Source organism: Myiozetetes cayanensis, unplaced genomic scaffold, assembly GCF_022539395.1.
Source record: "Myiozetetes cayanensis isolate MyiCay16 unplaced genomic scaffold, myiCay2020 scf20-37, whole genome shotgun sequence".
Classification (NCBI taxonomy): Eukaryota; Metazoa; Chordata; class Aves; order Passeriformes; family Tyrannidae; genus Myiozetetes; species Myiozetetes cayanensis.
Window position 1 is genome coordinate 15,183,929 of NW_026087412.1, and position 137,879 is coordinate 15,321,807.

The 137,879-nt window shown below is 54.4% G+C and overlaps 7 protein-coding genes and 1 non-coding gene across 8 annotated transcripts; 4 read left to right on the plus strand and 4 right to left on the minus strand.

The window, feature by feature from the left end:
- The first annotated feature begins 802 nt into the window (after positions 1-802).
- RAB40C (RAB40C, member RAS oncogene family) lies at positions 803-37,660 on the plus strand. Its single transcript, XM_050317742.1, has 6 exons — positions 803-1,077; positions 20,511-20,571; positions 23,278-23,338; positions 31,893-31,970; positions 32,628-32,850; positions 34,683-37,660. Exons 1-6 carry the CDS (start codon positions 936-938, stop codon positions 34,961-34,963), a joined length of 846 nt encoding a protein of 281 aa, XP_050173699.1. The 5' UTR covers positions 803-935; the 3' UTR covers positions 34,964-37,660.
- Positions 34,968-44,189, plus strand: WFIKKN1 (WAP, follistatin/kazal, immunoglobulin, kunitz and netrin domain containing 1). Its single transcript, XM_050317828.1, is given in 5 exon segments — positions 34,968-35,011; positions 37,969-38,100; positions 41,732-41,885; positions 42,698-43,399; positions 43,401-44,189. Coding segments are annotated over 5 exon segments (1,821 nt in total).
- Positions 44,190-44,587: 398 nt separating this feature from the next.
- On the minus strand, positions 44,588-47,552 carry METTL26 (methyltransferase like 26). The gene is made up of 6 exons (XM_050317755.1): positions 47,347-47,552; positions 46,129-46,291; positions 45,953-46,012; positions 45,417-45,484; positions 45,069-45,147; positions 44,588-44,999 (listed from the first exon to the last, which is right to left on the minus strand). Exons 1-6 carry the CDS (start codon positions 47,550-47,552, stop codon positions 44,952-44,954), a joined length of 624 nt encoding a protein of 207 aa, XP_050173712.1. The 3' UTR covers positions 44,588-44,951.
- Positions 47,553-47,708: 156 nt separating this feature from the next.
- Positions 47,709-47,779, minus strand: TRNAG-CCC (transfer RNA glycine (anticodon CCC)). Its single transcript has one exon. It is a non-coding gene; the product is annotated as a tRNA-Gly (tRNA).
- A 1,902-nt stretch (positions 47,780-49,681) lies between these two features.
- MCRIP2 (MAPK regulated corepressor interacting protein 2) lies at positions 49,682-53,292 on the plus strand. The gene is made up of 5 exons (XM_050317767.1): positions 49,682-49,817; positions 49,894-49,972; positions 51,595-51,722; positions 51,926-52,027; positions 52,843-53,292. The coding sequence occupies exons 1-5, from the start codon at positions 49,766-49,768 to the stop codon at positions 52,911-52,913; spliced, it is 432 nt and encodes a 143-aa protein (XP_050173724.1). The 5' UTR covers positions 49,682-49,765; the 3' UTR covers positions 52,914-53,292.
- Positions 53,293-53,898: 606 nt separating this feature from the next.
- ABCA3 (ATP binding cassette subfamily A member 3) lies at positions 53,899-85,826 on the minus strand. Its single transcript, XM_050317603.1, is given in 32 exon segments — positions 53,899-56,560; positions 57,839-57,912; positions 58,005-58,192; positions 58,600-58,770; positions 58,924-59,111; positions 60,054-60,248; positions 60,376-60,510; positions 60,797-60,969; positions 61,428-61,586; positions 61,821-62,040; positions 62,494-62,698; positions 63,644-63,869; positions 63,872-63,916; positions 64,379-64,682; positions 65,476-65,668; positions 65,831-65,929; positions 66,607-66,757; positions 67,038-67,248; positions 67,514-67,669; positions 68,450-68,604; positions 69,321-69,450; positions 69,756-69,902; positions 71,051-71,232; positions 71,900-72,073; positions 72,871-72,991; positions 73,517-73,633; positions 74,324-74,583; positions 76,848-77,013; positions 77,130-77,257; positions 78,097-78,361; positions 81,043-81,145; positions 85,768-85,826. Coding segments are annotated over 31 exon segments (5,124 nt in total). The 5' UTR covers positions 81,097-81,145; positions 85,768-85,826; the 3' UTR covers positions 53,899-56,428.
- A 9,790-nt stretch (positions 85,827-95,616) lies between these two features.
- On the plus strand, positions 95,617-104,262 carry VRK3 (VRK serine/threonine kinase 3). The gene is made up of 12 exons (XM_050317699.1): positions 95,617-95,735; positions 95,811-96,121; positions 97,508-97,560; positions 99,257-99,323; positions 100,087-100,171; positions 100,625-100,727; positions 101,078-101,170; positions 101,358-101,490; positions 102,191-102,311; positions 102,571-102,629; positions 103,244-103,392; positions 103,950-104,262. Exons 1-11 carry the CDS (start codon positions 95,617-95,619, stop codon positions 103,390-103,392), a joined length of 1,293 nt encoding a protein of 430 aa, XP_050173656.1. The 3' UTR covers positions 103,950-104,262.
- Positions 104,263-104,503: 241 nt separating this feature from the next.
- On the minus strand, positions 104,504-116,674 carry CCNF (cyclin F). The gene is made up of 17 exons (XM_050317646.1): positions 116,553-116,674; positions 114,957-115,111; positions 114,431-114,537; positions 113,628-113,695; positions 112,911-113,104; positions 112,532-112,585; positions 111,907-112,011; positions 111,489-111,566; positions 110,948-111,099; positions 110,029-110,193; positions 109,064-109,187; positions 108,546-108,726; positions 107,527-107,614; positions 107,054-107,153; positions 106,622-106,752; positions 106,266-106,435; positions 104,504-105,703 (listed from the first exon to the last, which is right to left on the minus strand). Exons 1-17 carry the CDS (start codon positions 116,563-116,565, stop codon positions 105,306-105,308), a joined length of 2,283 nt encoding a protein of 760 aa, XP_050173603.1. The 5' UTR covers positions 116,566-116,674; the 3' UTR covers positions 104,504-105,305.
- Positions 116,675-137,879: the final 21,205 nt, after the last annotated feature.

Sequence of the window (137,879 nt, forward strand, 5' to 3'; positions counted from 1 at the left end):
GCACCATCCCTGCGGACACGCTGGATGTCGCCTGCCCAGCCCAGCCCTCAGTGAGTATCCCGTACCCTCCCTACAGTGGAGTGCACACACCTCCAACGCCCCGAGAACCCACACACGGGCCCTTCTCATACCTGGGTGTCCCCAACACCTGGATGCCCCCCTAGATACCCACCCACACCTGCATGCCCCCCATAAATTGATGCCCACCCACTCGGATGCCTCCTCACAGCTGGGTGCTCACACACACACCCTGATTGCCACCCCTTCCTGGAGGATACTTGGATGCCCCCCAATCTCTGGATCCCCCAATCCCTGGATGCCCCCAATCCCCGCATCCCTCCAATCCTTGGATCTCCCCCGCCCGTCCCATCACGCCCCGCTCTCCGCAGTGCATGCCGGGAGTTGTAGTCCTTCCCCGCCCACCCCGCCCCCCGAGCGCTCCGGGTAAGGGCGGGGCGGGGCCGACCGTGACTGACGCGTAGCTGAACCTATGGGAGCGCAAATATCTGAGCGGGGGCGGGGCAGTTCCTGACTGACTGTGTGTGGCCCAATAGGCGCGGCGGGCGGGGGCGGGGCGGGGGCGCGCGGCGAGGCGGCCCGGCCCGGCCCGGCTCAGGTGGGCGGCGGGGCCGGCGGGGCTGACCCGGCGCGGGGCTGGGCCCGGCGGGGCGGGGCGGGCTCGGGCCGCGGGGCCCGGCGGGGCGGCGGCGCTTTGTGCGGGCGGGAGGGCGGAGCGGGGCCGTGTCAGCCGCGGGGGCGCTGCGGGGCCGGGCCGGGCCCTTCCTCCGCCTCCTCCTCCTCCTCCTCCGCCGCAGGTCCCAGCGCGGCCCCGGCGGAAGATGCGCGGCCGGCGGTGAGCGGCGCGGGGCAGAGGCCGCAGCCCAGGCCGGCGGGCGGAGGATGCGGGCCGGGCCGCGCCGGCCCTGAGAGGCAGGATGGGCACCCAGGGCAGCCCCGTGAAGAGCTACGATTACCTGCTCAAGTTCCTGCTCGTGGGCGACAGCGACGTGGGCAAGGGCGAGATCCTGGAGAGCCTGCAGGACGGCGCCTCCGAGTCCCCCTACGCCTACAGCAACGGTAAGGGGGCTGGGGGGGCCGCGGGACCCCCGCCGCTGTCACCATCCTCGTTGTCACCCCCGCCGGTGTCACCCGCACCGCTGTCACCCCCACCCCGCGGGCTGTGCCCCGTCCCCGGGGCCGTGCCCCCCGCCGGGCTGGCAGACAGGCAGGCAGGCAGGGAGGGGTTGTTTTGCTTTTTCCCTTTGTTTTTATTTTTCCTCGCGCGCGTGGCGGGCAGCGGGGAGGCCTCGGCAGCTCCTTCGAACGCCCCGGGGGTGGAGGGGGACGCGGGCAGAGGGGCCGGGCGTGATGCAATCCCTGGATGCGCAGCCGGACCCTTCCCCCGGGCAGCGCTGCCCTCCCGGTGCCCGCACGGACCGAGCCGTCCCCAGGGGAAGCGGGAGCTGTAACAAAAGAACGGGAGCCGATTCCCTGCCCGGGGCCGCTCCGGCTTCGGCGGCCGCGCTGGCAGGGCTGGGTTGGCCGATCCGCCTCCTGCCAGCGTCGAGGCTCCGGTGGAGCCCTTGACAGACCATTAACTACGGTGTCACAAGACCGTCGTTAGGAGCCAAGGAGTGGCGCGGTTTCCTGCAGTCCCGGCGGAGCTCGGCCTGGCGGGGTGCGGGTCCTGCCGGGGGGTTCAATCTGTCATCCTCTCCCCCCCATCGTGCACGGTGACCTCCCCGAGGGCTCAGACCCTGCGTCAGGAGCAGGTGGTGCTGAGTTTTGCCTGGCAGCAGGAATCCGAGGGAATCGGGAGCTCCCGAGGCTCCGCTTTGGCCGAATTCGGAGCCGCTCCTCGGAGCCACCACCGGTCCCCAGGAGCTGATGCAAACACGCACCTGCTCCACGGAGATTCACAGGCAGCTGGTGACTCAGGAGTCGGTCTGCCTGTGAAATGGGAGCAGCAGCTCTGGAGGGAGAGGGCTGTGGGATTGTTCATCTCCTCAGGTGTCTGCCTGGGCTGGTGTGGTTTACCTTCGAGGAGGTGCTGGGAGCTTTAAGAGCTTCCCTGAAGAGAGTTTGTACCTCAGCTGGGAGCTGTGGAGCTGGTCGGTGGAGTTGGGGTTTGCCAAGCAGAGTGTAACAGGGTGGTTGTTTTATGGGAAGTGTCACAGTTGGAATTGTCTCCTGATGGAACTGGGTTTGGAGCACGAGTAAGGAGTGAGTGGAGTGTGTGGTGGGGTGTCTGGTATTTACATACCCCCCAAAGAACAGGGAGTGTGGCTTTGCCTATCAAAGCTTTGTCTCGGAACCTGCTATTTTATAACAACAAAACACCAGCACCTTTTTGCTGTAAAAAGAAATCTCAGTGATCTAATGGTTTCACCCTCCGTGGGCAACTGAGACCATTCCTAATTAGAGAATTAGGTCACACACTGTTGGTTCACAGCAATATGTGCTCTGATAGTCTCTGTTGCTCCTGGGAAGCGATGCACCTTTAGCATAATCAGCTGGAGTGGCTTTGATATCCCGGTGAATTTGATGTGCTGATGCTGCTGACAAGCCCTGGCAGTGGAACTCCCTGTGTGTCTGGATGTGCTGACAGGGCACGCTGCTCCTCTGCCCTGACAGAGACCATCCCTGAGCCAAGGCTCTGGGATTTTGGGAACAGCTCATGCCTGGCCTCCTCTTTGACACGTGCCTAATGCTGCCGTAAACTGCAGCAGTTTAATGTTACATAGAGGTTCTGTTTGTAAATCTGCTTGTAAACATGTGCTCTTCCTCATCCCCTCCCAGAGCCCACATCTCAAATTAAAACGAGTGTTGTATCATCTACAACTTGTTTGGTCGGTCCAGAAAGCACAATTTGCTGGTGCTGGTGTGAAATGGAGGGTGCTTTGGGCTGCTCTCGTTGTGGGGACACCTCGTGTGGAGCTCAGGTCCCTGACCCTGGTGGGGAGGAAGCTGTTGGCCCTCTCTGTCTTGTTGAGCTGCTTTTCCTCTACTGTGTGGAAACAGTTGTAACCAGCCAGTTTTTGGGGGGATGCAGTGTGAAATGCATTGTCCTTCCAGCTCTGGGAAGGCACACCCTTAGGAGAGCAGCTCTCTAAATGAAACTCTGTAGTTCTGCTGCTCTTACCTGGCCTCTGGAAAAGGGACTGGGGGATTCCTCTCTTCTCCATGGGCATCTGGCTGTTGGACCAGCACACAACTGAGAGGTGAAAAGCCCTTTTTCTGTGGGCTTTTGCAAGCTGTGAGCAGCCTCTGCCTGCTTGTGTCTGGTATCTGAGAGCCTTGGATGCAGTAGGAGCTGTGTCTGTCTTAAAGCATCATAAAAAGCTTCTGTCCATCTTTTTCCAGGATCCCTGAGCAGAGGGGTCACTTCTCAGCGCAGCCTTGGAGCTTGGCACCTTGTTCTAAATTGGGCACATCTTAAATTAGCCCCTGCAGTTCCTCTGGTGCTTAGCAAGGCCTCAGCAATGTCCTTCCTTTAAATTGCTGGGGAAATAAACCTGCTCCGTGGGAGCAGAGGGGGTTGTTACTCCCTGCTGCAGGAGGAGGAGGGAGCAATGCCTCGATGCTGCACAAAGCTGAGAGGGCACTGGGTGTGGAATTTGCAGTGACACAAAAATGGCATTTGGAGGAGAAATGTGAGGTCCAGGTGTCACCTGTGTGTTCCTTCCTATGTTTGTGCTGTAGCTATGGAGTGTGTCAGTCTCCAGGAGCATCAGCCAAGCATTCCTTGTGAAAAGCAGGGAGTGTTGTTTGTGTCCCGTGGCTGGATATTGTAACTGGGTTGGGCTTACCTTTTGCTACTTCCTGGCCATCCACAAAAGACTTCCTACCAGTGTTTTGGCAGGGAGAATGCTCTTCTGGGCTTCCAGTGTTGTCCTCCTTCCCAGCTTTCCCCCTCCCCAAATCTCTAGTTGTGGAAGGAGGATGCCTTTCTTGGAGCCTCACAGCAGCTCTGGACAGCTGGAGGACCTCACCTGGGAACAAAAAATCCTACTTTTTCCCTGAATGCCCTCTGCTCTCAGCACTGGCTCCTTCTCCCAGGTTCAGGGAGGGGCTGCTCTGGCCCCTGTGCTGTGAGCTCTGGTGTTACACCAGAGTCAGAGCTGAACTCTGCTTCACTCATGGCTACGAGTCCACTACAGAGATCACTTTTCACTTGGGTGCTTACATGGCTCACCTGGGGTCTGTCCCCATCCTTCCCCAAGTGCTGAAGCAGGACAGGGGTGTCTGTGGTCACAGGGTGGTTTTGGACACGAGGTGTGGTGGAGCTGCAGGTGAAAGCCAAGGCAGCCTGCACAGGACAGCAGTCCTGCTCACCTGGGGCAGCCGTGGCTTTGCCACCACCATTGTCACACATCACTCTGGAATACCTGGCTGTCCCTGTGCTGAAATGACCTTGCCCAGCTGGTTTGTTGGCTTGCTGGAGCAGCCCGGGCTGAGTCAGGGCAGGACTCGGAGCAGCCACGAGTGCCATCGCTGCTGGTGAGACGGGCCCGGAACGGGCTGGGCTGGGCTGGGCTCAGCACGCAGATGTGAGGGGATGTGCTCCCTCCTCACGTGAGGGAGGGCTTGTTCTGTGGCTGCCTTCCCCCTCACCTGCTGCTGTTCCCACAGGAAAGGAGAAACGTGTATTAGGCAGAGCGTAGAGCGTGTTTGGGAGCAGATGGCTTGGACTGGAAGGGGGGGTGGATTTTTATTTTTATTTTTCCCTGTCCTCAGCTTGTATTGAGAAAGTGATGAGGATGCAGCCAATGTCCTCACTCTGATCTCCTTGCAAAGAGCACATGAAAGCTGAAATGGGAGCCCTGCCCTGCACAGGGTTGGTGCTGAGACCAGCCCTAATGCATTGAGCCCCAGTGCCACCTTTCAGCCTGTCCCTTGGTTGGGGCTTAATGCCTTTATTTGAGCACTATCCTTAGGTGCTCTGATACCCCACTGCTATCCAAGACTGAAAGAAATGTTAAGGAAAAGGGAACTGAAGTGCTCAATGCAGTAGCTACTGACAGGTTTTATGGTTCAGATTAAAACTGGATTTTCCCCCCATTGCAGAAGTGCAGACATTCAGCTCCTGGGCAGGGGCTGTGGGCCCACCATGGCTGGGGTTCCATGCCAGCAGCAAGGGCTGGGGCAGTGCAGGAGGGATGGGACAGGCAGCTGGAGGCACTGCCCAGCCCTCAGAGGTAGTTGATCCCCTCCAGCCTGCACAGTTTGCCTGGGGGCTGCTGTTAATCACCAGGTTGTTTTTTGGAGTGACCCACATCTCTGGATGTCTTTTCCCTCTGGTTGTTTTTGTGCAGATGTCTAAATCTGGAAGTCCCTAAGCTGTCCCTTTCGAGTCCTTACAGTGATTCCCCCTCAGCGTATCCTGTGACCACTCAAGCACCAGTGTGCATCCAAAAACTCCCCTGTAAACTCTGCTTTGCCACAGTCTCCAAGTTAGCTCTGTGCCAACCAGGAGATCACCTGTCCCACATCAGTGTATGCAGGGGTGGAGGGAAGGGGACCTTGTCTCATTCTCCTCACTGCCATGGAGGGAGGGCGTGCAAGGGGATGTTTCCCAATGCATCTGCCCCTTGCCTGTCAAGTTTCCAAGGCTGAGCAATGAGATGGTCTCTTGCTTCTCATCTACAACCTCTGTTTGCTGCCGTGTGTGGTTGCAGGTCCTGCCACTCTGGTTGGCTTTCCCCAGACTTTAACAAAGCATGTGGCTGAGCAGCTCTGCCCTAAATTTGAACTTGTGCGAGGCCAGGACCTCTCTCCATACCTGACTGCACCTTCCTGAGCACACAAGAATTTTTGGGTGTCCCCATGGGCAGTGGAGCCTCAAGCGGGGCCAGCACCGATGTGGTGGCACCTTCTGGGCATGAGACTACAGGTGTTGAGCCCAGACTTCAGATGGCAGCTGAGTGCTCCTCCTGGTGCTGCTGCACTCTGCCAGGGCTTGGCATCAGCAGGGAAGGAAGCATTGATCCTGCTGCTGCTTTGCACCTCACCCTCCTCCTCCTCCTCACCTGGCTTTGTCCCACCAGGTGTGTCGTGCTGTCCACCCTCATCCCTGTTGGTGGTGGACAGAAGCTGGCTGGGCTGCCCCCTGCTTCAGCAGCTGCACACCAGTGGAAACTGCTGTTTGTGTTCTGGCCTGACTGTATTCTCTGGAATAATGTTTGGAATAACGCTGGAGTGTGAGGTTGAAGCACTCTGACGCGAGGAGGAGCGAGGCGGAGTGTTCCAAGTGCAGCCCTGCCGTCACGTTCCCGCGGTGGCAGTGGGAATGCTTCAGCTGGGCCGTGCTGGTCGTGCTGCTGGAAACCTCTTTGGATGACTTGCAGAGTGGAGAGTGGTTGTTGCAGCAATTCCTGGTCTCTGCCAGCACTTGCATCAGTGTCCTTCAGGGAAGTTCGCTTCCCTGTCATTGGGGATGCAAAGCTGATCTCATCAGGGCAGGCAAACTGAGAAACAGCTCCAGCATCTCTTATTTCTCCATTGTTTACTCCAGAACCTCTGTGTGAAAAATAATTCCAAACGCACTGTGCTGAGCCTCCAGCTCTGCTTGATGTGGCACAGCCAGCTGCGGCTTAAACTTAAACAAACCCCAAACCAAAGCCAACAAACTCCCCATCAAACCCACACCCAACCCCCAAACCGGGTGCCTGGCAGGTTTTGTGTCTCTCCCAAGTCAGGATTAGGGAGGCATGGCAGCACAGGCTGTTGTGTGTGCAGAACTTTTGAGGAGAGTTGTGTTTTTGTTGGGGTTTTACAAAGCTGGGGACTTAACTCTGCAAAGTTCTGGATTGCACTGGGCAGTTCTCACCACCTCTAATCCCTCTACAAAAGCTGTGCTTTTGTGGCTGTTGCCGTGTTCCTGAGCCCTGAGTGCACAAAGGTGATGTGAGCCCAGCAGTACAAAGCTGAAATGGGTGGAACGTTCTTTTAATAACTGGGATTAAAAGTTCCTCTGTGGTTTTTGTTTGTAAAAAGCAAGCAGGTTTCGCTCTCTGCAGGTCCCACCATGGCACTGTCCCCCTGTCCTGCTGTGGGGGTTTGGTTGGTTGGTTTGGTATATAAGCCGCATAGGAAAGCCCATGGAAAATGTCTCCTCCTCCTTCAGCTTTTGTTTCCAGCTGTTCCCTGGCATGTTTTCCTCCCTCTCCCGGAGCAGCAGAGCATCTTTCCATTGCACTTGAGAACAGCTCTGCTCTGAGCTGAGCTTTTGTAACGTCGCAGTTTAAAATCTCATTTTTCTTTCCCTTTGCCCCTCGCTGTCCCTGGCAGCCCCAGCTCAGCTCAGAGCACTCCAGGAGCATTCTGTCATCCAGGTTCCTGTGGGATTGCAGGCACAGGAGGAGGAAGGAAGCTCCAGTGTGAAAACCCTCGGCTCTGTTTTGCCAAAGGCTTTGCTGTGAGATGGGACTCACCTGCAAGAGAATCCCCTGGGGCACAGGGGGTGATGGCTCAGGGCTCCCCAGCAAAGAGGTCTGTTTGCTTCTGCAAAAGCTGTAGTAATAGCAAGGTTGCAACATCAGCTCAGAGATTGTTCCTCAGAGATTGTTTGTTCCTATAGAGGTTCTCTTTGCTGAGAGCATTTCTATGTAGCCACAGCTTTTTAGGTTTTCTTCCTCTTTTCTGCCTCATCTTTGTCTCATTTCCACCACCCCATTCTATACCATATTAGACAGTTTTAAAACTTTGACACCCATTCTTCTATAAATACAACCCCTGAAGTGCTTGATGTCCTGTGTGTGCTGTGCAGTATCAACCATTGAATTTGGACAAAAATCCTCGTGCAAGTCAACCGAAATATTTGCTGTTTAAACCATCCGTGGTTAAGGAGGAGACAGGCAAAAAGGGGACACTGAAAGGCTGTGCTTAACTGGCAGTTTAATAGAAGGTTCTGTGCATCGCTGGGATAATCCCATTTTAAAGAAAATGCAGGTTTTTAAAAAAATTTCTTTTTTAGTCAACTTGTTTACAGCCCAGCTTCTGAGTTCCCTGGTCCATTTGGGGGATTTCTTGTGGCACTTCCCTCTCTGTGCAGCTGATTGCTCCTGCTCACCCCCAGTCCTGTTCACAGGAATTACCCTGTCCTGTTTCCTTCAGTACCACCTGTAACAGTACCAGGCTGGAGCCTCTTTTGCCCATGGTTCTGGAGGCTGACTGGACTGGAGACCAAATTAGATGAAAAAAACCCAAACAAACAATAAACAAACAAAGAAAACCCAACAAAAAAACAATGTTTTGCCCATTGTTCACTTAAATCCTCTCTTGTCCCAAGAGTTGTTATTTTTCTGACATTATTACCTGAGTTACTCGATGGTAAAATCCACCCAGGAAACTGTGCAGGACGTGAAACACAAGCACATGAAACTGTGCAGGGGTTGATCTTAGCTGAGAGCCCGCCCTGTGCTGCTCACCATGCCAGCAAACATGTTTGCAGTGGAGTGGCTCAGTAGGTTGAGACATGCTTGTGCTCTTGCAGGTGTGATCTGTATTACAGAGCTGAAATTCAATACTCTTCTCTGTTTTCAAAATGCCAAGTGCTGGCTTTTTCCTTTGCTGAGCTCCAGAGAGGCTGCCAGGGTAGCTGGAGTGAGATCTCTGTCCTGTGGGTCAGGAGGGGACCTGGGAGCCTCCAGTTTGGGCTTTGAAAACACAATTTCAGGCAGATGAGAACTCTGTGAGGCAGCACAGTTTGTCCAGGTGTGTGAGGGGTGCTGTGCCAGCAGGGCCAGTCCATCCTTTAGGGACAAGGAGGGAGCACTGAGCACACCAGCCATGCTCAGTAAGTCTGGAGATTTGTTGTCACTGGAAATGTGAAAGCAGTGTTTGCAGCCATCCCATCCCGGTGCTTCCAGCTTGGAGCAGTCCCTTCCCAGTGCGGGGCTGGTGGTCAGTGCAGCAAGACCAGACTCAGGAGCCAGGGAAACCCATGGTGATGGTGTCTCACCATGGAGAGAGAGCTTTTTATGGAAGTGCCTGTGCTCAGCAGGGTTGATGCTGTAGAGCAACATTTCCCTGCACAGTGTCCAGAAACATCCTGGAGGGCCAGGGTACTGAAGGTATTTTGTACCAATCCTTGGGTATTTCTGAGTGTTGGTTAGTGGGGGTTTTTTTGTCTCCAAGCATATCTTGGTGTTTGTATGGTCATCCAGCAACAATGCAGACTGTTTTGGTGCCCTCTGATTTCCCTCACAGGCTGCCTTTGTTTCTGCATGCAGCTGTATAGTTTTTATGGAGATCTGAACTGCAAAGCATGAAGAAACTCTTTTGTTTGATGCCGCTTCTCTGCATAAAATCATTCTTGATTTTCTTCTAAAGCACAAATCCACTTCACATCCCCAGTTCTGGACTGACTTGGAACTGTTTCTGGAGCTTCCCGCGTGTCCAGTGAAATTGTTGGAGCTTTAGGAACAGATTTGCTCCTGGCTTTGAGTGCTGTTTTCAGATGCACTTGTCACCCTTAGCTGAGCCCAGAACAGAGCTCCTCTGTGTGAGGGCCACGTCGCTGCTGGGCTGGGGAGCAGGCAGTGGACAAGCGAGCTCTTCTGCAGATCTGGGCGTCAGAGAAGTCTCCAAATAAGTGTTTTGCTTTTGGCTGGTTACAAAACCAAACAAGCAATTATTTGCCTGAGATTCCCCCCCCCCTCGGAGCCCTCAGCTGGAGATGAAGATGCCTGGGAACAAACTAATGTGAGCAGAACTTCCAGGCTAAATGGAAATCCCTCTCAGTGGAAATGAGGCGGGCATGAATGGAAGATGGAGTATGTTTTTCCGGAGAAAACCTCCCAATTTGGGTAACTGGAGCTAATTGTGAGGCGTCTGTTCTCCCTGTTTCTGCGTGTGTCTGGGTGCGAGGTGCCTGGCAGCGTGGTGGATGTGTCACCCAGCGCTGCCAAGAGCCCTGGCAGCTCCCTGGAGCTGGCAGAGCTCTGTGCTGGGACGTGGGGCTGGGCTGCTCTGCTCTCAACCAGCCACTCTCACCTGCTGCACACCAGAATAAGGGGAACTCCTCGTGGCCTCCCCCTGGGCTGAGCAGCGAGGGTGGGTTGTGCGTGTGCCACTGGGGGCAGGGGCTCCCATCTCCGGCAGTGCTGGTGTCCCACGCGCCCCAGAGCAACTGAGACCCCTCAGTCCTTTTGCCAGGGCTCAGCTCTGAGGCAGAAAAGGAGCACAGAGGTGGGATGAGGTGCTTACTGACCTTCAGCCCTGCAGGGAGGAGCAGGGGTTATTCTGCAGTGGTGCTGCTCAGGAACTTTTACGTGGACTTTTCACCCTGCTCGAAACCAAGGAGTGATAGTGGGGAGTAAAGGCACAGACCTGGGACAAATCCACCTCTGTTTGGCTGACCCCTGTTGCTGGTGAGGATAATTTGTTGTTTCTCTATCTACCGAGTAGGTAATTGAATGCATGACTCAAACTGATGAGCTCATGTGTTGTTGGGAAGGGATTTTTCCCGTGGCTCCCAGCTCTGAGCTGACTGGTTGAATTGCTGCTGTTAATGCTGTTAATGCTGCTGTACACACTTTTTAAGGTCGTGTGACTTCATCAGTTGTTATTTGAACAGCTTGGATTCACTTTTTTCATCTGTTGGTGTTGATGCCCTCATACCACGTTTCTTCTGAACGATTTAGTATCACTTACAGATGACAGAGAAAGGAACTACTCCTCTAAGTGCACAGTAGGAACAGGTGGTGTCTTCTACATACAGATGCTGCTGCCTGTTTTTAAATTACTCATGGAATCAGAGGATCTCAACCCTGTATCTCTGAGTGCACACCTTACCTGTGCCCCTGCCTTCTGCCTGGGAGTGGGTTTGGTGTTGGATTAGCACATTTGGTTAAACCTGTTTGCTCTGGATGTGCTCTCAACAGCTCCTGGCTACCTGTGATTTCCATGCCCATCTGCCTTGTTTGACTGGAAATGAAGCAATAAGCCTTTCTCTCTCAGCTTTTACCTACAATCAAACAGGTCTGTTAGGTGAATTCTGCCCTTTTACTCAAAGGCCGGTGAAGGCTTGAAAAAAAACCCAAAAGAAGACATTCTGAACTACACCATAACACATCTTGGCTTCATACTCTGCTCCTGCAGCAGCTTGGCCACTGGGCCCAGTCGCTGTAGGTTGGCATTTCATGACCATCCCCACCACAAGCAGTTGTTAAATGAAAAGGTGCAGGATGTGGGGTGCAGTGAGAGGGAGCATGTGAACATGGTGATGGGAGTGTAGGCACTGTTGTTGTCTTGTGGAACACAATTCTGCCAGAGAACGAGTCCCAGGAGGGCAGTGCCCACCTCGGTTTGGGGCAGAGCCTGTGGAGAAGCCAGGAGTGTGGATGTCACAGGGATGTGCTGTGGAGCTGCTCTGTCCCTCTGGGCCTCACCTTGTGTCGTGTTCCCTGTACATCCCCAAAGCTGGGCTCTGCAGAGGCTGCTGCTGGGAGTGCTGCCCGTGGGCAACACGCTGTGAGTGGGGGGATTTCACCCTGAAATAACCTCCCAGGGAGGGTCTCGGTTCAGGGCTGCTGTGAGCTGCTCTGCCAGTGGCCCTGGTGTCCACAGCTGTGAGCCCCACGAGTGAGTGTGGTTTGGTTGTGGGGGTGGCCTGTGGGGGTTTGCCTTGGTTTTGGGATGAGGTTTTTGCATGCTGAGGCCTGGAGGTAGGAATGATGCTCTTATTCTGGAGCTGGTCTTCTGTCATGGCCCAAGGCAGACCTGGAGCTTTTTGCTTTTGGCCTCAGTTTTGTGATCTCCCAGCACTTCTCTTCCCTCTGTTCTCTTGGCTGCTTGGTGGGGATGGGTTTTGCACAGATTACTTTAACTCTTTGAATCCAGCTGGCAGGTTGGCACAGGCCCTTTGGTGGGAGAGAGAGGGACCTTTCAGCAGCTCATGTCTTGTGGACACACCAGTAAGGTGACAGCTGGCTTGTGTGACAAAAACCATGTCCCCAGAGGTGTGCCAGGGGACTGGGAGGGGGGGAGCTTGACTGACAGCCAGCCAGGCTCTGCCAGCCCTGTGAGAGGGTGTCAGAGGAAGGGACACCCTGGAGAACCTGGCCAGTAAGGGACTACCAGGGAGGGGAAAGGGCTCTCTGCACAGTTTATGTTCTCACAAAAATTTGTAGCTGTTGTGGTGTTCTTGGCATCCACAACGTTGTCTGACCCGGTGATAAAGGTTTTAAACCAAATTTACCCATCTCTGTTTAGCCCCAGCTCCAGGAGTCCTTGCTGCTGAGAAGCTTCACCAGAGATTCATTCTTAATGTCTTCAGTTTGTGAAAGCAAAATAAAAAAGGATTTACAGTCTGTTGACCCACTCTAAAGTGTTTCTTGGTGCTTATCTACCTCTGTGGCAGTGAAAACACTCATTCAAGACCAGCTGCACACTGGGTGATTGTGGCTTCCCTGTGTAGTAAGGAAGGATTGTCACAACACAGGTTCCAAATTCAAGGCCGAGTTGGCTGGATGCTCTTGACAGTGTTTGCCTGTTTTATAATCATGGCGTGTCTTTAATTTTTCAGTTCTTTGCTCTCACAGCCCTCCATCCCTTTCTCCTCTCCAATGCCAAGCAGGACGACCAGCCCCTCACAGCTGGTTACTCCAGTTCACTGGGAAATCTCAGCAAGTTAAATATTTGATTTGTGTTCTCTGTGTTTTCATTCCAGCCCTGTGCTCTCCCCTCTTCCCAGCAGCCAGTGGTCAGTGTGGCACTAAACCCACAAAGCTTTAGGAAGACCTTTTTAAGAAGCCTGAGGCCTTCTGCCCTGATGGCCTGTAGGCAAACAGAGGAAGGTGGGGGTGTTTCTAGGAAAATCCAACGTTTTCAGTTAGACATTGGTACTAATGTCAGTCACAAATCAAAGTCCATCTCCAGGCTTGCTGGGTGAGGCTCTGTGGTGGCACCGTGAGTGTTCCTGGTGGCTTGTGAGCAAGAGAGTCCCTGCCCCCAGCCATGAGGTGAGGTGGTGCAGAACAACCTCAGTGTCCTGGCCGTGCCCCTCCTGGCTACTGCAAAAATTGACACTCTCCTGGGCAGAACCAGGGCGTTCTCCACCCCTTATGAGTTCATTTAGTCCATGGCTGTGGGTTCTCTCCGTCCTGGGTGTCTCCCAGGGCAGGAGGGCTGGTGTGCTGTCAGCTGGTTCCTCAGGAGCTCAGGACTGGTGTATCTGGAGCAGTCCATCCTCGCTGTCCATGGCAGTTCTGGCACACAGTGGCAGTGTCGTTCAGCAGCCAATATCATGCAATGCAGCACAGACTGTTCTCACCCCAAAAATCCCATCTCCACGAGGTGATTCCCTATCGCTCTGCATCGCCCACCGAGTGCACCCAGTCCTTGAGCGACACCAATCCCACGGGTGGGTTTGCCTTTGCTCCAGGCAGGGCTGATCCAAACTCTCTCCCCTCACACATTCCTCACATTCATCACAGGGACTTTATCCCCTTCTGCAGTGTGGGGAGGTTTGGATTGGACACACAGTGAACCAGTGCTGGGATCTCCCAGTCGAGCAGAGCATTTCTGTAGGGGTGTGACAGAGTCCACTCAGTTTATCGCATTTGTGACGCATTGAATGAAGGATTGACCTTGGCTCATCATCACTGCACACCTCCAGTCTTGCCTGTTGGCCTTATATATCACTTTGCAAGAGGGTTGGTTATCTTCTTTTGAACTGTAAATAAATGAAACCCAATTTAATGTAAAAAATAGAGGAAAAAAGCTGAGGTGGCATTGTACAGCACACATCTGGGGGAACTGATTATATTTTTAATGAAGTTCAAGTAACGTGCACTGGTTTTTGTTGTGGGTGGACTAACAGAGTGAGGTGGTGGATTCCAAGCTTCCACAAGCAGAAGACAGTCATGTAAAAAATGAGGTGGCAAAAGCATCTTTGGCCAGTCTGACTCATGCAAACTGGAAATGACTTGAAGTGTCAAAGTGGAAATGACTTTGAGTGTCTCTGAGAAGAGGAGCAAGTGTCTTCAAACTGTATCAATGTCTCACTTGAGCACATTGATTTATTTTTATTGTTTTTAATTTTTTTCCCTTGGAAGGAGATTTTTGAGCATCACCCAGAGTGTCTTTTGCCCTAGGTTTGTGAATAAATTATGTTCTTCTTAGAGACACTGTGGGTGCAGACTGGGGGTGTTGCTGCCCAGCCTTCGAGGGAGGTCTCAGGAAAACCTGCAGATGTCTGGTTTAAAGGGGGATGGGTCCCTTCATCTCTCTGTTATGGGGTGAGTCCTGGTTGCACCTTTGTGAGGTTTGTGTAGGTGTGATGGAGCTGCAGGGGGTTGGATCGTTAGAGAGGACACTTCATTTGGACCAATAACCTAAAATGCAGTGTTGGCTCTGGCATCACCCCCAGAGCCGAGGTGATTCCCTATTGCTCTGCATCACCCACTGAGTGCACCCAGTCCTTGAGCGACACCAATCCCACGGGTGGGTTTGCCTTTGCTCCAGGCAGGGCTGATCCAAACTCTCTCCCCTCACACATTCCTCACATTCATCACAGGGACTTTATCCCCTTCTGCAGTGTGGGGAGGTTTGGATTGGACACACAGTGAACCAGTGCTGGGATCTCCCAGTCGAGCAGAGCATTTCTGTAGGGGTGTGACAGAGTCCACTCAGTTTATCGCATTTGTGACGCATTGAATGAAGGATTGGCCTTGGCTCATCATCACTGCACACCTCCAGTCTTGCCTGTTGACCTTATATATCACTTTGCAAGAGGGTTAGTTATCTTCTTTTGAACTGTAAATAAATGAAACCCAATTTAATGTAAAAAATAGAGGAAAAAAGCTGAGGTGGCATTGTACAGCACACATCTGGGGGAACTGATTATATTTTTAATGAAGTTCAAGTAACGTGCACTGGTTTTTGTTGTGGGTGGACTAACAGAGTGAGGTGGTGGATTCCAAGCTCTCACAGGCAGAAGACAGTCATGTAAAAAATGAGGTGGCAAAAGCATCTTTGGCCAGTCTGACTCATGCAAACTGGAAATGACTTGAAGTGTCAAAGTGGAAATGACTTTGAGTGTCTCTGAGAAGAAGAGCAAGTGTCTTCAAACTGTATCAATGTCTCACTTGAGCACATTGATTTATTTTTATTGTTTTTAATTTTTTTCCCTTGGAAGGAGATTTTTGAGCATCACCCGGAGTGTCTTTTGCCCTAGGTTTGTGAATAAATTATGTTCTTCTTAGAGACACTGTGGGTGCAGACTGGGGGTGTTGCTGCCCAGCCTTCGAGGGAGGTCTCAGGAAAACCTGCAGATGTCTGGTTTAAAGTGGGATGGGTCCCTTCATCTCTCTGTTATGGGGTGAGTCCTGGTTGCACCTTTGTGAGGTTTGTGTAGGTGTGATGGAGCTGCAGGGGGTTGGATCGTTAGAGAGGACACTTCATTTGGACCAATAACCTAAAATGCAGTGTTGGCTCTGGCATCACCCCCAGAGCTGGGACTGTTCTCACCCCAGCACTGAGCGAGGATCCCTTGGAAAGCTAAAGCAGCAGAAAGGCATGTGCTGCTCTCAGGTTTTGCTCCAATCTGCCTTTTTAAGGGGAGGTGGCCCTTCTGGTCCCTCACCCAAGCGTTAGGGCACCCTGGGAGTCTGTAACAGCAAAGCTGTCTCCTTTTCTCTGAAACAAAGACCCACACAGAGCCCAGAGGCTACTGTGTTTCAGCAGTAAATGTTTACAGAGCCTTGTTCACTTGAGCTATTTAAAGCAGTTTTCCTGAGACATCAATCTGTTTGAAGGGAGAGCATGAAATGCACATCTCCCTTGTCTTTCTGCCTTTTCCAGTGGGACTTCCAGGTCCAGGTACCTGCTTTCCTGCTGCATCCTGCCTTGTGTTTCCCAGGCTCATGCAGGTGCAGATCAGGGGCTTGGCAGAGTGGAGGTATCCCTGTCTCCAAGCCATGAATTCCCGAGGGGAAAAGGAACTGACAGAAAATTGTCATCTCTCTTGGAGGAGTTTTACTTCTGCTAACATCAGGCGTCATCTTTTGGGTGAAAGCTTGAACTAAGCTCAGGTTGGGTGTGGGGCTTCCAGGTGATATCAATGCAAAGTGTGCTGTGCACTGCATGAGTAGTTTGGAAGAGGTCAGAGTTTCCTATAACACATCCTGTGTATTCCCACGGGAAAATGACTTCGCTTCCTTAGGTTTTCCTTAGACCAGTTGGCAGTAGAAGGAAAGGTTTGGAATTCCCTGGAGCCTTGCCCAGGAGCGTGAAACCCGGCTCTGCAGAGGAGAAACGGGTGTCTGACATCAGACCTGGTGACAGCAGCTCCCTTTGCACAGTGCCCTGTGCCAGGTCTGCTCCAGGAATGGGGCTGGGATGGCGTCAGCAGGAATCTAAAGCAGGGCTGGAAAAATAGCAGAGGAGTCGGCCCAAGTGCTAAATCTGAGAGAACAGCCCAGACTTGTTCCCCAAGCCTCATTCGCTGTGTTGCATCATGCTCGATATTGGTCCAGGAGGAGATCAGTTGATACAAAATAAGCTTTAAACAAGAGTGGTTTCTCTGCCCCAGCACCGCTCCCCGAGGGCCGGGCAGGGCTGGTTCATCAGCGCGTGGGGTTGGAGCAGCACAGCCCTTCTCAGGGATCAGGGCTGCAGTGTCTGTGCCTGGCTGCCAGCTGGGGGGATGCTCAGCTGGGGGAAACCTGGCAACACACAGTGTGAGAAAGATGTGAGATATCAGCTCTTAGAGAGCATCCAAAGGAGGGCACAGACATGGGGAAGGGCCTTGATTTGAAGTCGTGTGAGGACACTGAGGGCACTTGGTGTGTTCAGCTGGAGCAGAGGACACTGAGGGGAGACCTCCCTGCAGTTCCAACTGCCTGGGCAGGGGCAGAGGAGGGGCAGGACTGAGCTCTGCTCTGGGGGGACCAGGGACAACCCCCAGGGAATGGCTGGAGCTGTGTCAGGGCAGGCTCAGGGTGGATCTCAGGGAAAGGTTCTTCCCCCAGAGGGTGGTTGGCACTGAACAGGCTCCCCAGGGCAGTGGGCACAGCCCCAAGGCTGCCAGAGCTCCAGAAGGGTTTGGATGATCCTCTGGGGCACAGGGGATGGGCCTGGACAGGGCTGAGGGTTGGACTCAATGATCCTTGTGGGTCCCTTCCAACTCAGCACATTCTGTGATTCCGTGAACTACAGAAAGGAAACTTTAAAAGCTTCCCCTGGTGTGTGTGAGCTGCCTGGAATGCAAAGGCAGAGGAGCAGCCCTGGTGTGGCCATGGCCATGCACTGTCCCACTGCCCTCAGCCTCTGTGCAGAGCTGGCATCTAGTGGCTGCTGTGGCCCTCTGTCCCCATGTCTGGGGGACAAGGGAGGAGCCAAGGCTGAGCTTGAGCTGTAGGCTGGGCCTAGGAGAGCGAGCTGGGCTGCTCAGCTTCCTTGTCAGCTGTAAATGGGGGAGTGTGTTCTGGGCCACAACCCAGGACATGGCTGTGTGTTAAGGGATTAAAATATAAGGTGCCAGTGCTGGTGTTCACCACTGCAGCGAGTCCCATGACTTTGAGGGCATGTGATTGATGCAGATTTTGTGGCCCCAGTGAGCTAGGGTCATCCCACAGCTGTGGGAGAGCTGTGCTTGTGAGCTGTGTCCTGCCCGGGATGCTAACCAGCTGGGAGAAACAACACACCAAAAGGGAGACCCTTTGAGCTGTCCTGATGCTCTGGGTGTTTCTGGAAAAGGGAGGCTGAAATTTTCTCCAAAACATCACTTGTACAGGTTTTTGTCCTTATCTATGAGCTTGTAGGCAGAGTTTGCTCCAAAACCTTTTGTAAATGCAGTGCCTTAGTGCCAGTTTGGGTGTGTGCAGGTTAAAAAGTGCAGCCCTTTCCTGTGCCCCATTTAGCAGATGCTGCTTTGCCTTAACTGGGGTGTGTGTGACCATGTCAGACCAGTGTCCCAGCAGTACCACGGGGTGATCCTCAGAAAGGCCTCCCCCCTCCACCTCCAGTTCTCCCATGCCAAGGAGAGAAGTTCTGCCCAAACACACAGAGCCAGGCAACAAAAACACTTGACTGGAATTCCAGCTGCCTGGAATTGTGAAGGGATGGATTTGGTGCTTTTCTTTCTCTGTGCTTTTGCACGTGGCATGGAGTGTGGGGGGCAGCAGGTGCCTGGACACTCTGCCAGAACCACTCCATCCTGGGGAGCTCTGGGAATTCCCACAGGAGCTCTGGGCTGCCAGTCCTGCCTGTCCCCTGGGAAGGGAGATCTGCAGGGACAAGGACAACCTCGTGCTTCCTCCCCCTATCTCACACACCTTCTCTGTGTGTGACATCACTGTGAAAGACGTGAAGGGCTTTTGCTTTACCTGTTTATTTTTCCCTGAGCATCTTGAGCAAAGAAACTTCTCCCAGGAAGTTTTCCAGTGCATTTTCTGCTGGTTTTCTGCTTTGGTCATATTATTGATATTATACAAATATATATATATATAAAAATAAAACAACCAAAGACTGGTGTCCCTCTGGTTTAAAGTATGGGGTAGTTTCAGATGAACACTGAGTATTTAAAGCATTTCTCTGGTGACTGAGTCATGAATATTTGGGACAGGGAACCCATGTTGGGGATGTAGGATGGGCATTCTGTGGGTGTGGAGCGTAATGAAGACATTTGTGTGTTTGACATTTACATTAATAAGCTTTCTTCTCTCCCCAGTCACGCTGAGCCTCTCTTAAGAGCTGATAATTGAGTGATTTGTTTCACTCAGCAGTGGCATTTTTGGAAACGCAGTTTCTTTGCCCCCAAAGCTGTCTCTGTTCCCCCTCCTTGGTGCTTTCCTGCAGCTGCTCCACCCGTGTGCCTGCACTGCTGAGTGAGGGCTCCCTGCCTGCAAGGAGCTCCTGTGCCTGAGGGGGAGGTTCTGCGTGGGGCACAGTCACTGAAACAGAGCACTGGGCTTAATTAGCCCCTTCCCAACAGCCCATCAGATCCTGGTTCAGGAACTGGCAGGTGAAGGTGTCTGGATACTCCCTCCTTGCTCCCACTGCTCCTCACCACCATCCCTGGGGATGAGGGAGATTTATACCCGCCTGAAAATAAATACAGATCACTCACTTGTCTCTGGAGGAAGATAAAATGGAAACTGTCTATTTTCTGTGATAAAGCTCTGGAAATAGTTGGGATTTAAGATAATTATCTTTATTGCTTTTTATAGCACCCTGTGAAGGCTGAAATCTAATTTGTTTTTCACTAACAGGGATCTCCTGCGGATGACTCAGAGAAATCCATTTGCTTTATTGACAAACTTGTCTGTTTGGTTGTCGAGGCAGTGTTCTCCTTGCAGGGAAAGGGAAATGCAGGTCAGAACAACGGTGGGGTTTTAATGCAGATTCAAAGTCTGATATCTGTTGGCAAGAGGAAAAAATAAAGTTGATCTAATCAGAGTGAAGCGACTCTGCTTTATTAAAGAGGGCTGTAATTTAGTTGATGCTTCAGTGGGTGTGCAGTGGCGGTGCTTGGTGCTTTGTTTAAGCAACTTCTCTTGAAGCTTATTAACTAGAGCCTGCAGAGAAACTGCTTTTCCTGGGCACCTGGATTTTGGGAAGGAGGTGGGAGGTGCAGTTGTGGCTCTTCCCCTGTGCCTGGGACTGTGGGGAGGGATGAGTTTTGCATCATTTGAACCTGTTGCTTGCAAGTGGAGTTGCCCATTTTCAGCTTCTCAGTCTGGCTGTGAGGCAGGCTCCCAGCTGTAACAAACCCCTGAAGATGCTGGACACCCCTGGTGTGAATGAGTTGTGTGCCAGCACAGCTGGGTGCTGTGGTTTGGAGGGGTTTCTGGTGCTGTGTGTGGAAAGCAGATGATGTCTGTGCTGCCTTCTCAGCCCCTCACAGGGGGAGTGTGTCCTGCCTTAGCTGACCCTCTGGCATCCACTCCCCAGGGATGCTCAGAAGAAGAGACAGCATTCCCTGGACAGGTTTTCTGTATCAGCCACCTCTCAGAATGACTGCAGGCAGGGATGTTTGAGAGATGCTGGGACTGCAGGCTCTCACATAGTGGAGATGCTTCTAAATTGTTCTGTGTCTCACCCCCCAAATGTCTAATTTCTCACTGTCACATGGGATGATTCTGCAAACCACTGAATCTCACACAGTCACAGAATGGGTTGGGGTGGAAGGGACCTCAAAGCCCAGCTCATTCCACCCCCTGCCATGGGCAGGGACACCTTCCACTAGCCCAGGTTGCTCCAAGCCCCATCCAACCTCTCCTGACAGGTTTTATCCAACAATGGACAAATCAGAAGCAATGGGGTTAACTGCATTTTTGGGGAGGAGGAACAGAGCTCCTCCAGAGCAGTCTTTGCCTTGAAGCAGAAGTCTATTCCTGTCAAGTCTCTGTTGCCCTCCACAAACAGGCAGCAGAGCAGGGGGGAGAGAACATCCCTTCCAGTAAACATGAGATGACAGATCTGGGTGGGCAGAGCAGGGTTTCTGTGTGTGTCTCTGAAGACCTTCCCAGTGTTTGCTCAGCTCTTCCTTGCTTTTCTTTCAGGAATTGACTACAAGACCACTACTATCCTGTTGGATGGCAGAAGGGTCAAGCTGGAACTCTGGTGAGTGTTTGTGAGTGGGACACAGGCTGGGGGAACAGGGGCAGGGGGCTCTGGGAGTGCTGGGGGACAGCTGGCTCGGAGAGCACGGAGCATCCCTGGGCATGGTGAGGCTCCTGCCTGTTCTCCCCAGTGAGTTCCTCTGGCAAAGCCAGATACCTTTCTGTCACTGGAGCAGCACAAACACCGTGTGCTCTGTGCTGGAATAGTCTGACTTCTGTCTTTCTCCATCACACCTGACCATTTCTGCTGCTACTCTGCACTTTGAGCCCCCATCTGCAGTTCTGTGTCCGGGTCTGGGGTTCTCAGCACAAGAAACACCTGGATGTGAACAGGTCCAGAGGAGGCCATGGAGATGCTCCAGGGCTGGAGCCCCTCTGCCCTGGACAGGACAAGGGGGGATGGCTTCCCACTGCCAGAGGGCAGGGTAAGATGGGATATTGGGAAGGAATTGTTGGCTGTTAGGGTGGGCAGGCCCTGGCACAGGTTGCCCAGAGAAACTGTGGCTGCCCCTGGATCCCTGGAAGTGTCCAAGGCCAGGTTGGATGGGCTTGGAGCAACCTGGGCTGGTGGAATGTGTCCCTGCCCATGGCAGGGGGTGGAATGAGGTGAGGTTTAAGGTCCCTCCAACTCAAACCATTCCATGATTCTGTGCTCCTGTACAGCCCTTGATCACTGAGGGAACTACTATTTTGGAAGCAATACTGGATTTTCTTGAAATCCAAGGATGAGAAATACAGACGAGAGAATAGGAAAGGAGAAGACAAAAATGGGTGAAGCCCTTAGTCCCTCAGGAGCTGGATATTCTCAATGACTAGAGTAGAAAATGAAATTAAAACAAGAGCAGTTAATAGAGCTTACAGTGTCAGAGTCTGGTGAACCCCTGGAGAACAGGACTGACTGGAGTGACTGGACACTGGGATGGAGATGGGAGAACATTCCATGGGAGGGGTAACTCCTGCCTTATCTGTCAGCACTGCAGGGACAGCTGGAGTCCTTCTGGCTGAGCTGTGGCTGAGGTTTAACCTGCTGAGGAGCTGACACAGCAATCCTGGAGATGAGAGAAGAGGGATGGGATGGGATGGGATGGGATAGGATATAGGATAGGATAGGATAGCATTAGGGTGATATAGGATGGGATAGGATAGCTTTAGGATAGGATATAGGATAGCTTTAGGACAGGACAGGACAGGTAGTCTGCCCATATTCTGGGTTTCACATGGGGAAATGACATAGGCCCTAAAACATGGAGTTAAGTAGCTCCTTACCAGCTGTTGAGTCAAGTAACAGGAATATTAGTAACCTGTGTGAATTGTTAACCAGGAATGAACTCCATGTTCCCAGCCTCAGTGAGTGACTCTGGCAGTGTGGAGTTTGGTGGTTTAATTACACGCTGCTCTCTGAAGCTGAATGTCCTCATTTTTCTTACCAAGAAGAACAGAAGCAGCTCATTTATCTCCTCTAGCCTGTGTGTTTATATGTGCCACTTGCATTCTTGGCTCTCTCTCTCCTAAGATGCCTTTTTGAACATTTCAGCCCCAAGTGTGTAATAACTTACTGCTTCCCTCTTGAAACCATCTTCTTTTTATGCTGCCATCCTTGAGCTGGAGAGCAGCACAGGAGCTGAAAAGCTGATAACAATGGTTTATGATGCCTTAGTGTAATCTTTCACCATTACTTACCCACTGTTTGATTGTCAGGGGAGGGGGAGATGTAAGCACAGGCTGTTAGATTGATGTCCAGGGCCTGTAATATGCTCCCTGAAAGCTTTAAGCTTCAGATCTGAAGGAATGACTGTCCTGAACTTGAGGTCAGTGCCTTTCTCGTGGAGCTGATGCAAATCTGGGGCTGAGAGGGCAAATCATCAGTCTTTTCAGTGGTCATTAATGTCTTTTATTCTGGCCCAGGGAACAGATTTGGCAAACATGATACTGTGTCTCTCATCACCCTGGTGCATCTCAGTCTGTGCTGGTTAAATTGGTGTGCTGGGCTCTGGCTTTTTGTCCCAGATGTTCCCACAGGCACTGGAGTGCTGGTAATGTTGTCAAACTTAGTTACACCCTGTAAAGACAGTCAGTAAAAATGACAGTGACTGAAGAGCCCCTTATTGTCCCAGTGGGATAAAACCACTGTTCCCTAGTCCTATTCCTTAGCTCTCCATAGGGTGGGATCAACCAGGTCTGTCAGGAATCTGGGTATAAGAGAATTCCCTTTATTTTTGATTTTTAAAACCTTGTTTGAAAAAATAATTCAAGCCAGACAGTGCAAGACAATTTCTCCTCCCTGGAGTGGTTACATTCATGTTATGATAGGTCAGATGTTCTCCATGCCAGGGAGAGCTCTGCAGACTCACTCTGAACTCCTGTGGGCTGCAGGGAACAAGACAGAAAATCCTTTGCGCAGGGGAATAAAATGACTTGCACCCTTGTACATCATCAGACAGTGCTGAAGCCAAGTGGTTTGGGTTTGTACCTTCTCCACAATTACAGTGGCAACCTCGAGTGTCTGACTGTGTCCAAAGGTGGTGTTGTACCCACTGATTCTTCCCCAAAAAACCCACCATGCAGAGCACTTTGGGTACCACGTGTGTTCCAAAGATCTGACAAAGATCGGCACTGATTTTATTCTGGTTTTTTAGGTCCAGCAGGAGATGTGCAGTATGGGAGTCAATTCTCCACATTTCATAGCTGTGACTTTTCTGTGTTTCAGGGACACTTCAGGGCAAGGGAGATTTTGCACCATTTTCAGATCCTACTCCAGAGGAGCCCAGGTAAGTGCTGCACTCAGGGCTTTGCTTTTCCTTTGGGCTGTAAGAATCTTTTCTGCTGTAGTGAAGAGCTCTGCAGAGGAAGGCATTGATCACCAAAAGGATCTGTGGAGATGCCAAGAGGCATCTTGTTGCCTGGGATTCTGTTCTTATGAAATGGTGGGAAAGAGGGGAGGGAATGACAGACTTTGCTAAACTCCTACAGAAAAGGTCTGTACAGACTCTATTCAGTATTCATTTCTAGGGATGGGGTTAGAGAGGACGAGGCAATTCTTGCTCTAGATCTGCCTTAAGCTTTGATGTGGGAGCTCCTGCTTTCTGAGGTTTCCCAAATTTGTTTAAATCTGACTCTGGCTTTCCCAGTGGAGCTCTTCCAGGCTGTGTTGCCTTCGAGTTAGTTCCAAAAATAGGGGTGGCTCCTACTTGGGTGTCTGAGGCAAACTTGAAACTAGAGCAGCTCAGTTGGATTGTGAAGTGTGTGTGTTCCTTAAAACTTGAGGCAGAGCCTCACAGTTTGAGTTTCTCCTTTGGGCCCTGCTCCAGAACAGCGTCAAGATCCTCAACAGCACAAAAATCCCTGTGATCCTCTGGAAAGTTGCTTTTAGTGCTTTCTCACAGTTCTCTTGTTGTCCTTGTAGCAACATGACAGTCTCTCCAGGATAAATCTCCCTGAGTTTAATGAACTACTGTATTTACCTTATTGTTTCCAAACTGGAAAACTTTGGAGAAAATTCCTCCTCTCTTCAACACTAAGAGTCAGAAGCCATCTATCAGCCTGTGGGCTGTGCTGGTGTCCTGGCAGATTCCCAGCCTTTGGGAAACTTTGCCACTTTTATTCAAGCTCTTGCCACTCTTGGCTTTTTGCTCCTTGAAGGACCTTTGTTTTTCAAACTGGGAAAATCCACCTTGCTCTCTTTCCCCAAGACTTCCTGCAGATTCCCTTATGCCGTGGATGTGGGAACGCCTCACCTGGGGTGTGAGGCTGAGCTCTCCTCTAGTGTCCTGTTCATTCATGTTGGTGCACATCTCTGGTGGTCTGGATGCTTTGAGGCAGCTCCTTTGAAGCAGAGGCCAATTTCCTGGTGCTTGCAGAAGTGCAGGGCAAGGAGTGTTGGAATTCTGCAGTGGGAGAGCCTGGGATCTCCCATTCACATGCTCAGTCCCGTGTCTGAGTTTGTCTTTAAGCTTCTCTCTGCCCTTACACATTTCAGAAAAGTCTGGAGCTCCAATCACAGAATCACAGATCAGTTTGGGTTTGAAGGGACCTCAAAGCCCATCTCATTCCACCCCCTGCCATGGGCAAGGACACCTTCCACTGTCCCAGGGTGCTCCAAGCCCCGTCCAGCCTGGCCTTGGACACTTCCAGGGATGGGGAGTCCACAACCTCCTAATGGAACCTGTGGGCTTGAGGCCACATCACTTCCCTGACCAGTTATAAATGACCAGAACTGGTCAGGGTGGTTTTCTGGTGACCACAAAGCTCAGCTTTGGTCAGACTTAGTTTCTGAGATCTTGCTGTGTCAGATTCCCAGAACAAACTGGGAATAGAAAACCAGCAACTAATATGCCCAGAAATACCATTTGAGAGCTTCTGCCCCGTCTGCAGCCACTGTGCACAAGAGTTTCCCCCCTCACTGCAGCCTGTGAGCTCCTCAGAGCAAGTGCTGTGTCTCCACAGGGCTGTCCCCACACACCAGAACCTGGCACTGCTGCTGCCACCGAGGGAACTGGGGCAGAGGGGGAAGGGGAAATAAGTAGTGATGAGAATGCTTGAACTGGGTGGAGAGACAAGTCCAGGATCTGCCTGGAGCTGTGAGGTACTGGCACAGCACATCCATGGGGTTCCTGCAGCCTGATCTCCCTTCCACCAGCCCACGTTGCTCCAAGCCTCATCCAGCCTGGCCTTGGACACTTCCAGGGATCCAGGGGCAGCCACAGCTTCTCTGGGCAACCTGTGCCAGGGCCTGCCCACCCTCACAGCCAACAATTCCTTCCCAATATCCCATCTATAACCCTGCCCTGTGTCAGTGGGAAGCCATTCCCCCTTGTCCTGTTGCTCCAGGTCATTGTCCCCAGTCCCTCTCCAGCTCTCCTGGAGCCCCTTTAGGCCCTGGCAGGGGCTCTCAGGTCTCCCTGGAGCCTTCTCTTCTCCAGGTGAACCCCCCCAGCTCTCCCAGCCTGGCTCCAGAGCAGAGGAGCTCCAGCCTTGGAGCATCTCCATGACGTCCTCTGGACCTGTTCTAACATGTCCACATCCTTCTGATGTTGGCCCCAGAGCTGGATTCAGTAGTCCAGGTGGGGTCTCCAGGATGTGTTCAGGCCTGTGTGCTGTATTGGCTTCAGCTGTTTGCTTCCCTCTCTGCTGTCTTGGAATCATCAGGCTCCAAGAGTCCTGCCGTGGGAAGGCTGACGCAAATCCCATCGGAGGCAAGAGAAACAGCTTTTTTAACCTAAAAGCCAAAAGCTCAGGAAGAACAAATCCAGCAGAGAACAGAGATGCCAGGGTGGGAAAAGCTGTGTTTGCAGTGTGATATTTGTACCAGAACAGCTTGGTGTAAACTGGCCACGAGCAGGTGAGAATTAGCAGAAGGTTCTTGCTGGGCAGAGGACTGAGGAACACGAGGGGAGCTTGAAGATTCCAAAGAGGACTTTGACAGGTTAGCTGTGAGAACTGGCAGCCCCTACCAGGGTCTGAATAGCCAGTGCTTAAGAGAATACCTGGTATGAAAAGTGCTTCCAAGCCAGGGAAGGACTCTGCACTTTCCCACACACTCCTTGTTTCTTGAGTGGTGAGAATTGAATCTTCTGAAGTAAACCCTGGAGAGGTTGCAGTGTGGAAAAACAGTCTCCAGATAGGGAGTGGACCTTCTTGGGAGTTCTCCTTTCCCCCACAGCACAACCCTCAGGCTGAACTTCAGGCTGGTCCCTCCCCAGGGGGAGGACTTGGGTACCTCGATGCCTTCTCCGATTACGACTCCACTTGCCTGAGTCCATGCATGTGGCTTTCATGTTCAGCAGGAACTTCTTCCTCTGGAAAACATCTGCAGTAAAACAGCCTCACTGCCCTGATGAGCTGGTTCTGAACAGAGACCAGCCCCTTCCTCCAGCTGAGGCACACCAGCCGTGTTTGCCCCAGGGTTTGCTGTGAGGATCACAGATCTCCTCCTTCCTCCCTGCCCTGCCCACCAGGTGTGGTCTCATTAGGGGCACAACGAGCTCTTGGGTTCAAGGTGGAGGCTTGTGGGGGCTGCTGTGCCTGGGACCCCCCTCCTTTTCTCTGGCCTCTCTGGGGATTGAGTTTCCACTTCATCCCTTCCCTCTTGGAGTCTGCAGGGCCATCACTTCAGGATCTCATTTAGGAGCAAAAGAGGAGCATTTGTGTCTGGGGTAGCAGAGCACTGGCCTCCAGGCACAGGGAGAGTGTGCAGGCCATGTCATGGAGGCAGCAGAGCCAGGGAGGTAGAGATGGAAACCCAGCAGTGTTGCATGTGCAGAATCAGCTCGGGGAGTCTGGAGCTTGCTGTGCTGCAGAAGGATTTTAATGTTAATTGTCACAGCTTAGGGTATGGTGAAAGGTATTTAGTGGTGCTTAAAGGTGCTGCAGAAATCTTTTTTTTTTGCTCTTGGACTTGCACTCCTTTTGAGCTTGGCTTCAAGGTCTCAATATTCCAGCAGCAAAGCTGGCACGCTGCTCTCGGCTGTTGGGAGCAGCTGTGGCTCTTCTGGCTGCTGTGAGCAGATGCAAACTATTCCAAGAGTCATCAGAGAGGGGAAAAAGACTTGTGGTGGTGCTTCCTGATCTAGCCAGGAAGAAGCAGTGCTAGGATCATTCCTGGTGTCCTCATATGCCAGTGATTTAAACAGTTCCTGAAAGTGTGGCTTGCCAAACGCTACCCAGACAGTGTGAAAGATGCTCCCATCTTACAGCAAAGCTGCAGCCCTAAAGCAGTGATGAATACTGTTGAGTTGTGCTTAGGCAGGTGTTTTGAGGAGCTGCTGTTTATCCTGTTAAGGCCTTCTTAGTATGCAGGAAGGCGGTGGATTTTTGGCAGCTCAGCAGACTCAGGTGTAGGCTCTGCTTTCTTGGTTGCTGCAAATACCTTACCTGCCTTGGGTCATTCAGATGGGGTTGTCCAGCTGCTGGAGAAGTCTGCCCTGCCTGCCAAAATATTTATCAAAAGCTCAGGGATAAATAGCCCCCCAGTGTGCTGTGGTGCTGGGAAATGGCCTGGCAGCAGGATGTAACTGCCCATGAGCCAAGGCTGGTGCCAGCTGGAAAGCCGTGACCAAATGGAGCTCCAAAAGAGCCGGAGGGACAAAGTGTCCTGGTTCCTGTCAGCACTGGATCTTCTGTTCATGCTTTGCTTCATCCTGTGGGCCAGAGAAATCCAGTCATGGGGTCTTCAGCAACAACTTTTTTCCATCAGTGGAGAATATCAGTGAGTGACACTGCCCCGGCCACCCTGTCACCTGCCTGCCTTTGGCAGTCATGGGAGTGCTTCCAGCAGTTCCTTGTGAGATCCAGCTCCTAAAGCATCTGGGAAGTGTTTCTGGACAAGCCTGCCTTGCACTGACAGTGATGATGCTGATTGCCACTCACCTTTGAAAGTTTATTGCTTCTAAACCTGGTCCAACCCTTCTGCAAGCAGGCAGAGATGGTGCTTCCCCCCCACCACTGCAGTTATGTGGACAGATCTTTGTGTGAGCTCCCGCTGGAAACAACTTTGGCTTTTGGCAGAGTCGGTGTCCACATGTGCTGTGGATACAATGGCTGGTGATCTCTCTGTGCTCCTTGTTCACTCGAGTGGAAATTTCTGTCACTGCTGTGCTGAGGGTTGTGCCAGTCCCAGTAGTGTGGAACAAAACCAGAATGGGAATGAACTCTGAAAATCAACTGTGAAAAGACCCTGAGATGGATCTGGGGATGAGTCCAGTCCTCTTCCACCTCACACAGGAGCTGTAGGCAGGTTGAGGAGGGAAGGAAGGAAGGAAGGCTGTTGTGAGGGGTGCAGGGTACCCTTGATCTGAGAAGGTGAGTGTGGAGCTTTTCACTGCGTGCTCTGGGAACCTGGGGGACGTAATGCTCACAAAAGGGCTTTGTGAAGCTAAAAATGGAGAGCCATGGAGATAATACAGTGTTGACAGCCATCTAGGCACTTAGAGAGCAAATTAAGCTGCAAATGGGAAACTGTTCATTTGTCGAGTGGAGGAAATTAAAATTCCATGCACGTTATTCCAGAGCAGACTTTAAAAAAACCTGACAGATCTTACTTGGAACTGTCTGCGGAGATGGAGCCAGCTCTCTCTGTGTGCATGGCTGAGTGCTGTTCTCTCTGGGGGAGAGATGGTAATGACAGAGTGGGTTTGGGATGTGTGCTCTGGAAACGCGGTGTCTGGAGCGTGCCAGCACCACTTGGAAGCAGTGCAAGGTTATCTGGCAGCACCAGGAGCTGGCCAGAGGTTTAGAAGTCCGTGTCCTCCCTCTGCTGAGCTGCAGCACAGCTGGGTTGGGCAGGATGGGGACAGAGCAGGGCACAGGCAGCTTGGCCTCGGTGTCTTCTGAGCTCTCCTGGACAGCCTTCCCTATCAACGTGTGTGCTGGAGCTGTGGTGTGGCCTGGAGGCCCAGCTGGCAAACAGGGCGTCACCTCTTGCTTTTAGAAATCGTGGGCTTGACCTTCCACCCTGGCTGAGAACGTGGGGCTGCATTTTTGCTGATGGTTTATCCTTATTCCTATTTAAAGAAGATGCAGGCAGGAGCTGCCAGCAAGCTTAAAAGCTCTCTCCTCCTAAAGCATATTCCTGGCAGGAGCAGTCGGCACAAACGAGGGCTTGGGTCTGTTTCTCTTGGCTAAAGGAACTTGTCAATCCAGAGATGAAGGAAGTAGACTTTATTTATCCTGCTGGCCATTTGTCTTGGAAGGGGGTCATCAAACTCTTTGCTTCGTTGTTTCCTGCCTCTCATTCATTCTCAACACGCGGCCTTGGAAGGTGGAAACCAAAACAAAGAGAGGAAAAATTAGAAAGAAAGCTCTTTTTTTTTTCAACATGCACTTAAAATGTGATGTAGCCTGCTAGTAAGTACTTCTAGATGGGGTTCTTGAAAAGCAGTGTCTTTGGGGTTGTGGGATTTTTTTAATTATGGAAAATCATTACTTCCTTCTTATTTTTGCTCTCTAATTGTAGAAGAAACCGACCCTCTTCTCCTCCAAAACAAAAAGCAACCTCCAGTTCTTTCTGAGTATGAAGTTTCTGGGCTACTCTAGAAATGGCACTGCAGAAAAATTATGGACTCTAGGCATGAGCTCCAGGCTTTCTTTGGAGGACACTGGGGATGCTTCTCCCATCCCACAGATACTTCTGCCACTATGAAAGTGGCAGGTCCCTCAGAACAACCTCAAACCCAGACTTGGAAGGGCTCACTCTTCGTGCTGGGCTATCAAACATGAAAGCCAACCCACCACACCTGACTTGCTTTTTGTGCTCTTCTGTTTTTGTACATTTGAGCCTCTGTGCAGGAGGTGCAGATGTGGAGATGTGGGTGGGGCAGTGAGGGCAGAAACAGCAAGTTTTGCCCAGAGAGCAACCAGCCTGGGGTGGAAGCACCATGCAGTGAGGTTGGGGGTAAAGCTGAAGAATCAGAATTTTCCAGAATAAGGAATCTGAATTGTTCTAAAATGATGAAATTTTGGTCAGGCTTTGAGAGCTGTTTATTCTGAAGGAGCTGAGAGAAAGGCAGACAAGGTCGAGGCACACGCGGTGCACTGGGGGAAGGCTGCTGCTCCTGTGGGGGAACAGTGCCAGCTGCAGAGGTGACTTCACTGGGAGGACTCAGGTGCCTTTGTGGTTCAGATGCCAGTTCATCATTCCTGTGTGCTCCACATCTCATGTGGCTGATTATTTTTTCCTAAATTTGAGGTGTATCAGGTACATGACTTTTGTGCAGGCTGCCCCTCACGGGCTTTGGCAGCAGCAGGGATTGTAAAGCTGGATTTTGGGAGGAGTGGGTAGCTGGTGTTTCCCATCTGTGTAGCACATCTTCCATTTCAGGGAATGAAGGAGCAACTCCACAGGTGGGTGAGGGTGCTCTGGTGGTCCCTGACTCATACCAGGACAGATGGTGGGCAGTTTGTCAGCTCCCTCCTTCCCTGTGCTGAATCCAGGCACCTCCTAGGGAGGACCAGGCTGCCAGCTGAGCCCTTCCTTTGCCAATTGGAGCTTGTGCTGTGGCCCCTCCAGAGGGGCAGCTGTTCCTGAGGATGCCCCTGATTCAGGGAGGACTGGTTTGCTGAGCTTGCTGCTCAGTGATCTGGTTTGGTTTGCCCTTAGCTTGGTCTTGCTGCTGCTGGGTTCCCTTTCATCCAGTGCTGCCTTCCCAGCTGGATTGTCTCCTCTCTCAGCACAGGATCATCTGCTCCTCCCTAGTTCCCTTCTCAGGGCATCTTCAACTGCAGTTCTGCCAAGTCAGCTTGGAGTGCCTGTTGTCACTTACAATGTCCTTGATTGCAAAGAAGAGAGTGACAAGAAGTCAGAAAAATAACAGGGGGGCTGGAGAAATGAGGACAATTCCCTAAATGCTGTGTGTGCCCAGCCGGTGCCGAGCGCTGCCTCGTGTGCCTGCAGGGCCAGCACAGCTACTGCCCTCGTGCCTGTCCTCAGCAATGCTGAGTCGAGCAGAGCTCCTTGGGAGAGATGCTGTGGACCTCAGTGGTGGCCACCAGTCTGGCCATGCTCCTGGGTCCTGCTAACCAGGCTCAGGATGAGGTGGAGACTCCAAGGAGCTGCTCCTGCCTTGGGTCGTGCCAGTCCTGGGCCAGCCCCACTGTGCTGCACCTCCAGAGGTGCCTGGGGAGTGAGTCCTGGATCTGGGTGGTGTTCAGGGACAGTGGAGGCGGGCCTGAGGATGCTGTAGGTGCCTCTTGCCAGCAGAAAGGGTTGTTCTGTGTCAGTGACAGTGGGAAACACCTTCAGCAAAGCCCAGGGGATCCCAGTCCTGAGAGCTCAGTCCTGCAGAGATGCTGTGGGGCTTACTGGCATCATTCAGCTTCTTCCTTGTCAGCACAGGGCTGACAGTGAGACTGTTCTGTAGAGGGAAAACACACTGAAGAGGGGTGTACTTGATTAACTCTGTCCTGCCCTGCTGCCTCTCTACCACTGACTGCAGCTCCTCTGTGTAAGGGGAAAGAAAAAGCCTGTTGCTGCCTCAGTGAGCTTGTATCAAATTTGTGACAGAAGAGGGGTGTGTTTTGCTCCCCCAGATACACAGTCACCAAGGCAGTTCCTGCTCCTGTGTAGAGACTGCAGCTTTGGAAATGATTTGGAAGATGCCAAAGCCAAAACAGGAGTAAAACCTCCCCTTAATGACCTGGGAGTGCAGTAGCACAGTTCTGTTGTCTCGATTTTTGCCCTATCAGCACACAAATGGTGCAGCTGGAGCAACATTCTGTCCCTTGGCCTCTTGGTTTCTGCACTTGGAGATGGTGTTTTCAGGTATGTCCCCCCCTTTTCATGTTGCCTACTATGAAACCTCCTGATTGCTTCTGATTTTCTTCCACCAGGGAATTCTCTTGGTGTATGACATCACTAATCGCTGGTCCTTCGATGGGATAGACCGATGGATAAAGGAAATAGATGAGGTAAGGGAATGGAAGAACATGTGCAGGGATCTACAGCAGAAATGTGGGGAGTATCACCCCCAAAGGGTGTCAGAGGTGTCTCCTCTGCTATGGGGACAGGAATGGCTCTGCTATGGAGGGGACACGATGGCAGTGCAGTACTGAGCAAAGTGATAAGTGCCTGCCCTCCACCTCTGTGTAAATCTGGAGTAGTAAGAAAGGGCTTGGGAATGGTCAAGAAAGGTAGGAAAGTTCCCTCTAAAATCACAGAACCACAGAATGTGCTGAGCTGGAAGGGACCCACAAGGATCATTGAGTCCAACCCCTGGCCCTGCACAGGATCATCCAAACCCTCCTGGAGCTCTGGCAGCCTTGGGGCTGTGCCCACTGCCCTGGGGAGCCTGTTCAGTGCCAGCCACCCTCTGGGGGAAGAACCTTTCGCTGAGATCCACCCTGAGCCTGCCCTGACACAGCTCCAGCCATTCCCTGGGGGCTGTCCCTGGTCCCCCCAGAGCAGAGCTCAGTCCTGCCCCTCCTCTGCCCCTGCCCAGGCAGTTGAACTGCAGGGAGGTCTCCCCTCAGTGTCCTCTGCTCCAGCTGAACACACCAAGTGCCCTCAGTGTCCTCTCCAGGCCCTTCACGAGAGCCATGATTTCTGCACTCCTTTCCTTGTTCCAGCACGCCCCAGGTGTCCCTCGGATCCTGGTGGGGAACAGGCTCCACCTGGCCTTCAAGCGGCAGGTGCCGACGGAGCAGGCGCGGGCCTACGCCGAGAAGAACTGCATGACCTTCTTCGAGGTGAGCCCCCTGTGCAACTTCAACGTCATCGAGTCCTTCACGGAGCTGTCCCGCATCGTCCTCATGCGGCACGGCATGGAGAAGATCTGGAGACCCAACCGAGGTGAGGGAGGAGCCTGCTCCCTGTGGGGACGGCTGGGCTCACCAGCAGGGATGGGGCTGCCTGGGTGAGGGGTGTTCCTGGGGAACTGTGGGAGCTGAATCCACCTGACAGTGAGAAGAGCCTCGGGCCAGACAAGCTAGAGCTGAACCACGAGCTGCCTGGACTGGCGCAGGGCTGGGCAGCTCCACGGGGCAGTTCAGCGTGTCTGGGATCTGCAGTGCTCTGGGGCATCCTCCACCTTCCCCCTTACTCTGCGTGAGGCTCAGGGCAATTATCTCCCAGCTTGAAAGTACTTCAGTCAAACGGCTGTGTGGGATGAAGCCAAGCGTAAAGCACCTCGGTCCTTGCCCTTGCCTGAGCCTGTCCCCCCTGTTCTGGAGGGAAGCAGAGCAAGCCCAAGGAGCTGAAAGGGGCTAAAGCTCCTCCCTGCTGTCAGCAGGCAGCAGTGGGCTGGGGGATTCCATGTATCCAGGCACACGTGCTGCAGTGAGGCAAACCACAAGCAGATTCCATGTTATGTCTCAGCCTGTTGGCTTTGAAGAAAAATAATCTCAGTTCCCACGTTATTCCTGGCTGGAGGTGTCCCCCTGCAGTCTGAGCAGCAGGAGATCTGTGCTCCTGGGGTGACCTGCCCTCTCATGGATCTTCAGCTCCTGCTCAGCAGGGAGGGAAGATCCTGTTTGCCCACCCCAGTCCCCAGATGGGCTCCTGTCCCTGACTGTGGCACGCTTGGCTGCCGTGCCACAGTCTCCAGGTCAACAAGGGATGGTGGGCAGGGAATGCGCTGCATTCACAGACCTTTCCTGAACTTCTTCCAGAGAATTTGTAACTCTGGGCTGCCTGCTTGGGAATGGGTAGGGCAAAAGGAAACGGCCTCAAGTGGTACCAGAGGAAGTTTAGATTGGATATTGGGAAAATTTCCTCCCTGACAGGGTGGTCAGGCACTGGCACAGCTGCCCAGGGCAGGGGTGGAATCACCATCCCTGGAGGTGTTCAAAAGAGGTGTACATGTGGCACTTGGGGACATGGGTTAGTGGTGACCTTGGCAGTGCTGGGGAACGGTTGGAGTGGATTGTCTTAGAGGGCTTTTCCAACTTTAATGATTCTGTATTTCTATGAATGCGGGGCTGCCTGCTCAGGACCGGGACTGCGTGCTCAGGAGCAGCAGCGTGGCTCTGGCTCTGGCTCTGGCTCTGGCTCTGGCTCTGGCTCTGGCTCTGGCTCTGGCGGGAGGAGGATAACGCGTGCCCTCTTGTGGCCGCTGAACGGGAGGTCCCCTCCGAGGAGAGGGACTTCCCAAGGCAGGCTCACATGGTGCGGGCTGAGCTAAGAGGCTGCTGGGAAACGGGAAGGGGCAGAGTGGTGTTCTGGCTTGGTGGGATCTCTGTGCCTGGGGGTCCTGCAGAGAGCTGCTGCTCCTCGAGGAGGTCCCAAGGGACACTGTCCTGTTTCAGGACTTGCTGACCCTGTTGGCCTCTTCCCTGGGCACGCCCTGGTTGCCAGAGGATGTGCTGAGAAGCCAAGAGCCTGTCAGGAATGTGAGCCAGGCCCTGCCACCCCGGGCACTGAGCAGGGGAGGGCTGGCAGTGCCTAACCCTGTGCTGACACCAAAGCTGGTGTCTGGCAAAGCACAACAAACCACAAACCTCCAACAGCAAAGCTTGCCCAAACTTTTGTCCTAACCAACCTGCTCCCTACTCAAAGCTCCTGTGCAGTCATTCTTGGCATCTCTCCCTGAGGAGCCGGGGCTGTGCAGCGTAAGGAATAGCTGTGGGATGAGGGCAGCTCAGGAAATCTCTTGGCCCTTGACTGTGTGGTCCTTTCTCCCGCAGTGTTCAGCTTGCAGGACCTGTGCTGCCGAGCCATCGTGTCCTGCACCCCAGTCCACCTCATCGACAAGCTGCCCTTGCCTGTCACCATCAAGAGCCACCTGAAGTCCTTCTCCATGGCCAACGGGATGAACGCGGTGATGATGCACGGCCGCTCGTATTCCCTGGCCAGCAGCGGGGGCGGCAGCAGCAGCAAAGGGAACAGCTTGAAGAGATCCAAATCCATCCGGCCGCCCCAGAGCCCCCCCCAGAACTGCTCACGCAACAACTGCAAGATCTCTTAGCAGGATGGGCACCGGGAGCTTCTGTCGGATCCGCACCCGCCCACCGATGTACAGCTGTTTGCACACCCAGCCCTTTCCCACTGGATCCTTTCGGATGGGTTGCTTTTCCAATGGCACGCACAAGCGTTAGGAATGTGCTCACGTTTTGGCTTGGCATAGGAAGAAGCGTGGTGCCGGCTGGATCCCGCAGCGCTGCCGGAGAGAGGATCTGCCAAGTGACCCTCCAAGAATGCTTTGGGCTTTGCCTCTCGGCCTGGGGTGGAAAATTCAGCAGCTGCCAGGTTGGGGAGGGGGGAAGGGGAAAAAAAGCTCATCCAGTCTCAATGGAGCAATGGATTTAATGGAAGATTGAGAGGCTTAAGGGAGTAGGCAAGGAGAGTCTGTGCTGCAACTTTAACTCTTGGCCTCCTGAACAGATTGCTGGTGCAATAGTGATCCTTGGATGTAGACAAAAAGAAACAGGGACAGGGGAATAATGACAGTTTTCACCGGGATGTTCACCTGCTGTTGCCAAAAAAAACCAGAAAACAAGGCAAGAGTTGGCCAATTGGAAAGGGGAAGGCAGCACTCGCTGCCTTCGCTTATTTATGTAAATATTATACATATATATATATATCACTTGTTTTTTAAGGGTTTTTTTAAGAAGCAGTCAGGGAAAATTTTATGCAGCCATGTAAATACAAGCACTGGAGTGACTTTCCCAGTGTCAGCAAAGGGGAGAAGGGGAGGATTTTCTGACAAAAACACATAAATGCTTTAAGTGACTTTCCCTCACCCCTGGGCTCATGGTGGCGTTTTTAAATACTACGTGTGCAGAAGGAAAGGACAATTTGTGTGGAACATGCCCCGAGCTGCTCTGTTCCAGTCACTCCCTAAAACTTGCGAGTGCTGATGCAGGGTGGGATGGCAGTGCACGGAGGGGTAGAGTGGAGAGGCCAGGATCCTGAGGGCTGGAGTTTTTTGGCAGGCAGGAGGAAGAGGCAGCTCTGGGGTCAGACTGATGCCTTGCTCGCTTTGAGCCTTCTGGTCAGGGATTTGGGAGCAGGGGGTGGAAGCATCGTACCTAAAGCAGAGGAAAAATGCTGAATTTTGTCCCTTATTGCTGCAAAACCTTGGCTGTTGCTTCCAGTGCCCTCCATCCAGGACACCACCCCGTGTGACAGCCCCTGGATTCTGGCTGCTTCCAGCTTTGCTTTCCCAAAGATGCTGCCTAAGGTCGCGCTGCTGTGGCTCCTCCTGGATGAAAGTGGGAAAGGGCAGAAGCGGCTTTTCCCCCTGGAGCGTGAAGGAGCAGGGACTGGGAAGGTGGAAGTTTGGGGTGGGGAAACAACAGTTCCCAGGTCCCTTAGTGGCAAAGGCACCTGGTTCTTGGGGCAGTCCTAGAAGATCAGGAGAGCAAACTGCTTTGCTCCGTAGGACGGCTCCTGGATTTTGGAGTGGCAAGAACTAGGGATGGATCTTCTGTCAAGCAAGTGCAGCTGCTTCCCTGGCTTCACCCCACGGCTGACCTGTGCTGGGAATTCACCTGGAAGCTGAGAAATAACGCCCAGCCCTTACCCCAGGAGCTCAGGGGGCTGGCAGTGGGGCTGAGCTGTGGCAGCAGATATCTCGTAGGTGGCCGGGGTGTGTAGACTGTGAGTAGCGTGGTAGGAAGTGAAGTGTATACAGTGCTGCCATCCTGCTCCTGGGATCAGCAGCTCCTCAAGGCCTGGGCTTGCTCTGCTCCCCCTCCCCGAGCCGCTTGTTGCACTGTGTGGGCAGGATGAAGCCGCGGCTCCCGCGCGGCCGACAGACCCGCCGTGTCCGGGCTGGACACGTCCCCCGTGGGGACATCGCCTTCCCTCGCTCCCGAGCCAACCTGGGAGGTGCTGGAGCCTTCCCCCTCCCCTCTGCAGTACACAAGAGGGGCAGGTCTCTTGGCTCAGCTCTATCTCTGCTTTATCACCCAGCTCAAGTGAGCGGGGAGAGAATTAAACCCCAGGCAGGTGGAGGGGGAGAAGAATCCTTTGTAGTGGTGCTTTGGCTCGAGAGCAAAGCCTGGGCCGGGCCCGGCGCGGTGGCACAAGGCCGGGGGATTTGGAGAACCTGTCTGGGCTGGCTGGCACCTGTTTCCCATCACTTAACACGGAGCAGAAGACAATCGCTGGCTCAGCAGCCCGGGGATATACAGCCAACAGGTGACGGGCACCCAAACCCGCGGCTCCTCCCGGGAAACACCACCCGGGCACCGCACGCTGCTCCCGGCACCGGGCCGTGGGGCGAAGAGGGATGGAGGGCTCCTTCCTGAAACCACCAAGCCTGCTGCATGTCTCAAAACTCGCTGTACCTCTGCTTTGGTTTTGGCTGTGCCACGTGTGCCACCTCCCCACGCCGTCTCCCTGTGGTTGGTTTGGGTTTTGCCACCCTGTAAAGTCTCACGGATCCTGTCTGGAGTGAGGATGGATGAGTTCCCTGGAGTGATTGCCCAGCAACAAACTTTTTTTATTTTTTAATTTAAAAGGAAAAGATGCTTGCATCTGATGTCAACACTAGTCTGTAGCTGCTCTCCAACACTTGTACCATTCCTGAGTTGGTTTTTTTGGACTATCCTTTTATTTTTTTATTCCTTTGTACAGTCAGTGTTGTTCAACTGATTCTACATGGTTTTGTTTTGTATAAATTAAAGTCTTTTTGTTTGTTTTGATCTACCAGTTGAAAGGTGGAGAAGCTGTATCTAGTTTTGTGTGGGCTGAGAAGAGGTTGAAGGGAAAAGGTGGCAGTTTGCCCATACCTGGGGATTTGGGGCTGCTTGTAGGGCAGGTGTGTATTGCCACTTCCAGGTCATCCAAAAAATAACTCAAATTACACTTTCTGGGGAGTCTTCACAGTCATGATTCCTGGCTGTGGTGGCTTTTTGCCCTTTTCTGTACATGCAGAGGCTAAATCTGTTCTTGATTCTCACAGATTTGGGGTAGTGGAGCTCTAAGAAAACACGGACTCCTTTTCCAACACAGTTGGTCCTGTAGGTGGCTGGAGAAAGCCAGGCTCCCCAGCAGCTGCCAGGAATTGTGCTTATCCCTGCTCCACGGGGACAGGTTTGCAAGTAGTCAAAGCCTGAAATCCCTTCTTTGGGTCTGGGTGATCCTGGGGGAGCAGTCACCCATCCTGCCCAGACTGGAGCAAGCTGGAAGCCCTCCTGGGATAAATGTATTTGAAATAGAGAAGATGCAGCACCAATGTCACATCAGGGTGGCCTTCGGAGGCACTGGGAGCCCCAAAGAAGGTGGATTTGCTCCTGGGGTTGAGGGAGACTTCTTGTCTGATCCTTTTTTCCCAGCCCACCTCCCCTTGACCTCCCTTTTCCCCTGCCTTCTCACTTCCCTAGGATCAGATTTTCCACTTCGTACCAGACTGGCCACGCTTGTTTTAACAGCTTAAGTAGTAATTGCCGGGGCTGGGAGGGGGCAGGGGGAAATGAGATCGTGTCTGCAGCCTGGAAAACCCTGGAGCTAAGGTGAAAGCCTGGTCAGGGAAGAGTCACTGAGCCTTTTTTTTTTTTTTTTTTCCCTTTCTTCAGGGGGTTCTGGAAGTGTCTGTTGCCTCTTGCAGGGCTGAAACAAAGGCTGTGTGTGGTTTCAGGTGGGGCAGGGACAGCCGGAGCCCATTACGCTGGAGCAGCGGGGGCTGCCCGGGCCACAGCTGTCTGCTTGGGAAGAGCAGGGCAGGAAAACACTGCACAGCCTCCCACAGTGGTGGGAAAGCTGGGAGAGGTTCAGGGCTCCTTGGAGAAGGAGGAGGGAGCAGGTTCCTCTGGGGTGATTCAGGTCTTTCCTCACTGAGTGTGTTTCTCCGTACACACCTTCCCGAATTGAGGTGTCTTGGGTTGGTCCCACTGTCCCACAGGCTGGGGAGAGGTGGTGACCTCCATCTGACTGCAAGATGCTTGAAAATGTGGGTGCATCTCCCCATGGGTGTGTTAGAAGGGCAGGAGCCCCCTGGGTGCAGGAGGACACATGGCACTGCACCCTTCCTCCAGGACACGGTGCTGAGCTGCTCCCTTGTCTTGGAGGGAGAAGATGAACCACAACCTGAGAGGAGTTCAGTTGGTTAAAACTTGGTCCTAATAATGCCAAGGTCATGGGCTCAATCCTGTATGGCTCATTCACTTAAGGGTTGTACTTGATGATCCTTCTGGGTCTCACTTCCAACTCACAATATAATCTGTGATAAAACTCACATCTGTGTCTGGGATCTTTGACAGGCACACCAGAAATCCCCGTTTGCAGGTGCCATGAGTGCTTGGACGCTCGGAGGTGAACAGTTTAAGGGAGACTGAAGTTACAGCTGCTTTAAGCCTTGAGATGGTGAAGATATCGTGGGCTTGGTCGGGTTTGGCAGAGTCCCTTTGTCCTTCATCTTCGGCTGGAGAATCACTAGAAGAGGCTGGGAGGGGGTGAGGGTCCCAAGCTGAGTGGGAGTCCCCAGGTGTGGGTGAGGCTCCCAAGTCACTGGGAGCTGCATTTCCAACCACACAGCACCGACATCCCTCTGTCGGGTCCTGCATCGCTGGGGGGAAGGTTCCCTGCCACTGCTTGTCCGACCTCACAGCCTTTGGTCTCGGTGACACAGGGATGAGACACCTTGGGCTCCAGTGTGAAACAAGTGCCACCCTCAGGAGCTGCTCCTCTGGCTCCAGAGCTGTGTGTGGGGCAGGAGCTGACCCAGACCCCAGCACCAGCATCGTGCTGTGAGCACACAGAGCCCAGCCTGGGCATGGGGGAAAGCTGGGCTCCAGCTCTGCTGTTCCTTCCTGCACCAGCACCCTCGGGAGGACCCTGGGGCACCCCGAAGTGGCTCTGTAGCCCTGGGCTGCATCACCAGGGAGCAAGGGGCCCTGCAGCTGCCACACTGCTTCCCAGCTGGAACAAGGTGGGTTTGTGGGTCAGGGATCTCAGGTGGCTGGGCTGGGCTGGGTGGGTCTCGGGGTCTCCAGGCTGCCAGGGTATGCAGGGTAGAGCCCCCAGCAGCTCCTAGCTGGGCTATCCTGATGCAATCCCTTGTTTGCAAAACATCAGCCTTCCACAAAGTGTCCCAGGGCAGCAAAACCTCGCCTGGGCATCCCTGGCTGGAGGGACCCTTAGGTGGCTGCTGGGCTGTGAAACGGGACCCCAGGCACAGCCGTGGGACACACTCCAGCCCTCCAGGTGTGGTCACGGCCAGCTGGTGACAGACCTGACTGTGCTTCAGGGTTTTGGGCCCTGGGGAGCCCCAGCATCACTGCAGAGCCCCCGGCAGCGCAGCCCATGGCCAGCCCAGGCAGGGAGGTGGCAGCGCTGGCAGGTCACTGTGCCAGAGCACTGCAGCTACACCCTGCCCACACCAGCGTGGGGGTCTCGAGGGCCCCCCAAATCGCCTGGTCTGGGGCAAAAGGAGCTGCACACCGGGGGAGCACTGAACCATTACATGCAAAAGCCCCTCAGGGGTGTGGGTGAGTTGCATTCCCCACCAAAACAAAAACAAAACAAGAAAGGGCTCGCCTCCTTTTTTATGTCCCCTCCAGCACCTGCCCCCGAAGAGGAAAGGCTGGAGGTGCTGAGCTGCTCCCCTGGGCAAAACTCCCTCAGGTTTGCTGTTTCACAGAGACTGCAGACCCCCCTCGGCGCTGAGGCTCTCGCCAGAGCCGGAAGAGTTAATGCTCCCAAAATGCCATGAAACGTTCCTGCTGCAGGTCAGTCTCCAGCGGGGATTAGGGGGATCTGGCCGAGGAGCCGGGGCCACCTCCTGCCAGCTCAGGGCCGGTGCGGGACGTGCTGGTTGAGCCCAGGCACAGTGTGCGGGTCTGGTCTGACTCAGAGGACAGCCTGGTTATAAATCAGCGGGGAGGGAGGGCTGGGAGTCCCAGGGGGAGCCCCTTCAGGGGGGCTGGGTGGGCACCCAGCCCACGGGGCGAGCAGGGGTCCTGTGCCGGCAGCGCGGCGCTCGTGGGATGCCGGCAGGGGATCGGGGATGGATCCGTGCCGGTGCCAGTATCCCGCTCCTGGGCACCTCTGGCTGTGGTGCCGGTGGGTGCCCAGGGGCGAGGTGCGGGGCTCCCGGGCAGCCCGATCCCGCAGCGTGGGTTCCCCGTGCCTCCCGCCGGCCGCCCCGTCCCACCGGACCGCAGGCTCTGGTTGTTTTCTCATCCTGCAGGAATTCGGCTCCGTGGGTCGAGCGGGTTTTTGTGTGTTCCCCCCCCCCCTTCCCTCTCTTCACTATCCCTCTTTGGAGACTTTCTGCATTCTGCCTTTGATCTCCCCCCGTGTTTGCCCAGGGATCGCCGGGCTCGCCGGGGTTAGAGGCTGAGGTCAGCGCCTTTCCCATTCCAAACACCCAGAAACATCAGTGGGAAGGGAGGGGATTCAGATTACAACCTTCCCGTCCTCCCCTTCCACCCCACTCGCCCCGCTCGCCGCGCCGGGGATGGACTGAGCCTCGGGGGACACCCACCGCCGCCACCGTGTCCCCGAGAACCGCGCGGCGATGGATGGAGGGCGGCATTGCCGGGGGTCCGGCGGGCGCCGGCCGTGCTGAAGGGCAGAGGTTTGGTCCTCGCCTCCTCCTCCTTCTTCTCCTCCTCTTTGTCCCCCCCGCCCGCCCGCCTTCCCCCTCATTCCCTCCGTCCTGAATGTGATTTATCCCGAGCCCTCTCCAGCGAGCCAGGCCGGCGGCGCGGGGTGGCCCGATGGCTCCTCGTGGGGGTCGCGGGGCCCGGGACCAGCGCACGGGTGGGCGGCAGCGGGGCCCCGTGGGCATCGCGCTGCTCCTGCCCGTGCTGGCGGCGGCGGCCGGGCTGAGCCTGCAGCCGGGCAGGACGCGGCACCTGGGCGTGTGCCCCAACCAGCTGAACCCCAACCTGTGGGTGGACGCGCAGAGCACCTGCGAGCGGGAGTGCCAGGCAGACCAGGTGAGCGGGGGGGCTGCGGCGGCGGAGGGAGGTAACAGGTTTTGGGGGGCATCCCCAGGTCCGTGAGGAGATGTTTGGGGTGCGGGTCCTGCGCCCGGTGGCACAGCTGGTTCAGTTGTTTCGGTGCAATCGGCCCGGCTGCAGCTCTGCCCCACCCAAGCCCCTGCTGTCTGCTGACGTGAGAGGTGCCCCGGGGATGCTCCCTGGCCCCCCATAGGCAGAGAAACTCCTTGTTGCCCCACATGCTTCCCCCTCAGGCCATGCCCCTTGGACAGGATCCCCTGCCGTGCACCCCCAGGATGCTCCCACCCAGCCGTGCTGTGCTGGGACAGGGACCCCATCATGAAGAGGACAGAATCCCAACTTTTCCCCGAGGGCAGGAGCCCACCCATGAGCCGGGTTGCCCATCCCAGAGAGCCCCGGCTCTGGGCTCTTCAGTGGTGAGCCGGGGCACAGACTCCCACCACGGGAAGGGCTGCCCAGACCCTGGATGGGGAGACTCCTTCAAATTCATCTTAACGAGTTCTGTCTCCCCTCAGCCAGCACGAGCTGAGAGAGGCAAGATGCGGTTTGCTGGGGGGGCAGAAGGGCTCGTCATCACTACAGCGCACCCCTAAACATCCTGGGGGTGCTGAGGGTGGGCTGGGGACGGTGCAGCGGTGCTGGGGAGGTTTTAGGCTCTTACCCAGAGCCCAGCGAGGCCAAAGGCGCACAGAGCTGCACGGGGGACACCTGCCCCCAAAGTCCCACGGGGGTAGGAACAGCCCCCCCAGTCACAGCACGGCGGTGACCTCCTCTCCCTCCCGGGCCAGGACTGCGAAGACTTTGAGAAGTGCTGCACCAACGTGTGTGGGCTGCGGAGCTGCGTGGCCGCGCGCTTCGCTGACGGCAGCGCCCCGGCGCTGGCTCTGGCACCCGCCGCGTCCTGCGAGAGCTTCGTGTGCGCCCAGCAGGGCTCCGACTGCGACATCTGGGACGGGCAGCCCGTCTGCAAGTGCAAGGACCGCTGCGAGAAGGAGCCCAACTTCACCTGCGCCTCCGACGGCCTCACCTACTACAACAAGTGCTACATGGACGCCGAGGCGTGTCTGCGCGGCACCCGCCTCACCACCGTGCCCTGCAAGCACATCTTCACCTGGCCCGACACCAGCCCGGTGCCGCAGGAGACCACGGCGCGCCCCACGCCCGGCGCCGGCCCCGAAGTGCCGGTGCCCCCCGCCCTCTACACCAACCCCTTCCACCAGTCCGTGCGCGCCGGGGGCACCGTCAGCTTCCGCTGCGATGTCAGCGGGCGCCCGCGGCCCGACATCACCTGGGAGAAGCAGAGCGAGCGCGAGGAGAACTTCATCATGCGGCCGGACCAGATGTACGGCAACGTGGTGGTCACCAACATCGGCCAGCTGGTCATCTACAACGCCCGCCACGAGGACGCCGGCATCTACACCTGCACGGCCCGCAACGCCGCCGGGCTGCTCCGCGCTGACTTCCCGCTCTCCGTGCTCCGGCGAGAGCCGGGGGACCCCGCGGGCCGGCAGCCCCCCCCAGCCCTTCCCCAGCGCCGAGTGCCTGAAGGAGCCGGACCGGCGGCGCTGCGAGCCCGTGGAGGTGCGCTGGCACTTCGACGCCAAGCAGGGCTCCTGCCTCACCTTCCGCTACGGCGGCTGCGGGGCCAACAGGAACCACTTCGAGACGTACGAGGAGTGCCGAGCCGCCTGCCTGGGCAGCGCCCGCCCCACCTGCCTGCTGCCCATGGTGCAGGGGCCCTGCCAGAACTGGGAGCCGCGCTGGGCGTACAACCACCTGCTGAAGCAGTGCCACTCCTTCGTCTACGGCGGCTGCGAGGGCAACACCAACAACTTCGAGAGCAAGGAGACGTGCGAGGACGTGTGCCCCTTCCCCAAGAGCCTGCAGTGCAAGGCCTGCCGCCTCAAGAGCAAGATGGTGCTGAGCCTCTGCCGCAGCGACTTCGCCATCGTGGGCCGGCTGATGGAGATCGTGGAGGACCAGGACTCCGGCATCGCCCGCTTCGCCCTCGAGGATGTGCTCAAGGACGAGAAGATGGGCCTCAAGTTCTTCAACATCAAGTACCTGGAGGTGACCTTGACCGACATGGACTGGAGCTGCCCCTGCCCCAACATGACGGCGGAGGACGGGCCGCTGATCATCATGGGCGAGGTGCACGACGGCATGGCCACGCTGGACCCCAGCAGCTACGTCCGGGCAGCCAACGACAAGCGCGTGAAGAAGATCTATGAGCTGATGGAGAAGAAAACCTGCGACCTCCTGAACCGCTTCCAGGACTAGGGGAGAGGCAGGACGTGCCAGCGGGGGGAGCTGCAGACACACCATGGAGGAGGGTGGCCCTGCACCAGAGGTTACCACTACCATATAGTTCCCCGCAGCTTCATGCTGAGCCCCAGACCAGCTCCCATCTCCCCTGTAATTTATCTGCTGCATGCCTCCCCCCCCTTGTGTGCCCCCCGACCTGGCCAGCAGCAATAAAGAACTGGGTTGGGTTGCAGAGGGGTGGGAGGTCTGCCAGGACATCCCTGCTCCCCATAAAAACTTCCCCACCTCAGCGAAGCCTCTGGACCCAGTAAAGCACCCCCAGTGCAGAATCTGACCCCCTCATTGGTGCTGGGGGTGGGTTGGAGATCCCTTCCCCGTGTTGGCACTGAAAGCATCAGGGAGCTGCTGGGGCAGGGGGGAGCCAAAGCCACAAAGTTTATTGGGGGGAAATGCACAGTCCTGGGGAAGGGGGGAAGGGTGATCGCCCCCTGCCCTCAGCACAGCATCCCCTGAGCAAACCAAGAAGTGTCCCCCATACCCAGGGGTGCTGTGCCCCCACTCCCACACCTGTGCCCCACCATGCCTGTCCTCCTCTGGTCCGGGCTGCGGCACCCTGTTGCCAAGGGACAAGGCACTGGGGGAGATGGACCCCTCCCCCCCAGCTAAGTCAGCCCCATCACTGCTGTCCCCAGGTGGCACCTGTGGGGGGACGCTGGGACCCCTCGAGGAGGCAGCGCTGGGGGCAGCAGTGCCGGGACGTGCTGGAGGTCGGGGCAGTCACAGCTTGCGGAAGATGAGGCTCTTGTTGTTGGCCGGCATGTCCACCTTGGGGTGCAGAGCCGGGGTCAGGGGGTGCCCACCGGTGTGGGGACCCCCCCAGACCCCATCACTCACCATCCTCTCCAGGCGCAGCCCGTTGGCCTCGGCCAGTTCCCGCAGCAGCGCCGTGTCCCGCAGGCCCCAGGCGGGATTTCTGCGGGGAGGGAGGCTTGGTCAGACAGACCGACAAGGAGGCTTGGTCAGACAGACAGACATCGGGGAGGGAGGAGTGGGTCAGACAGAGGGACACCGCGCCCCGAGGCATCCCTGTCTCCCGGGGGTGGTGCCCCCTGGTTGGGGGGCTTCCCCAGGACGCTGCTTATCTCGAAGGACCACACTGGGAGGGAGTTTCCTGCTGCTGCAGGATGGGCAGGACAGACAGGACAGGCCCCCAGCGGCCTGGGCCCCCCAGCCCCCTCCTACCTCTGCCTCAGGCTGCGGTCAAAGTCCACGTTGCTTTGGGGGCTGATCTGTCCGTCCACGGCGTAGGGCTGGTGGGACAGGGAGCTGGAGCTGCAGGTTGGAGCCATCCTGTGTCCCCCCGAGCACCCCCCTCCATGGGAGGCTGTCCCCAGCACGCACAGAAGCCAAGCAGGAAGAGATGTGGCCCCAAGAGGCACCAGGGGTGCCATCACCCTCCGTGAGTCCTGTCACCCACCTCAGCTCCTGTCAGCCACCTTGGGTTCTGTCACCCACTACAGGTCCCATCACCCTCCAGAGGCCCCCCCAGACCCTGCCTCGGATAAGGCGAGGGAGGACAGGATCTTTCCCATCCAAAACTGCCCCATCCAGGGCTCGGCATGTGCCCCAAAAGGCAGAGACACCCTAAACCCAAGCTCCCCCCTTTCCCAGCCCCTCCCCAGGCCATACCTGGAGCTGCCCTCCCACCTGCCCCCCTCCAACATTCCCAGTGATGCCCTGTGCCCTGCAGATGCTCCCACACCAGGATAGTGACCCACCCCGTAGGTGAAGAGCACTCCTCCGGGCTTCAGCAGCACCCCAGCACCTTTGAACAGGCCCTGGGGAATCAGAGAGGTGGGGACAAAGTCAGGGGTCTGGGGACACCCCTGAGACCCCCCTCCTTGGCCCTGGCACCCTCAGAGCAGGGCACAGGGGCCGGGGGAGGGCTGCTCACCTCGGTGCAGCGCAGCTCCGCGATGTGCATCATGTTGATGCTGACAAGGAGGTCGAGGGTGGCGGGCTGGGTGCCCCCCCACGCCTCCCAGCCCTGCGAGACGTCCACCACGATGGGGGGCAGCAGGTTGGGCAGCCCCGTGGCCTCCACGTAGGCAGAGATGCTGTGGGCACCAAACCCCACCTCAACCCCAGCCGGGCATTGCCTGGGCCTCTCCCCCCACCCCGTGCATCCCTCCAGCACCCGCTGCAGGCAGAGACAACTCCTGGATGGAGCCTCTGATGTCTGAGGAGGCTGTGGGTGCAGCACAGCTCTTCACTCCCACGTGGAGAACTGGCAGCACTTGGACAACCAGGATGGGGAGGCCCCAGGCCTGAACCCCCCATTCTGGAGCACCCCGAGCTCCTGCCTGCCTGCCCTCCACGGGTACCACTGCCCCAGCACCACCACATTTTGGTGTCATTTACACCCTTCTTGGCACATTCGCCACTCAGGTCTTGGCTCTGCAGCCTCACGGTACAGTGGGTGCTGCTGGGTGGGCAGGACACAAACCCCCCTGGACAGGTGCTGATTCCAGGACCTCCCCACAATGTTTATTTTTTTCTGCGGGGGAAAGATGGATTTTGGGGCTTTTCTGGGAAAAATAAAGTCCTGAGCTGGGGAGCCTGGGCTGTTTAGGACTTGGATATTGGGGATTTACTGAAAAAAAAAATATAGTGAGTATTGACTTGGGAAGCCTGGGATGGGCAGGAGTTGAATATTGTGGTTTGCCTGGAAAAATAAAGTGTCAAGCAGGTGGAAGCCTGGGCTGTCCAAGGGGTCTTTGCTGGAAAAAAATTCACATCAAGCTCATCTGAGAGCAGGATATTGGGGTTTTCCTGGAAAAAATACAGCACTGAGCAGGAGAGCCTGGGCTACCAGAGAGTTGGATATTGGATTTTTCCCGTGGAAAAAAAAAATAAATAAATTGGGGAGCCTGGGCCTACTGTTGAGTGGGTCTGTTCTGGAAAGGATATCCATCTGGCAGCTGGATATTGGGGTTTTCCTGGAAAAAACACAGCACGGAGCAGGAGAGCCCGGGCTGCCCCAGAGTTGGAGCTGGGGCTTTCCTAGAAGAAAATAAAGCGGGGAGCGGGGAACCCGGGCCGCGGGGCCGTGGGAGGGGGCTGCAGGCAGGTTGTGCCCCCGGGCCCCCCCAGCCCCCCGGGCCCCCCTCACCTGCGCAGGGCCCGCGGGTCGATGTCCGAGGGCTGCCAGCGCGTGTGCGGGAGGGCGCGGGCGAAGTGCGCGGCGTGGAGCCCCGCGCCCGCGCCCACCTCCAGCACCCGCAGCGCCGCCCCCGCGTGGGCAGCGCCCCCCGCGCACTCCCGCAGCACCGCCAGGATCGGGCCCTTGTTGCGCTCCGCGGCCGCCGGCACCTCCATGGCTGGGGCGGGAGGGGATGGGGGGGAACTACAGCTCCCGGCACCCCCGCGGGACCGGCCCACGGGACCGCCCCCACGGCCGCGGGTGGAGCTTCCACGGCGGGGTGGGTGGGGAGAAAGGAAGAAAGAAAGAAAAAAAAAAAAAAAAAAGGTTTCTGCGCCGCCCGGGAATCGAACCCGGGTCGCAAGAATGGGAATCTTGCATGATACCACTACACCAGCGGCGCTGCCGGCAGTGATCCCGCCCCGCCGCCCCTCGGCCCCATGCACGGCCGCGGCACCCGGCGGGGCCCTGCAGCTCACCCGGCATTGCCACCCTGTTCCCCCCAGCAAGAGCGAATTGAGGCTCTGCGTGGACACCCCAGGAAAACGGGGGTGAGTTTGGAACCATCACCCACCGGTGGTGGAGCTCTGGAGGGATCCATCTGGAGCACAAGGATTCGGGGTTCAGCCCTTCCGAGCATAGAAAAGCTCGGGGATGTGCCCACGGGCACTTAACAAACCCCGGTCAGGTCTCAGGTGGGGAGACTGAGGCACAACCCTTACCGTGTGACAGGGTAGGTGACAGCCAGTGGTGGTGTCCCCGTGGGTCGGGTTGTATTTAGGCACGGTAATAGGGTTGGGGGAGTCATGTGGATGTGACCGTGCTGGGTGCACCCCTGCGGGTGACCCGGGGGCGTCTGGCACCCACCAGGGTCGGGCGCTGCTGTGCTGTTCTTGGGGGGCACCCTCCTGCACCCCTCCCTCCCTGGCCAGCACCGCGGACACGTGGCGGAAAGGCAAAGGTCACTCTCGTGGGGTGGCTTTGCAGCCCCCGCAGCCAGGCTGGAGCATTCAGGAGACCCGAGTGGGTTTGTCACATGGCCTCTCCCCAAACCCTGGCTGCTGTCACCACCTCCGGGGTGGGGACGGGGACCGGCTCCGGGTCATGTGCCGGGGCTGCACCTCCCGCCACGTGGGGACACCTCGGCGGGACCTCCCCGCTCCAAAGGTCACCGTGACGGCCGGGACGCGGCCCCCGCTGCGGCTTCCCGCGCTGCCCGTGGGATGTGCGGCTCAGGGCTCATCATAGCGCTGTCCCCATGCGGGTGGCACCTCAGCCCCTGCCTCCGAACCCCCTCGATGTCCCCTACCTGGGCCCTCTGTGTCCCAGGAGTGACCCCTACGTGTCCCCTGTGTGTGCCACGGCTCCCGTGTTCCGTCTCTTGAATGTCCCGTGCAGGTCCTCTCCGTGTCCCCTGCGTGCCTGTGCCATCCTGTGTCCCACGTGCCTCCTGTGCCTTTTCCCCTACTTTGACCCCTGCGTGTCCCGATGTCCCTTGTGTGCATTCTATGTGTCCCCTGCGTGTCCTGTGTCTCCCACATGTCCCACATGTACTCTGTGGCCCATGCATGTCCCCTGCATGTCCCCATGTCCCACACATGTCCCCGTGTGTCCCCCGTGTGTTTCCTGCGTGCCCTCCACGTCCCACGTGTGCCCCTGATATGTCCTGTGCATGTCCCAAGTGCGTCTCCACATCCCATGTCCTTTCCCTGAGGTCCCTGCATGTGCCTCATGTCCCCACAGGTGTCTCAAACGTGTCTTGCATGTCTCCCTTGTGTGTCCTTGCACTCTGTGAGCGCCCCAAATGTCCCCCCACGTGTACCCCCGACACGTCCTGCGTGTTTCCCCTGTGTGTCCCCACGTCCCACACACGCCCCCAGTGTATTCCCTGAGTGTCCGCTGTGTGTCCCCACATCCCCTGTCTGCCATGAGCGTCCCCACATCCCATGTGTGTCCCCGGCGTGCCCCGCACGTGTCCCGTGTGTCCCCCGCACCTCCCGTGCGTGCCCCTGGTGCGTCCCGCGTGTCTCCTGCGCGTCCCCACATCCCGCACGTTTCCCCTTGTGTGTCCCGTGCGTGTCCCCTATGTGTCCCCACATGCCAGGCACGTCCCTTACACACCCCGCATGTGTCACACGTGTCCCCGCACACCTCCCACATGTTCCCGCGATGTGTCCCGCGCGTGTCCCACGCCACCCCCCCCGCACAGCCCCAGCCCCTCTGCGCGGTCCCCCGCCCCACGCGCGCCCCCCGCGCGGTCCCTTTAAGCGCGGGGGCGTGTCGCGGGGCCGCCCGGCCCGGCCCGGCCCGTTAAAGGCCCCGGAGAGGGGCGCGCTCGGCAGTGGTGCGGGGGCGCGGGGCCGGTGCGGGGCCGGTGCGGGCCCGCAGGATGTACACGCTGACGCGCGGGCCCAGCAAGCTCGCCACGCAGCGCCGCACAGGTACCGGGGGCGCGGGGCCCGGGGGCGCGGGGGCCGTCCGCCCGCGTTGCCCCCTGACGCCCCGCGCCCCCCGCAGGTCCCACGCAGGCGGTGGAGAGCAGCAAGCTGGGCGAGCTGCGGGGGCGGCCGCAGCCCGGAGCGTGGCCCCCCGCCAGGTGAGCGCCGTGACCTTGGGAAGGGGACCGGCCCCGGGGCGGCCGCGCCGTGACCTTGGGAAGGGGAGCGGGGCGGCCGGGCCGCCCGGAGGGCCGCGGGGGGGGTCCCGGTGCCGCCGCCCGGTGCCGCCCGGCGCGGGGGTCGCAGCCGTCCCGGTGCCCGCACGGTCCCGCACGGCGAGAACACGCGTGGCGTGGGCCGCCCCGCGGGGGGGACGCCGGGGCTGGCGCCGCTCCTCCTTCCCGGGGGCTGTCCCCAAAAACCGCGGGGAGTGGGAGCTGTGGGGTCACGCCAAGGAGGCGGCGCGGGGGGGTCCCGGTGCGGGCAGAGCCGGGCCGGGCTGGGCTTGTCCGACCCCCCCGCGCCGGCCCCGGGCACGGCCCCGATTGCACAAACCGGCGGCGGGGCCAGCGCCGGCCCCGCCGTGGGACCGCCCGCCCCTGGCCGCGGCTCTGGCCACGCCACGCACCCACGCGGGATGGGCCGTGCCCCCTGCCCCCGAGGTGTGCCTGGGGGGACGCTTTGAGGTGACTCCCAGCGTCCACCAGCGGTACCTGGAGCTGCTGGGTGGGTGCCGGAGGGGATTCCAGCGCCTGGCAGGTGATGATGGACCTATCCCCAAGGAGACCCTTTCCTGGCTGGATGGCTGCGGGCAAAGCCCACCCAGGCAGGGCTGCAGGACCCCTCCAGCTCTGCCCATCCCCTCCAGCTTCAAGAAATATATGAAAGTCCTCCTGTCCAGCTCCCCTCCTTCCCTGTAGCTCACTGGAGGTGCTGCCTCCACAGTCACTCTCCTGCTGCCTGGCAGTGCCCCTGGCTGTGGGGTCTGGGGGTCACTGCCCTCCCCAGCCCCTGCCCACAGGTTCACGTGGGCTGCCTGCTCCCGAGGCCTGTCTCTCCTGCCCTCCAAACCCACTCCCGAGGCCCCTTAGACTTTGTACCATGAGGAATGTGGCTGTTGCAGGCACGTCCTCCCCCAGAGCTGGGCAGAAGAACCAAAATACTGAAGCTTTACATTGAACGTGCCCTCAAAATCTCATCCCAAGTTTTTCCTTTGGCTTTGTCTGGTGTTGCTGCTTTCAGGCTGGGGCTGGTTTAAGTGCCACCCTCCCAAAGGGAATCCTGGCTCTGAGGAAGCCTGACCTGCTCCTCATTGGCAGAGAGTTATGTCCCAGTCCTGGGGCACCTCGGGTGCATGCTGGGGTCAGGGCTGCTCCTGTGATCCCAGTGCTCGCTCTGCAGAGGATGGCATGTCCCCTGCCTTGTTCCCAAGTGGATTTCACTTCCATTTTCCTGATATTCCTGCAGTTTTGGTGGCAGATTCTTTATTTTAGGGACTGCACTTGGTGCTGGGCTGGAGGACAGGTGGGAGACTGGAGGACGTGCTTTTCCCTGAGGAGCTTCCCTTTCACCCCTCCCTGTGTCAGAACTCCCGTTCCCTTTCCCTGTCTGTCCCCTCCCTTGGGGACAGGGCTGGGTGGCTGCAGCTGTGCCCCTTGGCCTTGCTGGGGCTGTGGGGGAGTGTGCACAAAGTGGGGTAACCCAGGGCACCCAATCCTTGCTCCGAACTGGGGTGGGAAGAGCTGCTGGCCCCCTCACCCCTCTTTGCTTGTCTCCACAGTCCAGCCCAGAAACTCGTGTTCAACAGAGTGAATGGCAAGAGGCCACAGGTGCTGCTGCATCAGGTCTCAGCTCCTGAGGAGTGCTACACCCTGGCGCACGAGGAGAACGTCCGCTTCATCTATGAAGGTGAGGGCAGAGGGTCCCTGGGCAGCACTGGGGGGGGCTGGAGTGTGTGGGGCCCCTTCTGAGGCAGCTGCATCGTCCTGGAAACATCACTGGTGCAGGGATGGAGTTGCCACCCTGGGGTCCTGCCCTATCCTGTTCCCCTCCTGCAGTCCCCCAGGCTGGGACACCCCCATCCCAAACCCACCCCCTGCCTGTCCCCCCAGCCTGGCAGCAGGTAGAGCAGCAGCTGGACGGCAGCCGGAGCGGGGACAGCGCCTGCGGCCCCGTGCAGTACGTGGAGAAAACCCCCAACCCCGGACTCAAAAGTGAGTGGGAACTGGTTGGGGCACTTTGGGGTACGCTGGGCTCAGCCTGCACCTGAGCAGGGCTGTGGTGGGAGGAGGAGGATGATCAGTGTGCTTGGGGAGCTGGTTGGGTCTGTCCTGCTGGTGCTGAGGCCACTCTGGGGGTCCTGGGCAGGGATGGCTGACCTTGGCACTGTGGTGGGGATGTCCCACTGTGCCCCTGGGAGGAGCCCCAGCAAGCAGGACTCTTGGTTGAGTCTCTTCTGGGATTCAGGCCTTCTCTAGCCATCAAGGTGGGCTCAACACCATGCTGGAGAGGAGCCTCCTGGTCACATCGTGGGGACCTGCTTCTCCTGGGGCCAGCAGGACCAAGTGGGCATGGGGACAACACTTCTCTGGTGGCAGCTGGAGTCAGGGCTATGGCTGCAGCCTGGGGGCTCCTGCAGTGGCCAAGAGTTCCCCAAGAAGAGAAGGTCCCTGTAAACCCAGCCTGACCTTCTGAGGACATGGCACAGGGGTGGGGAAGATTTGGAGGTGTCATTAGGTTGAGTATCAGGGAAAGGTTCTTCCCTCAGAGGGTGGTTGGCACTGAACAGGCTCCCCAGGACAGTGGTCATGGCCCCAAGGCTGGCAGAGCAAAAGCTCTCAGGCACACGGGTGGGACTGTTGAGGTGTACAGTGCAGGCCCAGGAGCTGGACCTGATGATGCTTGTGGGTCCCTTCCAACTCAGGATATTCTGTGATTCCGTGGTTATTTTTTCTGGTGGCTCAGGGTGAGCACCTGGAGTTTTGCTCCTGCTCCAGCTGCTCCCCTCTCTCCCTCCCCTCTCTTTCAGACTTTGTTCCCATCGACCTGGAGGAGTGGTGGGCACAGCAATTTCTGGCCAAAATCGAGAACTGCTCATAAAAGAGAAGAAAAGTTTGCATTTGGTCTCTTTTTAAAAGAGAAACGAAGCTGCGAGCACCTGGTCAGAGCCCAGGGTCGGTGGCGTTTTCCAACCACGTTTTTAAGATGCCCGGATTGGAGTGACCCCCGGGACCGGACCACAGCCATGCCCGGCCACGTGCCTTCCCCGTGCCCGGAGGAGGAGCAGCCTGTGGCCCCAGCCAGGATTCCTTAAGTGCCAGTTCTTGGACCGCTGCAGCTCCTGCAGCCTCCAGCTCCCAGGGACACTTTGGTGCCGTGCTGGGGGCGAGGGAGCGGCTCCCCCCCTGCAGCCCAGGCCCCGGGGAGGACAGCGGGGGGCTGTAGCAGGACCGCCTGACAATAAAGCGCTGAAACTGCCTGTGGAGATGCACTTGGAGCATGGGCAGGGCAGGGAAGCAGTGGGGTGGAGTGCAGCATCGTGCCCTGGAGAGGGGATGCTCCCAGCTGAGTCGTTGGTTGCTCTGGATTCAAGGGGCTCAGAGCATCTCCCTTGGAGCTGCCTCCTCGTCCTGGGGCTGCCCCATGTCCCAGGGCTCAGCTAAGGGCTGGTGCTTGCCTTAGGTGATGTTTGTGATTGAGGGGGCACCTGCAGGGGGCTGAGCCAGGTTCAGAGCCAGGCTGCAGTGTGGAGGTGGGGAAGGCTACAGGAATGAGGGTGCCAGGGCCAGCCCCCCCTGCCATGGAGGCCAGAAGTCATTCTGAGCCCCAAGCTCAAGGTTTCCCCCTTACCCATGGTCGTTTGGGGGAGGCTAAGAGAGGACAGTTGTGGTGGAAAGGATGGGGACACCAACTTCTGCTTCCATACAAAAACTCCTCAGCCCATGGGCTTTTCCAGGCCAGACTGAGCTCTTCCAGTTCTGGTTTCGTTGGACACCCCCCTTCCCTCATGTCCTCAAAGCAGAGATCAGGAGGCCAGCACAGCCTGAGCAGAGTCTGACTCCAAAAGAGGCCAGGAAACACCCACTGGAAAAAAAATCGTTTTTATTATTCCTATGATGGGAATAACAACCACAATGCAGCCAGCGGGGAGCAGCAGCTGCCTGGGACCTGTGATGCTTCTCCCACCTGGGAGGCCAGAGAAGTGCCAACAGCAGCCTGACCCTGGCAGCACCTGTCTGGTGAGCTCCTGGTCCTGTCTGCCAGGTGACCATTCCTGGTCCTGCTCCCTGCCCTGGCACTGTGGCTGTGACTTGAAATCGGGAGCAGCACCATGCACAGCCAGCAGTGCCTGCCTTGGTGACAGGGAGGGTGTTACAGCCCCGGGTGACAGGGGAATGCTCCTTCCTTAAGCCTTTCTTCCTTCAGGCCAGGATGGCCCCAGGGAGGAAGGGATGGGGTGAGGGGATGCCATCTGTGAATGGACTCCTCTCACCCCAGTTCTGTCACGGGCACTACAGGGGTTATGCTGCCTCTGTGTACCCCCCCAGCACCAAGGGTCACCAGTACCCTAACAGGACATGTACTGTTACTGCTGTGCTCAGGGCACTGCCAGCCTGTGGCAATTTGGCATCTCACCCCCTGCAACCCTCACATTCCCACTGCTGCCTATCCCAGGCAAAACTTAGAGGGCTCTGCTGTATGTCCCTTTCCAGAAAAGAAATAAAACAGGTACTGGGAGTCTCAGCAGTTTGCTGGTGGCTCCAGGCACCCTTCCAGCAGAAAGCATCCCCCCTTCCCTGCCCAGGGAGGTGGCTGGTGCTGGGAGTCCCCCCTGCACTGTGCCCTGGCAGTGGCTGGCTCTGCTACCTGCCGGGATGCTCCCAGGGAGCAATCCCTCCCTGCCAGCAGCTCCAAAGGGCTACAAGGTGTCCAGGGATGCCATTCACCTGCTGGCTGCTTGCTAATAAAAACACACATCGTTAAGATCCAGGGAAATTCTTAGTAACATGATGCACCATCGTTCTGAACAACAACATTAGGCAAAGGGAAAAAAATGGAACAGGAAGGAATGAGTCAGTCACAGGGAAAAGAACAAAAACCCAACCCAAAAACGTAACCCAACCCCTGACAATGCAATCACTGGGAGGGAATCAGCCCCCCTCTCCATAAATATTAATTAGTTATGTGCAATTGTGTGTAGTACTATAGTGCAAATAGCTCTGCATTGATCGTGGGGCAGCAGCCGGAGGGGCTGCCCCAGGTGACACAGGGACTAGTTAAGGACAGACAAGAATCAACACGGATTTCCAACAAACAAACAAACAAACAAAAAAAAGCAACCCAACCACTGGGAAACGCTAAAAAGAAATCCCAGTTGCTGCCTCTGACTGGGCACAGGCAGGGCTGGGCAGTGCTGGTACCCAGCAGCATCCCAGGGCAGGACAGGGCCTTCACTCCCTGCCCGCTGCTGGAACAGAGGATGGGGATGAGGAGGGGGATGTGGGACAGGAATGCTCTGGTTGGAGCTGTGTGGGACATAAGGGGTGAGCTCAGCAGGACATAGGCACAGCCAGGGCCTGTGGCTGCACAGCACAGTGTGGGGCAGTGCTGCTGGCAAAGGCCTGCACGGGCACAACACTGAGCCCAGCAGTGTCCCTGGGCACCCTGTGGTGCTTCACACACATCCCACTGAGCACAGCCACATCCACGGGCACCCTGTGAAATCCCACTGAGCACAGCAGTGTCCCCAGGGACGCTGTGGCACCTCTCACAGAGCCCAGCAGTCCCTGGGCACCCCTCACCCACTGCTGCCTCCAGCCCAGGCTCTGGCTCTCCAGCCATGCCCATCACGTGCTGTTCCAGGGGCTGAGCTCCAGGCATTGCTCCAGCACCACGTCCTACCTCTCACCCAGTGCCAGCTCCTGGCACCACACAGCTCCCCTTGCATGGCTGGGGTCGGTGCCAGCTCCTCAGGCCAGGCTTGGCAAGCAGGCAGGAGGAGACAAGAGTTTTCCCAAGCAGTTAAAGGAGACGCAGCCTCCTCTGTCCCACGCCAGGCAGGGGCCAGACAGGAGCTGTGCAGTGTCCCTCCAGCTGGACACAAAGTGCTTCCAGGGGCAATCCTGGTGACCCCAGGGACGGTTTGGACCTAAGCTATGTGACAGCCTCCTGCTAAACCACGAGCAACCACCAAACGACACATCGACATGCGGGCGAGGATCACGAACCGGGCGTGAGCGATGGGCAGGGAAGAGGGGAGCAGGGAGACACCACGCTCCTCCTCTGCCAGCCCAGGCCCAACGCCCCTCTCCACCCATCCAGGCTCCTCCCAGCTGTTTGGGCAGGTTTTTTTGCTGTGTGGGTGGGATGACGGTTGGAGAGTGGCAGTGTCTCATGTGCACACACACACACACACACAGACCGCGGCAGTCCCAGTGATCCCGGTGATCCCAGTGATCCTGGTAGCGGGAGGAAACGCCGCCATCCTCTCCCCCCTTCCCCGGTGAAGTTTTACATTTATACAGTATTTAAGACACGCTGATATATAAATTACTGTCTCTATATATACTATGTATAGGCTGGGGGCCAGTCCATGAGGAAGGGCACCGGGGGGCTCATTTCCCTCTGTCCTCTGTGTAGTGCTGGAAGCGGGTGAAGCTCATGAAGACCTGCTCCAGGGAGATCTGGCTCACCGAGTAGTCTTCCAAGCGATACTTCTCTTTGGCTTTCTCCAGGGCCCCAAAGACCTGCAAGGGAGGGCACAGACATTAGGGCAGGGTGACTTGGCATGGAGGACCCCCAGGCTGTGACAGGGAAAGCAGAGGAAGCCTTTTATCTCCAGGGGGACCTGTGGAAGTGCCACCTTCCCTGGCAGGAGGGTGGGAGGATGGAGGAGGATTATTTAGCAGAGTACTTGGCTCCATTTAAAAATAAACGCTGTGTATATGAACCTTTTACATATTTATATGAGATAAATGAGTATATATATAAATAATATATAAACATAATATATAGAAAATATTTACATAATCTTAGAATACCTACATATACTATATATACGTATATATACTATATACATAGCTACCTGTGTATAGCATAGCTAGTTTATATATAGCTATAATATCTAAAATATTTATAAATATATAAACACATATATATTTATAAACTATAGTTTTTATATAATCTATATACTATATGCTCTCTGTATAGCCTACATATATTCTATACTATATATATAGGTGATATATATATATTCTATAGAGTATCACCATATACTATATAGAGTATATAGAACACACAGAGTGTACAATATACAGATAAATAGAATTATATATACTATATAGTGTTTATAGTGTATACAGTATATAGTGTATATACAGTGTATATACATATTATATATTGTAATTTATATAATATATATGTACATAATGTAGTGTATATACACTATATATACACTGTATATAATATACAGATATGTAAAAACCTATATATACCTATATACTGCATATGAAAACAATCTGTATACTATGTATATCTCTGTATACATGTATTTATATACAGTGTATATATAGGCAGATAGTATATACAGAGACAGATAACACATATCAGTATATACTATGTATATACTCCATATATAATTATCTATGTACATTCTATGCAGATGGTTACATACTATACTTACTATATATATATATATATATACACATATACATATATATATATATATGCACACCCATGGGGTTTTATCTGTGTCCCTGGGCTGGGATCCTACAGGGTCAATGGTTGGGTGAAGCCATTGCCCACAGCCCTGGTGGGACCACACGGTGCCACCCAAAGCTGGGGTGCCAGGGCGCTCCTGGGCCAAGGGACAGGAGCAGGGAGGTGCCCACCCGTGCCTTGTTTCCTGCAGGGATATCAGGGTGGGAGTGATGTCTACTGAAAGCAAAGCACTGAGAGCATGCAAAGGGGCAGGAGGAGGGTTCCCTCCTCCTGCAAACAGGGAATTTGCTCCAGCACCCCCTTACCTGTGCCCAGCTGAGGTTCTTGTTGGTCAAGTGGTAATGCACCATGCCCTGGTGCTCGTGCTTCAGGACACTGCCTGGGGGGGACGAGCAAGGAGAGGCTCTGGATTAGGGAATGTGCTGAAGCTCACACCCAGCACCGTGCCCTCCCTCCAAGGGCTCCTGGTACCTGGGAAAGTCTTCTCCACGAAGGCCTTGAAGGCCAGCAGCTCGCCCTCCTCCTCGCTCCGTGTCTTGGCCAGCAAGGTGTAGCCACTGCCAAACTTGCTTTTGAGGTGCTGGGGGCTGCCCAGGCACTTGAACTGCCCGTTCACCATGATGGCCAGGCGTGTGCACAGCGCCTCGCACTCCTCCATGCTGCAGGAGGGAGAGAGAACTCGTTCAGAGAATCATGGAATGGTTTGGGTTGGAAGAGACCTTAATGCTCATCTAGTCCCACGCCCTGTCATGGGCAGAGACAGCTTCCACTAGACCAGGTTGCTCAGAGCTTCATCTAACCTGGCCTTGACCACTTCCAGGGATGGGGCAGTCACAGCTTCTCTGGGCATGTAAGCACCAGGACGCAACAGCACAAGTTTCTGGGAAGTGGCTGGAGGTGTATTCCCTCCTCTTTGGGCTTTTGGAGGAGGGAGATTTAGGTAAAGCCAGCCCCTAGCTGCAGACAGGGACTGCCCACCCACCAGGCTCTGGAGTTGGGTCCCATCCCTCGGACCTGGCCACTCTCCCTGGTCTCTCATGCCGAGCCCTGCCCAGCCAAGTGTCACCTGTGGGAGGTGAAGATGATGGATTTGCCACACTCCCGCGTCCGTGTCACCGCGTCCCAGAGCAAACGCCGGGCCACGGGGTCCATGCCGGTGGAGGGCTCATCCAGGAAGATCACGGGGGGACCACCAATGAGGGCAATGCCAGCACTGAGCTTCCGCTTGTTACCACCACTGCAGAGCAATCACAGGACCATTTCAGTCGGAAACAACCTCCAAGATCATCCAGGCGACCGAAAATGGGAGGTGGGCACGGGGACAGAGATCCAGCACGAGCACAGGGAGCATGGGGGCAGCGGACACGGGGTTTGCCCAAGGCTCTCTCACCTGTAGGTCCTCACGAGCTTGTCAGCATGGGGCTCGAGGAGCAGCCCCCGCAGCATGTTCTCCACGCAGCTGCCGCTGTAGCGCTCGGGGATGCCGCGCAGCCGCGCGTACATGCTCAGCGTCTCGCGGCCCGTCATGTGCTCCAGCAGGGCATCGAACTGCGGGCAGTACCCGATCCGCTGCTGCACCTTGGGGCGAGAGGAACCCGAGGGAGTCAGCTCACGGGCAGGTCTCCTGGGCATCCACAGGGCTTTGCTGCTCCTCAGTGAACGATGGGGGCTGAGCCGCAGCTCCGAAACCACGGGTGGAATGAGATGGAAACGCTCCTGTCGCTGGAGCAGCCGGGCTGGCAGGGACGGACGCAGACAACTCTGGGTGGCAACTGGGTGGGCTCACACTGCTCTCTCCCAAGCTGGTTCCTCACTGTGAGGGACCATTATGGGATTCCCAGGCTCTCAGGAGAAGGAAAGTGCTGGAGGGTTGGTACCTCCGCCATGTCCTGGTCCTCTCCAAGGAGACAGAAGGCAGTTCCAGGGAGGGAATCAATCTGGGCCATGCTTTCAGGGCAGACCCTTCCTATGTTCTCTATGCCTGACCTTGTCTGGGGTCCCATTCACTTATGGGTTGGCCTCAGGGATCCTTGTGGGTCCCTTCCAACTCAAAATATTCTGTGAAATCTGTGACAGTGGTAGAGGAATCCCGTGATGGAACTGAAAACCCTGCTCATTTCTTGCTTTTCCAAACAGAGTGGGTAACTCCCAAGGAGTCCTCTAGCAGGGGTCTGGAAAGGTTTGACCTACTTGCTTTAGAGAGACCATTTTCCAGTTGTGATCAGTGACTCCAATTTTACACATTTCCATCTATGGAGCAAAACCTTCGATGAAGGGTTTGCCGCCCTCACAAGGTTTGGCTTCCATTTGTATCACATCTGTGATCCCAGTGGAGAGGGGACTGCTTCCACATGACCAGACAATGGAGAGCTGGGCCACCCAAGGACACGATATCCCTGGGATAATGCCACCCCTGGAACTACAACCACATCCTCCGCAGAAGCACCTGTGAGGTGGTTCAGCCCAGCCAGGCACAGGACTGTCTGCAACACTGCCCTCTGCCCCTGCAGCCCTCAGTACCTTCTTGATGTTGGCCAGGATGCTGTGCCCATCCACAAAGGCGTCCCCTGACGTGATGCTCTCATCACCAGTCAGCATCTTGAAGGTGGTGGTTTTGCCTGCTCCGTTGAAGCCAAGGAGGCCAAAGCATTCCCCTTTGCTGACGGCCAAGGAGATCCTGTCCACTGCCAGCAGGGACTCCCGGCTGTCATAGACCTGGGGGGGACAAACCCAGAGCCACGTGTCACCACCCATGGCACGGCAAGGCAAGGGGTAGCTTTGCCAGCCCCAGGAGGACACAGCTCAGCTGGCAGCAGGATGCTCAGGGACACGTTCTCCTCACCTTGGTGAGCTCCTTGATGACCAGAGGGCTGCTGAGAGATGACAGCAGTTCTGGTGGCGACTCTAAGACCTTCTTCCTCTCATCTGCCACGTCCCTGTCCTCTGGCAGCACAGACACCCGGTTCAGCAGTGCCACCTGAACACACGGGGGAGGCAGACCCTATGTCACCTCGCTGCTGGGGGACAAAGGGGTTCCTCCAGTGTCCCCAACCCCAGCAGGATCCACCCCTTCCGTCAGCCACCTCTGGGGATGCCTCACTCCCTTTCCCAACCCATAAACTCAGCCCCTCCAGAGCAGCCTGCTCCAGGGATGCTCCCTGGGAAGATGATTCAGGGGAAGAGGGTCTGTCTGCAGCTCACAGGGACTCCTGGGCTGGGCTAGGAGGGCCCCTCACTGCTCCCTCCCACGCGCCTCTGCTCACCCACTTCCGCCGCCTGCAGATGCCACAGACCAGGGTTCTCAGCCTCCAGAGAAGGTTTGTCTCAATGAGGAAGAGGAGGAAGAGGAAGGAGAAACCCTGGACGGCCAAGGAGGTCAGGTATCGCCCGATCCCAGGTGTCTCCCAGGAAAAGTAGTTCATCTGATAACTGATATCTGAGGAGGGATGGAACAAAATCGACACCTGGATCAATCCACTCTCAGGGGAGGAGTGGATAAGCTCCAGAGAAAGCTGTGAGCCCAAAGCTTTGCCAGGCTCCTCTCCATCCTCTCCTGCCCATAGCTCTTTCCAACACTTCCCACAAGAGGATTTGGGTCTGGAAGGGATCTGGCAGGAGGTATGCAGAGGACACCAATCTTGGGATTTTTTTACTTGTCTATGGAACTTTCCCCAGCCCTCATTTTCCTCCAAACCATGAGTAAGGAAAAGATTCCTTAACTGGATCACCTATGAGTGTCAAACACTGCCCAGTGTTTGCTTTAAAATGGTACCTGGGGCTACTGCCCAAGTACAGGCCCCATGATACTGCTCAGCTCCACCACCCAGCCCACAGAGACCCCCAAGTGTGGTTATGGTGGGTTGGCCAGGTGAGGACCAACACAGGGAGACTCACTGAAGGCCTTGCAGATGAAAATGGCTTCAACAGAGGAGGTGCAGAACTGAATGAACTCATAGTTCTGGTAGAAGTCACTGATGCACTGGCCCAAGCAGTAATTGGGTAAGACAAGGAAGACTTTGTCCAGGGTTTTGGAGAGGTCCACCAAGCCCAGCTCTGAAAGAGGAGCACAGGAAGATCAGCTGATTGGAGATGGCTGGTTTGGGAGAAAGATGCTGACACTGCCAAGTTCAGAGAGAAACCAAACATATTTTATCACGTTTAATGGTTGGGAATGGACTGTTGTAGGGTTTTACTGCCAGTGTGGGGACAGCCCTGGGGTGACAGAGTTCCCTTGGGGGCTGGACCTTCCTGGTGATGGCTGGGCAGGTACAGAGGGCAGTGACCCACCTGGGATGCTCATGATGGTGACAGCGAGGAAGGTGGCGGTGCCTGACAGGATGTTGAAGATGGTGAGCCGGGTGTAGGCCGTGGCTGCCACCGAGAAGAAGAAGCTGAGGAGGTACATGAGGGGGATGATGGCCCAGCCATAGAGGAGGAAGATCAGCATCACATCAACGAGGTGGCTGTCTTGGGTGAAGGCTTGCACATCAAAGGCTTGGAATATCACCTGGGGCACAGCAATGTGGGGAGAACACATGTTTGGGTTAACCTCAAGTGACATCTCCTTGCCCCAGCGGCGCAGGGACTGGGGTAACAGCAGCACTGCACTGACCCAGAGAACCCCTCATGGATGGGTCCTACCAGCAGCCTGGGCTTACCCCCAGGGAAGCCCTTTCTGCAGACTGGGAGGCAGAAGGGCAGATGTGGGAAATTCCTCTCCAAGCTCCCATGGATTTAAGATTTCCTAGTGCCCATAGCCAAGTATTCAGGTGCCAGAGGCTGCAGTCAACTGCCCCAGCTGGCTGGCCCTAGCTCTCAGCAGGACCAAGGGACAGTTTTCTTGCTGGTCCTTTCTACTGAGACAACACCAGTGGCCTCGTCCTTCTCCCTGCACTCACACACATCCCAGAGGGGCAGCACCAGCACTCCCACCAACAGGGAGGGCATCAGGGCAACTCACCAGCATCAGAGCACAAGGGATGAGGAAGTTGATGATGTCCCAGAGCAGGGCAGAAAGCCAGAAGTTGACCACGTAGACGCCGCTGACGAACTGGACGTGCTTGGCCTTGATGGCCCGCTCGCTGACCAGCAGCAGCGCGAAGGTGCTGGCAAGAGAGGCCATCCCATACAGCAGGTTGATGGCAATGGCAAACCCAGTCTGGCCTCTGTGGGGACAGAGAGGACAGAGGTGAGGGCGGGGACACCTCAGGAAACCAACGCTGAGGCCACACAGGGACGGCACAGAATCAGAGAATACCCCAAGGTAAGGGACCCACAAGGATCATCAAGTACAACTCCTGGACCTGCACAGGACACCCCAACAATTCCACCCTGTGCCTGAGAGCATTGCCCAAACACTCCTTGAGCTCTGACAGGTTTGGAGCTGCACCCATTGCCCTGGGGAGCCTGTTCCAGTACCTGACCACCCTCTGGGGGAAGAATCTTTTACTGATGTCCAGCCTAACCCTGCCCTGACACAGCTCCAGCCATTCCCTCGGTTCCTGTCACTGCTCACAGAGAGCGGATATTGGTGCTGCCCCTCTGCTGCCCCTCATGAGGAAGCTGTGGCCAGCACACCCACACCAGGTTTCTTGCAGAGAAGCAGCAGCTGGAAGAAGTTAGAAGCTGGAAGAAGCTGGCTACAGTCCCCCAGCATGCCGAATAAACACCCCAGTGAGATGAGCATCTCCCAGACACAGCCCACCCTGCACAGCCCACCACAAACCTTCACCCTGCCCTGGAGAGGTCCCATGCATGGTCTCTCTGAACAGAAGAGGTTCAGAGACCCTGGATGTGGGATTTTGTGAAGTGGACAGCCACACAGCCCCCCTGCTCTGAGCTCCCAGGGAAAACCAACCCCAACCAATATCTCGAGGGGAATACCCAAGCCTCTGAGATGTGTCTGTGGGGTGATGTGGCTGACAAGCTCAGACAGGTAAGTCAGCTCCACAGCTTTGCTCCTTTAACATCCTGAGTGTAATCACAGCTACATCTGGGTCTGAGAAGCTCCAGCCTGGCTCCTCCACTGACCCCAGTACAACCAAGCCACCCAGCACCCACAGGAGCCACGGGCCCCAGCAGGAAGGCGAGTGCTGTGCCATCACACGTACTCCATGAGCTGGTCCTTGGCCTTCTCGGTGATGTTGCGGGGCTGGGGGTAGTTGATGACGGTGATGGAGGCGTTGGGGCCTGCCAGCACCCTGAGGACGGCGTTGTCAGCCAGCATGAGGGCGGTGGCCGGGGAGTGGTAGGCCTGGTTGTTGAAGAGCGCCGTCACCACCGTGCGGTTCCCGGCCCCCTCGAAGGAGGCGGCTGCGATGTAGTGCTCGTTGAAGGCCCCCCTTCCTCGGAGGCCCGTGAGATGAGGTACTCCTCCAGCCCACCTGCCAAACACACCGCTGTCAGGAGCAAGTCCGTCTCAGGAGAATTAACTGGGGCCAACTGGAAAAGACCCCAGGCACCCCAGCCCTGGTGGCCCACCCTAGACCTGATCACAGAAACACAGATCCATGGAATCTACTAGCTGGAAGGGACCTACGGGGATCCACCAAGTCCAACTCCTGGCCCTGCACAGGACACCCCAACAATCCCACACCATCCCTGAGAGTGTTGTCCAAACATTCCTTGAGCTCTGCCAGGTTTGGGGCCTGGGGAGCCTGTTCCAGTGGCCTCAAAGAGGGTTCTGAAGAAGGCAGCTCTGCTCAGGTAAGGAGGGGTCTTGCCAATGCTGGGACACTCCCCCACAGGAGTGGATACACAGCAATGCGTCGGATATGCCGTGGCTCAGACCTAAACCGCCTGCACCAGCAGCTCCCCTGCTCCACGGGCAGTCCCCGAGCCCTCACCCAGCACCTCCAGCGGCGACTGGCGCTGGGCATCCAGCAGCTCCACGTACTGCTCCGCCAGCCTCTGGGACAGCCCCACGGCGCCCAGCACCGAGAAAGGCACGATGGTCTGGCCGTAGGGCTCCAGCGTCAGCCGCAGCTGGGACGAGTCCCGCGGGCCAGGGAAGGTCTTGGCCACGATGAGGGCGAAGGCAGTGAAGATCAGAGGCACGAGGAACTGCGCCGCCACCATCTTCCAGTTGCGCCAGCTGTACATGGCTCGCTTCATGAACATGGCGTAGAACTGCTGGCAGCACAGGTAGAACTGCCAGGGGAGAGGTCAGGTCAAGGCCAGCCCTGCTGGCTGTGGACACATCACCCCACGCAGCTGATGGGGAAGCGACCCCAAAACCACCCCCCATCCTGCATGCACCCCTCCAGCCTGCAGCACGGCCTGCTCTCAGCCAAGCCTGTCGAAGGATTAGCAGGGCAGCTGCCTGGCTCCAGCACATCCAACTCCCCAGCTTCTGAAGGAGACACAGCCACTTTGGGATCTCAGGTGTTAAAAGCAGCATCAGCCATGACCTTTACCCTCCTCCTCCTCCCAGCATTTGAGGCTCACAAAGAGGATTACTGTGGGGCGGCTGCTGCCGAGCGGCCGGGAGTGCCCAGCCCAGCCCTTGCCAGCACCTTCTCTGCTTTCCAAACCCTGCAACATCCTTCTCCCCCTGTGCCTTTGAGATGTGCCCTTGAGAAGACAAGGGATATTTATCACAGGCGCAGAGGCAGCAGGGCATGAAGGGCTGCGTGGGATCTGGGACACAAGCCTAGCGAGGGAAGGAAGATGGATTTTCAACCCCAGTGATGGAGCAACGGCAGGTGAAAACCACTTTAGACCACCTGGCATACCTAGAAGAGCAGTTCTGTAGATGTCAAGATTACCACAAAGAGGATGGCAGTGACCAATCCCCCCAACCCTCAAAATCATTTGCCCTAACAACAAGGATTCCAACTTGATCTTCCAATTTCAAGCCACGTGCCACGAGATCAGCCATGGGGGAGGCTCTACCTGGTAAACCCGTCTTCACAAGCCCCCTCCCCGTTCCTGCAGTGCTCACCCCCGTGTTGAGCTTGATGCTGGAGCAGTCCTCGGTGATGAGCGCCCCGCTGTCGTCCGTCATGTCCGTCATGCCACTCAGGCTGCTCGAGTCATCCATGGCCCAGTCGTTGGAGCGTCTCTCGTGCTGGTACTGGAGGGCAGGCAGCTGGATGGCCTGGATATCCATGCTGGAGTCCACCAGCTTCCCAACCCTGCGCCAGGAGGGACAGTAGGTGATGCAATACAAGCCCAGGCCGGATCAAGCCATTCTGAGCTGAGGAAGCCAAACCTGAGGCAGCAAACCCAACCTGTGCCCCAGGGAGCTGTTAGGACATCACCCAAGCACAGGAGGATGGGTCATCCCTCGTTCCTACCTCAGGAAAACCTCCTCCATGGTGGTGACCGAGGCACCGTAGCTGGCGATGCCCAGCTCCTCCCGCCTGTGCTCCAGCTCTGTGAACAGGGCCTCAAACCTGAGTGGAGAAGTGAGATGTTAGACACTGATGCTCATGAGAGGGGGCACTGAGAGGTAAAGACCCTCTGGGCATCAGCCCTGCAGCTGGTTTAAGTCTTACAGCCACCTCCAGGGCTGCCTGTGGCACTGAGCACCCCTCTGCCCCCAAAAGCAGCTTTTGGGCTCCATCAGCTGCTCTTTCTTGCCTCAGCTATCACTGAATCATGGAAACACAGAAGGGTTTGAGTTTGGAATGGACCTCAAAAACCATCTCATTCCAAACCCCCTGCCATGGGCAGAGACACCTTCCACGAGCCCAGGTTGCTCCAAGCCCCATCCAACCTGGCCTTGTACACTTCCAGGGATGGGGCAGCCACAGCTTCTCTGCCCAACCTGTGCCAGGGCCTCCCCACCCTCACAGCCAACAATTCCTTCCCAGTAACCAATCTGAATCTCCCCTTTTTCAGCTTAAAGCCATTTCCTTTTGTCCTGTCCCTTCAGGACCTTGTTCCAAGTCCCTCTCCAGCTCTCCTGGAGCCTCTTCAGGCCCTGGCAGGGGCTCTCAGGTCTCCCTGGAACCTTCTCTTCTCTAGGTGAACCCCCCCAACCCTCCCAGCCTGGAGACAAGTGTGTGTCCCAGTGTGTGGAGACAAGGGGACCCAGCCAGAGTCCCCAGGTAGGGGACGATAGTGTTACCTGTGCGTGCTCTCCTTGGGCAGGATGAAGGACAGCTCTGCCCCGGCGTTGCTCTCCATGGTGGCGTTGGGCACGTACTGGCAGATGAGGCGGGAGATCTCCCCCAGGTTGCAGTAGGGCTCCTTCACCATCACCATGTGATATCCTGCCCCTGGGCAGAGCCACGAGAGAAGGGAGAGGAGGGTCAATCCCAGCCCAGCCTGTCCTGGGGAGGGGCTGGAGACAGGGATGCTCAGGCACACTTTGCCTGGGCTATGGACACGATGCAGGGGCAAGTGTGGGGATGGGCCTCAGGAGAGGCAGAACAGCCAGATGAAGAGCAATCAGCCATCAGACAAGGAGCAACAGGTCCCCTCCCTGCCCTGTGCCCTCATCCTGCTCCTCCCTGGCAAGGAGAAGACACGGAGTAGGGCCCGCTGCTCCTCCCGTACCGTATTTACGCTTGAGGAAGAGCGAGGAGCCGCAGCACTGCAGCTCGCCCTTGGCCATGATGGCGATGCGGTCCCCCAGCAGGTCTGCCTCGTCCATGAAGTGGGTGGTCAGCAGGATGGTTCTGTTGCTCCTCTGCTGCTGCAGAAGGTCCCACGTGGCCCTGCGAGAGGCCGGGTCCATCCCTGACGTTGGTTCATCCAGCATCACCACCTGCACACGGGACAGGTCAGAAGGGCTGGGAGAGGCCCAGCAGTGCAGGAGGGACAACCCCAGGGCCCAGGAGGAGCCTTGACCTCGCACCAATGATCTTGTTTGGGGGGGCAGCTGCCAGGGCACCTTTGTAAGGGTGCTCCTGTCCCCCTCTCATTGTCCCTGCTTCTCCCACTGGCTCACCACAGGTGAGGAAGAGCCTCAGAGCCACCCCAAGCACTGTGCTGGCCCCAGGTTTGAGCTGAACCCCACTGAAGCTGCTTGCCTTGGAGTCCCCAATGAGGGCAATGCCGATGGAGAGCTTGCGCTTCATTCCCCCGGAGAGAGCCTTGGTGAGGGAGCGGCGTTTGTCCTCCAGGTTGAGGATCCTCAGGATGTGGTTGATCTCCTCGGGGCACTTGGAGGCTGGGTATCCCTTCAGCTGCCACATGGGGGAAGGGAGAGTTAAGCCCAGGTCCACCAAGTCCCACCACACTCCCTCCTCCACACCCAGGCAGGAAAGTGGGGAAGCAGAGATGGGCTCTGCCCACCCCTGAGGGAGCTGGCACAGCTGGTGTGGGGTTTTCCACATAGCCCTGCTGCCAATGACCCTCCACTCTTCCCTCAGCCAAGCAGGGAGCTCCTGCCTGCAGATGAGGTGGGAGGAGGAGGCAAGGGCTGTTCTGCTTATCATAGAATGGTTTGGGTTGGAAGGGGCATTAAAGCTCATCCAGTCCCATCCCCTGCCATGGGCAGGGACACCTTCCACTAGACCAGGTTGCTCCAAGCCCCATCCAACCTGGCCTTGGACACTCCCAGGGATCCAGAAGCAGCCACAGCTTCTCTGGGCAACCTGTGCCAGGGCCTGACCACCCTCACAGCCAACAATTCCTTCCCCATATCCCATCTAACTCTGCCCTCTGGCAGTGGGAAGCCATTCCCCCTTGTCCTGTCCCTCCATCCCTTGTCTCAAGTCCCTTTCCAGCTCTCCTGGAGCACCTTTAGTCACTAAAGGGGCTCTCAGGTCTCCCTGGAGCCTTCTCTTCTCCTGGTGAACCCCCCCAGCTCTCCCAGCCTGGCTCCAGAACAGAGGGGCTCCACCCTCTAACCATTTATGTGGTCTCCTCCAGAACCACTTGATGGATCTCACCCCTCAGGAACCCAGGAGGTGTCTGCTGGGTGCCTCCCCCAGGCCTGGCTGCCCTCCCAGTGCCACACTCACCCCAGCATAGAAGTGCAGATGCTCTTCCACTGTCATGTTGTCGAAGAGCACGTCGTGCTGGGGGCACAGCCCGAGGCTGCGGCGGATCAGCACCATGTCCTGGGAGATCTCGTAGCCGTTGATGTAGGCCTGGCCACTCGTGGGGGAGTGCAGCCCTGCCAGGGGAGAGAGGATTACCTCAGGGCTCAGGATAACCCCAGAGGCACAGAGCATCCCCCCACCCATGCAGCCTTCTGCCAAAAATCAGAGCAAACCTGTCTCCTGCTCAAGCTGGGGTACAACAGCTCCCTCCCACCCTCAGGGTGGGCTGTGTGGCACCCACAGGTGGGACATGGACCTGGCAGTGCAGCAAGGAACACGCCTGGCTCTGAGTTGGGCAGAGGAAGGTCCCATGAGCCCCATGAGCTGCCAGAAACAGCTCAGAGCAACAGAGGACAGAAGAGAACCATCAGAGGTCACCGTCTCCATCGTGCCAAAATGAGCATCCTGGAGCTCGGCAGCTCAAGCACCAGTTAGTTCTACTTTATCTACTTTATCTGCCTTATCATGGCAAAAGCCTTATCAAGTCTATAGAAAGCCATCCTAGAGTGGGTCTGTTGCCTTCTCAGGGCTCTCCAGCACAAAGTCTGGCCATCATTTCCCCCACTAGCTGATCCCACTCTTGTACAGGGCAGAGCAGGGACCCCCCATGCTCCCTCCATTTCCCTCTCACTACCCCAGCACACCTGGTCAACAGCTCAGCAAACCAAAGGTGCTCCAGGGAAGAGCAAAAAACCCTCCCCAGCCTCAGAGATGAGGTTCAGCTCCTCTTTGAGGGCCAAGCCATCAGCCCTTCCCTGCCCCACACCAGCGGCACAGCAGGATGCTCTACCTGTGAGCATGGACAGGGTGGTGGTCTTCCCAGCACCGTTGTGTCCCAACAGGACAGTGATCTGCCCTTCGTACATGTTCACTGTCAGGTCCTTGACTGCCTCTTTTGTCTTGTTTCCCACTTTGAAGACCTGCAGAGATCACATTAATGAGTTGATGCTGCACTCCAGGCAAGTGCTCTGGGATCCACCTGCTCCACCCAGCATCCACTGGGATGCTCATAGGGTGTTGCAGCAGACAACAGCTCTAATTCAGGTTAAATTCAGATGTCAACAGGTTAAATGCAGATGTCACTGCACCTCTAAGTACCCAGCACTTCAGTCCACCACAAAATGCAGCCAGCTCTGGGAACAGCCTTACCCGCTGTCCCCAGCAGGCAGCAGATTTTACAAAACCAACATTATGGTGTGTTTGTGCCCTGCTGGGCAGTGGGTACCTTGGAAAGGTGCTTTATTTTGATGCCTGACACGAGGTCAGCAGGTTCCTCCTCAATGTACTGACTCTTCAGGGCCTTCTCGGGGTCCTCCTCCTCCTCCTTCTCTTTCCCCACAACAGTCCTGGGCCGCCCGCACCAGTACGAGGGCTGATGGAGGAAGGGAGAGGGAGAACTCAGGCACACGCAGAGCCCATCCCTTCTTCTCAGCCTTGCTCACCCTCCTCTCCCACAGACACCTCCCAGGGATCTTCCAGACCACTCTCCTCAGTCTGGGAATTGCCAGCCAGCACATCTTCAGCAGGCAGGGCAGACAGGATGAGACAGCTCCTCCTGCCTTGCCTCCTTCCCTCCTCTCTCCCTTACAGCAGGACTGCCTGTGGTTACAGAGCAGCTTTTCCCTCCTCTTCATCCCCATGGAAAAGGTCAGTATTTCAACAAGAAGTAAAATCACTCAGGCAGAAGCACCCTGCCCAGGAGAGCCTGTGAGAGGGATGATCACCCCCTCCAAAACCCCTGAAGCACTAAATACAAACAGCCTGGAGTCCACCTGCTGCAGTTACAGCCTTTTTTTCCTTTGATCTGGCTCTCTGGGAATGAAATTAGGTGTTTGGGACCTTAAATCCCTGTGGAAATAACACTTCAACAACTCCTGGATGCCAAATCAGCTTCTGGCAGATGGCTGCATCTCTGCTCCCCTGGCCTGGCTGCCAGAGGGAGTGAGATGCTGGAGTGAAACCATGCTGGGATAAGGAATTTAGAGGGGAGGAGGAAAAGCCTCTCTATCAAACAACAAGGGATCCATCCACAGGATCCAAAGGGATTGTGTCGCTCTCCGCAGTGCCCACCACGGCTGCAGCTGCTGACGGTGACGCCGAGCGCTTGGCTTGGCAGAGCGAGGGTGGCTCAGCTGACAAGGTGACAGTCATCACCCACCCCCTGGCACGTGGGGGCTGGCAGCGGATGGCAGCGCTCAGGGGGGTGTCAGATGACTGGATCTGGTTGCTCACTCTCGAGGTTTCTCTCCAATGCCTTCGCCTGGGCACGGAGACATTTAACAACACCCTGCATGCCAGGAAGTGTCGGGACAAAGATTTAAAGCCAAGACAACCTTCACAGGCAGTAAAAAAATACAGCTGCATCAGCCTTCAGCCACGATATGCTGCAGTCCCTGTGACTTTGGAGGCCAGATGGTGCCACTCTCATACATCAGACCAGCCCACTGCATGGCATAGAAGTGGTGACCATCCCCAAACGACGCCCCTGGAGCCCAGGGAAGGGGTGTAATTGGAGCTCACCGTCAGGAAGAAGTACCAGGGCTGTGGCACACCGTACTCCCCGGGGAACACGGCCTCCACATACCAGGCCACCAGCCCATAGAGCACCGAGTCCAGCAGCAGCATCCCCAGCACCTGGGCCAAGGTGAAGTTGTCATCCACGCTGACGGGCTTCATGAGGTCCCTCCACTGGATGCCAGTCCCTGCAAGGCACACGGGGCACTGCCACCTCTGCATCCCCAGCAGGACACAGGTTTCTGCAGGACTGGCAGAGAGCATCCCCTCTCCCAGATCCCTGCTCTGTAACGAGGAGCACCTTGACGGCTCTACAATCCCTTCTGTGCATGGAGGGAAAAGAGGCACTGACACCCTGAGGCTCCCCACCCCACCATGCTCCTTCCACCCCACCATGCTCCTTCCACCCCACCATGCTCCTTCCACCCTGTTCTCTGCCACTGCCTGGGATGAAATGATCCCTTCTCCAGCATCACCTCTCTGTCACCACAGCCACCGATCTACTGCCAGCACATCGTAAATGAATGGCTCTGCTGGAACCAACAGCAGGCTCATTAATTAAAGAAATTAAAGATATATATCAGGAAGGAGGAAATGCAATGGTTCCCATCCATTAGAACAGAATTCCTTTGGTAATTGAAGTGATGATGGCATTTTGCACGGTCCAGGGGCACGGAGAGGCTCCCCAGGTGTGGGAGCAATCAGCAATTCCCCCTGCTGCTCCCCTTAGGAGCAGGAAAGTGCTTCTCCCCGATGTCTTTCCACCAAGCCAGTCTCATCCCATCATAAAATCAGGCTGACTCCTCTCCCCAGGGACAGGATGTTCCCTCCCCAGGAACAGATGGCACTGCTCACCTTTCCCTTCAAACATGCCGATGAGCTGTGCCCCCATGGCCATGGCCACGTTGGAGATGAGGCAGGATGCCAGCTTCTGGCTGTGGGACATCAGGTCGTAGCGGGGCGAGATGAAGAAGTAGGGGATGTAGGAGAAGAAGTAGAGGAAGCCACCAGCGGCAGCGGCGACGTTTGCTGCCAGCAGGGAAAAGCGTGAGGGAAAACGTCAGTAAGGCGGTGATGCCACCCAGTATCCTCATCCATCCAGGGAGATTCCAGCCTTTGGCACAAAGGCTGGGTACATGGAGACAGGATGAGGACAAGCCCATGTCCCACAGCAAGGTAGGAGGCACATCTGGATCCCAACACCACAGTGGGCAGTGTCCTGGGGCTGAGACAGCAGCATGAGGCCCTAAGGCATAAGCTTGAATGGTTTGGATTGGAAGGGACCTTAAAGACCATCTTATTCCACACCCCTGCCATGGGCAAGGACACCTTCCACCAGATCAGCCTTGAACAGCCTTGAACACTTCCAGGGATGGGGCAGCCACAGCTGCTCTGGACAACCTGTGCCAGGGCCTCCTCTCCCTCACAGCCAACAATTTCTTCCTAATACCCAATCTAAATCTTCCCTATTTCAACTCAAAGCCATTCCCCCTTGTCCTGTCACTCCAGGCCCTTGTCCAAAGTCCCTCTCCAGCTCTCCTGGAGCCCCTTTAGGCCCTGGAAGAGGCTCTCAGGTCTCTTTGGAGCTTTCTCTTCTCCAGGTGAACACCCCCAGCTCTCCCAGCCTGGCTCCAGAGCAGAGGGGCTCCAGCCCTTGGAGTATCTTTGTAGCCTCCTCTGGACCTGCTCTGGTTTGGAAAACAACAGCACCCACATCCCTTCCCACCCACTGTGGGGCAAAGGCAGCCAAAAATGGGAAGAAAGGCCCCTCCCCTCCACATGTGGAAGGGATCAGTAACACAAGGAGGGAGCAGGGAGGGACTCACCTCGTGAGAAGAAGGTGCTCACCATGAAGTTGAAGGAGATGGAGGAGATGGAGAAGATGGCGAGGAAGGTGAACACCAGCGTGGGGTCGCTGTTGGTGAGCACTGCTCCCTGCTCGCTCACCTGCCAGAGAATCAATTGGGTCACTCCAGAGCCAGCTGGGACTGCAGCACGTGCAGGCAGCCCAGACCCCATGGTCTCCAAGGGTTAGAGACAAACCGAGACAGATGAGAACACCCAGAAGCTCCCAGACCACTCCAGAGGAAGGAAATACAGCTGGCCCTCATGTGACATGTGGTCTAAGGGTCAGGGGACACCCTGGCCAGCACCCAAGCAGCTTCCTCCTGCTTCCCACAGCGTGGGCACATGCAGAGGGAAGAGCCCAAGTCCCTCCAAGGGCTGTGGGAGGGGTGGTCCTGCTCTGCACAGAGTGTCCATGGGGCTCCCAAGCCCCAGGCCCCTCTGAGGGAGTCCCCCCCTGCCATGAACACAGCTGTGGGATAGCACTGCCCACTTCGCTCTGGGAAAGGCCAACTCCAGCCTTTGGAGGAGCCCTGGGACACCAGGAGGACAGTCCCATGGCAGAGCAGCCCTGTCACCCCTGTGCCTTGCCAGCACAGAGCCCGTGGCCTGGGGACAGACACTCACCTTGACACAGAAGAGCACGGTGACAAAGAACACGGACACCAGGAGGAAGAGGAAGAACATGAGGAACCAGGCGCTCCAGTGCAACCAGTTGCTGAGGCCCATCATGTGCATGTACTCCTGTGGGAGGTCACAGTGTCACCCAGGGCTGCTCCCATGCTCCCTGGGCATGGCTGGGGTGACCTGGAGGTGGCTCTGCCCCACAGCACAAGTGAGGAGGTGGCAGCCTCAGGTGCCATCAGGGTGGTCCCTGCACAGCCACCAGCCTGGCGTGGTGTCCCCACCTCCCTGGACAGGGCTGCCACCACCACTGAACATGTCCCCAGAGAGACAAGCTGAGCCCAAACCCACAGCAGCGTGCCAGCAGTGCCACCAGGGCCACCCAGCAGCAGGTAGGACACCCAGGGCCTGGGGGAAGCCAAGCCCTGCTGGTGCAACCACACAGCTGAGCCCCAGCCACCCACACAGCACACACACACACGGGGCTCTACACTCAAAGGAACAAAAATCTTCCTTCCCACACGCTGAACTCCTGAATCCACAAACTCTGGAATCCACAAGTGGTGCCCTCTCTCCCAGCCCAGGAGAAACACCACTCCTGTAGTCCAGCACCCTGGGCTGCACAGTGAGGAGAGCCAAGTCTCATCCCAGCAGCAGGATTAGCAGCATTCCTCCCTGGGGCTCGTTAATCCACTGCCATCCCCACCTCCTGCACTGGCTCTGAACCCAGTGGGGATTTTGTTCCTAATTTAAAGGCATCATCCATTGGGAAACGGAGGGAGGGGAGCACCCAGATGCCCCACTGCTCACCTTCAGCTTCTTCTCCTTCTCGTGGACGACGGCGCGGACGATGTTGAGCGAGGTGTAGGTGAAGCTGAGCATGAGCAGCAGCGGCAGCTGGTTCTGGATGGCCAGGAGGAACAGGTCGTTGACGTAGGCGGGGAAGGGGAAGCGCTGCACCACCACTGTGATGTTGTCCAGCAGGCTGGCAGAGCTGGCACTGGCGTGGTACTGCATGATGGCCCTGTCCACGGCGTGCTGCACCGCCAGGAAACCCTCCCGGAGATAACCTGCACAGCAAGGACCACACTGGAATACACACAGGTCTGGGGCCCGGAGGGAGAACAGCCCTTGAGGGAAGGATTGCTCGGGAAGAGGAACAGGGACCAGAAGTGCAGTGTGGAGGAAAAGCAAGAAAAGCATCACTACGACATAGCGCTGCAGGCACAGCGGGGCTGGGGAAGGATGGACAGCAATTCACAGAATCACAGAATGGTTTGGGTTGGAAGGGCCCTTAAAGCTCATCTCATTCTACCCCCTTCTACCACCTTCCACTAGCCCAGGGACACTCTCCACTAGACCAAACCACTCTCTCTCATGACCATCATTTAGAACGAGCTGGAAGAAAAACTCAGTTTACACCATGTCCTGCAGCATGGCTGTGATTTTATAAGGGGGAGATTCTCTGTCACCATCAACCACCACAAGTCACTGAGCTTGTATCTGGTTCCTTTTTCTTTGTAAATCAATGGACTACAGGATATTCCACAGCTGTAGGGAGGAAGGACATACCCTGTGACTCACACATGGGGCTTAAATTTTTGTGCATTAGAAAAAAGTGAAAAAAATTTTCATTTCCCAATAGAATCAGGGAATCTCCCAAACTTGAAGGGACCCACAAGGATCATCCATCCAACTCCTGGCCCTGCCCAGGACACCCCAGCAACCCCACCCTGTGCCTGAGAGTGTTGCCCAAACGTTCCCTAAGCTCTGGCAGCCTTGGGGCTGTGCCCACTGCCCTGGGGAGCCTGTTCAGTGCCCAATCACCCTCTGGGGGAAGAACCTTTCCTGAGATCCAACCTGAGCCTGCCCTGACACAGCTTTAAATAACAAAATAAACTTAAAATAGTTTATTCTTAAGAGGGATTGCTGCCAGGTGTTACCTGAAGAAGACCTCAAATTCTCTTACAAAACCTGAAATGAGCATTTTGAAAGTCACTTGGTTACAATGACCCCGAGAGAGGAGATAAAAGTGGGAATATGAGATCGAGAACAGCGTTTGATATGAACTCATTTACTGAGCAAACACTCTGGGGCTCAGGTTTATTTACACACTGGGAGCAAAACCTGTTTGCCCACTTCCTCACACTCTCACTCTCCCTGGATATGGATGAAGGGAGAAACCCCAGTGGAGGAAATGCCCCCTCTGCCACCGCAGGGGAGGCTCCCAAGAAAGCCAGTCCTAAGCCAGCAGCAGCTCCACCATCCCCTCTGGCTCCTGCTCTGCCAGTGGTTTGGCTGCCCTTAAACACCTCAAACCACAGAACTGCTCTATTTACTTTTCAAGGGCTTAAACAGCACAATAAACACTGGGCAGTTTGGATCGTGGAATAAAATTTCCATTAAATTAGAAATGGGAAAAAAATTAAATTTTAAAACAATTCATGTATGTTAAAATTTATTCTCATCCAGCCCTGGTTAGCAGAGGTGCCCAGAGGCCAGCAGTGCCTGTGAAGTCACAGGATAAAATTGAAATAAAAATATACATAATAAATATAACAAAAGTGTGAATATATTTAAATAATACTTAAATGAAAAAGAATAATTTTAATATATAAAATTAGTTTAAAAATAAATTTAAATAATGAATAAAATAAACATGAGAATATATAAATATAAAAATCAAATATATAATGAATCATTAAATACTTAAAAATTTAACTAATACTTTAATATAGCTATTTTTAAATATGTCATTAATTGATGAATTATTTATGCACTAACAGAAATTGAATATAAAAGTCCATACAAATATATAACACTTTAATTATTTTTGCATTTATATAGATTTACACACACATTCATAAAAATTTAATATAAATACCTATATAAATGATTACTGAATTACTTGCCTGTATTTACAGAAATTTACTATTGATATAAATATAAATAAACATTTGTTTGGCTTGTACTTATATATAACATATAATATTATATTATATATAAAATATATTATATGTAAAATTATATTTTATATCTAGTATTGTAACATACTATATTATATATTACATGTTATATACTATATATTCTATAGGGTATATTGTATATTCTGCATATTATTATAGTGCATATTAAAATTAGATATTCTGTAAATGTAATACTGGCATAAATATAAATAAATAGTTCATTATAATTCATTGAATTTAATTCCTTTTTAAATTCAACCTATTTCTTCAAAGGCTCAGAGCCTCGGTGACGCCCTGGCAGGGGCTGAGCAGTGCCTGGCAGGTGTCCCCCTGTCCCTGGCCATGCCCCAGAGCAGGGGTGACCTCACCTGGTGTCCCTCCATCGGCAAACTTGGCCTCTCGCGGCCCGGGCAGCTGGAAGAGCGGGAACAGGTAACTGGTGTGCCAGTCGCGGTCCAGGTTGGGGTTGAGCCCAGTCTGCTCGCTCCGCGGCGCGTTCCGGGGGCTGTACTTGAAGCGCAGCTCGTACTCCACCTGCGGGGAGCACACGGGGATGGGACACGTGGGTGGGACACGTGGGTGGGACACGCGGGTGGGACACAGGGGTGACCCCGGGGCTGTCCCCACACCCCTCATCCCCAGGCACTCACCTGCAGCGGCAGCGGGGCCGTGCTCTGCGGGAAGCGGTGCCGGAACACCACGGCGGCCAGGACGCTGCCAGAGCGGTTGTCCAGCCTCACATAATCCTCAAAGTCCTTCTCCGAGGCAAAGCCCTGAGCTGTGGAGAGGGAAAACAGGGAGATGCAGGAACAAGGCACAGCAACACGCCGTGGATTGATGCTCAGCCATCAGGACTGCTTGGTCCAGGACACGAGGGATGCTCTGTGCCTGCTGCAGATACAGGGGACTCACATGGGATGCTGGAACTGTACCCTGGGCATGCAGACATTCCTCCTGTTTGAGAGCAGGAGTCAGCTCTTCCAGAGAAAATCCTAACACTTTGGAACACCAAGTGCTAAAATTTTCTGTGCCTCAAGATTTCCAAAAATATTCCTTCTCAGGGAAGCGCCAGCCACTTCCTTTAACTATTTTAGGGCAACATTTTTGTAGGTGGAAACTGCAAAAAAAGCCACCAAAAATCAACCCAAAATCCTGTCGTTTTAGTGACAAAAAAAAAAATCAAACCATTGCCTTGAAGTTCTGAAAAAAACTATGTGTCCCAGGAACAGAGCATCAGGATTTAGAATCAGAGTCACAGAATGGTTTGGGATGGAAGACCTTAGAGATCATCCCATTCCATCCCCTGCCATGGGCAGGGACACCTTCCACTAGCACCAGGTGAATCCAAGCCCTGTCCAACATGGCCTTGGACACTTCCAGGGATGGGGCAGCCACAGCTTCTCTGGGCAACCTGTGCCAGGGCCTCCCCACCCTCACAGGGAAGAATTTCTTCCTAATCACAGAACTATGCAATGGTTTGGGTTGGAACGAACGCTAAAGCTCATCTCTTTCCACCCCCCCTGCAATGGGCAGGGAACCTTCCACTAGACCAGGTGGCTCAGAGTTACAATTCCTAGGAATTTCTGGGGAGGGAGGAGCAGCCCTGGCCCTGCTCACCTCTGATGTTGATGGGCAGCGCTCTCTCCACCGCCTCGGCGATGCTGCGGACGGCGCTGCTGTTGGAGGGGACATAGGCCAGCTCCCAGGGATTGCCAGGGTGCCGGGAGGAGAAGAAGCTGGGCAGGTCATCCACGGACTCGGTGGGGTACAGGGTGGCGTTGGGGTGGCTCACGGAGTGCACCCGGTGCCGCAGCGCGATCAGGATGGCGGCGAAGAGCAGCGGCAGGCACACCTCGATGAGGGTCACCAGGATCTGCCGCTTCTGCAGGGCAGGGAACGAGAGACAAACACAGGGGGAAGTACAGAAAATACACCACGTATCTTTATACAGATATCTATCACAGTTACCTACCTATACATAGATACCTATATGTATATATAGAGATTTAAAGAGAGAAAAAAGAAGATGGAAACACAGAAGATCAGCACAATAACAGGTTCAGGGCATGGGAACACCAATAAGCAGTAGCCTTCTTGCATTCCACAAGGTTTCACAACCTGGGTTTTTCCAGAGTCCTGGAATGATGCAGCACTGGTTCCCACATCCTTCAGTGTCCCCCACCCTCTCACATCTCCCTGGCTCAGACCACTCTCCATTAGAGTCTTCCCCACCATACTGCCAGGTTGAACAATCCCAGCTGGTTGTTTGCCCTTTCCCTGTGCCCTGGGGCTCTGCCGAGTGCAGCAACACTGCTGGAGCCAGTGAAGCTTTTCCTGCTGGAGCTGAGGAGCTGCAGGCAGCAGAATACGGGATCTGCATCCCAGGATGGGGCATGGCAGAGCCTCTGGCTTCAGGATTGGGATCACTGCAGCACAGCAAGAATACCCATGGGCTCAGCCTGCACCCCAAGCCCTGCCTGCACTAAACATTTTTTTGAGGTTCAAGCAACTGGACAACAAACTTAAGCTCAGAAAGTAGAACTCGGCAGCTGTGCCAGAGCATGACCCTCCAGTGGCTTCCCCCAGGGCCACCCCTCCCACAAAATTCTCAAATTCCCTCGAGCTGATAACACACACCACCAATGCATGTTCATTAGCATCCAACACAGGTTAATTAGCATTTAAAACTGCTCATCCCAGAGGAACTGGGGTCACCTAATCATGATCCAGTGAAAGGTGTCCCTGCCCATGGCAGGGGATTGGAATGAGATGGTCCCTTCCAACTGAAACCATTCTGGGATTCTGTGATTCCCTCCTGCAAACTGAGCTCCCTTCACACCGGCCCAGGCACAAGAGCAGCACAGCACTCCCAGCCTCAGCCAGGGCAGTGACAGCCCAGAGATGTCCCTGGCCACAGGGATTCACTCTGCTCACCCAGAGCATGTGCCCAGAGCAGAAGCAGCAGCATTAACCTCTTCTGAGGGTTCTGGCTAATTCAGGCTTTACAAGACACGGGGATTTTCCACCTCCCCTCTGCCAGGCTGCAAAAAGGAGCACCACCAGGCAAGAGGAGCACCAAGAGTTTCATTCTCACAACTTTGCTGTCTCAGCAACTGGATTTTATCCAGCAGCACGTGGGCAGGCTCAGGTGGGCACAGTCTCCAGTGGGGCATGAAGGGAGTCCTGAGCACAGCCCAGCCATGCTAGGAAGAGAGACAGCCCCACAGCAGCCGGGGTGAACGGGCCCTTGGATGGTTTGTCAGGAGGGGTACAGGGGTGTAAAGCCACACTGCCATCACCCTGGCTGTCAGCACCCACTGCCAAAGCCAAAAGCTCCTCTTGGGGCTTCCCATGGGAGGAGCAGCTGGCTCTGGGCAGGCAGGGAAAAAGGAGCTTTTCCAACAGCCACGCTCGTAAAAGCAGACACTGCGGATGCCTGATGGTTTTATAACTCCCTGCCCCCCTCAACTTGCAGGCTAAGACACATTCACCAGCCCTGCCAGGAGTCATTTAAGCCGTGTATTCCAGAGGTGACAGGAACACTCATCCGTAATCACCACCTCCGCCTGGCCGGGGCTGCCCCAGCTCCAGGCGAGCCACGTGTCCCAGCATCGTCCCCTCAGCAGCACAAGAGTGGCTTGGGAGCAGGATTTATGGTTGTATCCCGGCACAGCAGACCTGAGTCAGCTTGTGACCTTGGAAAACACGTCGAAACAAGCCCCCGCCTCGGGGCACACCCACAAAACGATGCTATTCTCGTGCAGAGGGGATGGGGGACTGTCCTGTGGTGCGGGGTGGGGGCTGCAGGCCTGGCCATCACTGAGCAAATCATCTCTGCTGCCGGTGCCGGTCCCCTCCCAGCCCTGCTCCCTGCTCCGTGCCTGCAGCCAGCCCTTCCCTCTTGCTTTGGTTTATTTTTACAGCAGCGCCGTGCTGAGCTGCAGAAGGGTAATTGAAAGAGTAAAGCCGGGCTGCAGCCACCTCTGCTCCCTCCTCTTCCGCCGCGCTGTGCCAGGGCTGGCTGCAGGTCCCGGCGGAGCCGCAGATCCGCCCAGGAACATCCACTTAAAGGCGCTGCGGCCACGGCCACGGCCAGGGCCAGCGGGACACTGCCGGCACCAAGGTCCCAAAATCCCTCAGCACCAACTGGCTGCCGTGCAGGGAGGAGGGCTGGGAGCAACTTCATATTTTTAAGAGCCCTAAAAGCTGCTTCTGAGAGTAATGGAGGGGAAAAAAAAAAGCCCAGGGCCCTGGTGGGTTTGGAGGCAGCGGCACTGCCAGAGGGTGGTACGTGGCTTATCCTGTCCTGGGAGAAGGGGAGCTGAGCTCATGGCCAAGGCACAGCAGGAGGATGTTGGGCACGGGGAAACCGAGCACACAGCCCTGCCCTTACCTCCCGACACAAAAGCAGGACGACACCACAGGCACAGATAACCCAGTTTTCCTCCAAGAGATCCCCTGGGCACGTGGGGGAGATTTGCTGGAGCCAGACCCCAGGCAAGCTGTGATACACCCCCGATTAGCGGTGTCAGAGGCAGCCCCTGAGCACGGTGCCAGCCTTACCTGCAGGATGTAGTTTTTCCAGAGCAGCAGCCCAAACTGCCTGAGAACAACCATCCTCCCATCAGAAAGGGGCCCAGCGCCGCCACCGCTGCTCCGCAGGACCCTGGAAGAGAGGAGAGAGCTGTGAGTGCCAGGAGCTGGTGGAGATGGGTGGCAGGAGGGCAGCATCCAGCATCCCATCCGGCCCCAGGGCAGCTCCCTGCTTCCAGCCTGGTGTCACAGCAGCTGGCTTGGCCCCAAACAAGGCAAAATAGGCACTGTGTTCTCCCTCCAAGGGCCCCTACTGACCCATTAGAGCCAGAGCCTGTGGTTTCTGGCATGGCTGTTCCCAGAGAGGGAAGTAGCAGGGTCCTTCCCAGCAGCAGGCAGGAACAGCTTTCCTTGAGCTGCGGGTGCACAGTGTCACAAAACTGCAAACACCAGCCCAAGGAAGGCCATCAAACCCCTGGCAGCCCATTATTTTGGGATGGGTTAAGATTTCAAGTTGTGCCTCCACCTCCTACCACGTCAAGGGTTGGTTCTGCAACGCTCTTGGTGCTTTCCCAGCAGAAACTCTCCTTGGAGAGGGGAGGATCAGAAAGGGCAGGGAAGTGCAAGAGAAGGTCTGTGCTTGAGGACAGTCCACTGCCTCCTCCCCCTCTCGGGAAGCATCTGCCATCGCTCCAAGTTGTTTCTGTCTCCATTTGCAGTGGCATTTCCTGACGGAGCACTGCTGTCCCACCAGGAGATGGGCTGGGATTTCAGGCTTGGAGCGCAGCACTGAGGAGGAAGGGGCAGCCCTGGCACTCTCAGAGCCTCCTGCTCGTGGTGCTGGGCGTGGGGCATCCCTGCCAAGCAGCCCCAGCCCCTGAGCACGGCAAATTCCGACAGGGCCAACCCAGATCATGGCAGTGCCCACCGAGCAGGCGCCTGCTGGGGTCAGCTCCAAAGCTTGGCAGCACTGAAAGCTGCCACAGGGACAAGGACGGACACGTAACCCACCAGCAACACCCTGGCAGATGCTCCACAGCACGTTTTCCAGCCCTGGCTGGGATGATATTGGCTCCTTGGATGCAGTCAGCACCCACCAACCTCAGCAGGGAGTTCAGGGTGCCACAGAAAGAGCAGGGGAGGTTGGTGGCCCAGCCCCAACCTCAGCTCCCAGAGCGGTGATGGTGAAAACAGGGTGAGCAGCAAGAGCAGGCTGAGACCCACAGAGGGCTGCGGGCACAGCAACACCCACCCACCTCACCTGCCCTCTGCCACCAGCTCCTCGAGCCCTCCAGGAGCCTTCTCCTGCCCTGGCACACCTTCCCAGCCCCAGCCCCAGCCCCAGCCCAAATTCAGGCGTGTTCTCAGAGCACAGAAATATCACCTTCTCTTTGCCACTCCACGCACAGAAGACAGATTCCCACAACAGCAGGGACATCTGTGTTCGAGGATCTTCCTCCAGGCAGGAAAAAGCAGAAGAGATCTGCTGCTGCAGCCCAGAGAAGTCCATCAGAGCCCCCGCAAGTGAGAAAGGAACAGCAAAAGCGACTTGGCAAAGCTCATCCCAAATTGCTGTGTCTCCAGCTGACCTCTGGTCCACTCGTGCCCAAGCAGAACTGGCCCACACTCTGCCACAGGACCCCTCAGCAGGTCCCCCAGCCCCACACATGCCCATACCCCACACAGAGCAGCCTCCAAATGAGCCCTCCAGGAGCAGAAACCTTCCCCATGCACCCCCGTGAAGGGAATCCAGAGCAACCAAGGGAATCAAAGTTTTGCCTCACTTTAAAGAGGATGACCGTGGCAGTTCAGGCTGGAGCTGGGTGCTGCCCTCGCACAGATCCCAAATCCTGCTCGCTCCACCGCGCCCTCCAATGCAATCTGCCCCTCCGGCCGCCCCCGCGGTTCTTACGCTGCCCTCAGGGCCGGTGCTTTGCTGGGAAAATGTCAAGCAGCTCTTGGGCAACACAAACACTACGCAGAGACAGAAAATCCCATTACTGCCAATAAATGTTTTCCAAGTTTTTAAGTGTTCCAAGAAAACTTGTTCTGGAGCTTTCACTTGCCGGAGGGTGAGAGGAGGAAGAAGCTCAGTTACAATAGGCCTACTCTTCCTGGGCTTGAGAGCAGAAATGGTCAGGCTCTGGGCATCCACAGAAAAGACTTATTTTTCAACCCAAAAGAGAAAATCTGTTTTGGAAGGTGCTGCCTGGCTCAGTCCCGAGATGCCCATGACCAGAGGCAGCTCAGGCAGGGCCCAGGGTCCATGCTGTGCACCGATGGCTGACGATGGCCTTGGAGGTGCCTCGCAGGAGGACACACGGCAGCAGGTCGGGTTGTCCCCTCCAGAGATGCTCCTGCCTGACCTCAGCACTGTGAGATGAGACAATTTCCCAGCAAGAGGCACAGACAAAGACCCGGGGGAAGAGAGAGACGATCACCACCAGCTTCTGAGAGAACAACCTAGTTCCTCTCCCCCTCACTGGAAATACCCTGCTCTCCACGCCTGACTGTGGCAGGAGGAAGAGTCTACTAACTATGTGACCGTGGACTCGCCCTGACCATCCCCAGGGAGGGCACTGAGAAAGGAGAGCCTCCTGCCTGCCCACACCCTGCCTGGGTGGGTACCAGCGTGGTGCTCACCACCTGGGGCCCCCAGCCCCTGCCGCAGCGCCGAGCTGTGCTGGGTAACGTGGCAGCACCAGCTGCCAGCGGGACCGGAGCTCTCCTGCCAGTGGATTTAGAGGAGGACAGGCTGAGGATCGGCAGGGATCAAGGCCCCAGCATCCCACCTCCTGACCCACTTCCAACCGGGAGCTGGCCGTGCCTGGCCGCCTTCTCAGCGGAAAGGGCCGGGCGGGCCAAGCAAAGGCCACGTGCTCCCGGGAGCTGGCAGTTATTTTAGAGCACACGCCGCATCCCTGCTCTTCTGATGTCCTGTTCCCATAGAAACAAGCCCTGGAAATGGCAGACGGTGCCTTTTTTTATATAAAACCAGTGTTTCTCCTGCCGGTTTGCAGAGGCCCCGTGTCACCCCCAGGGGACAAGCTGCAGACCCTGCGGGCGCCTCCACCTCCACGGCCCTGCGAGGAGCACGCGGTGCCCCAGTGCCCTGGGGTGGTGGCATCACACCCCTGGCGAGGGCTCAGCCCCCATGGGGTTTCCACACTGCCACCGGAGCAGGAAATGCCTCTCTGCTCCCTGCAGTGTTTGTGTTGGAAATTAAAAGCAAGAGCAGCCACTTTTTATGGCCGGTGTCTGCAGGAAGAGCGAGTGATTTCCAACACGGGCACATCCAGAAGGCCCCTGGTCCTGCAATGAACAGCCAGGGCCAGCAGCCACCAGACCAGCCACCGTCTTGCTGGGGTGTTTTCTCCCTCTCACCGTTCACAGAGATGTGGGAGTCACAAAACAGCCAGACCATAAAAACCTCACCTTGGTTGTGTAAACAGCAATAAAACTTTCTAGGAGGCTGCAAGCCCAGCAAGGTGCTGGGTGATGAAGGGACCGAGCACCCAGTGACCTCGCAGCCCTCTGCAAAGCCAACTCCCAGTGCCCTGCAGATCCAGCTTTCCCCAGACAGGAACTTCAGGCCTCAAAACAAAGAAGTAAACACCAACAGCACTGGGGGTGGGTCCTGTTTGCAGAATGAGGCGTTGGTTTGTGGGCTGCTGCCCTGCAGTGGGGCACAGGGGGGTCCATGGGCACTGGGAGCCTGACGGGCTCCAGGGCTATGTCTGTAACAGCCTTTGTGCTGGGGCAGCAGCAGGAGAAGGGGGACAAAGCTGCTGCAAGAGCTGGTCAAACCCTTTCCCCTAAGAACACCAGCACTGGTTTGCCCAGCAAGTTTGTAATTGCCTGTAAAAAAGCAAACTCTCTAAATTCAGTGACATCACGGATTTAACAAAAGAACAAGGTCTGGAGCCCAACAACTGGGTTTCTCGTGTCCCTGTCCAGGGAGGGGGGATCCCTTCTACTTGTTTTTTAAACCACTCCAGGGATGGTGAGTCCACCACTGCCTTGGGCAGCCTGTGCCAGTGCCTGACCACCCTTTAGGGGAAGAAATTTCCCCAATATCTGACATAAACATCTCCTGGTGCAACTTGAGACCGTTTCCTCTGGTCCTATCCCTTGTTCCCTGGGAGAAGGTACCGAACCCCGCCGGCTTTCCCCTCCTGTCAGGGAGTTGCAGAGCCAGAAGGTCCCCCCTGAGCCTCCTTTTCTCCAGGCTGAGCCCCCCCAGCTCCCTCAGCTGCTCCTGCTGCTCCAGCCCCTTCCCAGCTCCCTTCCCTTCCCTGGAAACGCTCCAGCCCCTCAGTGTCTGTCTTGACATGAGCGACTTTCCCATACCGAGGGTCGGTACCTGCTCGGTGCGGGCCCCCGGGGCGCAGCGGGGCCGGCAGGTGCCCCCTCGATGCCCGCAGCCCCCGCGTCCCTGCCCGGGGAGGGCTGACCCTGTCCCCCGGGATGCCGGCGGGTCGCGGGTACCGAGCGCGGCCGAGCATCCCCCGCGCCGCGCGGGCCCGGCCCCTCGCAGGAGCCACCGCCGGGACCGGGCCGGAGCGCGGAGGCGGCCGCGGGAGGAGCCGGGCCGAGAGCCACGGCGCTGCCGCAGCCCCGGGCGGGGCCACCCCGCCGACCGCCCGGGAGGCCGTGGCCCCGCGCACCCCCCGATGCCATCCCCCCGGTGCCGGTGCCGTCCCCCCGGTGCCGCCCCCCCCGGTGCCGTCCCCGCCCCCATCACCCCTCACTCACCGGGCCGGGCGGCTCCGGCTGCGGCTCCCGCTCCGTCCGGCCCCGCCCGCCCCCGCCGCGGGACCGCCCGCACCGCGCACGCTCCGCGCGGGGCACGGACCGCGCCGGGCGGGGCCACCCAGAGCGGCAGAGCGGGACGGGGGAATGTGAACGGGGGGGTGTGTGTATGGGGGTGTGTGTGTGTGTGCGTGTGTGTGTGCATCATGCTGTGTGTGTGTGTGTGTGTATCATGCTGTGTGTGTGTGTGTGTGTATCATGCTGTGTGTGTGTGTGTGTGTGTGCGTGTGTGTGTGTGTGTACATCATGCTGTGTGTGTGTGTGTGTGTGTGTGTGTGTGTGTGTGTGTGCATCATGCTCTGTGTGTGTGCGTGTGTGTGCGTGTGTGTGTGCGTGTGTGTGTGCGTGTGTGTGTATGTGTGTGCATCATGCTGTGTGTGCGTGTGTGTGTGTGTTTGTGCATCATGCTCTGTGTGTGCGTGCGTGTGTGTGCGTGTGCATCATGCTGTGTGTGCGTGTGTGTGTGTGCACGTGTGTGTGTATGTGTATGTGTGCATCATGCTGTGTGTGTTGTGCGTGCGTGCGTGTGTGTGTGGTGTGTGTGTTGTATGTGTGTGCATGTGTGGTGCGTGTGTTGCGTGTATGTGTTGTGTATGGTGTGTGTGTGTTGTATGTGGTGTGTGTGTCTGTGTGTTGTGTGTTTGCGTGTGTGTGTGCATCATGCTGTGTGTGTGAATGTATGTGCACACGTGTGTGTGCGCGTGTCATATTCTCTGTGTGTGTCTGTGTCCACGTGTGTGCTTCATTCACCATGTGTGTGACCTCGTGTGTCTGCACATATGTGTCTGTGTGTGTGCATCATGCTGTGTGTGTGTATGCAGACATTTGACTGTCAGTGGGTGAGATTGGGGGGAGGTGTGCGTGTGTGTGTTTGCGTGTGTGTTTCACTCTGTGTGTGACTGTGTCTGCGTGTGCCGTCCTGTGTGTGTGCACGTGTGTCACTCTGTGCCTGACATATGTCACCTGTGTCTGTATCGTGATATGTGTGTGTGTCACCCTGTGTGTGCATTACATGTGTGTATCACTGTGTGCGTGTTTGTGAGTGCACACGTGTGTTTGTCAGTGTATATGCACTGAGGGGGTGTGTATACATCACCCTGGGGGTGAATTCTCCGTGTGTGTGTACACACCCTCTGGGCATTGCATGTATGCCACACGTGTGTGCAGGGCTTTGCATGTACCCCCACACGTGTGTGCAGGGCATTGCACACGTGTGTGTGCGCCCATGTCACTGTGTGCATGCACATCAGGACACTGCACAGTTGTGTGCACATGCAGTGGGCGCTGCTCGTGTGCACAGGTGTGACACGCATGTTCACATGTGCCCCCCGGGTGTGTGTGAGCGGCTGTGGGTGTGCAGGGTGTGTGAGTCCGTGATGGGCTCACACTCACTGTCGGGAGCTGTGTTCCCGGTGCCCGCTCGGTGCTGCCGTGCCCGTCCCTCTGCCCATCCCGTTCCCGGACGGCAGCACTCGACACCCGGCCCTGCCCTGGTGCCCTGGTTTTTGGGAGCAGCTCCCGTGCGTGGGAACGCGGCGCTCCCTGGCCACTCCAGGGGCCGGGCGGAACGCTGCAGATAAGGATGAAAGTGCCGGCAGCGGAGCGCGGTCGCGGTGGCCGGTGGCCGCCTGCCCTGCCCGCCGTGCCAGCCCTGCCCAGCCCCGTCTGCTCCCGCTGCCGGTGCCAAGTTGGCAGGAGAAGGAGCTGCTGGTGCTGGGAACACCGAAGGGGGGCAAGTTTGCACAGTGGGAGAGAGAGAGGAGGAAGAAGAGGGTGGGGAGGGGGGACGGGAACAATGAACCACGGCTTGAGGCAGCTCTGCAGTGCGAACACCGAACACCGGGTGTGAGGTGCCCCTCAGGTGGCTGCCTGGGGCTGGGAAGTGTTGGGGGCATTTGGGGTGCTCCGGTGACCCTCAGCCGCCCCAGGCAATGTCAGACGGGGGAGGGGCAGCCCCCAGCCACTGCCTTTTCCCACATAATAAAGAGAAAGAATTCAGGCATTGGAACTGGCTGCCCAGGCAAGTGTGGAGTCCCTGGAAGTGTTCAAAAATCATGCAGATGTGGCACTTAGGGATGTGATTCAGTGGTGGCCTTGGCAGTGCTGGGGGAACAATTGGATTTGATGATTTTAGAGGGATTTTTTAATCTAAATGATTCTATAATTCTATGATTCCATAATTCGGGGAGGTCTCCGCTCAGCTGAATGCTGCAGTGATGACTTAGAGCGTGACTGCTTTGCAGACAGCATTCCCCTCCAATCTTTTTGTCTTGGGTGTTCATACCCACTCGCTGGGCCCTGGCTGGCCCTGGGAGAGGAGGAAATGAGCTGAGAACCAGGGCACGGGTGAAGGTGTCTGGGTAGAGGAGCAGGAATCAGCAGCATTGCTGTTAAAAATAGGCACACGTGAACAGAGTGACACTCTGTGACTGCACCGCTGGGACCCACCGAGCTGTGAGGGGACACCCTGCTCCCCACCTTGGTGACTTTGCTCCTGGCAACGTCCAAAACTCAGCTTTGGCTTCATGGAGCACCTGGAGCAAGTCCCCGCTGTGGGTCTGGCCCCTGACAGGGGACTGCAGTAGAAGTTCTTACTTCTCCCACTGGGCTGCAGTGGGAGATGGCTGGATTTGGTGCCCATCTGCAGAGCCACCCAGCTCATTCCACACACACCAGTGGAGCTGGAGCTCATCTGCCTGGGGTGACCAAGCAGCCACCAGACCACAAAAAAGCTTCCCTGCTCACACTCATCTCCTTAGCAGCTCCCAGCAAAGCTCATTACAGGGCTCGGAGGCAGGAGCCAGCCCAGCTTAGCAAGTTGTTGTCCCTCAGCAGAGCCACCCGTGTGCTTGGTGACGTGGATGATGCAGGTCGGCTGGGTGTGGGGATGGCACGTGCCTTCCCTCTGAGCATGGCCTGGCTGAGTGCTCATCCTCTCCTGGTTTGCCTTCCCCCATCCCATGTCATGATGGATCCTGCTGTGATCACCACAGGAATGGCAGGTGGAGGTCTCGCCCTGGGTTGTGCCATCCCAGGCCCCTGGCCTTGTCTCAGATGATGCCAGCAGCCAGCCGAGTACTCACAGGTGACTGTGGGGCTGGGGAGGATCTGGGACAGTCAGTGCCTGTGGTGACACGCCAGAGCCTCGTGGCAGCCCGGGCTGAGCCACCTGTCCACACCCCTGCTCGAGCCCGGGTTTGATCCTCCCCAATTACAGCTCTCCTTCCCTGTTGCCTCACGCAGTGCGTCTCCGTGCCTGTCTTTGAAGGAAGCTGAGCCATTAGATCAAAACAAAAATCTTGCCAAAGAAACTATTTACAGGCTCCTCATGGCTCCTAGAACAAAAGATTGGAGATGTTGCAATGAGGTGCAGTGGCATCACAGTGACTCAGCTCACACCCAAGACCAGGAGAGTGCAGGAGACTGAGCAGGGACACAGGAGAAATCCACGGGACACTGCCTGAGAAGGGCAGTGGGGATCAGGCACTGAGGAATCAGGCAGTGAGGAATCAGGTAGCAGGGATCAAACAGCAAACTTGCCTGGGGACGGCCCCTCTCTGAGCTCTCCCATCAGCCCCTGGAAGGAGGAACAAGCCCCTGTGCCAAGCCTGCCATCCCCGTTCATGCTGCTGGTATCTGTGTCTCTGAGATCACAGCTCAATCTGTTCTCTACCACCTTTCCTTGATGGCCGTTGTCACCCCCATCTCCCATGGGGTTATTCCCAAGGGGCAGCCCCAGTGGGGACATCCATCCTGCTGTTTCAGACTGCCTGGGTCCAGAAACCCCAGTCCTGCCCATCCCATACCTGGCTTCAGGGTTTAACCTGTTTTAAAGGTGCTGGCTGGCTCTGGAAATGATCTTATCTGTCCATCGAGGCAATGCCTCCCCTTCCCCATCCAGAATACACCCAAAATCCAGCTGTGGGGGTATGTGTTGGTGAGTCCCCAGGGCAGCCATGCCAGCATGGACCCAGCACGGGGTGCACTGGCTCCTCATCTCTCAGCCAGCAGCTGAATGCAGATGTTGGGAAGAGGAACTTTGCTAAACAATTCCTCCTTCAGTTCCTCTGCTCTCCCCACGGCCCTATCACCCTGGGCAGTACCTGGGCAAACACTTAGGCTGGAGTTCACTACTAGCCTTGTGCCACCACCTCTGGGTTGCTCCTTGCCCTCCATCCCAGCCTTCTGCTGCTCCCTGTGAGGGATGAGGGAGTGTGAGCAGGGCACACAGCCCCTGATGCCCAGTGGCACCTTCCTCAGGGGCAGCTGCTGACTTGGGGTCATGCAGAGAGGGTTTCCCTGGACATCATGTTCCATGAGCTGCAGGCCAGGGACAAACACACTGACTTATGCTGAGAGCATTTCCCATCTTCTCCTAGTTTCTTCCCACTCTGACATTGCTGCAGTGCTGGATGGTGCAATCCTGGGACTGGCATTTTTTACCTTTACGTAGCACGACCCAGGAAGGAAATGCCAGGATGGTGGTTCTGATGAAAGTGAAGGAACAGATCCAGCACCTTCTGCTACCCCAGATTGGCCAAGGACCAGATCTCTTAGGCTCCTTTCCCCAAGACTGGATTCCCTCTTCCCTTGCCCCTCAAGGCATGCCAGCCTGCAGTCTCCCAGCCTAGGCCACCAGGTTGTGGCAGAGTCTCCTGGTGTGTCACTTTGCTCTGGAAGTTCCAGGAAGCTGTGCAGGAAAACAGACTCCCCTTGCAGTGCTCAGACAAAGGAACATTTCCATGGGCTGGGAAGGATGACACGTGAGGAAGCTCTTCAGAATCGCTGCTGCCCTTCCCAATCCCTTCTCTCCTCAAAGTGTGATTTCCCTGGCAGTGCTCTGCAGAGAGCTGGCACAGTTTCTGCCCACACCAGCCTCCAGCAAAGTGTTCCCAGGATGTCCCTGCTCTGCCCCTGTGCCCTTGCTGGGGGTTACAGAGCTCAGTGCCCTTGATAGGCCCTGTTGCACCACCAGCATGGAGGAGATGTGGCTGGAAACTTCTCCTACCACTGTTTCTGTGCCAGAGCATCCCACTGTGGCCAGAGTGGTGGTGGATGGAGCTGGGGAAGCAGCATGGCTTGGGACACACAAACAGGCTCTGCCTGCACTGCCCAAGGGCAGCTCACTTGTCCCTCCACAGACAGCTGGTGATCCCAGGGCCACTTCCCACGGGTGTGCCAACAGCCAGGACCTCTTGCTGGGTCGAAACTGGCAGTTTGGAGCTGAAAGGCTCCTGAGGCCTCTCCAGGACTGCAGCACGGCTGCCCAAGTGGCATCACTTCACTTCAGGATCCAAGAGGTGTGTAAGTGCAAAGGAACATCCTGGTTTCATTAAGAGGTTGACGAAATGGCAGCTTGGAGCCCTCTGTCAAGATCAGAGACCTCTGTCAGCACCTAAATCCAAGGGGCTGCTGGCAGTGTGCTGGGAAGCCAGGAGTGAGATAAGGGAGACATAACTGAGCTGGCACCAAGGGAACCCCTGCAGGGAGGAGGTGGGATCTTTGTTGCAGCCCCAGCTGCCTGCACTTTCCTGGAGGGCACAGCAGCACAGGCCAGGAATGGACTCAATGATCCTTGTGGGTCCCTTCCAACTCAGGATATTCTGTGATTCTCTGAGACCACCCTCAGCACACAAAGGCCACAGGGAGGTGGGTCTGTTCCTAAAAAAAAGTTATGTTTCCGTCTTCCAAGACCAAGGGAGAGTTAAAAATTCCCCTAACCCACTGCTGTAGAGGAAGCTGGAGCAGGGCAGGCAGTGCTGCTGCTCAGTGAGGACGGGCAGGTTGCTGCCTACAGATTTTGGCTTAGAAATAAACTGGAGAAACCTTGGAGATAGAGGGAGCATCTCCAGGAAAGATGAGCTCTGGCTAAAGAACAACAGACCTGGGCTATCAGTCCTTGAAATGAGACCATCATAGGGTGCAGTGAAGGATGGTGGGTGAGGGGAGTAGAGCTAAATCCTTCTCTGTGAGGGTGGGGAGGCCTTGGCACAGGCTGCCCAGAGAAGCTGTGGCTGCCCCAGCCCTGGAGTGTTCAAGGCCAGGTTGGATGGGGCTTGGAGCAACCTGGGATAGTGGAAGGTGTCCCTGCCCTAGAACAAGATGAACTTTGAGGTCCCTTCCAACCCAAATCAGTTTGGTATTCTGTGATTCAATGAAATACAGAGGAAAATACTTGCAAACAACAGGGAGACACTGTCTAGCCTGTGTGGATGTGTGGCTCCTACAAAACAGATCCTAATGCAATAAATACCATGGTGAATCAGCAGGAGAATGGTTTAACAGGAAAGCAAGGTAGTCAAAACATAAGTAAGTAGTAAAACTAAAATGGAATAAAATAAAAATTCTGCAAAAAACTAGCATTATCTATTTCAAACCAGGAAAATGGCGAAAGATGCAAATTCCCCACAAAGCTAAAAACAGCATTAACTGAGATGAAAATACATTTTGAGTGTAATTGGCTTACCACATAAGGATTAACAGCAGTGTATTTTTGCAAAGGAATCAGAAGTGGGAATTCTGCTGGAAAACTACTGGGCTGGCACATGCTCAGGGCAGACCCTGCAGCAGGACACAGGCAGCAGGTTCCTGACCTTCCCCACAGCAGAGGGGAGGTGGCAAAGGCCAGGCTGATTTCTAGGAAGGGCTCCACAGGATCCAGGAAACACTGGACTCTTAAGCCTGGCTTTGGTACTGGTCAGATATGCTGGAAGATGGAAGAAAAAATGGCACTAGGATATGTATTGAAAGAACATGCAGAACTGAGGCAACATCGAGTGTGGGCTGGAGGAAGGAACTCTTGCTAGAATGACATGGAATATGTAAATATAAACAGCAATTTTTGCAAAACTTGGACAAAATCTCTCTCCAAAAGCTCTTCAGGACATTAAGGTGTATTAACAGCGGGGGACAGGCTGGGTGCATATCACAGCCTGGCAGGGAAGAGGCCTGTAAGGGATCACTGAGGGGCAAACAAAGGGAAGAGCATTTTAATTCCCTAGAGCAGAGCCTCAAGGAACAGCACAGGGCTGGAGCTGGCTCAGCCCAGCAGGAAGCACTTCCCAAACGGTGCATGAGCACGCTGTGGGAAGCTGTCTCTACTGTGGGGATCCAGCATGGAAATGGATCCAGAGGGAACAAGGGGACACACAGAGTGTTGGTTTGCAGGGGCTGGGGGAAGTCCAGATGCCCCCAGCCCACTCCTGGCTGAGGAGGACAAGGACAAGATCTCTGTTGCTGGCTCTGCCTCAGCCTTTGATCAGGCCCAGGTCTCCCCACCCTGGTCTTACCCTGCTGAGGCTGTGTTGGGCACCCCTGTTCCGTGGCACTTCCACAGAGTCCAGAGCCTGGGACTGGCCCCAGGACCAGCCCCAGGAGCTCCCCAGTCCTCCCCCATTCCTGCATCCCCTGACAGCGCTCTGGGACACCAAAGAGCTGGAGCTCACACGCTTCCCCATGGATTTGAGAGCCTGAAGATTCAAAGCACTAAAGTCTGACCTTGGGATCTGCTCCATCCTGCTCTCCAGAGGCTCTCCAGGAACCAGACCCCTTTGCAGCCCAAAATCCAGGCTGGTTTTCAACGCCCGAGGCAGGAATGAGGGAGCAAAATCCTGCTGAGACAAGCTGGGAGGTGCAATGCCACAGACAGGATTCCCTACTGAGTGACTGCAGGCACCCAGCTCACCCTGCTGATGCAAATTACCAAGTTATGAAATAGAGAAAATTGTTATTTCCCTTTTCATTCATTTATTATGGCTTTCTTCTTTATTGCTAATTATTAGTTTCAATTCACAACTGAAGTAGGGTTTGGTGTTGGCTTGGTGACTCTTGAAATAGATCCTAAGGAATTACCTTTTACCACAGTTTTATATCTGCCTTTCCCCATCACTGTTTTTTCTCAGTTTTTCTTGTCTTTATGGGGTTTGACTTTTTAAAGCACCCTGTATTTCTGTTTACTGAATGGATTCTTCTCTGCCCAAATTAAATGTAATCAGGTCATGATCACCGTTCCCTAGGCAACCAACAACGAAATTATAGAGCCATGATCATGAATTAACAGCTTTGAAAAGTTAAAAAGAGATGAAATGCTTACTGCAAGGGTTAATAAATCTGCTGGACCAAGGCATTCACAGCTGAGCCACTGGTCACTGCAGAGAGCTTTGGGACAATGATCTTGGTTCAAGAATTAGGGAAAGACAAAACACCACCCACCAGCTTGTAGGGATAAATTCAAACCAATGTGAAGGGTCGCTTCTTTTCTGTCAAAATTCTGAGGGGGTGCTTGGTTAAAAAGGGAATTTCATCCATACCTGCATGGGATGTGGGAATAACTGGAACTGAAGAGGTTGTGCAGGGGGGTGGCAGTGAAGTGAGGCAGTTCAGCACAGCCCTGTTCCACCTGCAGTGCCAGAGGAAAGAAAAGAGTGACTGTGGAGCACAGTATCCCAATGGATGTGGTGGGGAGGAAAGGGAGAACCCCTCCAGCCTGTCCTGTTGCTCTTGACAGTGTCTAGTTGCTTCAAAAAAATCCAAGAAACAGGCTGCAGAAACCAATTTGAACATGTGTTAAACTTCCCAGAGTCATTTCGGCAGAGTTGCGTCTTTGCTGGGACTGTTTTGTGTGCTTAGTGAATGTTAGGAAAACATCTGGGAGCAGTTGGGAAGGGGCAACCAGCCCATGGCAGGACGAGGTCTGTGCAGGACACCCCATCTGGAGATGCCTCTTCCAAGCCCTGGAGCTCCACGGTGGGCTCAGTCAGGGGGTCACACCCCAGGTGTTATTTCATGCTGCCTTCCACCGCTGCTCACTCCTGCTTTTCGCTAAGCTTTGGTGGGAGCGGCTGCTCCGCTCAGCTCCTCATGGCACGAGCTTCCTTCCAGATCCCCTTTGCTCCTGCTCACACCCCCAGGCTGTGGTGTTCATGGCTCATGGGGACAGGCCTTGAAAAACAACCTGGTTATATGTGAGGTGTTCTGTGGGACAGGAAACTCCAGGACCCCACTGACCCCTGCTGCCCCTGGCCGTGGGGGCTCAAGGGCCTGGAACCTTCCCCAGGCAAACCCTGGCCTCAGCCAACCTGAAGGGAAAGGTTTAAGTCCTCTTTTATGGAAATACATTGGTGCCTGATGGAGGTTTACAGGTGTAGAATATACACAGGGGATGGGATACACAGATGCAAACACTGAATACAGGTACTCATCCCAGCCCTGTGCCCCACATTAACTCCCACACCCATTAGTGAGCTCCTGTCCCACAGTCCCAGGGCCTTTTCTAAGGAGCTTTCTGGTGTCCTTGCTGAAGTAAGGAGCAAACATAGGGCCTGGAAGGCAGCGCTGGGGGAAGGCAGGAGGGAACCCCGAGGCTCCTTCCCCGGCTCTGGCCCAGAGTGGCCTGACCTGCCCAGCCCGGCGGGGAGAGCCCACGGGCCATGGAACTGCCGTGAGCATCAGAGTCCCTTCACAGCCCCAGAGTCCCCTCAGAGCCTCCCCTGTCCCCTCAGAGCAGCCTCGGAGCCCCATGGCCCCCTCAAAGCCTGGCGTCCCCTCAGAGCACCGATATCCCCAAAGAGCCCCAGGTATCCCTTCACAGCTCCCGTGTCCCCTCAGAGCCACACATGTCCCCTCACAGGCCCAGTGTCCGATGAAAGCTTGGTGTCCCCTCACTCGCCGGTGCCCCCTCTGAGCCTTGGTGTTCCCTCCTCACTCGCCGGTGTCCCCTCACAGCCCGGTGCCCCCCCTCCGGGCGGCTCCCGGCGCATGCGCGGTTGTTGTCGCGGCAGGCGGGCCCGGGCCATGTCGGGGCGGGGGCGGCGGGTCCGCGGGCGGCGCGGGCCGGGCACGGGGACTCGGACCCCGACACGGACCCCGACCCCGGAGCGGCCGCGGGCGGGGCCGGCCGGCGGCTCCCCGAGGTGCGGCGCGGGGCGGTGGCGGGCGCGGGGGCGGCGGCGGGGGCGCGGGGCGGTAACGCTGTCCGTGTCCCGCAGGCCCGGCCGGTTCTGCCCGCAGTGCGGGCGCGCCGTGGAGCCCGCGTTCCGCTTCTGCCCGGCCTGCGGCGGGAGGCTGCCCGAGCTGCCCGAGGAGCGCGCCGAGCGCCTGAGCCCTGCCCCGCCGGCCGCCCCCAGCCCTGCCGCGTCCTCCCCGCGGGCGGCCCGGCCTGGGCCCCGCTCGCCCCGCAAGCCCCGGCCCGGCCCGGCCGCGCCGCTCCCCGCGGACACGGTGCTGGCGGACCAGGGCGGGCGGCGCTGGCGGCTGCTGCGGCTGCTGGAGCAGGGCGGCTGCGGGCTGGTGTACGAAGGTGCTGTGGGGCCCGGGGAGGGGGGGCCTGTCCCCGGCTGTGGGTTCGGGCGGGGGGGCTGTCGGGACGTCCCTAAACCCCCAGAACCGTAGAGGGGTTGGCAGTGACCCACAGGCCGGCAGGGTCCGTCATTCACGGAATATGCCGAGCTGGAAGGGACCCACAAGGACCATCCAGTCCAACTCCTGACCCTGCACAGGCACCCCAACAATCCCACCCTGACCATGAGAGCGCTGTCCAAACCCTCCTGGAGCTCTGGCAGCCTTGGGGCTGTGCCCACTGCCCTGGGGAGCCTGTTCAGTGCCAACCACCCTCTGGGGGAAGGACCTTTCCCTGAGATCCAACCTGAGCCTGCCCTGACAGAGCTTCATGCCAATTCCCTGCTGGGCATCCACCGTCAGTGATTCTGCCACTGATAACAAGACTGAGCCACGGCCCGGCTGCTCTGTTATGAGGAAATGCCTGTCATTAGGGGCCACACTTCCTCTTTCTGTTTTTTGAGGTCCGAAACCTAATTGCCAGCAGCACTGTGCAGGAGTTCTGTGTTATAAGTGGTGTCAGTATGCACTAAATGTCAGTTCTGTATTCTCAGCCGATTTTGGGGGCTGAAAGAAAGCAGCTATATCATGTTGACTGCTACTCAGCCATTTAGTGACTGCTGATCCTTTCCAGTCTCATTGTAAACTTCTGAAGGGGAGCTTTTGATCTTATTCTCTGTTGTTAACTTGGAAACTGTACAGGGAGAGTTTTTTCCATTACCAAGTTTTGCTGGATATTTGGCTTTACTTTCATTACTTAAGCTGTTGCATAACAAAGTCTGAGCATCTATCTGTGTTTTTAAAAAGATGTGATAAAAGTGAAAATTGATAGTGGAGGGTGCTTTTATAGATAAAAGCTTTGGGTGACCTGTGTCTTGGTCTAAGAACAGGAGAGGAGGAACTGCCCCCAGGCCAAGTCATGGGTGCAAATCCTTTTGGAGAAATGAGGCCACAGACAACTCCAACATCCATACAGAGCAGAGGGACTTGTCAAACCACAGAGTGAGCTGGAGGGAATGCTCAGCAAATGAATTTGGGGGTGCCTTTGAGATTCTGCTTATGATCTGTCCTTTACATACCCCTCAAAGCCCCCCACTACTGTAGCCATGCCCAGATGCTTCTGTGACTTAAGCAGAACTGCACTCACAGCATGTCAGGGTGCTGAGCTCCTGGAGCAAGGTAAGAATGATTTTGTAGTGATCTGGGAAGGCACTGTCACAGAGGATGCTTTGTAAAGTCCAAGGGAAAGAAGCAGAGGATGAGTAAATCCAGCTGCACAGGCTGCATTTAGTGATGCAGAACCTCTTTTCCGTGCTCCTGTAACCACATCTGTTCCATCTTTCCACAGCACAGTCAGCATCTGGAACCTGCCCTCAAAAGCAAAGCTTCTCCCTCAAACTTGTGAGTTTTGATCTGTTTGGGTAAGGAATAGTGCATACAGTGCTGTGTCCTGACCTGTTTGGCTGGGAGTGTCCCAGGAATTCAGAGGGAGTGGTCACACAGGCCCCTTCCAGCTTAGGGATGGATAAAATCTCCTGAGGGTGCTGTGCTTGGAGTTCAGTACAGGTTTGCCCTTCTGCTAAAGACGTTAAGGAAATAGATATGAGGATCAAAATAACCCAAAAGACAATCACAGACAGTTGCTGCCTTGATCTGCCAGGCTCAGTAACCTCCAGAACTGAATTGGGTGGTGTGAGGTGAAGATCTTGATTCAGGAATGTCAGACCAACTTTTCTCCTGTGTGGCTGAGGTCTGGGGAGACTGGAGAGGTTGGGACTCAGTGCTGTGCTGACAAGCCAGCATGGAGACACTCCATAAGGCCAGAGCACACTTTTAAATCAAACAGCAATTGTAGCTGGAGTTCTGAGCCGACTTTCCAGGCACTTGTCAGTACCTTGGGTTCTCCAGAAATGTGTCATTTCCAGGAATAGCTGTTTTGTGGTGGAAATTCAGGACTGGTTTTCAGTAGCTCACAAACCACAGCAGAAGGATTGTTTTCTTGTCTGCTGTGGCTCTTGGGCTTTGCTGGTCTGTGGGAGGGCCAGTGCTGATGGATGGTCTGAGGGGCTCTTGCAGGCACTTCAATAATCACTCTGCCTTTTGTCAGAGCAGACATGTAAGAGGATGGAGGAGGAGTACAGTGTTGATGAGAAAAGGCAGCAATGTGCCACAAAACTAGAACCAGTAGATGGGAAACTGTACCATAGGCAGCGCTCCCAACTCCTCTGTTTTGCACTTTTTGACATCTTTTGGCATTTTGCTTGGTAGTCTGCTGATGCCACAGCCCAGCCCTTGTGGTTGCAGAGCACTGTGGAGTGTGATAAGGCACAGGAGAGCGTTTTAAGGCTCAGATGGGCTCGCCAGGCAAGGTGCAGAGTGAAATATCCTCTGGGACACGGTTTCTGTGTTGTCTGGAGCTTGCTGATCCTCCAGTTGGGTATCAAACCAGCTAGAATAAAACACTGCTGCTTCCTCCTGTGCATGATAGCAGCTGTCCTGGGTTAGTTTGTGTGTTGAATATCTACATGTGCATAGGCAAACACAGGCATACTGAGTGTAAAATGTGTGCATTTGGGGTCACAAAGTGGTACCACTCAGTGGCACCAATATCTTTAATACAACAGATACAGACATTTTAACTTGTCTCACTTTCTGACAGCTAGAATGAAGTGTTACAGCTCTCTGTTGAGATTTGCCTGTTTGCAGAAATGCCCTCATCCCTGCTGTGACCAGAAGGTCACCTCTGGCTCCCTTTAATGTAACAGCTTTGGGACTGGAGCTCGCTCCAGGCTGCCAGATGGGCTGCAGTGCTTGGCTGTCCTTCCTTCACCCACAGACAGCTGTAAATGGCACTGCTGGAAGGGCCCCACCCGAGACGGCCACTCCCCTGTTCTGTGCTGATGCTCAGAGTTTTTGTGGTTGTTGGGGGCAGCACTGAAGAGCGAACCAAAACACCTGAGCTCTCTTAATTTTTTTAGGGGGCACATTGCTCTCTTTAAAATGGTTAGTGAAGGTCCTGTAGCAATCTTGCCCAAGTTGCCCTTTTCAGCAGGGTGTGTGTGGCTGAAATAATGCTCCTCCTTCCTGTTCCCTTTAGGATGCCAAAGATGGGAGGATATACAATGAACAGAATTTCTTCCAGCGAGCTGCCAAAGCAGGCACAGGTTGGTGCTTCTCAGGAGGGCAAGGACTAAGGACAGCTGGCATTCCTCTCTCACCAGTTCCACGAGTCTCTCAGAAGGCCAGGACAGGATAAACTCATTCCCTGCTCAGTCAGTGCTGAGGAATTTAGCCCAGAGCCAGCTCTCCCAGCAGTGTGTGCTGTAGGACACTGCAGTAGTGGCATTTTGAAGCCTTCTTGCTCTACCCACTCTGTCTTGATGTCCCTGGGAGCTGTCCTGCCCTGCAGCCTCACCCACCTTGGCTCCCCCTCTCTCCTGTGCTCCTTCCATGGGCAGTTCTGTCAGCTGCTCTCTGGTACTGACTCCATTGACCCCAAAACCTGAGTAAGAGCAAAGCTGCCCAGAGAATGTGGGTGGGGGTGGTGGAAGAATTCGTGTCAAACCTGCACTTCTGGGAGGACTCTCAAAATCTGCTTCTCCATCCCTCTCTTCCTCCTCTCTGCTTGTTTTCCCTAGCCCTGTGGCAACCCCTTTGCCAGTGCTGGTATTCCCAGTATCCTCCCTGGGATGGGAGGGAGCCCATTCTTGCTCTGCAGTTCCATCCATGCTCTGAAGTGCTGTGCACATTGACATGCCAATACCCCCACACATCAGGCTGGAATTCTGGGCACAGAATCAGGATGAGAGAGGTTTCTAGCTGTCAGCTGCCCAGGGCAGAGCAGACCTTCAGAGGGCTCTGAGCTCTTTCCTCCTGGAGCTCCTCAGCAGCTTCTGCTGCCCTGTGTCTTTTTCTCTCCCTCTGCAGTGGAGAAGTGGAAGAAGTGGCACTCTGTGCCTTTGCTGGGCATTCCCAATTGCGTTGGCTTTGGACTGCATGGAGACAGCTACAGGTGAGGGGACTGTGAGCTCTTGGGCCATCTTTGTGAGCGTTCCTTCTCCTCCCCTTGCTGTCTGTTAGTCCTTTTGTCATTGCCTGCTGGGCTCCTGACCTTATGCACTGCTCCTGGATAATTTATTGAATGCTTTGCCTCATTGTCCTGTTTCCTTCAGTCCTTGTGTGGCTGGTGAAACGATGGCTTTTGCCGCTGCTGCCCCTCAAGCCAGGGGGCACCTTATTCTGGTCCTTTACACTTAACACAAAGAGGAGACTCAGGCTGTGTATCTGCAACACAAGACCAGCACAGCTGTCTCCTCTGTAAGAAGTTTTATCAAAAATCAGGAATGTGTTTGCCCAGGTCAACTTGGAGTTGAAGTGGGATCTCATGGATTGCTGGACGAGTGTCTGTTGCAGGGTTTCCAAAGCAGGAAGGTGCTGCCATGTGCAAAACTCTTTTCTCTTGTAGGTTTTTGGTGTTCTCTGACTTGGGGCGAACTCTTCAGTCGGTGCTGAGTGATGGCTTGAACCTGCTGAGGGAGAAGGCAGCATTCCAGGTTGCAGTCCGGCTGGTATGTGGAGAGCCAGTTCTTCCTAAGAGACTTTTTCAGAGAAGACCTGTAACTTCCTTCCAGTTCTTTCAGAGATGTTTTAAAGCTGCTCCAGGGGCTTGGTCGGGATCTCTAAGTAGCATCTCTTGAGCCCCTTGTAAATTTGAGTATCCTCTGAGTGTTGTATCACCTTAAAGGCATTTCGGATAAGGAGAGCAAGAGAAACCTGACCTTTGAATTTAGAGGCTGTGAGATGGTGCTTTTAGTGCTCCTCGTGGCTGTGAGGAGCTGGGGAGGGTCCAGCTCAGTGATAGCCAGGATGCTGCAGGAGTCTGTGTGGGTCTGATAGGCTCCCCTCTGTTTATTCCCAGCTAGACTGCCTGGAGTACATCCATGAGAATGAGTATGTGCACGGGGACATCACTGCTGAGAACATCTACCTGAACCCAGCAGACCTCGCCCAGGTAGGGAGCAGGAGCAGGGCTGGCAGTGAAGGTGGGCTTGGGAAATGGGCCAGGAGAGCCCCAGGGCAGGGCAGGGCAGCAGAGCAGTGCAGGCAGTGCTTGGGCAGGCTCTGTGCTGCAGGGCTGGGGGCTGCACTGAGCAGAACGACCCCACAGCCGCTCAGGGGGGGCTGTTGCTGTCCTGCAGGTGACCCTGGCAGGCTATGGCTTCGCATTCCGGTACTGCCCCGGCGGGAAGCACGTGGCTCGGCGGGAGGGCAGCAGGACCCCTCATGAGGGCACCCTGGAGTTCATCAGCCTGGACAGCCACAAAGGTGCAGGTGGGTCTGGGTTTCTGGCACAAGCTGGAGCTGTTCCTGTGGCAGTGCTCCCTGGAGCTGGGGCTCCCCACTGGCATTGCTGTCGCTGCTGCTTTCCAGGCCTTCTCATGTACCAGGAATCAGCTTCCAATTTGGGCTCTTCACTCCTGCCTTTCTCTGGGCTGCTGTGCCTCTCCAGGTCACTCAGGGACTGCAGCAGGGATGTTCCTGCTCCATCTGGAGCCTTGGCTGCTACAGGCGTGTGAGGAATAGAGAACAGGGCCCTTTGTGCTGGCTTAGCAGGGATCTGTTACAAGCCAGGCTGGATCCTGCCCAAAACAGATTTGCAGCAGGCTCTGCTCTGACCTTGAAGCAATGAAAGCTGGAAAGGCATTTAAATCCCAAAGTCATTTTGGTTGGAAAAGACCTTTAAGATCCTTGAGTCCAACTGTAAATCCTGCACTGCCAAGGCCACCCATGTCCCTAAGTGCCACATCCACATGACTTTTAAATCCCTCCAGGCCTGAGGACTCCACCGCTGCCCTGGGCAGCCCATTCCAAATTAGCTGGTCCCTCTCCCAGTGTTCAGCAAATCTTCTTCCAGAGGCTGGGAGGTGATTTCTCATCTGTGGGAGATGTGCCAGAGCACATCCTAATGGAGCACTTGGATTTCTTTAGTTCTCCCCTTCATGAGTGACATGTCAACATCTCTTCCCATCAGGACCATCTCGCCGGAGTGACTTGGAATCTCTGGGCTACTGTCTTGTAAAATGGCTCTGTGGCTTCTTGCCTTGGTCTAACGTGCTGGACAGAGTAGAAACTGTGGTGGAGCAGAAGGAAAGGTAGGAGAAATCGCGTGCTCTCTTGGGAAATGAGCAGAAAGCAGAGAGGGAGGTTTTGTGACTGAAATCCCTCAGTCCCAGTACACTGTTGGGATGGGGTAAATCCCAAGGCTGAGCCTGGTGAACCCCAGGTTCTGCTCCATTCAGGACGTGGCCGCCTTGAGTTCAGCCTGTGGGGTTTTTTTGTCCCTTTGCCAAAGGCAGGTGCTTGGGTGGCTGCTCCCCTGCTCCTCCCATGACAGCATCTGTGCTCTTGCAGGTACAGAGAGGATGTGAAATGCCTTCTGCGACTGTGCTTCGGGCACAGATCCATTCCAGGTATGGCCTTGCTCCTGGTGGCAGGGGACTCAGGGAAGGAGGATTGACTGTACCTGAGGCCAGAACCTTCTCTTGTGCTGGGCTGCAGGTCTGGGGTGGCTTCTGGTGGTGATGGTGACCAGGCATTGCATTGGGCTGGTTGGCAGGCTGGGAACAAATCCCTTGTTTTCTGCACAGCAAAACAAGGAGGGCTGCCTCCCATGATCTGTTTCATGAGCCTTGCTGAAGGGACAGGTGTTCTGGTGGGTTTAAAAATGCACTATTTGTGGCTAGAGGTCACTTCCCCATCCCATTCTCTTGCCCAGAGAAGCTGTGGCTGCACCATCCCTGAAGTGTCCAAGGCCAGGTTGGATGGGGCTTGGAGGTCTAGTGGAAGGTATCCCTGCCCATGGCAGGGGAGGGACTGGATGAGCTTTCAGGTTCCTTCCAACCCAAACTCTCTTGTGGTTCTATTTTATTCTCTAATTCTGTGTTCTGGTCTTTGAGCTCCGTATTGGCCTTGGTTTGGTTTTCCTCTCTGTGCAGCTGCCCAGGGTGGGTGGAGGAGCTGCAGGGCGAGCAGAGGTGGCTGGAATTGCTGTGCTGATCCAGGTGTGACATCCCTTGCTTTGCAGAGGCCCTGCAGAGATACCTGGAGCAGGTGATGGCTCTGGAGTACGAGGAGAAGCCTGACTACGAGGCCCTGCGGCAGCTCTTCAAGAAGGCACTGGAAAAGATGAAATCTTCAGCCTATGACTCTGTGGATGTCCCATTGGTGCCCTAGGTGAGTGCCACTAGCTGGGATAGCAGCACAGAACTGGTACCTGCTCCCATGCCTGAGGACAGAGCAGCCTGTCTGTGACATCTCTCCAGATGCCACAGACCTGCTCCTCCTGACACATCATTCCCATTGAGACACCAGGCCAGTGCTGCACAGAGCCAGGCTTAGCCTGTGTTTCCTCATTTTTTTCTGAAAATACTTGAAATGGAAGGAATAGAACAAGGGTTAATAAAGCAAAGGTCTGTGGAGGTGATAACAAAATGCAGACTCATGCAATCTGGTAGTTTTTGTTTTTAGAGGACTGAGGCTCTGGGCTGTAGCTTTTGCTTTCCTTTCAGAAAGCAGGGTGTAGCTCTGGTTTTAGTGCCTCAGCCCTGAGGTACTGGTGGCTCTCAAGCCCAAGGGGCTGTTTTAGACACAAGGCTTGGTACAGAGCCAGCCCTGATTTTAGCACAGGCCAAGCATTCAGCAGCAGGAACACAGAGCCAGCTCATCACCCTATTCCCTGTTCCTGGAAGGAGTTGAACTGATTAATCTTCCCCTTGTCTTTTTTCTTTCAGATCAAGAGAACTTGCACAGGAAGAGTTCAGAGCTTTCTGCAGTGAGGCCTTTCCCACAGATATTTTTACTTTTACCAGTTTTAGAACGAGAGAGGTTTTTATAAGTGCTTTCTTCCCATTTTAATGTGACCCAGTGCTGAAGTTGGAGGTGCTGCTGTATCAAGTTAATGTGAAGACACTCCTGCCTGGCAAGCCAGGGGAAGCAGTAGCTGGAGAATTGCAATGGAGCCACAGGGAGCAGGGAAATTTAATCAGGGACTTTTTTTAACTGGAGTGGAAGAACATAGTTTTGTAATAAACGTTGTGGACAAGCCCCCAAGGCTGCTGCTTGGTTATTTGGTACATTCAAGGCCTTTCTGGGGCTGCTGGAGGGTTGTGAGGGTGGTTTAAGCTCCTTGTGATATTCATGTACATAACAACCTCCAGGCAGTGCCGCTGCAACTTAACCATCAGAACTCAGCTCAGAGCTAAACCTGACCTCATCCCCAACCATCCCAGCAGTTCTCCGGGTCTCAGGCCAGTCAATGAGGGGAAGGAAGAGCAGGAGCCACCTCTATTAACAAAACAATTTTATAAAAAACAATGTCAATAAACACTCACTACACTGTGTGTATCTGAACTGTTGCCAATGCCACAGTAACTTCCAAACAGCCCTGGAGTCCAGTTCCAGTGTTAACTTCAGGGACACCTCCTGGAAGTCTTGTACCTTGGTATTCCTATGTTCATTATGTGTTAAGGCACAGAAGGAATTTTCAGGTGAGGAAAACATGGCAACAAGAGAAGAGGCAAATGAGGTTTAAACCATATGAGAGGTAGGTAAGAGAGCAGCTCAGACCTGCAGTGAGCCTTCATTTACCTCTGGGGTTTTTCCATAAAAACCTTGGATCAGTGCAGCAAATGCCATAGACACGAGAGGGGAGCTGAGGGAGACCTGGCCAGAATAAAAAGGCAGCACAACCTCAAAAGAGGTCTTTCAAGTGGAAGAATTCAAGCATAGTGTTACATTCAGAAACTTGAGATCCTATGTCAATTAATTTCATAGTGCCAGGCCTCAGAGGAAGCAAGGGACAGGACAGTTCTTTTTTATCACTAGGAGGGATGACAAAAGTGAGCTAAAAATGTTCATAGAGGGAGCTGAACCTTAGTTAGCAGAGGATCAGACAATAGGGGACATGTAAAGAGGCAGCTGTGAAGGGAGGAAAGAGCCCAGATGGGAGCTACAGAAACAGGACAGACAAGGCTGAGGGAAAGGGGATTGCTTTTTGGAGGTATTTACAATATTCACTATCATCCCTGTATGACTGCAACAGAAACACGGTTTCCAGGAATCCTGGACAAGTTAAAAGCACGAAGAAATCAGAGGCTTAAGAAGCCCAAGTTCAGCCTCTCTTCAGTGTGTTCTGCCATGTTTTTCCTCTTGACTTGCCTCCTGTGCAGGTCGTGGGGCCGGGGCGGCTCCCTGTTCATGGCACTGCTGGGGGGCAGTGCTGAGGTAGGTTTGGGGGGAACTCCAGGGCTGCCTCCCACAGAAGAGGTGGGACTGGCACTGTTGACAGAGGAGTAGCCCGAGCTCCCCTCCGGGCTGGAATTCCTTGGGCTGAGATGCTCCACTGGCAGCTCCATGTCCCTCTGGGGCGCCGCAGGCTCATCCCAGTCCCTGGCGGGGCTGTCATCGTCACTGGAGTCCTGGCCACAGTGCTCTGCAGGGTCCAGGTACAGCACAGTCACATCCAGGATCCCACTGGGACTCGTCACTGCAGGGGGGGGAAGGCAGAAAGGTTCCTTTGCCCAAATCCAGCACTAAGCAGGCACCCAGCACAGAGTCAAGCAGAACAAAGCCAAGCAAGAGTGTCCACCTTCTGTCTGCTCACACCTGGAGGGCAGAGCTCCAAGTTCACCCTCTTTTCACACAGTGTCTTCCACCCCCTCAGACTACCTGGACTAAGATCTATTTACACCTAGGAGTACTTAGATATTTGGAAAACAAGCAGCCAGGCCCAGAGTCAGTAAAACCACCAGCTAATTAGTGTTTTTAACACAGTGGGCTGTTCACCACAGTTGGTGCACTGCAAACAGCCTCACTTTGAAATGCTGAGCAGCCACAAAGCCCCTGACCATGTTCTGAAGCAGTGCAGAGAAACAGATACCTCGGAGATAACTGTTAAACTATAACCACCGGGGAAGGGGAAGAGTTTTTCCAACCAGTCTTCAGCTGAAAGTTCAGGCATCTGGTGCCTGAGAAACAGTTTTGAGCAAAGATGAAAACACAGGTTTAAAGCTCCTGGCTGCTTTTTATAAGGAGAATAAAGTGCTCACCATCTCCTTCTCTCTCGCCTTCACTTTCCTGATCACCTTCATAACCAGAGCAGGAATCTAAACTCCAGTCAAGGAAGTTGTCCAGCAGACTTTCTTCCTGGGAGGACAGCTCTGCTGTGGGCGTAGTCACAAAGCTGCCCCTGTCATCCTGAATGCTATCTTCCCTCCTCCTGTGGCAAAACAATCCACAAGTCACGTGTTAAAAGCCAAGTCTTCTTCTCCAGCTCTTTTAAGAGGTATGTCCAGGTAATGACAAGAAAATTGATTGTATTTAAGAATGAAATTTCAGGGTACCAGAGAGGACGAAAGGCTCAGGCTGATCCTCAGAGCCACCGACAGCCATGAGTTACACTCACCTTTTAGCTCTCTTTCCAGAGGGAGAGCTGAGGAAAGTCTGAATTTCCACCACATTCCTATGCAAGGGACTGGGCTCTGGGTCCTCCTGTTTCACACCCAGAGCCGAGCAGAGCTGGCTGTAGCTCATCACCTGGAAAAAAAAAAAGAGCCAGTAAGAATTAGACCATGAGATTCCCAGAAGGACTAAATAGCCAGCAGGAAGCTATTTATTTTTTAGGAGAAATCTATCCCAGCAAGTTCTTCCCAAAGATACTCAAACAGCAGTTAGAGTCTCTGCAGATCAAGTTTTAAACTACCATTTTATTTAGATATTCTCCCTCCAGAGGTCTGAAGTAAATCCCTTTCCCACAACCTGTAGTTCCCCACCCCCTGCCTTGGGCAGGTCTGCTCTGGGTGTCAGACAGCAGCAGATGCAGACCCAGCTCACTCACCTGTTCTTTGCCTATTTCTTCATAACACTCATCCTCAAATCGCTGTTTCACTGCCATGAGGGACACCTGCCTATAATCCTTTGGGACATCATCATGGAAGCTGGGAAGAAAGATGGAAACCCCAATCTTAGATGCTGTGAAACAATATTAGGAAAGCCTGCCAATTCAGGCACTTTCCCTCTGTCCCCCTCAGTGCTGTGCTAAGGGAGTTGGTGTTTCAGCAGCTTAGACAGGTTATTTGGTTGTAAGATTATGAGCATTTAATTGCTTTCCTGTGACCCAGGGCCAGACCAGCTGGGAGAAATAAAGCAGCTGGTCCTGAACTGGGCCTTAGTGTCTTGTGGGGAGGATCAAGGCAGTTCCCCAAAAGTCTTTCTTTCCCTGGGAAGGGCTGACTGTGCAGGTGCAGCACATCTGCAAGAGCTGCAATCCAAGTACCCAAGCCCCCCCCCCCAGAGTCCCCAGACCATTACCACTTCTGGTGGAGGCTCAGCACACAGGGCACAAGGTCTTCAAGAGAGAAACCGGTGCACTCAGACAGCTGGCTGGTCCAGGGGTGTGCTGGAGAGGATACATATTCATATATTGAATTACATATTCATGAAGCTTAGGAGTTCTGTAGTCAGACTGCCTTTTTTTTTTAATAGGATAAAGATCTTAACAAGCTTATGCCTGTGCATAGTTCATTCAAGTTCACAGCTGGCTTCAAGGAGAGGTTTACCTGCCAAACTGAAGTTCCAGCTAAGGATAGAAATCCTCAGTCTCTTTTAAACACAAAGCTTGCACAGTCTGGTGCTAATGCTCCAGTGCATCACAGCTAAGAAGAGGTAAAATAGAATCCCAGAATGGGTTGGGTTGGAAGGGACCTTAAAGCTCATCTCACCCCACCCCCTGCCATGGGCAGGGACACCTTCCACCAGCCCAGTTTGCTCCAAGCCCTGTCCAACCTGGCCTTGGACACTCTCCCAGGGATCCAGGGGCAGCCACAGCTTCTCTGAGCAACCTGTGCCAGGGCTCCTGTGCCACCCTCACAGCCAACAATTCCTTCCCAACATCCCATCTAATCCTGCCCTCTAGCACTAAAAAGCCATTCCTCCTTGTCCTGTCTCTCCAGGCCCTTGTCCAAAGTCCCTCTCCAGCTCTCCTGGAGCCCCTTTAGGCACTGGAAGAGGTTCTAATGTCTCTTCCCAGAGCTTTCTCTTCTCCAGGCTGAACAATCCCAGTTCTCTCAGTCCTTCCTCACAGAAGGTGCTCCATCCTTCTATTCAACTTGGTGGCCCAACACAGCCAAAGAGGCTGAAGTCAACTCTTCATTCTGAAGTCTCATATCCATCCCCCTCATTTCCACCCCCTTCCCACCTCCCCCAGCACAGTGACTGGGACATCTTGCCTCAAGGCAAACTGACATCCAAACCCACCCCGAAATCTCCCCAAAAAGAGAAGGCAGACTGGCACACGGTGCTGCAGCCCCAGGCCAGGTCAGGTTGCTCACCTTGGCCGTGCAGTATCCTGGCCAGCAGCAGAGCTGCAGCCGCCAGCCGGGCCGGGGAGTACACACTGAGGCTCGTGTTCAGCAGGGACAGCTCACAGATGAAGCTGTAAAGGTGAAGAGTTCTTCTCTCCAGCAAGACTATGCTTGACAGAACTTCCTTGTAGTCCAAAATGGTGGGTATCTAGTGCAGAAAGGAGAAGAGAGGTCGGAAATACAGGACCAGCACAAAGTGATTAGAACAGTCGTTTGCAGGAGATGCTGTTTTGTAGTTGTTGGTTGGTTGGTTTGGCTTTTTAACTACTACATTGAAACACTCTCCAGTGAGAGAATAAATGGCCTCTTAAGACTGAAGTTTTAATCTCTACAGAAGGCAGAGGGTTCTGCACCTACACACAAGGGCTCCACAGCTGACTGGGAACACTCCCATAAACCCCCAGCTCCTTAGGTCAGAACTGCCACAGCCTGAGTTGTACAGCAACCCAGCGGGGAAATACATTCCATCCACTTCCCATACTCACCCTTATCTTTCCTTCTAGGGCAGAAATGATCTCTCCCATCATTCTGACCAGCTCTTCATACTTGTAGGAGTTGTCTGTCAGCCACACAGCTTCTCGTATCGTCAGCATCTCTTTGCTGATGAAACTGCAACGTTCAATAACATTGACAGTCAGCCCCAGCAGAGAGGGAATTTGTGCACCTCTGGCAGATAAATGCACCCAAGATGACCACAGTTAAACTGCACAAGGTACATTCCCAGGCAGACTAGGAAAGACAGGACTGCAGTTCTTAATTTATTTCACCTGGAAGTTGGAACTACCTACTACAAAGTTCCTAATTTGGAATAATCTTCCTACTATGGAAAAAAATCTGGGCTGCAAGGGTGGTGAGGCATGAGTTGCCCAGCAAAGCTGGTTGGACAGGGCTTGGAGCATCCTGGCCTAATGGAAAGTGTCCCTGCCTTTGGCAGGCAGTGGGATAAGATGGTTTTTAAAGGTCCCTTTCAACCCAAATCAATCTGTGATTCTGTGATCTTAACTCTTCATTTATGAAACCTCTCCTTGGTTAAGATGCAGGATATTGAGGAAATCAGCACAGGAGGATAATTTTGGCCCTCACCACACAGTTCACCTGAGTGTAACAGTCTAAGCCACAGAACACCCCTGCTGCAGTTATTCCTTTCAGGGTGTCTCATGCCAATGTGGTGTCAAAGACTCCAGCTGCTGGTGGAACGCATTTAGAGCAATCCACCACTACGACTTTGTTTTAGAATATGAAAAAAAGAGGCAAGGAACTGCATTTTGTGCCTCATTTGCAGAGACTGTGTTTGTATGCGAACACAGTTAAGCAGCTGTCAAGGCAGAGGGAAGACAAAGAGTCTTTCCAGCATTACCAGCAAGGGATGGGCTGGGGGAGAAGTTTGAGCTGCAGGAGTGAATTTGGGTGATCACAGTCACCACCTCTGCTCACCAGGCAGAACCCTCACCGTGTGCAAATGACCATGCAGGCTATTCCCAAAAGCTGGAGCCGAGCACGAGGCACAGGTCGCAGCTTCAAGTAACGATCCACACACCCCACTGTCATGTGAAGGCACAGGCTGGAAAAGTCCTTCATGGTGGCCACTTCCACCAGCCAGTCCACCAGGATGTACCTAGAATGGGAAGGGAGAGATGTAAGGAAGGACTTGGCCAGCAGTGCCCGGAGATGCTCATGGCATTGCATCCAACAGGGGAATGAGCCAGGCCAAGCAGAGCAGAGCCAAGAGCTCCAGAGCTGCCTCCCAAGGTGGGAGCCAGAAGGCCAAGCCCCTTCAGGGTGTGTGTGGATGTGGTGGATCCTCTTGGATCCCAGAAAACCTGCCTGTTCCTTCACCTCCCTGCACGCCAACACTCACAGCATGGGGAATAAACAGGAGGGGTTGGAAGTGTGTGTGCAGTCACAGGGTCATGTCCTCATCAGTTCCAGAGCCATGGTGGGATAACTCATGGCTGGAATGCTGCCATGGATGGCTCTGTACTCGTTAGGAAGGACACACCAACAGGGTGAAGTGGTGGAGCTGCCCTCCATGGGAGAGAGCAATGGAATGTAACCAGCTCTGCCCAGGGATGGATAAAGAACTTCTGGGTAAGGACTGAGGGGCAGGATAACACAGCTGACTCTGCTGTGGGTGTTTACTCAGGAAAAGAGGGTTCATAGGGCCTTTGGAGGGACAGGACAAGGGGGAATGGCTTCCCACTGCCAGAGGGCAGGGTTAGATGGGATACTGGGAAGAAATTCTTCCCTGTGAGGGCAGTGAGACCCTGGCATGGGTTGCCCAGAGAAGCTGTAGAGGGAATGTAGAGATGTAGAGGGAAATAGGGAATGGTCTCTGCTGTGTGGCCTGACTCCTGGATCCAAGTCCTCACCTCATTATTTCATTCATTCCTTTCTGCACAGTGAAGATGCTCTGCTTGCTGATAGGAAGGGAAGCTTGAAAGATTTGAGAAACCATTTCCCTGGAAGACTTTGCTTCTAATCCTAGCTGGTTTCCATTCCCACAAGCTTTGGCTAAAGCTATCTGTAGGAGAGAGAACACAAAAGAAAGTGTGCTTACTTCACTAAACACAAACTCAGGCAGCACAGGACAGTCCTCCAATTTTCCTGCTAAAAACAGAGTGAACTTGACAAACTGCTTGAATCAGTAGTTCCTAGTTTGGTTTAAAATGATGAGCACACACATTATTTGGGGCCAGGCTTTTAAGTCCATCAAAAGATGGATCTTTACTCATTGTACCACAGGTGTGCAGTCATTTCCCAAAGGGGGGAATGTGCAGAGCAGATACATGTGCACACATTGACGTTACCCAGCAATGTTGGTCCTGTTTCTAAAAGGAGAAATCTAAACCTACAGTGGCAGCACAGAAAGGACCAAATAAAGACTGTTCTTCTGGGAAAACTCGGCCTTACCTGTGCTTCCCAGCAGCCTTTTGCTGCGTAGTCTCGGAGCTTCCTGAGACTTTGGAGGTATCTGCCAGGATCTGACATCTACAGAGAGGAACGTAAAAAGATGTAAAAACCCATTGCCTTTACACAAAACTGTACTACAGAAAAACTGTAGTACCAATATCCAGAGCAAACATGCTGCCTGAAGGTACATCTATTATTTCAGCAACCACTCTGTTTCTCACTGTGACAACGCTGTTTTTAAGAACCTTTCTCCAGTTGTTGCCCAAGGTCTCACAGGAAATGAGACCTGAGGTGAGAGCTTTGGCAGATTTATTACTGACAAGGCAGGAGCCTCCCCTTCCTGCTCCCCAGTGAGCCCTGGGATCACTGGTCAGCAGTGCCCAGGTGAGAAGCTGTGATACAAAAAGTTACTACTTACAGCAGCCTTTCTGTTGTTTTCCCAAAGGAGGTAGGAGCTGATTAAACAACCCTGCCTGGATGACTCCTCAAGCATTTCCAGGGATTCTTTCTTTTTTCCTTCATCCTAAAAACAAAAGGCATACACTGGTATTTTTTTCTGCCCAGACAATTGGATGCCTCAGCACTTCAGAAGCCACATAACAGCCCTGTGCTAGATCTGTGGAGCAGAATCCACCCCTTGGGAGTGCCCTTCAGCCCCTGAGGGATGCTCCCACATCCACTCATTTGCAGATCCAGGCTCTGGGAGCAAGTAGTGCTTTTCCTCAGCCAGAACAAAGCTTTCTGGCTTGCTTGCCAATGAAGGTGTTTGTTTTTTTCCTAGGCATTACAACTGGAAGGCTTCCTTTGAGACCTGAACACGCTGCAAGCCCATGATTAAGCCAAAATTAATTTCACTGTTTGTACAATTCAATAAACTAAGTTAATAATGTTCCTTTAAACAACCAGTAAATTAAACTCAGGAGAATAGAAATTCCTGGGCCACTTGAGGAGTATAAGAGCATCTGGCTGAGTTATTTTTTTAATCAAGGTAAACGGCACCAGCATTAAACAAACCCAAATGTCATATCAGAAACACTGCTCACCTCAAAGAAATTCAAGACCTTAGCCAAGCTGTGGAGAATAGATCCTTTTTGAGCCTGAAAAAGGATAAAGATTGTTAAACAAAGAACCATAGCAATTCTTGCTAATAATTCCAGACTACAGTTTTGTTTTGTCTTTCAGTCACTCTCCCCCCTTGCTTTTCTCCATGTTTTGTTCAGCTCTGAGACAGCACTGAACCTCTCAGAACAGACAGTACAGGCCTCTGGCACTGGGGATATATCATGTGTGGTTTGGCAGTAAATTCAATAAAATGATTGAGCCACAGTCATTGAAGCAACAACAGCACAGGAGGCTCTGGTGGGGGAACAAAAGCATTTTGTCCTAAATAACAAGAAAGTCAAGGGCAGAAAGAAACCAAACCTTCTCAAGCTGACACTCTGCTTTGAGACTGTCATAGACCACAGCTTTACAGCAGCTTCCAGTGAAGGACCAGGGAGGACGGATGAAGAGCCAGATGAAGGGCACTGCACACACATTCAGGTGCTCTGCCAAGCTGAAGTAGTGAGATGCCTTTATTCCATTCACCTCTGCACGGCCGTGGCCCGTGATGGACACTGAACCAGAGACAAAAACAGAACTCATGGAGAGCTTGTTCACAGTGCCTGGCTTGGCAAGGCCAAGACACACAACGGGAAACAATCAGGAAAAGACTGAATTATCCCTTCCATTTAGTGCCTTAAAAATCATGGAGATGGCAGAAGAAAAATCTTACTACAGTTCAGATTTAAGAAATATATAACCCCAAGGTGAGGGCAGGGGGGTTGCAAATCCCAACCCTCACAGCACTGTCAGTGTACAAACAAACCAGTGTGGAAGAGCCTGTCCTGCCAGGACCCTCCTCTGGGAGAAGGCTCCTCCTAGCACTTGTCAGGCTCTTTTGACACATTTTAATCACACCAGGGAAGCAGCTGAGTTTGATCAGAAGTTTGCAGAGGACAGTTCCTAAATCTGAATTCACAGGCTCTGTGCTATCCCATCACTGGCAGTTTAGTGGCCAGTGGTGAAGCACTGAAATACAAAGCTCCCTTCTGCCATGCCATGCTCCCCAAAGACCCCAGGACAAGCTTCCACACTCACAGCCTTCGTTGTACAGGTAAGCCAAGCTCAGCTTCACAGCAGCTTCAAAGTTCCCACTTTCAGCAGCCCTGAATGGCAAACAAAGAAGGTGTTTGAGGTTGAAACCATTCCCAGCACCAGAATGCACATTCTGGGACTTGCACCCTCAAGGGCATGCATCAAACCATCAAGCCCTTGTGCTCCTCCCTCCCAAACTGATGTGCACACAGGGGCTTCCTCAGACACACAACACATGCAAAGGGGCAGTTGGAAGCAAAACAATTATTGTGGCATTTAAACCTGTTGAAGAAATTTCTGACACTCCAAAAGCAATGGGTGCCCTTCAAATCCGATGGATAAAAAGACATTTTCCATCTTTTTAAAGCATTTTTATTGTCACCCTTTCAAACTTTGTTATTGAAATTCAGCTATTTTTCAACACACTGGTTTACACAGGAAGTGACCAAGCCAGCTCAGCCTTAGAAATACAGATATTCTCTAGAGCCTTTCACCTCACTTGGTCATTCCTATGTAAGCGCCAGGAAAAGATTTCAGTTAATGTACTATGCTCCAATATGAATACTGATGCCCATAAAGAGGAATAACTTTGGTACATGCCCTGGGCTCTGCTCTGGTTGAAGAGACAGCAGTGACCAGCTGCAGCTTAAGCCTGAAATCAACTATTTTTCAGCCTCCAAACCAAAAACTTCTCCTCTTTGTACAAGTCAGATCCCCCAGTTACACTGAAGACTGATAAGAACTGTGTATCTACCTTCAAACATCCCCTTCTGGAAGGCCAGACAAATTTGATATTTAGAGTTTACCTTTCAAACATTCTCAGGTTGTTTGGAGAAGGCCACATGTCTTGGAAACTTGCGTGTGCCCAAACACTGGAATGATTATCCACAAGGTATTTAAGGTGTGAGTGCACCTGCATAGAGGGAACACAAAATAATAATTACTAAAATCAAGGGACCAACAGGAAAGCAGGCCTTTGCAATCTAATTTTAAAGAGGTAACTAATTAATCACAAGTTAATCATAACCATTATCGGGCAACTAACAAGTTAAAGCAAAAGATGGCAAACCAAATTGTTCATTCACAGTGATCCAGCAGGACAATTGGCACAGAAACTGAGCACAGAGCACTCAAATACTGCTACTCTCCTTCAGCTTGAGCAGTGAGAGATCAAACTGCCACCAGGAGAGCAAAAACCTAATCCCTGCAGGTGCTCTTTGGGTTTCTTCAGGCTCACTCTGACATGAGAAGCCTGTTCCATGTGCAGCCCAGGCTCCTGAAGGCAGGGCTGAGCCGTGGGACCTGCCAGAGGGGAAGCAGCAGCAGACTTACAGCTCTGACTGAGAGGATGTCAGCAGCAGGGAGGCCTTTCAGGACGTGAAACAGAACATCCTCAGGCAGGTTTAAGAATGTCAGGACTCGAGGCCGTTTTATTATCCTTCTTTTGGAAGGGAAAGAAAAACATCTGGGACATCTACAGTGAACCACTGGAAAAGAAAGACATGGGACACAGTTAGTGATGGAACAGCACAAGGAAAAAAGGCACTGCAGAGTATACACACACAAAAAGGTGTTTATTTGAGCTCCTTTTCACTGCAGCACAGGACACTTCAAACATCAACCAGAGAAATGTAGCATGAGCCATATAACCACCACAAGACTGAGCCTCAGAGCAGTGAGGGGCTCCTTCAGTTTGGTTAACAAAGCCCAGAGGCTCAGAAGGGGTGGCTCATGCTCTTCACAGAGAGCCCCTCCATGCCCTGACTCCTGTGACCGTGTTCAGTGGTGACAATCAGCTCAACTGTCCCTGTTCAGTAGTGACAAATGGTTTAACTGTCACCACCACAACTTAATTTACCTCCCCCACACCCCAGCTTTTCCTTCTCACCTGACAGCAGCCCTTGGAATGTGACCAGAGATATTAGGAGGTTAAGACACACCAAACCTGCTCAAGCCCATCTCCAAGTTGCTGCTTGGGTGCTGATGGAAGATCCATTGCCTGCACCTTCTGGAGTATTATTGCAATGCAATAATGTTACATATAATAACATATATATCTCCTTATATTTGTTGTTATTATATATATATATGTATACTTAGAGATACAAATATATATAAATATATAGATAAATAAATAAATAAATAAATGTATTCTCTACAGCAGTATCATTGCCATGAAAATGACATGGACTCCTATACTGGGATGCCAATTCTGCCTACATGAGCAGATCCCCAATGCCTGGGGAGCAGGGGGTACTTGAGCAACTCAGGGAAGAGAAAACCCAATTTCCAAAGACAGGAAGTGACATAGGTTAATTTCCAAAGTGTTGCTTCATGAAATCAGGGTTCTTTAAACTTGAAGGGAGCTCTGGGGATCACCCAGTCTAACCACCCCACCTAGGGGGGCAGGACCACATCCAGGTGGGTTTGAGCATCTTTGAGGATGTGGATCCGACAATTTGTGGGGGGAAGCGCTGCCAACCCTCAGCCACCCGTGGCGGAAAAACCGCTTTCTGTTAGCTTCGAATGGAGTCTCCTGCACATCAACGCGCACCCTACAAAGCTCACAGGCTGCGCTCTCCCGCGCCCAGAACTCATCTCGAACCCCCGGTGCGACGTCGGGGTGCTCAGGCACAGCCACAGCCGCGGCCGCAGAGGCCCGGGCGGGCAGCGCTGGCCCCGGGCGGGACCCCGGCGAGCCCCCGGAGCCCCGCCCCGCCGCCTTTGAATCCGGGCTGGCAGCCGCCGGCCCGGCCCCCGCCGCTGCCGGCCCGGCCCCCGCCGCTGCCGGCCCCTCATCCAGTCAGAGCTCGGAGCGCCCCGTGCCCACCCGAGTGCCCCCGTGCCCTCAGAGCCCCCTCAGAGGCGCCCGGCGGGGCCGCCCCTCAGCGCGGGAGGACGCGGCGCCCGCGGCAGACCCGCACTCACCGCCCGCCTTCATCTCAGCGCCGCGCCGGGGACCCAGCGTGAAGCGGGCGGACACAACGTCCTGCCCGGCTCGTAGCGAGCGGCACGGCCAGAGGAGGGACGGGGGCGCCAGGAGCGGGCGGGGTCTGCCGGGCCGACACGCCCCGCTGGCCCCGCGGGCGCGCCCGGCGAGCGCCGTGAGCGGCGGGAGCTCCGCCCGCCGGGCCCGCCCGCCGCCCCGCAGTGCCGCCCCCCGCCCGCGCGCACTTGGTTTAAACACAGCAGGGCCTGCGATTGGCCGGGAGGGCGGAGGGGGCGGGGCCGGGCCAGCCCCGCGCGCTGTGATTGGGCAGCGAGGATGCGAATTCGAATCGGGGCAGTTGGCGGTTCGAACTCGGGGCGGGATGGCGCGTGCGCGGGCGGCAGCGCGCCCCCTGGCGGGCGGGCGGGGCACGGCGGGGGTGGTGCTTCCCCTCACGGAGCCGCCGCCATGTTCGCCGTGCTCCATCGCCCCGCTCCGGCACGGCCCGGGGCACCGCGCCGGCCCCGGCCCCCCTCGGGGCCACGAGTCCCTTCTCTTCGCACGGCCCAGCCGGCAGCAGTCGGCCCTGCCGCTGCGGTGCCGCTCACCCGTAGCCACCTGCGCTGGGCTGAGGCTGCCCAGCCAAGGGAGTTGCTGATGGAGCGCTGGGGTTTGTTGCTGCCTGGTGGTTTCCACCCTGAGCGACCAGCGCCTGAGGATGTCCGTACTGGAGCTAAAGCACTAGGGAGGGTGTAATAGAAGGGTTAACTTTGTTCATAAAATCTTATGTGTATGAGGGAATAAGGAACTTTTGTTATAATTCAACAAGATAAGTTTCATGGACATCCTGCTAATCAAGCAAGTGTCAGTAAAAGTAATTGCAGACATCTTGCTAAACAAACAAGTATCAGTATCAGTAAAATTTACAACTGATAAGAACTGCACCTTTTCATCTCTGACAAATGCCAGATGACCACTTAGCAATGAGCCACGAACTCAAGCCTCAACGCAGCCGCATTCAAAACTCGGGACTTGGAAATGTATAAAAAGGAACATTTACTACATTTTGGTGTGTGCCTCGGCAGGGCACTTGCCCTCCAGGCCACCCAGCGCTGTTTTGCTTTATTATCGCTTGCTTAATAAATTTATCAATGTTTAATTGGAATTGAGTTGTCTAAATTCTTATACTAACTTATAACAGAGGGCATTGCCTGCTGGGCTGTAGCTCTGCAGAGAAGGCCCTGGGGGTCCCGGTGTCCCCCAGGTGTCCCTGACCAGCCCTGGAGCCAAGGCTGGGCATCCTCAGGTGTGTGAGGAAGAGCATTTCCAGCAGGTCAGGGAGCAGATCCTGCCCCTCTGTTCAGCCTTGGGGGGCACATCTGGAGTGCTGTGTCCAGTTTTGGGCTCCTCAGGACAAGGGAAACACCAGGCTCCTGGAGCAGATCACAGAATCACAGGCAGGTTTGGGTTAGAAGGGACATTAAAGCCCCATCCACTTCTACCCCCCTGCCATGGGCAGGGACACCTTCCACCAGCCCAGGTTGCTCCAAGCCCCATCCAGCCTGGCCTTGGACACTTCCAGGGATGGGGCAGCCACAGCTTCTCTGGGCAACCTGTGCCAGGGCCTGCCCACCCTAACATGGAAAAATTTCTTCCCAGTATCCCATCTAACCCTGCCCTCTGGCAGTGGGAAGCCAATCCTCTTGTCCTGTCCCTCCATCCCTTGTCACTGGCAGGGACTCTCAGGTCTCCCTGGGTCCTTCTCTTCTCCAGGTGAACCCTCCAGCTCTCCCAGCCTGGCTCCAGAGCAGAGGGGCTCCAGCCTTCGAGCATCTCTGTGGCCTCCTCTGGACCTGCTCTAACAGCTCCACAGAGGGAAGATGCTGATGGGATCAGGAAAGGCTGAGGGAGCTGGGGCTGCTCAGCCTCCAGAGCACACAAGGTTGGGGATCTCCCCAGGGTGTGTCAGGGGCTGCAGGGAGGGGGCAGAGGATGGACCAGGCTCTGCTCAGGTGGCCCAGCAATGGCACAAGAGGAACGGGCAGGAACTGCTGCCCAGGAAGCTCCAGCTGGACAGGAGGAAGAACTTTGCTGTGCAGTGACCGAGCCCTGAACAGGCTGCCCAGGGAGGGGGTGGAGTGTCTCTCACTGGGGATATTCCAGAACCTCCTGGACACAATCCTGTGCCATGTGCTCTGGGATAACCCTGCTGGAGCAGGGAGGCAGACCCAGATGCCCCACTGTGGTCCCTTCCAAGCTGAACCATTCTGGGATTCTGGCTGGAGGAAGGAGCAAGGCTGCCCAGGCAGAGGCCATTCCTGGTGTCCTGAGCTGCAGCATCGCCCTGTCCCTCCCCAGCACATGGCCCTGCTCCTGCCCCTGCCTGGCCTTGTGTGAGGGCAGGGGGGATTATGCAGACAACTGGGGGTCAAAGTTCGACCCTGAGTGCAGGATTTAGAGGAAAGCCCAGATCCTCCCAAGGCAAAGGGCAGAGGGGCATAAGGAGGTGTATTGAAAAGGCTGGAAGGCAAACAAAGCAAAATCAGATATTGAATCTGCCCATCTGAAGACTTTTGTGAGTCTTAACTCTAACAAGACGTAAAGCAGTGAGAAGAGGAGCTGTTGTTTTGTGGGACTGTGCCCCAGTTTGTGGTGGCTGAAAACTTTCCCAACGCTGTACCTTGGATAAACATTGTCAATCCCAGCAGAGCTGAGGCTTCTTCTGGTAGCATTCATGAGACTTGTTAGAGGATTTCACAAGCACTTTTCAGTGTTAGGACATGAAGCTGTGATTGCTTCTCTGCACCCACACCCTTGGGATTGGGATAGCTTTGGAATCTCACCAGGGATCTCACTTTATGGTCGGAGAGGCTGAGCTCAGGAGGCCTGGTGGCTTCTTGTGGCCATGCTGGGCTGGCACCCCGTGCATTGCCCCCCACTCCTGTGAGGGGACCAGCAGCTGTGATCAGCCTTTCTCCCAGGCAGCTCCACCTCCTCCATCTGTGGAACTGCACCATGTTCCTGGGGAGCACGGCAGCTGCCGACAGGGAAAAGTGGCATCAGGAGCGCAGGGAATATTTAGCTGCTTTTAATTGAGAAGCGTTTTGAGTTAAAAAGTTAATCGTGCTGTCGGCTTTTGTTCCTTATTTCTTCTCCCCCTCACAGCTGTTTCTGTCAACTAAAAATAAGTTGAAGCAGCAAACAAAACATGAATAATCAGCTCCCCACTGAGAGCTCAGATCACAGCAGAAGATGCTTCTTGGGTGATCTGCGGTGCAGAGTCCCCTCAGGTAGATCCTGTTCTTTCCAGACATGGCAGGGTTATATTGGAAGAACAGGTATGGCAAAAACCTGGGTGGGCACAGGGAGGTGGGAGGTGAGGTTTTCAGAAGCAGTAAAGCTTGGCCTGGTTTGTCCCCTCTGGGATAGGATGGCAGGACATCCAGGGAGTTTTGTCACTGATAGAGAAACCAGAGCAGAGGCTGACAGGTGTATGGTGGGACACAACCTATCTAAACACAGCCACTTGGCAAGACCTTCCAAAGCTCCTGCAGCACCCACCCAGGGCTGGCAGGTGGGACAGGAGTGGGATCTGGGCCTTCTCCAACAGGTCAGGTTGGATTCACCATGCTAAACACACGTGCACCTCCTTGGGAAGCCATTACACAGTGAAGAGTCAGGCCCTGCAGAGGAGAAGGCTGATTAGTGCATTATTTGATCACTGTTTCCAGCTCCTGAGCTGGATTTCCATTGGAGAGGGACTTTTCACAAGAGCACGTGAAAGACAGGACAAGGGAGAATATCCTTAAGATGGTGGAGGCCAGGTTCAGATTAGGTATTACAAAGAAATCCTTCCCTGTGAGGGTGGGCAGGCCCTGGCTCAGGTTGCCCAGAGAAGCTGTGGTTGCCCCATCCCTGGAAGTGTCCAAGGCCAGGCTGGAGCAACCTGGGCTGGTGGAAGGTGTCCCTGCCCACGGCAGGGAGTTGGGTTGAGATGAGCTTTGAGGTCCCTCCAACCCAGTCCATTCTGGGATTCTCTGATTTCCCTTATTTATCCCTTTCTCCACTGAAGAGCAGGCAGAGGGTTGTGTTTCTCCTAAATCAGAAAGCCTCTGTGCTCCCTTCACTCCTGGCTGTGGAAATGAGGGTAAATACAACAAAGATGTTTGGTTTGCCTTGATTGCTGTGATGTAAACAGAACTCAGCAGAGGTGTAACACTTACTCGCTGTTCTGCCGACCCTGGGGTTCTCCAAGCACTGGAGATGCTCCTACACGAGCTCCAGTTTCACTCAGGATGTTGATCACTCTTCTGAAGAGATCCAAGGGGCTGAGACCGTCTAAGCAATACATTCAACAGCAAATTCCCCTGGAAAAAATGAAAATTTGCTGAAAATACCTTTTAGCCAGGCAAACGACAGCTTACACTTTCCCAAGTTGATGTGAGAGAAAGAGGATACACAGATCCACTCGCTGCCTCAGCCACTTCAGCTTCTAAAGTCTCTCCAGAAATCTGTGGAAGTCTCTTTAGAACTAGTCTGTTTTTCCACCCTAATTTGTTAATGGATTGCAATCAGACTCAAATATACAGTTCTTAAGGAAAGAGCAAAGATGAAGAATTTCAGTCAAATAGGACTTGGAGACAGTGATATGAACCAATATGAATGTAACATCCCCTCTAAACCCTTCAGTTAGTGAACAGGTTAACAAACAGCTAAGTTTAGGCATTCAGAGTTTTCAATCTGGTGAAAGAGTTGCAGACAAGCACTTGAATGCTGAAGGTTACATTACATGCTGTTGCAAAAGTAATTTCATTTATCTAGACAGTGAAGTGACATCTGTCTCATTTCACAGCAGAGCTGTGTGGTTTGCAGAGGGTTTTCTAACCAACACTGTCCAAGATAGTTTCAGAATTGAAAACAAAATGCCTGTGATGTCATAGGGCCACATGGAAATTAATTAGCCAAGCTGAAACCTGAGAGTAATTAGCTCAGCTGCAGAAAGCTCCCAGCTATGCTGCCTTCAGGATGCAGCGTTTTTGCAGGGCCTTGTGGATACAAGAGTGGCTGTGGCTTGGGAAAAAGGGAGTCATTTCGCTACAATTTTTACTTAGTCTGTGATTATTCAATCGATGGACATGGGAACTTTGTATTATAGTTGCCATAAAATGTATTCTGGCAGTTTTAAAGCAGCATCTTTCCCATCTTTCCCATCTTTCCTACAGTTCAAAGGGCAAACAAAAGTAATCTGGGCCATTTATTGCATGAAAGGCTCAAATGCTCCTGGCAAATCACTCCCTGCTGTCATAAGGCTAAAGTGCTGAGAAGGGAGGAGAGACAATTTTCTCTTGAAAGAGCCAATTCTCAGTTGAAATAGTCCTACCAGTCTTTGTAACTTCTCCCGTCCCACTTTTTGAAGGTGAGATAACTCAGCTCTTTATTACACCTTTAGCATAATATGATGATAACTGGTCCGGAGAGGGAACTGCTCTCCGGGGGAGGAAAGAACTCCTCCAAGCCTGCAAATCCAGCTGCAAATTGGGTGGAAGTGTTTGAGGTCCCGAGATGATGAGGCAACTACAGTTAAGGCTTTATGTCAGGGCATCTCAGCATATTCTCTGGTGGCCACATCCCCTTCCTGGAGGTATTTCCACATTGCACTACGGATGCAATCCCTGTGTTTTACTTTCATACTAATATTTATTAACAATGCTGGGGGGCTGCAAATCAACACTGAGGAGCTGATGGATACCTCTCCTTTCTCCAAACTGCGTTTCTCTGTCAGAAGGAACGTGCTTGGGAAACATCCCAAGAGCGAAAGCCTTCCCATGGAAATCACGACATGGAACATCCCGAGAGTGAAACCCGAGAGTGAAACCCTTCCCTTGCATATCAAGACATGGAGCTACCACGAGGTGGCATCAAACCCATGTGATGGGGCATCAAACCTTCAGTTTTCCAGCATTCTTCCAGTTTTAGGACATCTCAGTGCAGGACTCCTAAGCCAAAAGGGCTGCACTGATATTTTGGAAGCAGAAGCTCTAATTTCACAAATCTTCTGCGTGTTCAGTATTGCTGTGAGTAGCACTATTCCAGGGTGGTACCTGAACGTGAATCAGGCAACCTGTATGAAATAGGTTAATGCAGTGCTTTCCAAAATCCAGGGCTGGTCCCACCAAGGCAGAGGAAGGGTGAACATGGCTTTTAGGAACAAATGACTTGGCAAAAGTGTCCTGCAGAAAGGTTCCCAGAAAGAGGGCTGTGAGTTCTGCTGGTGCTCTCTGCCATCTGCCTCTGAAGGCTCAGGGCACGAGGTGAAACCAGCACCTGGCACGCTGGGCCAGCTCACAGATGTGTGAAATCCTCATCCTGGCAGGTTGTGTGACTGGGCACAGCCCTTGACACCGGGTAGGAGGTGGTGGATGACCCAGGTGTCCTCCTGCAGGTGCTGCAGAACCCAGGCCCCACACTGCACAGCACAGAGACTGTGTGGAGGGACTGGGGGTGGGAAAGGCACAGTGATGCTGCAGGAAACCCTTGGAAAAGGGACATGAGGAGTGATGCTAATGGCCCATGGGACCTGCCAGCTTTGTGTCTGTGGGGGGCTGGGTGGGTGGCCAGACCCAGCCCGGGCAGCCCCGGGAAAGGCCACGGAGCAGTGACTGATGTCCAGAGGTTCTGGGGTGAGATCCAGAGGTTCTGGGGTGAGATCCAGAGGTTCTGTGGAGGTACTGGAGGTTCAGTGACTGAAGTCAGCCCAGGCCTTTCCCATCCCCTGGCTGGTTCCAAGGCCTTGCTTTGGGGGGCTCTCAGTGGGGCAGCTTTTACTCCCACTCCATTCAAGTGGAAACTTATCCCCACTCCAGCAGAAAACAGGCAATTTGGCCAACTTCTGAATGATATCTGATTCCCTTTAAACCCATGCACTTTAAACACTTGAAGAGTACCACTTCTTACAGAAACACACTTCTGTAGGAGGGAGGGACCTGGAGCAGAGCCAAGGAGCCGGAATTGGGAGATGGGATTGCACAAGGAAGGCAGAGAGAGAAGGTCTGTATCTGCCAGACAAGGACTGGCTGTCACAGAACAGAGCCAAAGGCTCTCAAAGTCACCAGACTTTCTCCTCCCAAGCTCTTGCTAATTTGAGACATTCAATTTATACATTCTAATTTATTTATCTTTTTATGCCATGTTTTCAAGATACTTGAAGCAGATCCTCAGCATCCCAGAGGCTGAGGTGCCAGGAAGGGGCTGTTGGGCCCACGATAGACAAAGCCACTGGCACTTCTGGTTAAGGTGAGCAGCACCTTGTCTGTGTGAGCACTTATTTCCCTGTGAGTCCTAAATGCCACTAAAGAAGACTGGCCTTACAACTCCGAGGGCAAATCCTCAGAGTTAAAAAATTCTGAGTAGCTCTATGGCTTTTTTACATTGTATCCTCCTCTCAAAACAAAAAGCTTCTATGCTGGGTCTTCCTTCCCTTCCCACTCCCTTCCTTGGGAACCCCTTGCTGTTGTCCCTCCACCGCAGGAGTTACAGGCACCCCATCATTCTATTCCCCACAGGACTTGACTCCTTGCTCATCCTGCAAAGGGCTTGGGAAAGCTCTGTTCATTCGCTGGTGTGCACTAGGGAAGCACAACCCTGTTTCCTGCAGGGATGGGGTGGGGATGTGGGAAAAGGGGGACACCTGGATCACTGAGCTCAGCTCCCTGTGTGCACAGCAATGTGGGTTTTCTTCAGGAGAGACCCCAGAGCCTCTTCACTACACACCCCGTGGCACTAAGGGCAATGAAAAAGTCTTCTGGACTTTACTACAGGTTTTATCAGTACAGGTAGAAAAAAGAATAATAAGAAAGAAAAAACCATGTACTTTACTCTGGTACCCAAGGAGGGCTTACAAGAGAGCTGGAAAGGGACTTTGGACAAGGGCATGGATGGACAGGACAAGGGGAATGGCTTCACATTGACAGAGGGCAGGGTTAGATGGGATATTGGGAAGGAATTCTTCCCTGTGAGGGAGGTCAGACCCTGGCACAGGTTGCCCAGAGAAGCTGTGGCTGTCCCTGGATCCCTGGAAGTGTCCAAGGCCAGGTTGGACGGGGCTTGGAGCCACCTGGGCTGGTGGAAGGTGTCCCTGCCCATGGCAGGGGGTGGAACAGGATGATCTTTAAGGTGCCTTCCAATCCAGACCAGTCTGTGATTCTAATTCACTTCCAGTTTGGTGCTTTCCATCAGCTCCAGGTTCCTGGGAAGCCCATGGGATACCTTGGAGTCCAATCAAGAATATTTTCCTGAAGCAGTTTGCCGTGATGAGCTCCACACAAGTGAATGGAGGAACTGCCCAGGCCCAGCTCCAAAAACTCTGCTCTGCATCTGCTGCTGCTCCACCTCTAGCCAGGCACGAACTCATGGACAGTGGTGTCACCCCGGGTTTCAGGACACGTGAAGAACACTGCCCTCATTCCATGGTTCTGTGCTGATTACACAGCCTCAGCCACTTAATAGTGGGTGTAGGGTTGGTTTTATTTCCTGTAAAGAACAGAGTGTTTGGCAAAAGAGGAGAGTGAGAGTGACAGCTGTGTACACATTTCACATGTTTCCAGTGTTATTTCTCCTCCGGAGAAGAACAGAGCTGTTATTAATAATCACCTTGCCAAGTTTCTGAATTGATATTTTGAAATGAGCTGGGGATATAATTTAGGAACACAAGCAAGGGGGAAAATGTGCTTTCAATTGAATTTGAAATGGGTGGAGAGTTGATGATGCAGCAAAAGAAATGATGGCGATTCTGGAGGGCTCCAGCTGAAAGAAGGAAGCTGTAAAACAGAGGTTTTCCAGACAATCCCACAATGTGCCTGAGAGTGCTGTCCAAACACTCCTGGAGCTCTGGCAGCCTTGGAGCCATGACCACTGCCCTGGAGAGCCTGTTCAGTGCCAACCACCCTCTGGGGGAAGAATCTTTTCTTAATACCCAGCTTTAACCTACCCTGACACAGCTTCAGGCCACTCCTTCAGGTCCTGTAACAAATATTCTCCTGAACTCCCAATTTCCCCCCAAAATCCCAGTAAAATGGTGGAGGTTTAGATGTCTTTTTTGATTTTTTTTTTTATTTTTAACTCAATTAAGGGTGTTTTTAAGGGGTGATGATGGATCAAAAGAAAATCAAGGCCAAAATAAAAGGATTTACATGTTGGCATCGTGTGAGCATCCATGAGGTTGGGTTGGGTTGGGTGGCTGTAAAAAGCCTTTTTTGGAGGGCTTTCCACCCCACTGTCTGCAAAAGCTTGCCCAAATCCATCATCATTTGGCTGTGGAAGATGCTAGGGCCCGAGAGGTTTTGGGTGGCCATGGAGATGGAGGAGGCTGAGGTGGATGAATACACTTAACAAGTGTTGCTGAGGCAGCAGCAGAGCTTCCAAGGCCCTGTGTGGCAGGAGTAACCCTTAGAAGTGTGCATTTGGCATGTGAAGGATGTCAGGTGGGCTGTGGGGCAATAGAAGTGCCAGACAGCATTGTCAGTGTTGCCTCTCTTGTCATCCATGACCTCCTGCAGAAGGAAACAGTTTGAAAACCAGAGGAGAAAATGAAGTGTTGAGGCATTACAACCTCAGCCTCTCCAGCTGTGACTCAGAGCCCCTCTCCACTCGACTCAAAATGAGGTCTCTGAAGAAAAAATTGTGTGGGGTTCCTGCTTGCTCTCTGGAACTGCAGCAAAATTAAATCTACCACAAACAAAATCCCTGCAAAGCCTTGCCCGTGGCAATGTTACAGCAGAGGTTTATCTTCCTGCCTGTGCCCCAGAGCAGACTGCTCAGTCTGCAGGACTGGCATTCATTTTATCCCAGCCAACTCATCTCTGCCAGCCTTAGACCCAGTACTACAAATATTCTGGAGTGTTTCCTGCCTGCTGACCACCAACAGGCCCTGCTTGTCACAGGACAGGCAGCAAGTGGGTGACAGAAACACCCTTTCGAGGGGTACACCACAACCACCAGCCAGGGTGTGGCCACAGAAAACTTTTGTGGGCATGGAGCAACAATTTAACAAACACCAAAGGCCACATGCTTAGAAATGTGGCATTTACAGCCAGCAGCCCCCCAGCCCTGGGGACCCCATGGCCCCTCAGAGGCTCCCTGAGGCTCCCCAAGCCTGAGCAGACCTGTGGCTGAAGTGCATGGCACTCTGGAGTGCCCATGGTGTCTGCCCTCCTGGCTGCACCCACGGCTTTCAGAACACACGGATCATTTTCCAGGATGTGCTTCTCCCAGCCCAGCCCTTTGCCAGGCTGGGAAGCTGCTGGCAGGGCCCTCAGCAGAGCTGCTTCCCTTCCTCAGGGCTCACCTGCCTGGGCTCAGGGGTGTCCAAATCCTGCACCCAGGGCTGGGGTGCTGTGAGGACAGAGCAGTGAGAAGCCTTGTGTGGGTTTCCAGAGCTGCCTTTGAGCTCAGGCTCCTGCCCCTGGGGCCACTACGTGAGCCATGTCACAGCCACAGCCATCCTTCAACGTGGGAGCTGGGATTGACTTCTTGGCCTCACCTCAGACCATCCTGCTGCATTGAGGGGTGCTGTGCCCTCCCTTCTCAAGCAGGGCATGTTTTCTCTGCAGTAGCATGTATCAACACAGAGCTTGGACGGTGATGAGAGGGCTGGAACACAATCTCCTGTGACTTGACTTGGATTAAACACAGCCCAGCCAGGCTGAGCCCTGTAAACACGGCAGCTTCCAAGGAGCTCCCAGCGGTGCATCTGCACTTCTTGTGAAATCCAAGCCTCAAAGCCCTGCATAAAAACGTCGGTCACTTCCCAGGCTCAGCCTCGGCAAAGAACAAATTTATGCAGAGCCACGATGGAAATTCATTTCCCTGAGTTTTGCAGCCCCGGGATTTCACGGTGCCTCCCGTTACACTTCAGAGGCAATTTTACAAGGTGGATCCTTAGAGACTTGAATCCTTAATACAAAATAGAAGTGGAATAGGAAAGGTTGAAGAATATCTTCTGAGCTCTCCACAGATGGAAAGAAGCTGCTTTCCCTCATGTCATTTGTCTCTTGTAAGTAGTTAATGACATGCATTAAATACAGGGCCGGATCCCAAATGTACTTCCCCAACTGCCATCGATTTTCTTTATGGATCCATGGGTGGTTTCTTTGTGCTCCTCTTCACAGCAAACTTTGCACAAGTCTAAGAAGGACTCTGACTGCTGCATCTGATTGCAGGAGGGTGAATCATTAGCACATTTCTAAACAGTTTAAGTAGAACAGAAAACAGAGTCAAGCTATAAGGCCACTGTCTGATTAATTAGAAGGGCAAGGCTAAGAATTAGGCTGGCAGAAGTTTCCCATATGAATTATTTTGCAATATGATTGCAAAGCAAAATCAAAGTGGGCAAGTTATGACAAAATTATTTTTGATTGCTTGTTGGTTGTGTTTTTTTGTTGTTTGTTTGTTTGTTTGTTTTCCAATTTGGGACAAATTATTTGGTTTGGTTTTTTTAATATAATAATTTTCAGACGCAACTGGAAGCAGGGGGAGAAATTGCCGCTCCTCCTGGATTCCATGAGGCAGGAAGGAATATTTGCCACTGTGGGACACTGTCAGTTTCTTTGCTTTTATTTAATTGCACCATAAAAACTTGGAATGAATGCAAAACGTTGCCTTTGTTGCAGTTTGCTTCCCCAAAATTGCCTCTGAGTAACTGGGAGTGAAACCTCTGCCTCCTGCAGCAAGAGGCATCACTGCAGGTGCAGCCATGGCCGAAATCTAGTTTAGAACAAAGGAGCTGGTTCCTTACTCAGTGGATGTTCAGCCTTCTCTAATGGATCAGTGTGGAGCTTCCCACATGTAATATCCAAATATCCAGGGAATGGCTGGAGCTGTGTCAGGGCAGGTCAGGTTGGATCTCAGGGAAAGGTTCTTCCCCCAGAGGGTGGTTGGCACTGAACAGGCTCCCCAGGGCAGTGGGCACAGCCCCAAGGCTGCCAGAGCTCCAGGAGGGTTTGGATGATCCTCTGGGGCACAGGGGGTGACTGCTGGGGATGGTTCTGTGCAGGGCAGGGGGTTGGACTCGATGATCCTTGTGGGTCCCTCCAATTCGGCATATTCTGTGACTATGATTCTCCAAGGAGGAAAGGCTTCTTAGCAATTTATTCCACAACAACTGTGATCTTTAGGAGCAGATGAACACTCATCTACAAAGGAAAACACATTAAAAGGAGCTGCTTGATGCTGGTCAGTCACTCAAGCCAGCCTTGGGTTTTCCAGCCTATTCTCAGTCACAAGATTAGCTCATGGTTCTGCTGGTGCAGTACCTGAGCCACTGAGCAGGACAGGTGATGGCCCCACTCACAAACCTGCCAAAATCCAATGAGCTCCTAAAGATGCTCGAGTTAAATAGGAGGAGCTGTTGCATCTCCTTTCTACAATGACCAAAGCAGTGGAGGCCACCACAGAAGGCAAAAGCTCCAAAACTCCCTTGTTTGAAAACTAACCTTGTAAAAGTGCACTTTCACTGCCTGGCTCCACAAAGCTGGTGCAGGGTCCTCACCCCCTCAGATGCTACACAGGCTCAGCAAGAGACTGGTTTCTACCTCCTAACCTTTTTCACCCCTTTTTCACAATTTTGGGGCCCTGGGTGATTCCCACTGAGTAGGAGAGCAAACTTTTCACTTTGTTACGTGATGACCAAGATGAGGATGAAGAACTAACTCTCATCCAGCCTCAATTCAGACCTAAATTAAATCCCCTAACCCGACTCGTGGTGGTCTCCTGTCCTGGTGGAGCCAGAGCCTGGGCATCTCTGACATGTGGATTAGACACCGTGGGGGGGGTATCATCAAGAGGGACCCCATTTTTTAGGTTCCAAATGCAAAAAGTGGGGTGAATTCAGGCACAAGTGGCATCCTTGATGTTGGAAATAAGATCTGCAGCAGGCAAAGCACAGGCTTATAACTCAGCTGCTGAACTGACTTTCCTCTTAACTCCAGTGTAAGTTAAATTAAAAGACTCTTCCTGCAAAATCACTCCCCTGTTGAATTCCTGCTGTTGGTGTTACAGTTGCACTGAGTGGTCTGAGCTGCAGGTGAGAACTCCGATATTTCAGGCTCTGCAGCAGCACTCTGAACTGGTTCCTGCCAGAACCATGTGCTCACCTGGCACTGCATGGCAACGTGAGAAATCTGAAAAATTGTGCCCAGGTAGTCATAGACACCAGGTGTGGAGATCACAGTTTCCAGTTTCTACTGTAAATGAAGATATTTTTTAACATCCTGGGAAATAAAACATTTGCAAGAGAGCCCTGGTGTGAGAAAAGGAAATCGCTGATGTGCCCGTAATTGCATTTCTGCCTTTATGAGCTACAAAATTAGCAGTGATTTCTGTGAGGGGGTAACAGAAGAAGCTTGAACAGGCAGATCCAGAGAGACCAGCACGGGAACGTGTTCAAAGAGCTGCCCTGTGTAATGTGTCACTGAGAGCTGGCCAGGAATGCACCAGGCACGCTGCAAGGTCCAGGCTCTGTCCCAGGAATCTGCAACCCAACACCGGCAAACTGGGAGGCAGGACATCCCTCAGGAGGATGTCTGCAGCAGGAAGGAAGAGAGGAGCAATAAACACAGTTGTGGGAGCAAAAAGGTTGATGGAGGACATTGGAAAGCAGGGAGGGACAGGACAGGAGGGGGCAGGATGGAGAAGGGGCAGCCTGGAGGACATCAAGAGGGGACAGGAACCGTGGGAAGGAGAAGGAAGATAAGCTAAACCTCAGTTTTTAGTGTTAATCATTGTGGATAAAAAAATGGGTTTAAGTAAATGCTCACTGTCAAAGTCCTGCTGTTGTCCTGCTGCTCTGGCACTGATTGTTCAGCAGGGATGTGCCTGCTGTGCCACGACCTACGAGCCCATCACCCCACGCTGTGTGTGGCACACGCCGGGGGAGCTCTGCCCTGCCCCCAGCCATCTGTGCCCTGCCAGCACCTCACTGTGGTCCTGAGCCCTTCAAGGGATGGTCCAAACTTCTTCCAGACCCTGGAGCCTGATGGCACCTGGAGGGTGGAGCATCAGGCCAAAACCTCTGAGTGTGCCTTTCTGGCCTCGCCCCAGTGCTCCGGCAGCACCACAGTTAAACTGTTACCCACTGCTGATATCTGTCTTCAATAATTATAAAATTTCATTTTCTTTGTGCTGATGCTGTAACTGAGTGAGCTGGAAACTTTCCCAGAGAGAAGAACACTGTACTCTGAAGACATTTATTTTAATTGTTTTATGGGGCCCCCATAGGAGACGATGCCGAGATGCCTAAAGAGGCGGTGTTAAAGTGTGGGAGCTTCTCCTGCCAGAGGCACCTCATGCTGAGTCTCTGACAGGTCCATTTTGCCTCTAATGGGCTCCTTCATGCTGCTGTGTGCCCTCTGCAGCTGATTGATAGCCTGATTTTCTGCCCTTCATCTCAGATGACTGTTAGTCAGCTTGGCTTGGACTTCTCCAAGCTGAGATAAGAGCAAAGTTGCCAGGATTCCAGGTGATCTCAGAGAGGGTCTCCAAGGGATAAAGCTTTCCTGATGGAGTTTTAAGATGTCAACCTGAAGCCATTTTCTAGAAGAAATTTGAAGTGGGGAAAAAAAAAAGGAGAGAGACAGTGGAAGAATAAAAAGTTAAGAGGAAAGGTTTCACATGCTCTGGAGTGAGCACTTTGACTGGCAGGTCCCCCGTGAGGCTGTGGCAGGAGAGCTCCTGGGCTGTAATTGCAAATGAAATGTGGCTTTTCAGGGCAGTCTTAGGTCCAGGCTGGATGGAGAAACCAGAGAATAAACTCCTGGGAAGTTGGATTTGCCAGTGGATAAGTTGGGTGAAGAAAGTGTGGTCCCTTTCAGTACTCTGGGCTGTGCTGGGTAACCTCAAGTGACCCATCCCAGGCTGTGAGTGGACCCAAGAGGCATCAACGAGCCTTCCCCTGAGCATGACACAGACCCAGGAATTCAAACCTCACATCAAGTGCTGCAGGGTCTGGTTTTAACACTCACAGGCAGCAGTAACTTTGTGAACCAGCTTTACCTCACTGAACAGACTCTCCATAATCACAACCAGTACAAACTGAGTTCCAAAGAGTGTGTTAAAGTCATTAGCTGAAGATTGGGTGAGGAAGTTCTTCATTCCCTAGGGATTGTCCATCAGGGCCCAGCACTGCACTCCATTAGCCTTACTCACAATTCTTTTGATTAGCAATTTTTGTTCACTGTCAAGAAGGTTGCCTGCTCCTGCATTTATGGAGAACAGTTTTTATCCCCTCCTTCTCAGGAGCGTGTTTGGCACGAGCTCTTTGGATCTCTGCAGCTCCTCCCTGCAGCAGAGCACGAGGTGTTTGTGTGTGTGTGTGTGTGTTGTGTTTGCAGGAGAAGAACCATCACCATCTGGTCCTTTCCAGGCCTGGTGTAACACTCTGCACCCTCAGAGCCACAGCGTGGCTGAGGTTCCAGGAGCCACCAGGCAGCTCTTTTCCTGCTGCCTCCTCTGATCTCCCCCAGGCTCTTTGATTTGCTGCCCCCTCACACCTCAGCACTTGCTTTGAGCACATCATGCAGTCCCAGAGGTGAGGTGAGGTGGGCTGACCCTGGCTGGGGGCCAGGTTCCCACCACAGCCACTCCATCACTGCCCTCCCCAGCTGGAGAGGGGAGAGGAAATAACCCGACAGGCTGGTGGGCTGAGATAAGGGCAGGGAGGGATCGCTCAGCAATTACCATCACGGGCAGAGCAGACTCGGCTTGGGGAAATGAGTTTAATTTATTACCAATCAAATCAGAGGAGGATAATGAGAAATAAAATTAAATCTTAAAACATTTCCCTGCCCCCCCTCCCCTTCTTCTCGGGCTCAACTTCACTCCCAGTCTCTCCCTCCTTGCCACGCAAACCCAGCACAAGAGGAAACCTGTTTGCCAGAGCAGAACCATTGCATTTCCAGAGCTCACAGCTGGTAGGAAGGGTCATCTGATGCCATGGAATGAGGAAAGAGGTAGGGATAGTGCCACAGAGAGTGCTGGAAGACTGCAGGACCTGCATGGAAAAAGACTGGCAAAGCCATGGGTGGTGCTGGGTTGAAGGGAACAGGTTTAATCAAAGAATCACAGAATCAAAGAATATCCTGAGTTGAAAGGGACCCACAAGGATCATCCAGTCCAATTCCTGACCCTGCACAGACACCCCAACAATCCCACCCTGTCCCTCAGAGCGTTGTCCAAACCCTCCTGGAGCTCTGGCAGCCTTGGGGCTGTGCCCACTGCCCTGGGGAGCCTGTTCAGTGCCAACCACCCTCTGGGGGAAGAACCTTTCCCTGAGATCCAACCTGAGCCTGCCCTGACACAGCTCCAGCCATTCCCTGGGGGCTGTCCCTGGTCACAGAGAGCAGAGATCAGAGCTGCCCCTCATGAGGAAGCTGTGGGCTTCCAGGACTTGTTGCCAGGTGCTCAGAAAATAGTTTTACTCAAGAGAATTCTGGAATTTAGGCTGTAGTACAAGAAGAGTCCAACCAGAGAGGCCAGGATGAGGTGGCAGTCCCAGCCTGGGATGACACATGAAAGGCAGGGAGCCCAGGGAGTGAGTCAAGCAGAGGGAGCTTCTCTTTTCTGAAACCCAATTTTTGCTCTCAGCCATGGGAGGCAGTGGATGGCACCACTCTCCAGCCCAGCACTTCAGAGACATTAAAGTGATGCTACAATACTCAATAAACATTCTCAAGGCTGCCTTAAATATCAACTTGACATCTTTTTGTTAAGCAAGAATGACAAACGAGACAGGAATAGTGAGAACGCAGGTGTCAAGATGAAGATGAGCACAATGCTGCAGCTCCTGTGGTGGGTGGTGGGCTTAGCTTTCCTCAAGTGCTGCTTGAGGGGGTAACACAGTCACTCCCAGCTGACCCACCTCACCTTCCCTCTGTGCTTTGATCAGCAGAGGCTTGGATAAACAGATGGGCACTTGTGTCACTCGCTCATCCCAGCATCTCTGCTTGGCCAGGCTCATCAGATGAGCAGCCTGGAGACAGACACTGATGGATCTATTTACACTCCGTTCCAGATTGAAAGCTTTTTTTTCTCTCTGCAGCCTGAAGAACTGGAGATGAAGTGTTTTAATTGGGAGGTAAGATCAGAGTTTCACTGAGGAAGGGAGGAAGGAGCCTCCAAACCAGCAGGACGGAGTGAGCTGCTGCAAACCAACCCTGAAGAGAAGCGTGTGCAGCCCCATCCCTCCCCTCCTCAAGAGGAGTCTTCTACTCCATCAAACCAACTTTAGACAAAGGCAGGACCCACACATCAAAAGTCTCCTGGTACTGAAGTTCTCTGAAGTCTGGGACATCCAGCCAGACACAAAACACTCCCCTGTCCTTCCTCCTGAGGAACACAGCAGGAAGAGGGAGAGAGGAGCAATGGAAAGCTTTTAGAGAGCTATTTTCAGTCTTTCCCTGCCAACTGAAAACCATTACAAACCATTGCAGGTGAGGGTTGTGCCACAAAAGCTTCCTCTGTGCCAGTCCTGGCTGACAGGAGAGCACAGGTTGGAGAGGCAGCAGATGGCACATTTCAAAGGGCAGGAGCAGGGATGGCTTCCATTTAGGATGAGTCATCCCCATACCTTATCACAGCACCCCAGGGCTGTGCTTTAAATCATCATCTTCTGACACGAGGCACTGCAGTCCCCGGCCTGGAGCTTAGAGCTTCAGCAGGAGATCTCGAGATGAAAATGGCTTTGGAAAAGTCACACATGGGATCTGCAGCAACAGTTGGAACCAGTTCCAGATGTCCAGTGCTATGTCCAGTGCTGCAGGCAAAGCATCTGCTTTAAAGCCATCTTTTGCCTCCAGCAGGAAAGTTCCTTACGTTTGCTCCCTTATCATCATGGAAAAATCGAACCCTTGACCAGCAGCAGGAGTTTCTTAGAGAGCAAAACTTCCATGTCAGATCCTCAGATGTCCCTCTCAGAGCCAAAGGCTGTTTTCCATCTGTGTTTTTGCTTGAAAATTGCACAATGCTTCAAACAAGAGGGTGGGAAGATTCCTGTTCTCAGAGGGCAACCAAGTGAAATATCAAGAGGAACATCTCTGCATGTTTAGCATTGAATGTAAATATGCATGAAACCCCAAGGCTGAGTCCTTTCCTCTGAGGAGATGTTAATAAACCCTTACCCTTCAGCTCACCAGCCTGAAAACTGATGAATAACAGCCACATCCTGCTGAAATCTGAAAAAATTCATAACAGACACAGGGGAACCTTCTGGGCTCTGCAGACTGTCATTAAAACATGAAGGGGAGAAACCAGTGTTTTTGTAGTGAGACTGGGAATGTTCTCCTTGCATGGCTCAGCTGTGCTGCTCGTGCTCTGTGCTCCGAGGAGTGGCAGCCCGGGAGAGCTGTTCCTCCTGAACCCAGGCTCGTGGAAAGAGGAATCTCTGCAGCTGCAGCACAGTCTGAGGGCATGGCTGCCCCCTCTGAGGGGTGGTGTTATCCCCTGGGGGGGAACATGTGTGTACTGACAGGTCAGAGCTGGGCACAGCTGAGATTCACACCTGTGGTTACCACAGGAGGCAGGAGCCTCCTCTCCTTGCAGGAGAATGGAAGGAAATTGTGGAGCAGCATAAAACTGTCTGGGCTGTGCACCATGGTCACCTCCTCTCCAACAGCACCTTCCTGGATACAGCTTTGCCTGCTCTGGAGGCACTGGCATCACTCCTGAGGGTGGATGTCTCCGTGTGACACATGTAACTGGAGGAGAGAGTAAAGAAATTTGGTGGAGGAGCCAGAGGATGGTCCTTCTCCACCAGCCACCTGAAATGTGTGAGGAGGCCCCTGCTGTGGGTCTCCCTGAGGCTCTGAGCACTGTGGTGGATCTGCACTCACGTTTCCTGGAGCAAATGTTCAGCAGCCACCTGGTCATGTCCTTCTTGGAAGCATCTCTGCAGACAGAGACATGAGGACTGACTGCTGGGAGGCTCGTGATGGACCTCAGGCAGCCTTCACTAGGCTTTTGTGTCCTTCCCCTTCCTCTTCCCTTTTCCCTTCCCCTTCCCCTTCCCCTTCCCCAGGCCATGTGGTTGTGACAAACACCAGCTGATTATTCTGATTTATTCTGCAGATCCACCTCTGGTGTTACAGCACATCCTACCAGCTCATCAGGAGAGGAGGCGATGGAGCTGCTCTCCTGGTTTTATGGCTCCTCGCTTTCCCAGGCTTCCAACAGCAGCAGATCCCTTTTCTCTGCTGAGTGTGTGTCCCCAGATGTGTGTCCAGGGCCCAGGTGCCAGCAGGGACTCACTGCAGGTGGGTGTTTCACTCCAGAACACCCACGTTTAAACAGCACCTCTGTATTTTACTTCATCTTTGAATAAGAAGTGAACAGTTTTGTGGTTCTTTGGCTTCTTTGCTGATGCTCCTGGAGCCTCTCAGCCAGTGAGGGGCTGACATGGACCAGTGAGTGGTCCCACTGAGTTCCTCCTGTACCCAAGGCTCCAGGGAAGCAAAGGGAATGACAGCCATGCACAGATATTTAGTTATTCTACCAAACCCCTACAGCTCAGGTTTTTAGATACCCTTTGACAGGGCAGTGATTCTCCCCCAGCCCACAGCAGCTTGGACTTTGAGCCTTTGACTCCTGGGAGAAGTGGTGAAGAGCTGGGTGGCACTTGCAGGATCCATCTTCTAATCCCCACGTGTCCATGCATGGTGTGACCGTGGGCAACCCCACCATCTCCCTGCCCCAGGGGATGGGGGGGTGCTGGGATGGTGGAATGCTGGAATGGTGGGGTGCTGGGATGGTGGAATGCTAGGATGGGGGGTGCTGGGATGGTGGAATGCTGGGATGGGGGGTGCTGGGATGGGGGTTGCTGGGACGGGGGGTGCTGCTGAGGGGCTGCCTGTGTGCAGCCAGGGAATGGATAACAAGGCTTGGTGCTCTCCTGCTTCTGAGAAACTACGTGGCCACACGTGCTGGGAGCCAAAGCTTAATTCATTTGTGCTTGGTTTCATAAACTTCAGCACAGCTGGGAGACCCTGAGCTCTTCAGCACAGGGACATGTCTCATCTGAAATGAAATTACACTTTAAGTGCTATTTTAATAGAGAATAAGACCAATTATTTCTATGAATTTGGAGAAATTACTGAAAACTCTTCAATGCATGAAGCCACAGGCCAGCTCACCTGCTGAGTTCCCGTTTTTCATGGCACAATTCACACCAGCCTTTTGTTCTTACTAAATTAATCTGGGATCCTTTGAGGGGGTTGGCTGTTAACACATTCTCCCTCCTGCAGAAATTAAACATTAGCATTTCCCATCCCAGTGAACCCCAAAGAAACAAAGACACAAAGTACACACCTGTGTTGAGCTGGTGCAAAGAGGAATGAAATGCATGGCTGGGAGGAGAGGACAGGAGTTTGTAAGTAGTTCCTGCAGCCAGAAATCCTGTTAAATTCTGTTTATCCAGCAAATACACTTAGGCAACACATCTGACCTGGGGTTTGGCTGTGCTGGAAGCAAGAGCAGCTCTCAAGGATGCAGAGAGAAGCAGGTGCTCTGCAGGGCTGGGAAACTGCTCAGAAATAGAAATAGTCCACGTGTAAGAGGCAAACTCCAGCAGCTTGATGTGACATTGGAGGAAAGAACTCATTCCTGTGGTATTTACTGTCTCAGCTGAGGCATCTGATAGCACTTCAGACTCAGACCACTGCACTGCCATGCAGATGTTTGGGGCTTTCCTTTAAAAACAGGTGGGAAACTGTTCCCTGTTGGGGTGGGAAGTGACTCTTGGGGAATTGCACAGTTGTGGTAAGTGGAGCTCCCAGTCTGGACTCAGGTCTCACAGGGCCCTGTGCTGGCCCCAGCCCTTCTGGGGGACTGTCTGGGCCCCAGCTCCTGCTGGCAGGGGCAAAGGGATTGGGCAGGGCTCAGTCAGGGCTTGGCTCCAGCTCAGTCCCAGGCTCAGGTCAGGGCTCAGGACAGGGCTCAGATCCAGGTTCAGGACAGGGTTCAGGATGGGGCTCAGGGCAGGCTCAGGACTGGGGTTCAGGACAGGGCTGGGATTTATGTGAGGGTTTAGGACAGGGTTCAGGTCAGGTTCAGGGCTCAGGACAGGTCTAAGGGTGGAATTCAGCTCAGGCTCAGGACTGGGGTTCAGGACAGAGCTCAGGACAAGGTTCAGCTCTGGGCTCAGGCCAGGACTCAGGACAGGATGCTGTGCTGGCCAAGGGATGCTCTGGCCTCCCCTCCCCTGGGACTCTGCAGGTCCTGTGCTGGCTGTGATTCACCAGCTGCCTTGGCTGGGGCCTCTCTCTGATTCCCTACGGGGAAATGAG

Bases quoted from the DNA above. Each gene is read 5' to 3' on its own strand.
- RAB40C (XM_050317742.1), top strand. From the start codon at position 936: ATGGGCACCCAGGGCAGCCCCGTGAAGAGCTACGATTACCTGCTCAAG. The intron at 1,078-20,510 runs GTAAGGGGGCTG...CTTTTCTTTCAG, and splicing joins CCCCTACGCCTACAGCAACG to GAATTGACTACAAGACCACT. The intron at 31,971-32,627 runs GTAAGGGAATGG...TCCTTGTTCCAG, and splicing joins GGATAAAGGAAATAGATGAG to CACGCCCCAGGTGTCCCTCG.
- METTL26 (XM_050317755.1), bottom strand. From the start codon at position 47,552: ATGGAGGTGCCGGCGGCCGCGGAGCGCAACAAGGGCCCGATCCTGGCG. The intron at 46,292-47,346 runs GTGAGGGGGGCC...TGGTGCCCACAG, and splicing joins GACCCGCGGGCCCTGCGCAG to CATCTCTGCCTACGTGGAGG. The intron at 46,013-46,128 runs GTGAGCAGCCCT...CTGATTCCCCAG, and splicing joins CGGAGCTGCGCTGCACCGAG to GGCCTGTTCAAAGGTGCTGG.
- MCRIP2 (XM_050317767.1), top strand. From the start codon at position 49,766: ATGTACACGCTGACGCGCGGGCCCAGCAAGCTCGCCACGCAGCGCCGC. The intron at 49,973-51,594 runs GTGAGCGCCGTG...TTGTCTCCACAG, and splicing joins GGAGCGTGGCCCCCCGCCAG to TCCAGCCCAGAAACTCGTGT. The intron at 51,723-51,925 runs GTGAGGGCAGAG...CTGTCCCCCCAG, and splicing joins CGTCCGCTTCATCTATGAAG to CCTGGCAGCAGGTAGAGCAG.
- VRK3 (XM_050317699.1), top strand. From the start codon at position 95,617: ATGTCGGGGCGGGGGCGGCGGGTCCGCGGGCGGCGCGGGCCGGGCACG. The intron at 97,561-99,256 runs GTGAGTTTTGAT...TGTTCCCTTTAG, and splicing joins AAAGCTTCTCCCTCAAACTT to GATGCCAAAGATGGGAGGAT. The intron at 102,312-102,570 runs GTAGGAGAAATC...GTGCTCTTGCAG, and splicing joins GTGGTGGAGCAGAAGGAAAG to GTACAGAGAGGATGTGAAAT.
- CCNF (XM_050317646.1), bottom strand. The intron at 114,538-114,956 runs GTAAGTCTGCTG...CCCTCTATGCAG, and splicing joins ACATCCTCTCAGTCAGAGCT to GTGCACTCACACCTTAAATA. The intron at 110,194-110,947 runs GTGAGGACTTGG...TTCCCATTCTAG, and splicing joins GGAATGAATGAAATAATGAG to GTACATCCTGGTGGACTGGC.